The sequence below is a fragment of the Vairimorpha necatrix genome, chromosome 9 (genome assembly GCF_036630325.1).
Source record: "Vairimorpha necatrix chromosome 9, complete sequence".
Classification (NCBI taxonomy): Eukaryota; Fungi; Microsporidia; family Nosematidae; genus Vairimorpha; species Vairimorpha necatrix.
The window spans coordinates 118,719-232,798 of NC_088824.1; the positions used below are offsets into that span (position 1 = coordinate 118,719).

Genomic DNA, 114,080 nt, shown 5'->3' on the forward strand with positions numbered 1-114,080 from the left:
GGCGTGGAAGTATATATGGATGATATAGTTATTCATGGTAAAGACGTAAGAGTGCATGACGAGTTACTAGAGAGGGTAATTAAAAAGTTTAAAGAGTGTGGGTTGAGAATAAACCAAACAAAGATACAATACAAAAAAGATGAGGTGATGTTGCTGGGAGTAACAATTAATGGGGAGGTAATGGGACCGAATGAGATTAAAAAGCAGGAGACATTGAAATATAGAAAACCTGAGAATGTTAGAGAGTTAAGAAGATTTTTAGGACTAACTGGTTGGTTTAGAGACTTTATTCCCAACTATGCGTATAGAACAGTAAGGCTTACTGAGGCTTTAAAGAAAGATGTTAAGTGGAATTGGACGGAGGATATGGAAAGAGCCTTTGAGGATATGAAGCAAGGCTTGAGAGATATGAAAAAGTTGAAGATTCCGGACGGAAAAAAGCTATTTAGAGTAAGAACTGATGCGTGTGATACGGGGATCGGAGCAATTCTATTACAAGAAAATAAAGAGGGTGAGTGGATTCCGATACAATGGGCATCGAAAATGTTGACTCCTACCGAGCGAAGATATACGATAAGTGAGAAGGAGATGTTGGCGGTGTTTTTTGGAATAAAGAAGTTTGAAAGTGATTTAAGAGGAAGGAAATTTCATTTGATGACGGATCATAAAGCATTAACAGAGATCAGAAATAAGCCATACTTCAATAATAACAGAATAAACAGATGGGTAGAACAGATACAAGAGTTTGACTTTACAATAGAGTATGTGAAAGGGGAGTTGATGACAGATGCAGATGCGTTAAGCAGGCAGTATGATCAGGTAGAAGTTTCGGATGAACAAAAAGAAAAGGACAACAAGAGAAAAGAAGTGATCGAAAAACAAATTTTGGGAAAAAAGCAGAAACATATTAAAGAAAAGGACGGTAAACAGTATTGGGAATTTTCCACAGGTGAGGTGAAAGAGATATTGAGCCTAGATAGTAGAGAACATGAAATAACAAGAGTACATGAGGAGTTAAACCATAGAGGTGTCAAAGGCACTTATTATAACATTAAACAAAGATGGTATTGGCCTGGTATGAAAGATCATATTAATAAGGTAATTAAGAATTGTGAAATATGTGGGATTAACAATAGGAAAAACACAGGAGGATGTGATTTCGTAGTAACTAGAAAGAAATTGGAGAAAGTGGCGTTGGATTTAATGGACATAGGTGGAGAGAATAGGTATGTGTTACTGGGTATTGATTACTTTACTAGAAGGTTGTGGGGTTCGAATTTGAGATGTAAAGAGAGTAGTGAAGTTATAGAGGTATTACAAAAGTGGATAAGGGAAGATGGATTTCCAGAGGAATATGTGACAGACAACGGAAAAGAGTTTGTAAGTAATAGATTTAAAGAATGGTGTAGTATTAATGATATTAAACATAGGAAAGTGGGCTTAGAAGCTCATAGGAGTAATGGTAGAATCGAGAGATGCATCAGAACTATAAGAGAGACATTGATAAAGCAAAATGATGGGAATATTTCTGAAAAGATAGAAAGAGCAATCAAAGGATATAATAATACACTACATACAGCAATAAAATGTACGCCGATGGAAGCGTGGAGAGATCAAACTGCTGAAGTTATAATTGAAAATGATGAAAATGGAAAATATGCTGGTCGGTTCAAGAGAAGACACAGAGAGACATTTACAGTAGGCCAAGAGGTAAGAATCGCTAGGAGAGAAAATTTAGGCACACGTGCGAAGACAGACAAGGGAAGATTCACGGGTCGCGGAAGGATCGTAGCTATAAGTGAAAATGATTCATATATTGTGAGACTACTGGATGGTAAAATTGTTAAAAAGAGGCATTATGATTTGAAAGAGATAAGGAAGAGTTGTTTAGAAGATGGAGAGACTACCCGTCTGGAGGGGGATGTAGGGTTTAGAACCCTTAATAAATAAATGGTTAACATAAAATATAAATTTGAAAATTGGATCGATCGAGAAACTCATAATGTACAAAAATTTGAAGAAAACGAAAAGGAACCTGGCCTTTATTCTCAACTAAAAGCTTTTAAAAATGTTAAGGGGTTAGACTTTTATATTGTATTCACTAAAATTAAAAGTGTAGAAACTGTTATTATACTAGATTATCCATATATTGAAACTTTATCAGATGAGCTTAAACTTAAAAAAATTGAATATAAAGGAATGACCTATTATATTATGGAAAAAAATGTAAAGAGAAAGATGTTACTAAGAAAAATCTCTGAGGTAATTACAAGAAAAGAGAATTTAATTTTCTAAAATGAAACCAATATAAGAATTATTATACCGCAAATAATTTTCAATTGCGAACAAAAAAATTTAAAATTAGAATTTTTTAGAATGTTTTATTAACAACGACCTATTTTAAATGAAAATTATAAAATTTATAACAAGTAATTTTAAGGAGAGGCCTAAGGCGTTATCTAATATGTTCAAACTATAAGAAAAATATTTTTACAGATATAATCTAATTATACAGACATAGTCATACAAGACAAAGAATATTTATAGACATAAAATAAATTAAAGACTCCCAACATTATAATTGGAAACAGTTAAAGATGCGTAAATAAGCACTTGATGCTAAGTGTTGGATATTTTATTTTACACAATTGAAGCGAAAAATATAGCTATTGATCGCGCATCTTTATATACTTATCGTTTAGTCGGGAAGTTCCCAATTTTTTGCACAAAAAAATAAAATAAAGAAATAAAAAGATTAATTGAGTTAATTTATTTTTAGTCTTAAATAGTTATAGCACAGCTTTCCCCGGTATCGCTCATGTGATTCAGCCTTTCAAAGACTTTGATTTCTGTTGATTATTTATGTTTTTCAACTTCATTCCCCTATACCGACACTACCACTTTAACAGTCGTCATAATCGCTAGTACGCTTACAACTCTAGCCTATTCTTCCTCTCCTGCATTCTCCTGATCTATGATCGTCGTCGTTCCAAAGAGATGGACTCTAGAGTCTCTTTCAGCACAATAGACTGGATGTATGCTTCAAGGTAGGGTTGTATTTCTAGCTCCCTGATGTACTTTCTGTGATATTTGGTCACCACTCCATCCCATGTCATTACATAAGGAACTATTCTTGTCCGAGATTTATGTATTAGTCCCAGTTCATTTGCAAGAAGGTCATATTTTCTTAGTTTTTCATTCTCAACTATAGTAAGTCGATCCCGGCATTTTATATCTACTTCAACTATTAAAATTTCTTTCTTCTTCTTGTCAAACACAAGAATATCAGGCTTATTATAGATCACCTTATATTAGTGGATATTCCCGTATCTACTCTTATTTCTGCACGATCATTTTCCATGATCTCTTGTACTGAGTGTCCACGTATTTTCTTTGTCTTCTTAAACCCATATTTAATACATAGTAAGAGATGAATGCATCTTACTACCTCGTTGTGTCTTTTCATATAATCAAAAACCAACATTCGATCACACTTGGTAGTTAAATGATCCACGGGTTTCCTATGAGATCCACAATGGGGACATCGTTCCTCTTGTCCACAGAAAAGATTTCTATCCTGTAGGAAAAGTAAATTGCTTCAGTTTTAGACTGATTGTTTCCTTTGACCATAAAGGTAGAAACTCCCTAAAGCTTTCTAAATCATTGTCCCTAGCTTCAAACAACTTTCCATGGTTTGTCCTTATGTTAATTTTGTTGTAAAGCGCTTCTTTTTGGAATTCTTTTAGCATCTTCTGGGTTATTTCTCCTCCAAAGCTTTACCTAATTCTTAAATGCTCGTTAATTGTAAACAAGTGGGATTTGCTCTCTGCCTCTTCTTTAAGTATCGCTGCCCGTCTTAGTGAGCTATTTCTAGACCCATCTAATGTTTTATAAATATTCAGAAGCATATTTTCGCTTCTATCTTTTATAATTATAAAGGTTCTTTCCATTTCGGATCTAGGTATGCATTTTCTTTTCTCGCAAAATGGCCGTAGATAAAACTTGTACTTAATACGTACCAGTCGGATATCAAAATCAAGATTTTTGAAATCTATTGGTTCTAATTTTAATTCTACATGATAGTTTGTTACTATTATTGCATGCTCGTTTATAGCTCGAATCATATTCTTACCATTTAATTAAGTCTTGCACAGTTTTTCATCTTTCATTAGGATCTCATTTCTCACTTTTTCAAAAGTCTCTCTTTTGATAGCACTAGAGGCATCTTCTGTTATTCCAAGGTATTTATATCCTTGATACCCTTCTAGTACTACTGCATCTTCACTACAACCATTACAGTTGGTTGCAGACTTACTTTTGTTTATTTCTAAACCTACAGCAGAGAAAAACTTTTTATTTCCTCTTTCATCAGTTTTAAAACGTCATCGTTCTCTGCGAAGAGCTTAAGATCATCAACAAATAGAAGATGGTTTATTACATCAACACTTTCGTGGGTCTGTATTCCTACTTTTGGGTAAGTTGAATTTAGTTTCCTGCTCAACTGGTCCAACATAGTACAAACAAAAGCGGCGACAAACAATCCTCTTGTAATATTCCTCTTCCAATCTTCTTATTCAGTATCGTTTTCGATCCTGATTTTACCTCAATGTGCCACCTTTTAACAGTGAGTTCTAAGAATTTACTTATCCATTGAAGAGATTTAACTTGATAATACACGTTAATAGATAAGAATGGTCTACGGAGTTGCCGGCTTTCTTTACATTATCCACATGGTCTTAAACTTATTTCCATGCTCCTTATTGACTGCTATATTAATCATAGCTTGTTCTTTTGCTCATTGGACTTGTCTAACTGTCCCTAGTTGGTTCTCTGCTAGTAGCCCTCTACTTTCTACAATTAGCTGCATTACTTTCGTAGTGCATTTCGTTGTAATCTTGTAGAGGTTCGCATACAGGTAATAGCCCCGAAGTCGTTACCACTAGTGGGGTACCTTGGGTATTAAATAAGTAATCCCCTTGGAGAATCAAGCTTCGGGTTCTTTCACATCCAAGCATACTTCCTTTACAATCTTGTAAAGGAATGGGTGTAGAGCTTCACTATTCTTAATAAAGAAATTGAAGATTCTATCACAGCCTGCAGCCTTATAATTTGGGTGATGTAATTATATATGTTGTAAAATAAAATTAATTTATTTTGTATTTAAAATAGTTTTTTTGATATTTCATCAGTGTTTCGAGCAATGCTTCTTCTCCATATCTAATATAAATTTCTATTAATACTCTGTAATCATCGAATCTGATTATAGAATCCCTATATTTTTCATAATGCATAACTAATTGTTTATTTCGAAGATACTTTTTTTTAACTATGGGAATCACTATATTTGATAAATCCACCACATTAAAAAGTTGGGCATTTTTCACTGTTATAGATCTGATTTTTTTAGATAAAATTTCTTCTTCTTCTTTTTTATATTCATTAATTATCTCTTTATTGATATTCATAGTTATAGAATAAACTTGAACAAAAAGTTCAGAACTTTTTTTGTATATTTTCTTTAATACTTCTTCCAAATCCATTTTTAATTTTTTTTCAAATTTTTCTCTTTTTCTGATGTCCAATAAATTTCCAGACTTTTTTTTCGCTGCATTATCCATAATTCTAATTAGATCATCATTATTTTGTATTCTGATTAATTTAGCAAGAAGTTCTTTTACACTTTTAGTAAATTGAAGTATATAATGCTTGTCAATTATACCATTCTGAATATTTTGTTCGAGTATTTTCACTTCTTCTTTTAATATCGTTGTTGATTTTCTCGATACTTCTAAAGCTTCATTTTCAGATATTTTAATTAATGTTTTTATTGACAGATAAAGCCCTTCTCTATAGTAACCTCTTGACGCATTTTTTCGATATGATATATCGCTTGATTCATCAGATGGAATTAAAAAAACCAAAGAATTGTATTTTTGTGTAAAACACGACGCAGCTTTGTTTAAATCTTGCATTTTTTCAGTTCCAGCAGATAATATTTCATTATAGTGACATTTTAATAATTCATTAATCATTGTTGCTAAGTTAAAAGTTTCCTTTGGGATACAAGACATTGGAGTGATCCAATGCCAAAATCTGAAGGAAGTTTCTCGTGCTTTTAATAAATTTGCTATTCTCATCAATCTACTAAATATCGAATCTTTAACATCATTTTCTTTTATATAATTTTCTGCTTCATTAAACAAAAAAAATTTTATTAAATAGTTAGATGATGGGTATACCCCATCTGACAAATTATCTAATAATGTTCTTACTAGTTCTTTTCTGCGATCGATATTTATGTCCACATTTTCGATAATTGTATTTAATTCACTCACTTCTATTATCTCATGATACAATAAAACATGAGCAAAGATTATATTAGAGGCTGTTTCAGATTTTCTGAACAAAATCTTCGTATAGTTCTCAATTCCAACATCACAATTTATTAATCTGAAAAATAATTCTACTATTTTGCAGCTTTCTTTATCCTGTTTAAATTTTAAAATTTTTTCCGCAAATTCTACAATTTCATCATAACATTTTTCTATACCAAAATTTCTATTAGATTTAAAATATTCGAAAATCTTAGACTTATGTAAAAATTTTACTTTGTCATTTTCTATCTCGATTTCAAACTTTTTATCATCAGACTGAATTTTGTTTTTTACACTATTTGGCATAAAATCATTATCTAATGTTTGTATGTCTTCAATATAAGAAAACATGTATAATTCATTAAACAACTGACAAATAAGATTATCTCTCGGGTCTAAATGATATTTTGTAGGCAAATATAAGTTAAATAATTTATAAACTCTCAATTCTTGAATATTTATTTCAAAATGATAGCAAATACTATTAACAATGATAAAAAAAGATAAATATTTTTTACCGTTTTCTGATACAATCCTTGGTTGTTGATTGTCTCTATCTTGTTCATTTTGAATATTTTTGGAAAAGTTTTTCATTTTGAACACTTCGTAAAGGAAAGTATTTTTATGAATAATGAATTCATATGAAATTTTTGAACAATCTTTGTTTTCTTTTCTAATTCTATTCAATTTCTTTAGCTCATTAATTATTTTCTTATAAGTTAGATTATTTTCCCAACAACTTGGATCATAGATTACTACGATATCTTTTAATCTAAGTAGAATAAATTTATGTATTAAAGCCTCTTCAAATTCATTGACAACATCTTTGATGCTCTTATTGACACATTTAACTTTTATATATTGTAAATATTCTTCTTTGTTGTCGTTAGAATTATGAGAAGAAATAAAAGAGACAAGTTCGTGAGTCGTCTTATCATATGTTAACTTTACCTCTAAGTATCGATTTCCTATATAAAATTTGTTAAATTCTCCAAATTTTAACTTATTTTGTAACGACATAAAAATTATAGAACAATCATCTTTTGATCCTTGTATAAATACAATCAGAGAAATTAACTTTGAGACATCCATTTTAAGGGTAACTCGGATTTTAATTTATATACCAAAAATTTTGCATCATTTTTATAAAATATTGCTGTTAAGAATTGCAAAGGCCAAATAATGCTTGTCGCAGTCGACTAAATACTGACAAATCATATTCTTACAATTGGACTGATTGATTGACTGCTTAAAGTATTAAAAACATCTCCAAAGAGGAAGAATATAAGAGAAGAATCGACATTACTCTTTATCTAATACTTTTTTCGTTTGTTATCATAAAAAAACATTAGGTGTTTTTTCTGGTTTTTGAATGTAAAAAATAAATATTTTATTAAACTAGCTAAAGCTTTCCGATTTTAAACTGGATCTTATATATTTAATTATTGGATTTTAAAAATATTTGATAATTATTTAATTTACAATAAAATAAAAAATAGTGAATATGATAAAAAAGGGTAAATGTGATTTTTTAAAAATTAAAAAAAATGCATTCATAGTAACATATAAATGAAAAATAAATTTTATAACAAGTAAAAACTTAACCTAACAATTTATAATCTTTTTATGTTAAGATAAACAATATTTTATGAATTTTTCATTTTGATAAATAAATTCTCATGCAATTTTTATTTGGATAGTAAGAAAAATCGAATTCTAAAAAAGAGCAGATTTTACAAAAATATTAACTTAGATTTTATATAAATTCATAACTAAGTAATATATAATTTCGAATCGTTATTATTTTGAGGTTTTAAAAAGTTTAATGTAATACGAAGTTCTTGTTTTGGAATCACAAACTTTATAAAAAATAGACACAAAAAAAAAAGAAATTAACTTTTTATTAATGCATTGTGTTTGCATTCAGTTTCTTGAAATGAGACTTAAATATTATATATTGTATCTTTTTTAATCTTTTTGAATTTCCGTTTGGGAAGAAAAAATCAAAAAGGTGAAATTATGCTTTCAAATATCAAGACAATATTAAGATATCACATAAAAAAGATTTAAAACAGTCATAAATCTTGATTAAATTTTTATCAAATATTTAAAAACTCAATTCGTAGCACATGTTTTTATTTTATATTGTTCTATTGTAGTAAAAATTTTTGTAAGAGGATCATGTGAATTTTAAAAAACAATTTTGACGAAAATTTAGAACTAAGTTTAAAAAAAAAATTATTAAAAATATAATTTATTGACACATAACATCCGCATTTTATTATTAAATTTTTTGTTTAAAGTTTACAAAAATCCTAGTTTATTTTAAAATCGAAGATAAGAGTTTAAAAATTTTAAAATTAAAAAAAACGGAATACAAAATTAAATAATATTTTTTGTATATATGAATGATGGTTTAGAGTATATTATGTAGATAACAAATCCCACGATGTATATATAATAGTATAAAATTTATTTTTACTCAAGGGCATTTCAATTAACTTTTATAGATATCCACCAAGAGGTATAAAAATCTATGTTTGTTTAGAAACAAAATCTGCAATGGTTTCTTCTTTAACTAGAAATTTTAAACGAATTTTTTAATTATAAAGAACAACATTTAAAAAACGGTCTACATAAAAAAATTAAAATTTATTTTTATTTCAAAAATATAATGCTTTAATTTATATCAGTAAAAAATTTTAGATAATATATATCATACCTTCATTTAGAGGTTTTTCACTAATATGCATTGTATTTTATGTCTTTAATAAGTGATGTTAATTAAAAATCTCCTTTTAATCATAAAATTTAGGCACCCTTCCCCTACGCTTCAGAATAAGTTACCTGCTTCAAGAATTTTACCTTTGAAACAATTAGTTTTTTATTGTAAATATTTTTTTACTTTAAACTGTCAAAATAATAATACGTACCAAATAAACGAATCAAGTGCAACTAAAGAATAACACCGATAAGAACGACCCGAGTTAAATTCTATAATTTACATCTATTGAGGAATATTAATATATTTATTACTAGTATCTAACCAGATCATACAAGAATATGTAACCACTATCGAATTAGTTTTCATTTTTGTAATAGCACGATCGATTTACTTGGTAACGGGATTACGTTAACCCGTGGCAATATTCTATGACAATCAAGGTCATATGCATTTTACTACTTACGCATCAAGTAAATGAATATTGTAACCTTTGGATAACGTGATTTAATTTAGAACATTAAATTTACAATAAAATCATAAAACGGTATAATTCGAAGACTCGGCAGACATCAAATTTGTAAAAGTCTCTATTCCTTCTTTATTTTTTTTTGTATTCGATATTCCACTGTTAACATTTTAGTTTTACATAAAATTCTATATTATAATTCTTTAAAGATAATTTTTTAGTTCATTCTGTTGAATAAAAAGTATTAAAAACTAGAGCTTTTTAAGTCTAAAAAAATGACAAATTCCAATAAATATATATTTCTATCCTATTAAAACCCCCTTTCAGCAAAAATATATACAGACACAAATTGCGAAAGACACCCTATAGTTTTTGTGTTTAATATATGCGAATGTCAATTAATTGAGATCAACGATTCATATTAGACCTTTTTAAAGACTCATTATTGGCAGTGGAGATTTTTTTAATATACGTTAAATTTTAAAATTTCATAAGATATCTCCGTAACTTTATTTGGCGCACGTTTAAATTTTTGCATATTTACAACAATTGAGTTATATTCTTTGTAATTATTCATAAAAAGTATATTTTGTGTTTTCTTGTCTGTGTAAAGAAAAAAAATTTGCTATAAAATAATAATATTATTACTTATAAATTAGTTTTCATTTTTTAAACCATTTCTATTCAGAATTTTTTTTCAATAAAAAATTTTGCAATTGTATATTGAATGTTAAAAACTTACTTTTAGTTTTACTATCTTAATAGTATACGTAAATTGTATTAATTGCATTTTCAATTTTTTTAACAGTTTAAATACCATTAATATAAGTCTTTCTTAACCATATTGCTCATATATTAATCAGGTCTTTGTTATTTTCTTTCTGCTTTTGACCCCATGGTACTACATAGAAATGTTTTAAAAATCTTTACGTATCTATTAGATGTACAATTCGGCAAAAACCATGTTTTATATTATATTTCGTGTGAGGACAATATAGTTCATTAAAATTCAAATATCTTGTTTGTTATTTTTTGCCGCAAATTTATATAATAGTGCGGGGAAACCTTTTAATAAGTTATTTATCTAAATTTTTTGGTTCGGCCAGGCTTATTTCAAGTTATCAATGATATGCAAATTAAGATATTTATCGACTACATGAAATCTGCTCTTTACATATTACTATATAGTTGTCCTTTAAGTTGTTGTAATTTAAATGTTTTATTTAGGCATACAACCTCTCATTGTTTCTTTTTCGCTGGTTACCACGTTTTCTCCGATTCAGCATTGTGTATCTTAAGACATCTTATCATTTAATTTTTATAACCACTCGGCATAAAATGGCCTTTATCTGCTTGATACAGTCTTTTATTGTCGTGATTAGTTATAGCATTTCTGTATATGCTTTCCATTTCGGTATACTCATAGGATTTTAGATGCGGGAAAAATTAGTTACAATCTTGCCTCAAGTCATCATATTAAAATAAAACCCAATACTTTTTAATAAAGATATGCTATAATATGTGCAAATAAATTCTATAAATGTTTATTTTATGTTTCTATCTCTTGCTTATTTTAAAGACTTTGATATTTGCTTCTAAACTGATGATATCGGCCTTAGATTTGTTCAGAACAAACATTTCGGAGTATAAAATTTTGTTTATATTAAATTGTGCCTACTCTAACGCATATCTCGACACGTATTTACTATATATCACTGAATGTCGAGGAGCAAATTTTTTAGCATTGTAAAATTGAAACAAGAAACCTAGCTCATAGTTTTAGCACAATGTACCATCATAGGGAACGATATATTTTCAAATTGTCTTTTATTCAGAATGCCATAAAATTTGCTTTGGTAACCAGAATCATGTCATGTTTGCAAAATGCTACTATATTATTAAAATTGTCATCTTTAACACGCAATTATAGGTCGTCTAGTCTTTTTATTATATTCTCCTTTATGAGCTACACATAAGCTTTATTAATATCATCAAAAAGACTTTCTTATGTAAAATGCTTTATAAATTACTCTTGCTCTTATAACGTATTAAAAAAATTTATTTTAACATTTATTAATATTTCAATCATTTTTTTCGGTTTTATACTGCAATTTTTGCATTATTTAGCACATGATAGATGTTCGGCTTTTTGGTTTAGGAAAAAAAATTCTTTACGCCTTGAAACAATTTATTTCATCAATTCAACCACTATCCATTTAGAAAAGCAATCTTTCAATTTTTTGTTCTAATTATTAGATCTAATTCCATTTTTGACTATTTAGTTTATAATTTTTCTGTAACAGCTTGTTGACTAGCGTACTAAAATATATAATGACTTACTATATAAGTTATAGTAACGTGATATTATAGTTAGTCATATTGTTGAGTGTGATATCTCCTGCTTAGATATTGATGGTATCTGTCGACAAAGTGTTATCTTTTTCTTATATAAAATATGATAATATTACGAGCAGTGTTGTTTATACAAATTCAAAAAATGTTTGTACACACAGTGAAGGAGATAACACAAATTACTTTCTAGATTAGAGTAGGCACGTAAATATCTACAAATATGAAAAATAACAAAATATGGCCTATATATTTTTTTTACTTTAGGTAAAGACAATTATAATAGTGCAAATTATAAAATTATTTTTTTTACTGCTAAAGAATAAAAAGTAAGAAAACGTTCATTGGCAAACGAACTAGTCTAATATATAATTTCAAAGAAGAGCTGTTCCTTTTTTTTGACTTTTTGGTGTTTTGTCCATGAAGAAAGTATATTAGAAAGAGGAAAACAATTTTGTATAAGCATCTTTCTTTTATTAACTCTATAATTACTTAAGAGTTTACTAGTTTGGAACGATGTAGAAATCTTTAAAAATACAGTTGTATCAACTCAGGCAATTTTTAAAAAATGTACGAGAAGAATGATGACTGTACAACAAATTAGCACGAATATACATATTTCAACAATAAATTTAAATTGAAATCATATTCAAATACAAAAGAAGAGTTTTTTTGGAATAATACTATCAAAGCTTTTTTAATAACATTTTTAACAATTAAAATAGAATATAACATATTAAGCGAAATGCTTATAAAGTTTACTACATGAAATTACATGTCTTGTCGCCGTGTAAATATTATCAAAATTATAGTTGCTAAGTTTAATATAAACAATATTGTATGAACAAATAAATATAAAATAAACATTGAATTATGAGCAACCAGAGATATTATTTTCGATTAATATTTTTTACCAAATATTTTAGTTTGCAAAAAAAGCACTTAGAATTATTTTGCGCAGAAGCAAATTTTAACGTCTATAAAGAAGCTGATAATTCAATAGTGTTATTTTAAAAGCTAAATTGTTTACTTATAGTAATTATTGCATACTTCTAATACCCTTCTGAATCCATAAATTAATTACTATAGCAAACATTCACTGATAGATGAATTATTGACGCTAGATTGTCGCGATTACAGTAAATATGATAACATTAAATATATATTATTTGACAACAACTACATTTTTAAGGAATAAATCTTATAGTATACTATGATTAACAATACTTACGTATGACAAAAATGATAGCAAGAGTGTATAAATAATAAAAAAATGCGTTTAATCTTGCAAGAAATTTTTATTTATAAATGTTAATTGTTTTTTTTCCTAAGACAAAAACATTTTTTAATATCAAGTTTTGATCAAATTTGATTTTTAATATCTTTGAAAATAAAAGCCTTTTAATTAATAATTCAAAAACAAAATTAAAATTTTTATTAAATGTTATCTAAATTCAAATGCACTTCTGTGAAAAAAATGAATCATACACCATGAAAATACCCTGTTTTAAATGGTAGGAAAGAAAACCAAACAAGAGGCTATATGAAAAATTAATATAATTAAATTAAAATTATACAGTGTTGGCCAGAGAATGTAATTAAATTATAAGTCTAATATTATATTTATACAACATATAAAATTTAATATGATCCATAAAAGAAGTTTAATCAAAAGTTTGTATTTTCAGCGTACCTTTTTCTTGCTTCGGTGTTAAACAATCAATTACTACAAATGAAACCTACTAAAATTAAGACTTTTGCAGCCTTTAAGGTAATTTTGTACAAAACTCTCGAATTTAAAACTTTATCACCAGATTTTTTATAAAATAAACAAAAATAATAGTAAAACTAACAGTCATTTTTAATTTTTATTAGCTTTACATTGCATCAAATTTGAATTATTGAATTTCATTTAAGAAAATACATCAAATCAGTAAAAGTGATTTCAACGAAGTCAATTCCTCAATATTATCGCAGACATGTCAAAAATTAATCTAATAAAAAAGATGAGTATATTTTGATAAATATAATGATTACATCTTATAAGATTTCAATTTGCAACAAAAACACGTTTTTAAAATATAAAGATGTATAAAATACATTGAATATAATTGAAATTTGATATTTAAAACTATAAATAGTTTTTTTTTTGCTAACCCCATATGTTTTGGTATATTTTATCAATAAGTTGTACGAGATTTCCGGATGATAATAATGTTTATGACATATCTCGCATTTGGAAAATGTGCAAAGAAACTGAACAAGCTTTAGAATTGATAAATAGCCCTAATCAAATCAAAGTTCGCAAATATACTGGTCCTTGTCATAAATATGAATGGGAATATGAAGAAAATGGGGAGAAAATCATCGTATATGGTAGTTTGGGAAAATTAAATTTAAAATTTAAAAACGAAAAGGAGAGAGAATATTTAGCAAACCAACAGAGATTTGTTATAAACTGGGCCGATTATTACGATTATTTGGTTACGGAAGATTTGCCTAAACTTGTAAATACTATTAAAGACGAGATAAAAAATAAGAGAGCCACTAAAACCTTGCTTGAAAAAATTCTGAATGTTGTAGAATTTTTTAAGTTTTTTGATGTACAAGAATGGGTAAAAAATGTTGAAGATAATGAGGATTATAATCATGTATTAAGATTTCATCAATATATACATGATAAAGCTAGCGGCATTAATGATGAGGTTTATAAAGAATTTAAGGCAGAATATAAAAAGCAGTATGGCAATCAACCTATAAGACAGGAAATACTTTTAATTAGAAGTAAAATTAATGAAACAGATGAAATCTTGGAAATAGTTATGGGTAAACTTGAAGACGCCATTAAACTGAATAATATGATATTGGAAATATTAAAGAGATAAAATGATTAAAATATTTTATTGAAACGAAAAAATTATCTTTTTAACATTTAAGTTTTGGGGGGAACCAAAATTTGATGGACAATTTTATTTTCTTTATTTTTAAATTTCCTAAAAAATTTGTTTATTCCCAAAAAATATGATAGCCACATCGCAAATTTCTCACAGGTTTCTATTTTCATAATTAACACCTTTTAAACGTTCAAACTATCCAAAATCGAACATTCTAGTTCTTATGTTTTTTTCATACGAACAATATTCCAAAGAAGGTGTGACCAAACACTTACAATATGGACCTTCATATAATTATGTTGGAATTTCATTTTTTTACAACACAATGTTGTCTTTATTAGATTTGTAGTCTTTGATAGAGGCTTTATGACGATGAATAAAAATAAACCAAATGTTGAGTAATCTGTATTGGTTTTTAAATAATACGGTTAGTATATTTCGATTTTAATTGATTGTGCATCTCTAGCCTTTATGATATCCTCCTTTAAAAAAATATTTTTAGGTAATTGCAACTTTTACCCTTACAATATCTTTTTCGCTAACCCTTCACATTTTAAAGTTCTTATTCAAATTTCTATGGTCGAATAATAATTTTTTAGTGCTAAGAAAAGAAGCTGACATTTTCGTATTTTAACATTACTTTATTGATAATTATTTAAATATAAGTTTGAAATATATTTTTTATAGAGTTATAAGACAATTAAATGAGCTTTTCGCTACAAATGTATATGTAATAGTTAATGTTCAAATATAAGAAAAAAATGACTTCAAATCAACGAAAATTTTTTATAATTTAGAATTATCACGTAAAACTAGACAGATCATGGGTTTCCGATAATTCTAATCTATACAAAAAAATTTTTCATTTACTGTAAAGGGGTAGAAAGTTTTGTTATTATAAAAAAGGATCCCTATTTAGAATTCAAAAAAATCTTACAATTGAAAAACAAAAGACTTAAAATTTTTCTTTCTGAGATGTATATTTCAGAAAAACATTTAATATATTTTTTAGAGTCAAATGTTGTGCGTTCAAAAATCAAAAAAATATAAAGTTAGATATTATTCTTTATCTATTTTAATTTATCTTTTCGTTTAACCAGTAATTAAAAATAATAAAATTATAAAAAATAGCTATTATTTTCAATGTATAAAGTATCACGTATTGTTTTTTAATAAAAATTTGCTATTGCGCATTAGATTGTTATCTTTATACATAGATGCTGTTCACTGAGAAGAATTCTTTCTTTAGTCTCAAACTTCGAAAAACAAGGCTAGAAGCAATAAATTTACTTTCGTATGGTTTTAATTTCTTTGAAATCGTTATTATTAGTTCAATCTTGTACTATATATAAATAATAGATGCTACACCAGAAGAATACAAGATCATATACGACAACATCAGAAAATTATTGATTAAATATTACGTCCATCAACAACCTGCAACTAAAGAAAGATTATATCTCTCCAGAGCCGAACTTGGAAGAGGGCTCCAATGCGTAGAACATAAAAGTGAAAGAATGCTTTTACAACTAGCCAAAGAATTTGAAAGACCGAAAGAAGCTGTTCTAAGACGCAGAGCGATTTTCCACTCCGAGAAAACTGGCTACACATATCTATCCACCATAGAAGGATATATAAAAGAGAAATAAAAACTTAAGGAAAACGTAACAGCTAAAATATTAATAGAGAGTCAAACCGAATCTCTTTATAGCGATATAAAAATAAAAACAAACCATTCAAAGCTATTTAGCCAAGAGACAAACCACTAATTGATATAAAACAGGCTGCACGTGGCTCACAAAAGGAAATATACCCGAGAGAGGAAGGCAATTTATGTGCATTACAGGACCGAAATATTTACTTAGAGAAACAGACAAAATGCCCACACTGCCATGAATATGCAAAGACAGTAGATCATATGGCCACCCAATGTGATCGTATGCTTTCACATGATTACATGAGATGGCACAATGAGGCACTGCGATGCATCCACCTGCAGTTGTGTAAGACGTATGGTCTATCCCATGCCAAAAGAAGTAGAAATCATTCAGTACAGAAATGTGTAGCTAATGAGTATGTAAAGATACGAGTCGACAGTAGGATACATTCAAGTATTATAATAAAGTATAACAAGCCTGATATACTAATTGTAGACAAGTTGAGGAAAGAAGTGATCGTTGTAGAAGTTGGAATCACAAGTTTAACAACCTCCATGCAATAGAAACAGAAAAGAAACATAAATACGACTTGCTCGCAAATAATGTGGCTTCTCTCTATAAATACAAGCCGAAAATTATTCCTTATGTGATGACGTGGGATGGAATAGTAACTAATTTTCACCGTAAGCATATCAAAGTTCTCAGATTAGAATCCAGAACGGAAGCATATATACAGTAAGAGTCCTTAAAATGACTTTAGAAAACCTAACTATGTCAGCCAGACATGGGCTTGATACAGATCAGGAAGGGGTCTTCGAGAGCCCAATGAGTTAATCTCAGAAGGAAGTCCTGGAACTGCCAGATGAGACTGCAAGCGTATTTTGTGAAAAGTAATTAATAAGCCGAATATAATACCCAAATAAATTATATATACACTAGGATAATTCTTAATTGATATTTAATAGTCGATTAATTTTAATGTAACTTTAAATTCTTAAATTAATCAAAAATTTTAAACAAATATTAACAAAAAACTCAATAATATTTTCGATCATATGTCAAACTTCAATCTATTGGGAATAGATTAAATTCTTTTGTTTTTTAACTAACAAAAATTTATTGAACCAAATTTTCTCATATTAGACACGTCCTATAAAATTTCATTCATACATAAATCACAATTAATATAAATTGTGATATATTTGTATAATTTCTATCCCCATTATGATAAATAAAGACATGGGGGCGATACCGAATCGTCAGTTTACAAGTGTGGACTGTGGTCTAGAGGCCAAAAAGTTATTAAAAGAAGTTAGAAGAATAATGTATAGGTTGGAGATGGAGGAAATAGAAATCAGTTTGTGGAAGCAAAGAATATTATTAAAGGAAGTGAAGAAATAAAAAATTTCATGGTAGAAAGAATTATTAAAGAGGACGAATATTATAATATAATTGAGAAATTAGAGGAGGAAATAAGTATAGAAGAAAGAACTAAAAAAGAAGAAGAAAATAGGAGAGAACTTATTGAGGTCATAGCTGAGAATGTTAGAGAAACTGTGAGAAAAGAAATTCAAGAGAAAGATTTAGTTTTAAGGAATACAGTACAAGAAATAAGAAATAATAGGAATTGTTTTAATTGTGGTAAATTTGGCCATATGGCTAGGAACTGCTATGTAGGAAGGAACAATAATCAGGAAAATAATAAAAAGTTTAATAAGTACTTAAATTTAGACGAAAACCAAAGTTTGTGTAGCTGTAATGATAATAAAGAATATAAACCAAGTGGAAAGACAAACGAGTTAAGTAAAAAGAATGTAATAATAGTGATAGAAGACATAAAGAAAAAATATATGCGAGCAATAAAGAGACGAAAAGGAGATTACTGAAGAGGGAATTTACGTTGGAAGATCTCAAAGCGGAATATGAAGAAGTTTTTAAACAAGGAGATGAGGTTATAAATATTGTACATTAGAGAAGTGTAAGATAGATACTCCAGAGGGTAAGAAGATAGTCAGAAAGGGACAGACGATCCCACAGGCTTTGATCAAACAGACTGAGGAATATATTAATGATTTAGAAAATAGAAAAATTATAAGAAGATCGTCTTCGGAATGGCGAACCCCAATAAGAGCGATACTTAAACCAAGTGGTGAAGTAAGAGTAGTTAGTAATTTTATAGGGTTGAATGATTTAGTCGAGAAAGACCCGTATGAGCTAACGAATATGAGAGAAATAATAAGAGCTACGCAAGGGTCGATAATATTTACTGTTGTTGATTGCAAAGAAGCATTTTACCATTTTGAAATTGAAGAAAAAGATAAACATAAGACGGCGTTTGAATTTAATAAAAAAGTTTACGAATGGAATGTATGGTGATGGGATACAAAAATTCCCCACAGATACTACAGAGAACGATGAATATGATTTTTGAAGATTTGCGGGGAAATGGTGTTGAGGTATACATGGACGATATAGTAATACATGCCAACAATAAACGTAAACACGATGAATTAGTAATAGAGGTTATAGAAAGAATTAAGAGAAATAAAATGAAATTAAATATTGGGAAAATACAGTTTAGACAAGCGGAAGTAAAATTATTAGGTGTGACGCTGAATGGAATAGACATGACGGCCGACGAAATAAAGAAAAATGAAGCCTTGGAGTATCCGGATCCAAAAACTTTGACGGAATTGAGGAGGTTTCTAGGATTGACTGGATGGTTCAGACCATTTATAAAAGATTATGCCGGGCTGACGTTGAAAATGACAGATAGTTTGAAGAAAAATGGCAATTCGTGGAAATTTACGGAAGAGATGAAAGAGGAATTTACTAAAATGAAAAATGTGTTAAGAAATATGGGAAGACTAAGATTACCGGACTATAATAAGGAGTTCATACTAAGAACAGACGCTAGCAATTTGAGATTGGGTGCGGTGTTACTTCAGAAGAATGAGAATGGGGAATGGGTTGCTATACAATGGGCATCTAAAAAGCTAACACCTACCGAAATAAGATATGGAATATCAGAAAAGGAAATGCTTGCGATATATTGGGGCATTGATAAATTTAAATACGAGTTAAGAGGTATGAAATTCAAGATAGAAACGGATCACAAAGCACTGGTGGAGATAAGAAATAAACCGTTTTTTAATAATAACAGAATAAATCGCTTCATCGAGAAGATACAGGAATATGATTTTATCGTTGAATATAAAAAACCTGATGAGATGGTGGTAGCAGATGCGTTGAGTCGAATAAATATGGAAGAGGATATTAAAGAAATGAAAAATAAAGAGCGAACAATCAAGCAAACAGAAGGTAAATGGAAAGCACATGTTTCTTTTGAGAATGGAAAGCATAATTGGCAATTTGACTCAGGACGTAAAGTTGAAATACCACCTGAGAATATAAGAGACAATTAATCCAAGAATATCATGAAAAAGTAGGCCACAGATGCATGACAAGTGTTTATTATGCAATGATAGAAGAATACTATTGGCCAGGAATAAAGAAAGAAATAAACGAGGTTATAAAACAGTGTCAGAAATGTCAGATATATAACAGGAAAAATATGGGTGGTTGTGAATTTGTAGATACGTCGAGATACCTAGAGAAGGTTGCATTGAATTTGATAGACTTTAGAAATGAGAAGAAATATGTTTTAGTTGCTATAGATTATTTTACACGTAGAGTATGGGGAATAGTTATAAATAACAAGTCAAGTAATAATGTTGTTGGATTTTTGAAAAGATTATGTGAGCAAGGGAAGAAACCAGAAGAAATTATTACAGATAACGGGAAAGAGTTTATTAACGTGGAATTTAGAAAATTTTGTAGAGATCTCGATATAATACACCGACAAGTAAGTATAGAAGCGCATAGAAGTAACGGAAGAGTTGAGCGTGTTATAGGAACTTTGAGAGAAAGTATTTTTAAGTCGGATGCGAAAACTTTTGAAGATAAAGTGTATAAAAGTATCGATATATATAATCAGAGCTATCATACAGGAATAAAATGTACACCAATAGAAGCGACTGAAGATAAAACTGGTGACGCAATGCTTGGAAATAGCCCCATAGAGAAATATTGTAATAGGTTAGAAAAGGAAAGATCGAAAAATTTAGCAAAGGTCAATTGGTAAGAATAGCTAAACGAGAAAATTTGGCAGGTGTTAATAAGTATGAAAAGGAAGATTTTTGGATACAGGAAAAATTATTGAAAAGTGTGAAAAGGATTCTTATATTGTAAAACTTAGTAATGGTAGGCTTGTGAAGAAGAGACATTATGATCTGAAGGGTATGCTTGGGGTAGATGTGAAAATTAGATGAGACTAACCGTTGAGGGGGGGGATGTGATATATTTGTATAATTTCTATCCCCATTATGATAAATAAAGACTTAAATTACATTTGATAATTTAACTATAAAATGTTTTTTTTAAATGACCCATATGTTTTTATGTTTACTATTATTAAGTTGTTCAACCCTTTCAGGAGATGGACGAAGTATTAGTTTAAACGATACCAACAAATTTTTTGCGTAGACAAATTTCCAGCAAATTTTCTGTTAACTAAATAAAAATTTATCAAAATTCACGATGGAACGCTGTCGTTTGAAATATTTGACTGGGAATATAATAAAAATGGCGAGAAAAAAAATTGTGTATGCTCAATTGGGCTATTGAAGTAAAATTCAAAAACGAAGTAGAGATGATGGACCTATATGATAAGCATAAATATGTCACAAGATGGTTTTATCATTACAATCATTTTGTTAAATTCCTTTTGCCTAAACTTGATGACATTGTCATTGGTGATTACTTAATTATGATAGTTGATGGAATTTTATACAATAAAATTCAAGATGCTATAAATTTTTTTAAACCTCTTAACAGAAATAAATATTTTTGTATTGATTACCTCTAAATGAATTATGAAAGTTGTTTATATTTTCATCAATACATCAATGATATAGCTACGGATCGAATTATTAATGAATTAATCGTTAAAATTTTTTTGATTGAATAGGGAAGAAAAATGCCAACAAAAGCCCGACCTTTGACTTATTACTTCATTGGGATCATTTTGTACTTACCAAAATGACTTTTAATGAAATATTGTCTAGGCACGAAGATGCCTTAAAATTGAATAAAATTATACTGGAGATTTTAAAAAGGTTAGGATATCAAAAAAGTAAATTTTTAAAATTATACATTATTAAAAAATTCGGAATTTTTTTTTTTTAGTCCTATTTTAATACTTTAAAAAAATTAAGTGTTAAATATCTAGGTTATGCTATACATAAAAAGATGTAAAATTTATTAAATAACAATGTATTCTACATAATTTTTAATCTTCTGAAAATATCTATAGTATAAATCATTATAAAGCAAAGCTTTCCCTCATGGGTCTTTCAATTTCTTATCTTAAAATTTAACAACATTTGACATGACAAAGTGAACTTCCATAAATTTTTTTGAAAAAAAATAGTCAAATTTCTGTCGAGTTAATTTTCTATTTAAGTTAGATATTTGTTGCGGATATTGTCCCGGCATCGCTAATGTAGCTTAACTCATGGCAAACTATGGCTCTAGCCAAATATTTTTGCTTTTGCCTCCGAATTTTTCAACTTTATCTTCTTATACGACGCCGTTTCTTAACAGTCGCCATTACTTCTAGCGCGCTTACAGTTCTAATACTTCTTTCTCTCCTGCAACCTCTTGGTCGTATCCTCATTGTTCCAAAAACATGAGCTCTAAAGTCTTCTCAGTAATATAGACTAGTAAATACCTTAGCGTAAGGTTTAAATTCTCGCAATCTAATATAATTTTTTTATTGCTCATTAATCCATCCTATATCATATAAAGCAAACTATTCTTTATTAAAAATTATTTAAGGTTAGTTAATTTGCAAACTTATCGTATTTTTATAGTTTTTCTCGACTATAAGTCATTCCTCGTTGGTTATTACACGTGCCTACATATATTTCAAAAAATAAACAAGAACAAATTTAGGGAATTCTACACTTTAATTAACTTAAGTTTTAAACATATTATATTTATACACGTTGATATATAGCTTGTTTTTACTATAGGTTTCAAATTTTAATTATCTGATATCTTAAGAACATATCTAATAAGCTTACTGTTTAAAGAAATTTAATGTGTGTCTTTAGTTTAAAGTATACTTCAACTTTCCGATAGTGCGAAGATACTCGAAAAGGTTTTTGTTGGTAAATATATGCATAAATTATGATATGTCACTGATTCTTAGCTTCTTTCCGCCAATTAATAGGTGTGAAAGAGATTCTACAAAGAAAGTCATTATTCAAACGGATGCTTTTTTATTGTAAAACGTAGTTATCATTTTTCTTAAATAAACCTGCTAGTTAGCAAACTTGACGTGTTTTACAATAGATCCTTGCTTTATATATTCTATGATAAGACCTATACAACATCCCTAATACTTACATGTTACATTCAAAACTCCAACTACAAACATTTTGACTTTTTTCATGAGATACTTTCGTAAACTATCATTTGAAGACATTAGTATTTACAAACAGAACAAATTTAGTAAACAAATCTTCAATGTTAATTATTTTTATGTATTCAGAGTTATTTCACTATATTCCTATCGCAGTCTTTGCAAAAAAAATTTAAATCTTTGATTGTACATTTTTACCTTTTTTTTAATAATGTAAATGATTGGATGTTGTTTTTTTATTTATTTAAATTTGTCAAATAGACTTAATAAGACAATTTAAAATTAAGAAAGTCTTGATTTTTTTACTTTGTTTCACTACAATTGTATAAAACAATGATTCTTAATGATTTATCTAGTTTTGAGTTAATTAAACGCCTTAGTACTAAAAGACCACATTATTTTTTTAATATTACTGGAGGCACTGTACATATATTAGTTTAGTTAAACGGAATAAAACCAATTAAAAAGCTATTCCATATGTTTATAAAGATATATCCAGAGAAAAGGTCTATAACAAATGAGATAATTGTAACAGATAAGCATTAATAACATATTTTTTTTAAAATTAGCCAAAAAATATTATTTCACAAAAAACACCCTTTTGGTATGTCGAAACGGCAAAGAACAAAAACAATAACAAAGTTATTTTAGAATACAATTTCAAATATTATCATAAAATAATCTTATTAACAAGACACTGTTTAAAGTCTACGGTGCCTAATTAAACTTTCTTTATTTACTTCACACGAATTGCTCTCAAAGACATAAATATGGAACATTGTTATAACACGCTATACATGTTAGATCATATTCTCATTAAAAAAAAAAGCTCTTTAATTTATTATAAAACATTAAGGAGTGATTATTTAGTTTTAAATCAAGGTAAACTTTTCTTTGTATTAATTTTCAAAGGTATTGCTTTAAATTTTCATCTATAAATCAATATCATTTTTTTCTGCACTTATTTTATCCATCCCAACTTTCCCTACACCGTCGGCTCGGCGCCATTCGTTGCACTTAACCTTGTTCATTTAAATTAATCTGTTTGAGCTGTATTTATATTATTTTAATTTTTCAGTTAGTTGTAATCTTCTTTTTACTAAAGCTATTATTTTATTATTATGTATCTTATACACCGATGACCAATATTTAAGAATTTGAAATTACAGTATTTTTATCATTACAAATCCATAATTATTTTAAAATTGTATATCTAAAATACAATTTATATATTAAATTGTTGTCATAGTAAAGAAACTTTGATTTTACGTGCTTTAAAAAAAACTTGGTTAATACATACACTTCTTGTTTATTAAATTGTATATGGAATCACAAAAGAAAATTTTATATATTGTTTGTATCTTTTGTAAATTTTTTTTGCCCTTTACTGGCGACTTTTTATTTCTTGAGTAAAAATGGCAAGTTTGTTTACCTTCTTCTTTACTTGGTACCTATTATTACTTTATCGCTCAGTCAAGACCTCCCATTTTTTAAATGCCAAAAATAGTAAATTTATAATTTCTAATCAAAAAAGGTATTCTTTATGACTAAAAAACTAGATTTTATTATTTTTTTTTATTAATTCACATTTTTTTTCATACCAAAATTTTAACTTTTATTCACTATTCTTAATTTATATCATTGACAAAGTAGTTCCCCTATATATTATTGTTCATTTATAAAAGAAAAGAACAAAAAAATAGTACTTTGTAAGGCGGGAGACACTGACATGAACAGAAAAAAAAAAACTGTCACCCATAGATGGGCGAAGAGACATTTAACGTTCTAAACATCTTCGTTGGCCACAATAGCTCAAAGCTCACAAATATTAATGAAATTTGAGATTAAATTACATTTTTGTTATATTATACACATTGTTCATGTATTTGCATAAATTTCAATTTTACTGTACATAATTATGAAATTTTGAGAGGCATTATAAATATAAAAACTATAGCATTTAGATTAGATATTTAAAACAAAAAAATGGCGAGAACAACAGTAAATCCGAAATGACTCGAGATGCAAAAAACTTATTACAAAATTTAAAAAAATCTTTTTGCGTTGTTTTAATTATTGTATAAATTAAAAAAAGTTTATGGCCGAACAGAACATAATGTTCTGTTTTCACTCGTTAAAGATTAGCAAATTTTGTTAACCCTCTAACCCATATTAGAAATACTTGTAAGAACTTCAAAAGTACTTATTAAAAATTTTTATTATTTTTGCATACATTATATACAATTTTTTTAAGCATGTACATTATAAATCAGGGTTAAATAATTAAGCACTATTAACACTTATTAGACCATTTATGGTAGAAATAGGAACGATAAAAACATGCCCAATGAGATTTTTAATCTATCGTATTAGAATTCTCTTTTTGTAAATCACGTTAAAGATGTAAAGTTGCATAGGAACTCAATCTGCACAATTAAAATCTTAAATACCTGAGCTAGTAAGTCATAATTAGTTATCCTCATGAAAAAAATATAAGGTGACAAACAAAAAAAATATAACGACTAGGGCTTCAGAAATTCGAATAGGGTGACTAAAGTTCCTCAATTTCATTGGCTAGCTTCCAAATTACTTCTTATCTCAATGGACTTCCATCAAAAGCATGCTTCTAATTTCGGCACTGTTGTTGATATAGTTTTTTTTGGAATATACAAATAAATTTTATCAACGAGGGCTATATGTTATGGTATTTCTGGTGATGCTCAAACTTAAAATCCAATAATTTGGTTTTATGAGGGATAAGGTTAATTTGAGACTGTTTTTATGAAGTTCAAAGTATAATAAGTGGGTCTATATGCTGTAATCTCTCTAAAATTTTTTTTTATTTGCATTAAATTTTTTCATATTGATTCTATTTGTTAAAAATCGTAAAATATTATCAAGCATTTCATATTTTTTTTCATATTGATATAAAACAATTTTCATGTTAATGAAAATCTTTTAGTTGTTTTTTTTTGTTAAATTTGCTTATTAGATAACACTTACAATTGTACATGAAACAAAATTTCTTTATGTATCCATTTATACTCCTTTTAACATTTACATGTACGATTATTATTTGTTCATTTAATTATCCAATAAAAATAATGATTGATATATAAAAATACATAAATAACTTTTGTTACTTGTTTATGTTACTACTTCAGAGATTACCTTTAATTATTTTCGTATTTACTAGTCTAGTCTCAAATACATATATGATATTGTATAATAACACAACACAAAACAAGAACTTTTATAAAGAAATGATATACACATTCTTAAGTGTAAACCTTGTAACCTCCTGTATTTTATGTATATTTACTATTATAATATTCAAATTTGAATTATTATTAGGTTACATTAATTTAATATATTTAGCTTCTGCCGCATTATCAATTAGTCTATCAAGAGGGATTTTTGAGATATTTGGTATAATATTAAGCATCTTACACGTGTTATATTATACTTATAAAATAGATAAACGAATGACAAAACGAGAACAAGAGAAAATGATAGCACATGAAATTATTTGGCAAAATCCCAAAGCAACTAATACTTATGGGGTAAAAGTCAATATAATGTTTTTTATAAACGAATTTATTGATTATATAAAATCTCTTAAGATAGAAAATTACACTAATGATCTAGAGAGAAGTTTTTTGCATCTAGTATCTAGATATAAACATATTATATTTATACTTTTGGTCACTAATTTATTAGTCCATTTACAGACATTGATATTTGTAAATTTTAGTCCTTCGACTTTAATAGAATACATTTTTATAAGTGCATCTTATTGTGGACTTATAAATTTTTACATACAGATTTCTATTTACTTTTTAAAAAAACAAATATTGGGAGATAATACATTAAGAATAGAATTTAGTGTTAAAAGTTTCATTGTATCTTTGCTGAGTTATGTCTATGTCATAAAAAATACTTCATATTGTAGTTATATAGACCTAGAGAACATTTTAGTTGTCATAGGATACTTTTATATGATTTGTATAAATAGATTTAATACGTTAATTATAAGAGATAGTTTTATAAAACATAGCGCAATATTGTACAGTAACACCATTTTATTTTCATTGATCATGATTTGTATATCCCTTTCATTATTGGAAACCAGAAAAATATAGATATAAATAAATATATGTAAAAAAGCTGAATCTTATTTATAACGTAAAAATCAATATGCAAATATAAAATCTGTTTTATATGTATCCAAGGGGGTTAATCAAAATATAAAGAATAGAATAATCGTAAAAACCATTTTAGTCCAATTAAAATAACCGATTTCAATAAAAAATAATACAAAAACATACAAAAATTCCATTATATCACTTTAGTAACCCCCATCAATGTAAAAAATAAATTTTATTTTAGCTCTTTTTTAGAGCGCAAATGAACACAAAAAAATTTCCAAAGTGGAACAAATCATCTTATAAAAATCTATTTTGGTTATAATATAGAAAAAAACATTATGTCTAATCTATCTAAATAAAGCTCTTCTATAAAATAAATGATTAAGTGACCAATTTTTGTAAAATTTGATTTGTCATTATATTGTATTTTGATATTAAAAGATATGTTTTCATTCGTTTTATTGTCTTTAAAACAGATTGCATGTTAATTTATATATATTTAGTAATTATACACTGATTTGTCTGTCCAAATACTTCTTGCGGTTAATAGACAGTTCGAGAAAAAAATATTTTTATTTTTCTCTATAAGGCATTCTGCAATTATATATGTCATGTTTTTCTTCTGAAAAATATATCTTTATGCTTATAACTGTTTATTTCTTATTATTATCGTTTATAACAATGTAATTTGCTTATGGTATGATTAATTTTACAGAGATTAATCAAGACTTTTCTTTTATTACATTGCAATGTATTATAAAGATCAGTCTTATGTAAATAAGATGAACAAAGAAAATTTAAAGTTATAAAAAAATTATTTCAGACTAACTGCTACTTAATTGTAATCTGATATTTTTGGTTTTTTTCTTTTCTCGTTTTTAAAGCTTCATCTTTAAAAAAATGGGACTAAAAATCAAAAATTTCATATATATACTAATAAAGGGAGCTTAAGTGAAAAAGCTACTCTATAATTAAGAATGTTATCACTTAAATTGTATAATTTGTACTTATAATTGCTTATAGATATTTTTCCGGAAAAATCATTTATGACGCAATCGTGAGAAACTGCCTCGGGATAAATATGTTCCACTAAAATTTAAGTTTTTCTCTAATTCTATAGGCACGTTGGCCATCTCTTTGGAAGTATGATCCTTGGTTTGATAGCCAATCTTTGCATTTGTGTTCCAAGGCAATTAAATCTCTATTCTGTCTTTCATGGTTTCATGCGTAAGATCTAAAAACAAATCAATAGTCTATTTTGAATAGACCGATCGGATAGTCGTTTTCCAAAAAAAGGAAAATTGGTAAACTAAAAAAAGTATTTTGTGCTGATTGTAATGCTACCTTTCAAATCAAATTCACAAAATATAACTAAATAAATTAGTATTATATTGAATAATTAAAATTATTGATTTCTATTATTTTGATAACTCGTTTTCAAAATAAAAATTAATACCCGCAAAGAAATAAAGAAATGTTGTTTTCAAAATGGAATAGCATATTCCAGTTATAAAAACAAGTGATTTTTAAAGACAAAAAATTCTTTATAAATAATATGTTTTTGAATACTTTAGTTTGAACTGATAGCCAATATTATCTAGCTACTTTTAATTATAAAAAAAATTGAAACATTTTTATAACCCCTTAAATGATTCATATCTTAGAATTTTTGAGGTGTACAACGTTAACATATAATGAATACATAGATGAAGATGTCAATATGCTAAATTCTGAGGACTACTTATCAGCTGAGAATGCATATAATTTTATTTATAATGAGAATTCTATTGAAAAATCAGCACTTAAAAATTTTGAGTGTTCTGAAAGTACCAATATCGATGATGATTTGTCGTTTGTGGTAAATGATGTATTTTTTGGTCAAAAACTTGAAACCGAGTTTATGAAACAAAATCATACCAATTGTGCAAATGTTTTAGATACAGATACACAATATTTAGACGAAAAATATGTATGGAATATGAATACAGATCAATCACTAGAGGACAATAACTTAGCAAATGTCGGAAAATTGACTTCGAATTCGGCATCATTAAATGAATGTATAAATAAAATTAAAAATTTTATTGCGCAAAGAAAAAATGAATCGTCAAACATCCATAGTTTCTCTGATGTTTATATCCATAATTCTCAAAAAGAAATTGTCATAAAGAATCATAATCTTATAACTCATTTTTTTTTAAATGTATTTATAAATAAATTTAACAATGAATACATTCCTAGAATATCTATGTTGATATATGGAATAGATATAACTGAAGAAATTAAGGATATAATTTTAGAATTCATAAATGTATTTAAGTTCTTTTTAACAGTTTATGACAATAAAATTATAGAAAGAAATGATTTAAATACTGAAAGCAATCTAAAAATAATTAGTTATAATATAAAAATCATGAATTTCCTTGAAAATATATTAATAATTGATTGTTTAAAAAAAATCGAGGATGATTTGATGCTAAAAGAATATAAAAATGATGTAATAAAATGAGAGGTCAAATCAATTTTTGACTCAATAGGACAAAATTTGAATAATATATTCAACAAGTCAAACAATATTTTAAATGTGTACGAAAAATGTATCGAGGAACTTAAAAAACAATATCATCAGTTGTAATGCTAATATCATCTTCTATAATTACCATTCAACATTATAATTAATATTTTCTGTTATCTGTCTTTTTTACAAACTTTTTTATTAATTTTTTATATTCATCATTTTATATATATAACTTCAGATTAACACATACAACAAACGAATGCAAAAAATATGCCTTTTAATAATTTACCTATCGACCACCAAAAAAAGTATTAGATTCAAATTTAATATGTTTAGATGTCATATTTTAGGCTTCAAATTGATTCATTTATAATCGAACACGAATCTACCTCATAACAATAAAAGTTTGCTATGATTGTCACAAATATTTTAAAAAATGCAAAAAAAAATAATTTACCTTCAAAAAAATAAAAAATAAATTTGAGGTAACTAAATTTTTTTTATAGATTTAATAATCATATGTCAGTATAAAATTTTTATATTACACAAGATATGTGAACCAATCGATTAATACTAGTTTAAGAAAAATAAAATATAAATACATTCATAAAATTCAAAGTGTGTTCTCGACTATTTAAACACTAGATTAGTGTGTCTGAAATTTACGATAGTCATATTATTTAATAGTAGATTGTTTTTTAAAAACTCTTTGTATAACATAAAAATATAGAGTTTAGTTTGAATTCGCTCCTGATTTTTATGTATATGACCAAGTGATTAAAAAAATATAAACTAAAAAAACTACGAGCATAATTCAAAATTAGCAGTGTTAAGTTAGTAAAAAAACCGATTTATGAAACCACGATTATTACATAATTATCCATATAAAATAATACAAGGTTATTGTCTCTAAACTTATCACTATTAAGCAACCGTATACATAATAAAAAAAGCATATCAAAATTAAGTTTGTAGTTGATTTATGTATGAATGACAACATACATGTGATCTAAAAAGATGATATGATAAGAGTTGTGTAAAATATGGAACATAAAATAAAAATAACTACAAAATAGTTACAAAACCAAATTGTAAATAATTATAATCAGAATTTATTAAAAGAACATAAGAAAGTTTGACTATGATTTACTAGACAAAAAAGATGATAACTGACAGATATATCATATTTAAAGAAACTTTGGCTATTGTATATATTGTTGCCCAATCTCAAATACATAACTGTACGAGCTTAAAGCATTTGATTAAATTAGTAAGAAAAAAAGTATGCTTGATAAATTATGCACGAAGTTAAGTTGACCATAATCAAAACGATTTGTTTCAAATAAATAAATATATGTAATTTAATGAAAAAAAAAAAAGAAATAAACAGCAAGATCTTTGGATATTGAAAAATGTATCAATCGTGAGTAATGATCGAATCAAGCAACATCTATGCATATTATGCAGAAGTTACTAAAATCAAAACGAATATCAAAAACAAATTGATTTAATCTTAATGTGATTATTAATTTGTTACATAAAAACAAGATTTTTGCACAATCTAAAGCTGTGTGGATACTTTTAGAGCTCTGCTTATGTATTAACTTGTATTTATTATTTATAATTAGAATGATACAGTTTCTTTTGTTAATTGTTAAACATTAAACTTAAAGTAAATTAATGACAGGAAAAGATAAATTGAGAGATTTACGAATTCTGAAATTCTATTTTATTAAAATTTATGCCATTACAAAAATCATTTATTTGGACATAAACAATATATGTCACTTCATTTATTTAATATTAATATATTTAAAAATTGCAGTTATTCTTAGACCATAAATGGAGTAGCACAACGGTAAGATTATATATCATTTGAACACTCTGCCTAATCCTCTACTATTTAGATTCTAGTATCTTATGCTACTATATATGGTTCATTACTTAATAATTCATATAATTTGTTACAAAATATGTGACTTTATGAAAATAAAATATATTTGCTAATAATACACAAAACCTGTCTATACCTCCTATAGGTGATTCTTATAATATTATTTAATAAAAAAAATTAATAAAGAAACACTTTTTTGTATTCACAGAGTAAAACAATTTTTACTTTCAAGTCCAGATTTGAGTATTATAATTTATAGCAATAAAAAATAATGTTTATAAATTAATAAAAAACTAAATGTCAAGTGACAGATCTCCAGTGGTCCTAAGATTGCCCTGGAGCTCAGAGAATACGATTCTATAAGTATTCTCTTTCTTCTCCCAACTATATTTATGGAGGGAAAATGTATAATATTTTCCCGCCTATAAATATAAAAGAAAATCATACCCAGAAGGGTATGAAGAATAATAAAAACATTAGTTTAAAACATTCTTCTCGGACTGATGAGAAACCATCAGTCCACACTAAATATTGTTGTGCATTGTAAATATATCAGACTACTATAAATTTAGAATTTTTTAATGGAAAATAGTTTAAAAAAATTCATAAAAACAAGGCGAAAATTTTTCAAATTACTCCTCGTATAATTAAATTAGAACAAACACACATACTTATTTAGAAAGTTCAGGTTAAATTGTTATTTTTTAATGCTTGTTTTATTTATTTCCTTCTCATTGATATACTCAATTTTTGTTAGATAAAAAAATTTATTGTAACCTCTTTCTACAGCAATGTAATTTGTATCTTTTATATCAGTATCATTTGTTGTTTCTATCATTTTGAAACCCCCATTTCATTTAATTCAATTTCTTTAGTACTAAACATATCTTTAATTTTTCTGACTACATTTTCTGTAGTCAAACAAAAACTCAACATATAAAAAAAATTCATGGGTTACAATTAATTTTTAACAAAATTTTAATTACATTTTAAATAAAAATCTTAGATAAATTTATAGTTCTTTTAGCACAGATATGCGCTGGAATATTATGGAATTTAGTTTTTACTGTAATTAAACATTATGATATGTTTTATAGTAAACAATTCAACTTAATTATAGATTATTCATAAGATTTTAGACTACTAGATCAAAGAAAATCACTCAAATGACAATTTATAACTTATCAGAAAAATCTTAATATACTAGGAAGATTTATAATAATTTGTTTTTGATATTTTCTGATCATTATATGAAGTTTTATAAGTATGAGATACATAGAGTTAAATAATCGATACAAAAACAAAACAACAACATAGTTGAAATTAGCCATTTACTATTAAATTTGCTGCGTTAACAAGATTTATTTCCCAGATATAATTTTAAATTTTTGAAAATTTGTAAATATTATCAGTTATTTTTTGATAGCTGTCAATATTTACGGTGAATACAAAAATTTCAAGATGCTGATTAAATAATACCAACCCAAAATTTTTGGTTTAACTTTAAAATAGTAGTTTAAACATGTCTAAAATTCGACTAGTTTAATAACTACAAGGTCGATGTTTTTATGGCTAAAACTTTCAAGCAACCCATCTTCTAAAATATCAATAAATTTTTTTTAACGCAAAAAGCTATTTTTATAAACAAGAGGAGGAGCTTGCATTGCATTTAAATTACTAAAATTCAAATATTCATGTTGTGGATTGAATATTCAAAGATTTATTTTGAAAATAAATACCCCTTAACTTGGATATGTCTAACAATTCAAAATGCTATTTCATCCTTTATTTTGAAATTACATCCTGATTATTGTGTTTTTTATCAAATTATATTCTAATTATTAATTTGACTCAATTTCTCTAATTTTAATTATAAAATCAATTTATAATCCAGAATATGTGTTTAATTGTTCTATTTTTGATCGGTGCTTCTTTTTAATCTCAAGCTAATAATAGAAGGAAGGATTTTTGAAATTTTCCTCTATAACGTACAAAACATTTTCTAATTTACAAATCAAATTGCAATTTAAAGTTTAATTATCAAAATCACATTAATAACGCCATTTAAAGTAATTGTAAATAAACATATATTTATTTGGTATATTGAATATTATAAGTGCTTGTTGTTTTCGTCTGCTTGGCGTTCCTCCTTTTTTTCCAAAATTGAAAAATTGCATGAAAACCTTTTGAGGGGTGGTTGTTTCGCTTATCAGATCCATAAATTCCATCGAAATTAAAATTTCTTATGTTGTAATGCTGATAAAAAATTTTAGCATAAAAATAAATAAGATCTTTATTTAAATATCAATATAAGCCAATTATGTATATCTAAACTAAAAACAATAATTCTAATAAAGTTAAATGACATGGTAAAAAAATTACTAAATATAAAATTGACAAACCGCTTTTTTAAAGCCAATTTCGGAAAAAAAATCAAAGAATATTATTCATTTGTTATGCCGCAATTTAATTACTCTTGTACAATTAGTTTAATAACATTAAAACATATATTTTATAGATCAATAGACTTCTAATCTAATAATTTATTTATTTTTCTTTCTCATCGATGTATTCAACTGCTTGATGATCATATGATTTATGTTGGCCCTTTTCTATATCAATAAAATAACAATCGGAATCGTCAGTATATTTAGTTGATTCATATGTTATCAAGCACTCCATGTCTTCATGCTTATTTTTCTTAAGACTTACCATATTTTTGACTTTTCTGATTAAATTTTGTGCAGTCCAACAAAAACTCAATAAATATAAAACTTTCATGGGTAAACTATTTTTTTATTTAAAAATAAAAAATTTATAGATATCTAAAATTTTATAAACTTCAAGTGCAGAAATAGCTGTGATGTACATGCCTACATCAGAAAGTTTGACATCACAAATTTCTTCTTTCGCATATTTCTAGAGACGTGTCAAAAGTTTTATGACACCCCCCCCCCCAAGATAAGTTCTACAAAAAAACAGAAGTCGCACTGTTAATAGCGTTCGTAAGTAGACCAATTTTTGTATGTATTGTCGAAATAATATTTAATTTATAAATGAAATATAAATGAAAGTACTTAAAGAAAGGTACTATACGTATGTGATTAATATGGAATCTAAGCGAAAATACCATAAAATTAATGCAAAAAGCGCTAAATGATTACGTGAAAAGCTTTTATAGAATTACATAAAAATAGAGAAGTCACATAAATCTACGACATATACAGAGGGCCTATAGGTTTCAGTGATGTACTGTCTTTAAACACTACACTAAAAAATACTAATATTTCAGTTTTATTAGAAGCTTATTCAAATTATTCATTTTGATTCGCAATAGTGAAAATTAGCAAAGTCATAAAATACAAAATATCATACAAAGAGAATGTCTTGTTATTAATTAAATTACTTTTTTCTAATTTTACATAAAATTAGATTGAGTAAATTTTGTTACTAAGAATTTTGAAAAAAAATCGATCAAAAGCAAATAACCTCTAGGGCAATATAAATTATTTTATATATTATCTGTTGTTTTCCCCTTGTAATTTAAGACACTTTAATATTTTTTATAAAAAATTTGTTGAATTATGTAGTTTACTTAATAATTGCTGGGAGCATTTTCACTTTATCCCCCCCCTTACCAATATAAATTAAGAATTTTTAAAAAATATCCCTTTTTTTCGAAATTCGAAGCGGAAAAAATGTGAAGGAGCAAAAGTCAAAAAAATAAAGTTGTAATAAAATAGCATATTTACCAAAAATAAAACAATTGTTTTTTCGTCTTTTTTTCAATTTTTTAAAAATTTCCTTCTTCCAATTATTGATCAAGATTTATCTTTATTGTACATTGCAATGTATAACAACGAAATCTCTATATAAACAATATTTATAAGGTTCATTTGCTGTTACAAATGAATATTTTTCAAGAATTAAAGAATTTTCCAAACATGTAATATTTTACTTTTGGAATTAAAATATAACATATCTTATTAAATTGACATTACATACGATTCAATAATTTTTTAAAGAGAATAAATATAACATAATTATTCTCTGTTTGTCTAGAAAAACCAATGAAAACCTAAAAAACAAGACTAATAAATATACTACCAAACTAAGAATAACCTAACCTAGATTCTGTTTTAAACAACATAAACTAAGTATAAACATGTTTATCTTTAGCAAAAATTAAATGTAATGACAAAAGAAAGCAATAGGTTAAAACATATTTTTACAAATTTAGACTTCTATTTAACTCATAGTTTATTAGAAAACATTATTAAATTGGTTTAAATAATATATTTTTCATAAACTATGATCAAATTAGATATTTCTAAGACCATTTTTTTACTTATGTAAATTTTTCTCTGTTCCTTTCCGCTCTGGACGCTTCGACTTTTAAAAAACAGGGCTAAAAATAAAAAATTCTGTATTTATATTGGTAAGGGGGGGATAAAGTGAAAATTAGCCAAAAAGACATTATTATTTAATCAAAAAAATACATCAGTAATAAATCTGTGTGGTCCATATTTTCTGGAAGCCTATGCCTGTCTAAGTGAGTGTAGAATTAAAATTTTTAGCATGTTTTGCTTAGAGATTTAAAATTAAGGCTAAACGCCAAGCAGAAAAAAATTATTTATAGAATTTATCTTGTACGATAATAGTGGTTAAATTTAGACTAGAAAACAATTTTGAGTTTTTATAATTTTACTTTTAAATAAAAAACAAAAATGATAAACGTGATTATAAAATTTTGAGAGAAAATAAATGATAAACACAGCATGATTCTGAAGTATACATAAAGTACATGCAAAAAAAAACAATTTCTATTTCAGGTAAACTTTATTCCGAGATTTTGGGCTTGTTAAATTACAGTATTACAATTACTTAATATTTGGATTTTTGGTTGTTCGCATAAGTCTATTATTCAAATTTTAAGCTGTTCTTTAGCTTTGATATATTAAATATTAAAAAAGTTAAAAGAAATGGAAATTTATGATAAATATATCTCTGTTCGAACTATAGAGGTATAAATAAAGTCTACGAAATTGAGACGAAATTTGAGAAAATAAGTATAATAGGGGAACCAAACAAAAAATTTTGGTGTTTTTTGAATGATCGAATGTACCTACAACGTAGAATTATACTTCTACAACTAAGAAAAAGACCATACAACACTTACTGATCTTTTTATAAAACATGTAATTAAAAAGAGTTCATACATAGCGATATGTGAGAACTTATAATTCTTTAGGCACTATATTTAACATCACCATATGGTTAATCATTCAATGCATTTCAGGAATCTTCATACAGTAGTTTAAATGAATACTACAGGAGTCAATAGGCGGGTTTTAAAAAAAATTAACATTGGTGAACGACAACTTACAGACCTCACATTTAAGGGTGTGGATTTTTTTTAAACCTCAAAAATGAAGTGTAAAAAAAGGAGGAGCAAGTATGGTACAAAAATACTGACCGTTGATCTTATGTATACTTAGAAAAAAACATAAAATGACATTAAATTAAATCTTAAACCAACTTAGTCCAATTAATAGGTTGAAAAGAAAATTTTAAATTCACAATTTTATAAATTTACTTAAGTTTTATTATACAAACCCCCTTAAAAATGACTGAGAACTTTGAAGACGTCGAAGAAATCATGAATAAAAAATTTGAATTGCATATAAAAACCATTTTCCGTCTTTTTTGCATTGGTAATTGAAACTAAATGGAAACCATCTTCCCCAATAAACTTAAATGTTTGACGAGAATAATTAGAAAATAAACGGGGTTGGCAAACAAAAGGCCTTTTCAACGCAAAATTACTATGATTAATATGTCAGAGCATTTTTTATTTATTGATAATACAACTTCTAAAACTATGAAAAATATTTTATCTATAAGTAAAAAAAAGAATTAATACTATTATATGTTTTGTTAGTAAAAATGTTAGTTGCAATAAGAAGATTGAAGGGCCGAGCATATTGTAGAGATTTAAGAATCTAAATTTTAAAAGAAACAAAAAGGGATAAAATAAATGGGGTCTAGAACTTGGAATAGCCAAAAGGACAAAAGAAAGGGGTATAATCTTACGTAAAGTATAAAAATGTAAGCCTTCATTTGAAACTTTCTAATAAAGAGTATGTACCTTGTGAAATATAATCTATGTATATTGCTGAAAAGGATAATTTTTTTATTAAAAATAGGAATCTATGATCACCATACAGTCAACATATAATCGGGGTTGTGAATCCAATTAATAAAGACATACAAAAACAATCTAGGGAACTTGGTCTGCAGTTAATAGAATGATAGCAATTAAACACCCGATCAGAAAAGGTATGGATTGCTTTTTAACATGTTTCCATTTAGAAGAAACAATAACAATCCCCCCCCAATAGATATGTCATTGAAAAATAGTTTAAATTAAATATACGGTAGCTAATATTCATTTAAAGTCATTTGTGTTTGGTAAGTTTTATAAATATAAAAGTGATCAGTATTTTTTTTGTTTACTGCTTTCTCCTCTTTTTTTCCACTTCATTTTAAGGATTCAATAAAAATCGTACTTCTTCAACAGCGGGAATTCTTTTTTTCTAATGTTTTTATTATAAAAGAATCATGGTTAATTTCAAATACATATAAAACAAACAATTTTTGTATTTTAAAATTTTTGATTTAAAAATGCTTAAAATCAAAATTAAAGTGCTGTAATCTTTAAGTATATTTTTGTATATGAATATATATTTTTTTGGTATATTTAATACCATATGAGCTCGATAATTTTTGTCTTTCATTTGGATTTTTTTTAAATTCATTTTCAAAATTAGAAAATATGGTGGACACTTCTTGAAGAGTAATTATTTTGGATGTAACATCTAAAAAAATGCTTGAAATTTCGTATTTCCTAAAAAAATATGCTGATGTAAAATTTTATCTATGAGTTTATGTTATAAAAAAAAAGTATTTAATATTAACCAATTTTGTATATCTAACTAAAAACAATAACTCTAATAAGTTTTTTAACATGGTAAAAAATGACTAAATATAAATTTGACAATTACACACATAACATCAATTTTATATAAAAATTTATAAAATCAAAAAATGTTTTGTGTTGCCTATACCGCAATTTGATGTGTAAATTACTCTTTGTAATAAGGTTTGAAATAAAAAAATATACTTTTTAAATTCACAGACAAAAACCAATTATTTATTTTGTTTCTTTCTCGCTGGTATATTCAGCTGTTTCATGATTAATGATTTTAACGTGAATCTCTACTATATTAATTTGATGTTCTTCGGAATTGTTAGCATTTTTTGGAGTTGTATTTCTTACATAGTAAAATATGTCATCATCGTTATTTTCCTTGGTGCATATATAATTTTCGAGTTTTCTGAATATATTTTGCGCAGTCAAACAAAAACATACATAATAAAAAAATTTCATAGGGTAAAAATATATTTTTTTAAATAAAAATAAAAAATATATAGGTTTTCTTTAGTTATTATAGCTCTTAAACACAGAAGAAACTGTGATTTACATGTCTATGTCACAGATATCATCAACACAAATTTCTTGAGACGTGTCAAGCGTTTTTCGACAGTGTCAAGATAAATACTACATACAAACAGAAGTTTCATGGTTGGTACTACATTCAGAAATAGATAAATTTTTTAATTTATTGTAGAATTAATTTTTAATCAAAATTAAAGTAAAAAATAAAGTACGTAAAGAATGTTTCTATACGTACGTTGTAAATATGATTGTTGAGAAACCTTTAACATATATAAAACAAACAATAAAAAATTTTATATTTGAAGCTATGAGAACAGTAATAAAAGGCCTAGGTCTTTGAGTACATTACACAAACAGAGGGCTTTATTTAGATTATATACAAAAAATAAACAATATATAAAAATTTATACCTAGATTTTATTATTTCTAGTTTGTTCAAATTATTCATTTTGCTTTGCAATCTGTGCAAATTACAAATTATTTCTGTTTTAAAGTCTTTTAATATAAAAAATCAGGCACAAAAAATTAATAACACTGTTTAGATTGCTTGTCACTAATTTTTAAAAAAGTTGGATCGAGGAAAACTATTTTCAAAATAACTATAGAGGAATAATTTTCGATTCTAAAGCAATAAAAAAAAAAAAGGACTTTTTATGTATTTTTTTATAAATGATCTTTTTTATTTTCTAGTTGAGAAGAAAGAATACTTACACCTCCCCCCTCACCGCATTTAAGTATACACGATTTTTTTGGAAAATATAAAAAAAGTGCACAAAGAAGAAGCAAATAGGAGACAAAATACTGTTTAATTTTTGATGTCAAAAAATGTTTAATTAAGAAAAAATGACAGTTTTAAATTACAAATTGCTTAGTCTAATCATTAGTTAAAATAGATGATTAAAATTCTGACAATTTTTATTTTATTTAAGTTTTATCATGCAAGCCATTTTAAAAATATGAAAACTATTAAAAAGTCGAAAAATAATAAATACTATAAAAGAAATTAAAATAAACCCACAAAATATCCCTTAAACTGGACATAAAAAATAAGTAAAAAGCCCCAAATTACCTCAAATGTTTGACGAGAATAGTATAAAAAATCGTTATGACAATCAAAAAGCCTTTTAACCCAAAATTTGGTACATGACCGTTTGGAACCCGCTTTGGAAAAATGAACCCGCTTTGAAAATTTAAACGATCCCATTTCAAAAAATGGCAAGATTGACAAAAACAAATTTTGTTAAAGAAGATGAGCTTTTTAGTGATGAAATGTTTTTAAACATGGAAATAAATGAAAATTTTATTTTGGAAACATTTTATGATGCTGAGACAGCGTGTATCTTACTGGCACGCAGTTCATTAATAAAAAACAACTTTTTTGTACTGTATGCAGCTCCGAAAGGCCAATGAAATTGATTAGAAGAATAAGACTATTGGACAAATATGTTTGGAATTGTACAAAACCTTGTGCGGCCTCTAAATCTGTGAGAAAGGACTCTATTTTTGAAAATACCAAATTAAGTTTTTATAAAATTATAAGATTGATATATAAGTATACCAAAAGAGTTTCCTTCCTCGATATAGTAAATGATCTTGATCTAGACAGAAAACCCGTAAATACATATGGTTTGTTCTGTTGAGATCGCATAATCGAGGAAGTGACCACTAATAGTCAGGGTTAGGAGGTCGTGATGAGTTCGGCATTCCTAAAGTAGTGGAGATCGACGAGAGTCTATTCTTTCGTGCCAAATATAATCGTGGTAATCATACCACAGGTCAGTGGTATGTAGGAGGAGTTGAAAGAGGATCTAAAAGGCCTTTCTAGTCCTTTAGCTAGTAGAAATACTGCTACTCTTCTTGAGGTAATACAAGATAATGTATTGCCTGGTTCTATTGTGATCACTGATCAATGGAGAGCATATGGTGGTGCATTTAGACAAATCACAGGAATGGAGCAGAGGACTGTGAATCACTCTATCAATTTCGTAAATCCTAACGATCTCGAAGCACATACTCAACAAATTATAGGATTTTGGTTTCTTTGAAGAGAGATATTCGGTCTAGACATGGAATAAACCAGGATGAGCACTATGAGTATCTTTTAACAGTTTCTATGGTCTTAGCAAATAGCATAAAAAACCAAAGAATTAATCGACTTCTTTCATTATTCAAAATAAATCGTTAAGTCTCATTTTTTATAATTTTTATATTTAGCCCTTTTTTTTGAAATTTTCAAAGCGGGTTCATTTTCCCAATGCGGGTTCCAAACGGTCATGTACCCAAAATTTTTACAATTTAAAATATATCAGAGGATTTCTTTATTTTTTTATATACAACTACTAAAACTTCGTATAATATTTTATTTATATGTAAAAAAACAATTAATACGAATATCACATTCGTAGCGAAACTGTTATTGACAAAAAGAAGATTGAGAGGGGTATTATTGTAAAGTTTGATGAAATCAAACTCAAAATTGAAATATAACAAAGGGTAGAAAGTTGACGGGGTCTGAGCCTTACTGGGCTAAAGTATAAAATAAAGAGGTATAGTCATATTTAAGTAAAAATTAAAGCCATACTATAGGTGTTTCTTATAAAGACTTTTGTACTGCCTGGAATCATAACTATACAGATTGTTGAGGCGAAGCGCAAGTTTATTAAAAATACGAATTTATGATTACTGCACGGTCAATCATATAATCGGTTTTGTAAATCCAATGAATGAAGTACTGCAAATACATTCAAAGAAACTTGTTCTGCCTTAAAAATGAGATATTTAAATTAAACAATATAAGCTATGAATTGTTTTTAAAATTTTTGCATTTAAAAGAAACATCAACAAGCCTCTATAGAAATTTATTGAATAGTTTATGTGATCAGACACGAGGTCTGATCTGAAATAGAAGACTGAGTATCAATAACAGATTTATTTGGATTGTGTCCTGAACTCATGATGAAAAGTAAAGGCTGGAAAATAAATAGGAAATATTTGGAATAGACCATTTTGACGGTTTATTCCGAAAAGAGGAAATTGCTAAAATAAAAGTAAACCTCAAAATGCTCATTTAATATTAATTGTATTTATTTATCATAATCGGGGTAAAAATTATCAAAATATATAACATCCCCCCTCCAAGACGGTTAGTCTCACTTTATCCTTAACCCAAGCAGACTTTTTAGATCATAGTGCCTTTTCTTTACATATCTTCCATTTACTAACTTAACTATATAAGAATCATTGCCACATCTCTCTATAATTTTCCCACTCTCTAAAAACCTACCTTTCGAATATTTATCCGCACCTTTCAAGTTTTCCTTCTTAGCTACTCTCACGTACTCACCTACTTTAAATTTTTCCCGTTTCCCCCTGTTAAACAGTTTTCCATATTTCCCCTGTGGGCTATTTTCAATCATTACATGTCCAGTTTTATCCTCTGTCGCTTCTATTGGTGTACATTTTAGTGCCGTGTGGTAACTCATATTATATTTTTCAATGCTTCCCATGACCTTCTCTGCAAATGTACCTTCTTTAGTCTTCAGAATGCTCTCTCGCAGCGTACCTATAACCCTCTCGACTCTGCCATTACTCCTGTGTGATTCGACACTTACTTTCCTATGTTTAATTTCTAGTCTGTTACACAACCCTCTAAACCCCTCATTGATAAATTCTCGCCCATTATCCGTTATAATCTCTTCGGGCTTTTTTCCTTGTTCACACAACTTACTTAAAAATTCTGTCACATTCTTTCCAGTCTTGTTCTCCATTACCGTGCCCCATACTCTTCGAGTGTAATAATCTATCGCAACCAATACGTATTTACCTGCGTCTCTAAAATCAATGAGATCCAAAGCAACCTTTTCTAAATAACGTGTAGTATCTACAAACTCACATCCACCGAGTCTTTTTCTATTATATATTTGACATTGTACACACTTTCGAATTGTCTCATTTATGTCCTTCTTTATTCCGGGCCAATAAAATCTTTCCCGCATCGCGTAATATACACTTGTCATACATCTATGTCCAACTTTTTCGTGGTATTCCTGCATCAAACTTTCCCTTGACTCTTCTGGTGGTATTTCGACTTTCCGTCCTGAATCAAATCTCCAATATTTTTTTCCTTCTGCGTCATCGACGTGCGCTTTCCATTTACCCTCTATCTGCTTGGCGGTCCTTTCTCTGATTTTCTTTTTCTTTTCATCGTCTTCCATATGTATCCTGCTTAACGCGTCAGCCACCACCATTTCTTCTTGTTTCTTATATTCTATGGTGAAGTCAAATTCCTGGATCTTTTCAATCCATCTATTTATTCTATTGTTATTAAAACACGGTTTATTTCTAATCTCAACCAAGGCTTTATGGTCCGTCTCGATTTTAAACTTCCTACCGCGCAACTCGTATTCAAATCTTTTTATCCCCCAAAATACCGCGTACATTTCTTTCTCCGATATAGTATATCTGGTCTCTGTAGGTGTTAACTTTTTTGAACTCCATTGGATTGCTACCCATTCATCTTTATCGTTCTTCTGAAGTAACACGGCTCCTATCCCTACATTGCTCGCGTCCGTTCTCAATATAAATTCCTTCCTATAATCAGGCAATCTAAGTTTCCCCATCGCTCTCAAAACTTCTTTCAGCTCTAAAAACTCTCTATTCATTTCAACCGTCCATTCCCACTTCTTATCTTTACCTCTCAAGCTATCTGTCAGATGAATAGTTAATTCCGCGTAATTCTTTATAAAGTTCCTAAACCATCCTGTCATTCCTAGGAATCTTCGTGTTTCACTTACACTTGTCAGCTGCGGGAATTCCAACGCCTCGTTCTTCTTTATTTCATTCGCTTCAATATCTGTACCATTCAATTTGACTCCTAAGAGCTTAACTAACTGTTGGCTAAACTGTATCTTCTCAATATTCAATCTCATTTTATGTCTTTTTAATCTTTCCAATGCTTCTATAACTAGCTTGTCATGCCTTCTTTTAGTTCTAGCGTGTATAACGATGTCGTCCATATATACCTCCACTCCTTCTCCTTGTAAATCTTTAAATATTTGGTTCATTATTCGTTGTAAAATCTGCGTTGAATTTTTATATCCCATTACCATACTGTTCCATTCATATACCTTTCTGTTAAATTCAAAGGCCGTTTTGTGCTTATCCTCTTCTTCAATCTCTACGTGGTAAAAGCCTTCCTTCAGATCTATAACGGTAAACCATTTAGACCCCTGTGTGGCTCTAACGATGTCCCTAATATTTGACAACTCATACGGATCTTTTTCAACTAAGTCATTTAAACTCATTAGATTACTTACAAGCCTTACTCCTCCGTTAGGTTTTACTATAGCTCTAATTGGGTTCCTCCACTCGGATGTTGATCTTCTTATAATCTTTCTTTCTTCCAAACTTTTTATATATTTTTCAGTTTTTTCCATCAACGCCTGTGGGATAGTTTGTCCTCTTTTAACTACTTTTTTCCCTGGTGGCGTCTCAATTTTACATTTCTCTATCTTACAGTGTACGATCTCTTCCTGCTGCAAGTCAAAAATTTCTCTAAACTTCGCTTTTATATCTTCAATGACAAGGCCCTCTTCTATTCTATCCTCTCTCATTCCTCTTCTTTTTGAATTTTGTTTACGTTTTGCTTCTCCGCATTTCCTATATTCTTGTGCGCTAAGTTCTGTGCTTGTAGATCCACTCTCTTCATGAACAATTAAATACTTGTTAAAATGTTTATTTTTATTATCTTCTTCTTTCCTCTTCCTTACGAAGCAATCTCTTGCCATGTGCCCAAATCTACCACAGTAAAAACAATCTCTACTTCTTACTCTCGTAGTTTCTTCCCTTATTTTTCCTAATGCTCCTCTATTTGCCAGCTCCTCTCGAACTGTTCCTCTAACCGACTCTGCAATTATTTCCATCATCTTACTTTTGTCTTCTTCTTCCTTCTTTTTTAATTCGTCCTTTCTAACCTTCTTTTCCATTTCTTCAATAATTAAGGACCAACTATCTTCTTTTTTAATTCTTTCTACCATAAAGTTCTTTACTTCTTCCGAACCCATTTCATAAATTCTTGCCTTCCATAGAGACTCATCTACTCCATCCAACTCTAGCTTATAAACTATTCTTTTAATTTCTTGTAACATTATTCTGGCCTCTTGACCACAGCCATCACTTGTTGACTCTCGATTTGGTATCGCCCCCATGTATTTATTTATCATAATCGGGGTAAAAATTATCAAAATATATAACATTAATTAATTACCTGTCACTTACATCGTCCTTCATATGTATATTTATTAAGAATTACTCCCATTTGGGGATTCTTATTGTCAGCGTAAGTTCGTCGCCTGACAGTTTAAATTAAATATGATGTTATTAATTGTTATTTTAAATTACTTTAAAATTATTATATGTATTTATAATCTGAATGGTTTGAATTTTTCGTCTGCTATTTGCTCCTCCTTTTTTTCTCTTTATTTTATAAATTTGAAAAAAAATTGGGTTGATCGGACCGAACACACCTTTTTTTGATGTCTTCAAATTTTTATTTTTTCACCCCAAAAAATGAAATTCCAAAAGTTGAGGAAAAGAGAGATTGAAGAGAAAATAATACAACAAATAAAAATCTTACAACTTAGCGGTTGTAAAATATGCAATGAAGAGCTTACATCATACACAAAAAATAAGTATGAATATATGAAATGTACAAATAAAATATGTCCACTATATAAAAAACATATTAATGTTTGGAAAGGTACAATATTTAGTCATGTAAAAATTTCTAAAGTAAAATTTGTCGAGGTTATTGACCTCTGGTTATCAAAATGTAGTGTGGATACTATTTCATACGTAACCAGAATTGATAAAAAAGTTATATGGAGAATATTGAAAAAAAACTAGTGAAGTACTAGTTAAAAAATTCTACCAAAACGTTGAATATATTGGAAATCCTGGTGAAACAGTTGAAATGGATGAGTCAAAAATTGGAAAGAATAAATATAATCGTGGACATCCAGTAGGAGGAGTTGGCTCTTTGGAGTAGTTGAAAGAGATGGTAAAAAAGAGTCATATTATTTTAAGTTAGTGATCGTACTAAAAGTACGTTAAAATTTCTCAGATAATTTAGTGTAAAAGAAGGTAGCAAATTATATTCTGCTTGTTGGAAGGGATATACGGGCATTCAAAATGAAGGTTATAGTCACCACTCTAAATATTTCAAAGATCCCGAGACAGGAATATATACTAATACTATCGAAGGAACATGGTCTGGTTTAAAACAGCGTATACTCTACAGATGTAGAACGAGGAAATTAATTAATTGGTATTTAGTAAGGTACATGTTAATAAAAAACTATAATACTCATCCAGTAAGAAGTTGTTTTAACGTAATTTATGATGAAAAATTAAATATTTAAAACTTTTTTTCTTTTTTTGTTTTCTTTCTCAACTTTTGGAATTTCATTTTTTGGGGTGAAAAAATAAAAATTTGAAGACATCAAAAAAAGGTGAATTTCGGTACGAAGGTCCCTTTATCCAATCACTTAATATTGAAGAATAGACTTTATTAATTTTTTTTGACCAGTAAGTTCTAAAACAATGCTGATTATATAGAAGAATCCTGGAAAATTCTAAATCCATAAAATCAAAACATTTCCTAATTTTAAAATTATTGGTTTAAAAATGCTATTAAATAAAATAAAAGTAATATACTTTTTAGAATATATTTTTGAGAATGAACATATATTCTTTTGTTAAGTTTGAAACCATAAGTGCTTGGAAATTTTTGTCTTTTATTTGTTCTTTTGTTAAAATTTTTTATAGAAAAAAAAAAACTAAATGGGACACTCTCAAAGAGTATTTCAAAATATCAGCTCTAAAAAAATATAAAATTGTATTTCTTGTTGATGTAAATTTTTATATATGAATACACGTACGATCTTTTAAAGTAATTAAAATGAACAATTTTGTATATCTAAACATAAAACAAAAACTCTAATAAACTTTATTGACATGTTGAAAAAAATGATTAAATATAAATTTTGATAATCACATCCATAACCTCTATTTATTAAAAATTATAAAAAATCAGAACAAATTGTATTGCCTATACCGCAATTTATTGTTATTAGTAAATTTTTTAATTAGTAAATAATATATAAAACATTTATACATTTAAAACTTCAAATCAATTATTTATTCTTTTTCATTCTCATCTGTATTTTCAGCCGTTAAATGATTAATTTTTTTAGGTTGACTCTTTATTATATCAATATGATGTCCTTCAGAATTGTCAACATTTTTTGTTTTTTCATATCTTACATAGTAATATGAGTCAATGTTGTTATTTTCCTTAGTACTTAACATGTTTATAAATTTTTTGATAAAATTTTGTGCAGTCAAACAAAAACCTATCAAATAAAAAAATTTCATGGGGTAAAACCTAACTTTTTTATTTAAATAAAAATTTTAGAGATATCTTAAATTTACTAATACTTTTAAGCTTAAAAAAACTGTGAGGTACATTTTTAAATCACAAAGTCAGATATCAAAGATATTGTCTATCACAAATTTCTTGAGACGTGACAGGTATTTTATGACACCAATCAAAATAAGTTATAAAAAACAGAAGCTGCATGGTTGGTAGTAAATTTGAAAGCAAGAAATTTTTTGTATTTATTACATAAATAATATTTAATTTAAAGATTTAATATAAAGGAAAGCTGTTAGAGAAAGGTACTGTACTTACTGATAAATATAGTTTTAAGATAAATAACAATAAATATATGAATAAATCGCGCTAGAAATAATTACAAGTAGCTTTTATTAATTTCTATGTAAATAACCAAGTCGCTCGATTACATGACTAAACAGAGGGCTTTCACACAGTTAATATTTCTTCAATCATTATTTGTATTTAAACTAGTGTTCATGTATATTGATAGCTTGTTCATTTAGATTTTACACATGCTAACTACATGTTATCAATATTACAGAGTTTTGTAATATTTAATCTTTTACATATTGAGGTCTTTGGGTGAAAGATACCACAGTACCCCACATTTGAGGGTGTTTACTTTATTTTTTCGAACCCCAAAAACGAAGTGCAAAATAAAGGAGGAGCAGGAAGAGGACAAAAATTACTAAGCACTTATGATATTAAAAATAACAAATAAATATATATTTATGTACAGAATCATATTTTAAAACAAAGTTTTTACACTTATATAAATTAACAAGCATTTTTTACCCTTCTGATTTATTAGAATTGGGGACCAACACGCCCCCCTCCAAGGTGTTCACTTTAATTTTTCGAACCCCAAAAACAAAGTGCAAAATAAAGGAGAAGCAATCATTAGCACTCAAATTACTTGCATCTTTAAACAGTAAAAATACCAAATAATTATATATTTGTATATGAAATTTAATTAAAAAAAAGAATATAACCATAAAACTATATAATTCTAAATAACTTAACATATTTTAAATTAAATTTTTTGATTTAACAATCTGTATAGATCGTTGAACATTTATTTAAATTTTCTTAAATAAATAATATTTATAATTTTAATTGATGGTTTATTATAAAAGTAGATTTTTGAAGAAAATCTACTTTTATAATAAACCAACAATTAAAAAAAAATGGAAAAAATAAGAAGGGCAAAAAAGATACAACACAATAAATGATTATTATAACTAAATTTAAAATTAAATTTTGAATAAAAGCATGTATTTATTTGTTATTTTTAATATCATAAGTGCTTAGTAATTTTTGTCCCCTTCCTGCTCCTCCTTTATTTTGCACTTCGTTTTGGGGGTTCGAAAAAATAAAGTAAACACCCTCAAATGTGGGGTACTGTGGTACCTCGCCTCCGAGGTCTTTATATTGTATAGATTGTTTGATACTAATTTTTGAAAAAAATAGTTGAGGAAATCTTATTCATGAATTTTGGAGAAATAGAATCGATTTTAAACAAATAAAAACCAAGCCTAATACTCAAATATTTTTCAAATGATCTGTCGTAAATCCTGGCTAATACTACACGATTTGAATTTTTTAAAATTTTGTCAACCCATATAGTTTACTTAATGATTGCTGTCAAACTTTTTTTTGTAAAAAAAATTTAGAATATAAAGATATAAGTATGTTCAAAGACTTTATAAAAATATAAATGATAAATCAAAAAAATAATATAAATTAGTAATAAATATGTGTTATGATTTTTATGCCTATACTGTTCAAATATCTCTTTGTTTTAAATTTATAAGCATTTGTTTTTATGAATTATGAATGTATTTAAGTTTTATTATGTAACTAGTTTTTTAAATACATTCCTATATTACTATAAAACAGATCAAGGTTTTTTTTTTGAATTTACATCCGGTGTAAATGTTTACACATTTTATGTATCGTAGGATAATGTTTATTGAGAAAAATTTAAATTAGATGTTATACTAGAATTATTTAAATTGTTTTATTTAAAAATTGCTACATTTGAAATAGTAATAATTTTTTACTTTCGAGTTTTTACATAGAGATAAAAAAATTCATTTCTGATAAACTCTTGAAAACCTAAAATGATTAAACTGTGAAAAAGATTTCAATTTTTTTAAAATAGTTGATTTAATATTGCAACATTATTTGTTTCATTTTTTTGCGATGATAATGACTTTACATATTATTTTCCGAAAGTATTGGTTTACATTTGACCCAGACTCCTATTCATCTAAATATTGTTATAAATAAGTACAGTTTAGTGTTTAATATTTTTTTACTTCTCGTAAATGTAAAAGAACAGTGTAGTATTATTTAAAGTTATATGATACTTTGATTACATCTGAAAATAAAAAAATCGAATAATATGCAGTCAATGTATAGTTCATTTACATATACATTTAGCTATTTTAACATGTGACTGCATTTTAAAAAACAAGATCGATTTTGATTTTCAAATTTAGTTCGATCTAATCAACATGCATTCTTTTTTAAGTTTAGTTTTACGTACAGAAAATGATCTTCAATATTAGTCGTATCAGACAAATGCAATTAGATTTTAAACAAATATTTTTAAAAATAAGACACTTGCACAAAACTTTATAAAAGATCTTTAAAGTAACGTATTTATATGAACTACAAAAGGATTAAATATAAATAAAGTAATATTTCTCTTATATGTTTTTAATTATAAATACCAATATATTATGTGGTGTATCAAAATATCTCCAATTTACTCCTAATAGAATAAGTCTAGGCCTTGTGCGATAAACAGAAGGACTTTAAAATAATTAATTAAATGTGTTTTCTTTATGTTTTAAATATTCGTAGTACAAACCAATCCAGAATTGCTAAAATGATTAAAATTTCACATTTCCTATCGTATTATTCGTGCTAGTTGGTTCTAAATCAAACAACATTTTCTTAAATACGTCCCTTATTTAAGACCTGCCCAGATTTACGCGTGGGCTCTAGTCACTTTTGTTCTTCCATCTTTGTTAATGTTTTTAAACGATATTCCGACTCTAGTCTTTTTCAACATAACAAGCTCAATTTACATTTCAAGCAATCTTGGATTTTTACACACATAAGTTCTTTTCATAATATTCTCAACATACACAAACACACATTATAGATTAAAATTAACTTTCAACCAATCATGGATTTATACCTACATAAAGTTTTTCATAATATTCTAAACATACACAAGCACATCATTCATGTAACATAGTTTTCAGATTTATTTATCATTATATTTGCAAGTAGTTCATATTTCCTTAGTAATCCAACAAACTTCAACTTAATAGTGATTATATTAAGTTTTTCATTTTTGACATTCACATGCCATTTTCAAAACGGGAAAGCATACGCTCCTACATTTGCCATAAAAAGCTTATAAATATGTGATATAAATATCTTACTAGTTGTATCCGATCTCTTTGTGCATTTATTTTTCTCTATCCTCAAATTACATGTATACATATTCATACATATACAATAAGCTCTTGAAATTCTATTTCATCAAAATATAAATATATTTTTAAAGTTAACTTAAATAAAATTATATTTATTTTATTAATGTAATCCACTTTAATTTCTTGTTTATATTATGACTCATCTCTGTATTTTGTTTGTTTATCCAATAAACTTTTATAATCTCCTTCCATTATGTTTTTATTTGCCCTCATTTTATGAAGTATGTTAGTTCATCTTTCAGTATCTTACTTAGTTCTCTAAATAGTTTAGTTCTCGGTTTATCATTCACTTCTTTTAATTTCATAGACACTAAATCTTCCAGTCTCTTTTCTTCTTCTTCTATTTTCTCTTACAAGTTTTTAAGTTCTTTAGCCGTCTCTAATATTTTCCTAGGAGGTTTACTTTTCTTTATTTTCAATAATATCAGAAATGAAAAGAGGTTAATTATCTTGAGTACTTTATGTACTCTTATAGGTTATCTTTTTATTTTGATTTATCCTTCTGTTTATTGTATCTTATTTTCTCGTATTATTATTGGACTCGGTTGTGGGTGTACTTGTTACGTAGTACCACAATATATTTTCAAGTTGGCTTCAGAAGATTCTAAAGGTTTATGGTGTAGTTTACATCCTATAAATCTTAATCTTGGTATTTTATTAGGTCAATCTCTTGTTTATTTTAATACTGTTTCTATGTATTATATTCCTTATATATCTATATGTTTATTTCTTATGATTTTGTGTTTCCTCCAGATCTTTCTGGTAGACATTCCTACTCAGGATGGAGAGGTTTCTCTTAGAAACCTCTTTACTAATAAGAGATCTTTTAAGAGTATTTTGGTAGTTACACTTTTACATATTTCTCAACATTTTAGTGGTATAGATTATATTTCTATATATCTCCCTAATATACTCAATAATGAGTATATTAAGATTTTATTAGTGTATTCTATCACTATACCTTCTGTTATACTCAGTTCTCTTCTTCTTAATAAGTACGGGAGGAAGTATCTTTATTTAATTAGTGCCTTGATTTGTTGCTTAGGTAGTGTCATATTAGTGAAATATAAGTATACGGGTGTGATCTTGTTCCTGGTTGGATACAATGTGGGACTGAGTAATGTGCCCTGGGTTGTGCCAAATGAGGCGAGTCCTCCTGAGTTTGTGGCTCCTATTACTAAATTGATAATTATGTCTAATTGGGCGTCTGCTTATTTTATATTAATATTAATGAAATATGTGCATATGAAGTATAATGACTTAGGGTTTTATTTGTACAGTATCCTGATGGGATTTATGGTGATATTTACGATATTATTTGTACCTGAGACCAAAAACAATAAAGAGTTTTTATAATCATATATATAAAAAATTTAATCTAGTGAATTTGTTATTTAATATTATATTTATTACATATATAGATTTTAATATTATATTTATACATATATTAGATTTTAATATTTAATTTATTACATATATTAGATTACAATATTGGATTTATTACATATAATAGATTTTAATATTATATTTATTACATATATTAGATTTTAATATTATATATAGTACTATAATTAACATTTTACTAACAATATTAATTACATTTAATATTATATTTAGATTTTTATAAATTTCTTCTTTTCTTTGATCTTATTCCACAGGGAATAAGACACATCATCAAACTTCAATGAGTGCAGATTTATGAGACTTAGTTCTTCTTTAGTGATGATAATCCTCTCTTGACTACGATATAGAATCAGTAATATTTCATATATTTCTGATTTAGAATCTTCTTCTGTGTTTATTTCTCTTACTAGTACTTTGAGAGTATTATTTAAAAAGTCTTGATTTTTATATTTCATTTACCCTTAAGGGGGGTAGTCCTATAATCTTGTAATATGTTTAAAAATCACTTTTTAAAAAGTGATCAATTTGACATTATTGTGATATTCCTCATATTTAATGTATAGAATTTATAACAGTGTTTAAATTTTCTGTTTTCTAATATATGATAGTATAAATATTAGTTTAGATTTTTAATAAATCTTAGATGTTACTCACTTAATATTAATCCATTATTAAAACTAATAAATTATTCTATATTAATATTTCTCATATAAGTAATAAATTATGATTAACTTTATAATTAATATTGAAAATATTTTTTTTTTTTTCTTGATTTTTTTTTATCCCCAAAATAAAATGACAAGTTTCCTCTTCACATCTGAATCTGTCGGCGAAGGACACCCCGATAAAATCTGCGATCTCATTTCTGATCATATCTTAGATGAATGTTTAAAATATGATCCTTTAAGCCGTGTAGCAGTAGACTGTTGTATTAAGAGTAATTTACTAGTTATAGTAGGGGAGATCACTACGAAGAGTAGTGTAGATTATGAAAGTGTAGCGAGAAGAGTTTTAAAGAGTATTGGGTATACTAGTGAGAAGATAGGGATAAATGGAGATAAATGTGATATAATAGTGAATATAAAGAAACAGAGTCCTGATATAAGTCAAGGAATAACACAAAACCATAAAAATGATATTTATCAAGAACATATAAGTACTAATATAAGTAATAATATAAGTAATAATATAAGTAATAATATAAGCAATAATATAAGTAATAATATAACTAATAATATAAGTAATAATATAAATCAAAAAGACTTCGATTTGGGTGCAGGAGATCAGGGGATCATGTTCGGTTACGCCACAGACGAGACTCAAGAAAGAATGCCTTTGACTGTAGTCTTAAGTCATAGACTTGCAGAAAGACTAGAATATCTCAGGAAGAATCAAGTCTCTTTCCTTCTCCCTGATTGTAAGACACAAGTCACAGTAGAATACGAAGTAAACCAAGATGGATCATTAAATCCCAAAAGGATACACACTCTAGTCATCAGTACACAGCACACAGAAGATTGTGATATGGATTTCTTAAGAGCTTTTATAAAAGAAGAAGTTATTAATAATGTCATACCTCATAATATGTTAGATCAGAGTACTATAATTCATATAAATCCCAGTAATAAGTTTATTATAGGCGGGCCAGAAGGAGATTCCGGCCTGACAGGCAGGAAGATTATTGTAGACACGTACGGCGGATGGGGAGCACATGGCGGAGGCGCCTTCTCAGGAAAGGACTGGTCTAAAGTAGACAGAAGTGGGGCGTATGCCTGTAGATGGATAGCCAAGTCACTAGTAGATAATGGATTGTGTAAGAGATGTCTAGTACAAGTGAGTTATGCGATAGGCTTACCTGATCCCCTGAGTGTGTATGTAGATACATATAATACGTCAGAGTATAGTAATGAGAAGATATTAGAGATAATAAAAGGGAATTTTAATATGAGATTGGGGAATATAGTATTAGATTTAGAACTTTATAAGCCTAGATATAAAGAGACAGCGAAATATGGGCATTTTGGGAAGAGACAATTTCCATGGGAGCAATCCAAGAAACTAAAACATATTAAAAATACTTAAGTAATATTTTGAATATATTTATTAAATAAGACTTAATATTTAAATAAGACTTATATTAGTTTATTTAAATTTTGTTTGTAAATTTAATATTTAGTATCTAAATTAAATAAATTAAATAAAGTATAATTTTTTATATAACTCAAGTATGGTTTAATTTTGCTTATGTATTATGGTCTCATTATGGAATATGTTCTTTATATTATATTTCTCATATGCTTTATTACTTATATTACAGTCTATTAAATATCCTTCTCTCCCTTTACATTCTTTTATATCACAGCCCAGTAGTAAATTTACACAATCAGGCTGGAGACTATTTACACCAAATACTAATTCATGATTTATATGATCTTCACTGAAATTAATACATATGAATTTAGTACTAATTATATTGTATATATAATTATTATTGTATATATATTTATATTTCTGTGTCTCTATGTTCTCACTTCCTTCTTCTAATTTTACACTGTAGTCTTTTACTAGTAAAATCCGCCCTAAAGAAAGGCCCACGCAGTTCAGGAGGAAATTAGTGCCCAATTTGATGAGGACACTCTTGAGGGGAGACTTGGCCCTTAAGATTTTATAAATCATGAGGGAGGCCGAGGCGACGAACTCCTCCCTTGTGGGGCCCCAGACAGTAAAGCAGTCATTTAGTAATTCATAGTATGTTACCAAACTTAAAGACTCTTTAGTATGGTTGAGATTTATTTGGTCGAGATTTATTTGATCGAGATTTATTTGGTCGTGTTTGATTTGGTCGTGTTTAGTTTGATCAATCTTATCTTCTTCTTTATCAATCTTATCTTGTTCTTCTTTATCAATCTTATCTTCTTCAATTTCTTCGTCTGCTGTTAGGTCACATATCTCTAAGTCACTTACATCACATATATCAACTTTCTCCTCCTTATCCTCACTCATTATCACTAGATGCTCTCTAATACTGTCCCAATTCTTAAGGACTCCAAATACTTCCTTGTCTTTTATCTTGAATTTCATTCTACAGCCAACAAAATCTTCCATGGGGTCAAAAAAAAATCAGCATAAAATATTATATCTATAATATTATATCTTTAATATTTTAGATATAATTAATATTTTGTATAATATTATAGAGATAATATTAATTATAGAGATAATATTTTGTATCCATATTTTATATGGATAAGAAAAGGAAATGTCTTAAGGAAATTACAAATACAAGGAATAATAAAGAAATAGAGTACGGGTATGAAGTCAGAGATGAGGAGATCATGGACTTAGACATACTAACTGAAAATGAAGAAGATCTTGAAGAAGAAGATATTATTGAAGAAGAAGATATTGAATATGGATATGTAGTAGAAGATGAGGAGATCATGGAACTAGACTTAATATCAAGTGAAGAGATCGAATTCTACAAAGACTTCTTTATACCAAATTTCTAAATAAAATATATAAATATGTATAAATTAAATATATGTTATATATAAATAAAATATAAATATAATGTTTTATATATACATATAATGTTATATAAATATAATGTTATATATATAAATATGTTATATAAAATATATTTAAATTCTCTCCTTTTTCTTCCCTTATGAAAAGTAACAAATACACTAGAGACTTGGAAAATGATGACAGTTTTATAAACACGGTCTACCAGAGTAAAGAGTCATCAAATAATAGTGACATAGAATTCTTAGAGTGTATAAAGTCACTAGACAGTGACAACATAATAGAAAGAGCAGATAAATTTATAGAGAATTATTCAGAAGATGAGATAGAAATAATAAATAAAGATATAAATTATAATGAATATATTGAATATGAAAATTTTGAATCTGATATAAATGAATATGAGATGAACTCTTACGACATAAATCAGATTGATAATAATTCTTCATCTCCACAATTGTACTACTTGAGACACATTTTTAAACTAGAAAAATTTAGACCAAATCAGGAAGAAATTATCTCTTCTATTCTAAAAAATAAAAATGTCTTCGTCCTTATGCCTACTGGTGGTGGGAAATCTCTATGTTACCAAATACCCTCTTTAATATCTCCTGGTATCTCTATAATTATAAGTCCTCTTCTTTCTTTAGTCCATGACCAAATTTCTAATTTATTAAAAAAAAACATTTTAGCTTTACCTTTTAACTCAACATTAAATAATAATGAAAAAAAAATGGTACTGGAAAATATGTCTAAAGGTATCATAAAAATTTATTATCTAACTCCTGAATCTTTATGTACTAATTTTATATTAGAAAAAAAATTAAAAGAATTAGAAAAAAAAAATTTATTAAGTAGATTTATTATTGATGAAGCACATTGTGTATCACAATGGGGTCACGATTTTAGACCTGATTATATAGAAATTAAAAAAATTAGAAATATTTATCCGTCAGTGCCTGTAGTGGCACTGACTGCTACTGCTACTCCTAAAGTAGAATTAGATATTTTAACAAATTTACAAATAACTAATGCGGAAATATTTAAACAAAGTTTTAATAGAGAAAATCTCAAATATTTTGTAAAATTAAAAACTAAAACTGTGGAAATTGATATAGTCACATTTATAATAAGTCATTATAAAAATGAATGTGGTATAATTTATTGTACAAGTAAAAAAGAATGCGAAATGATATCAGAAAAACTTAATAAACATTTAAAAACTGCTTTTTATCACGCAGGATTAACAAAAAAAGAAAGAATTAGTGTACAAAGTATGTGGAATGAAAATAAATTTAAAATTATAGTAGCTACTATAGCATTTGGTATGGGTATAGATAAAAAAGATGTAAGATTTGTTATACATTATAGTATACCGAAAAGTTTAGAAGGATATTATCAAGAAACTGGTAGAGCAGGAAGAGATGGTAAAGAAAGTGTATGTATTTTATATTATACTTATAGTGATAAAAAAAAATTAGATTATATGATAAATATGAATAAAGATTTAAAACAAAAACAAAGACAAAGAGATGAATTAAGAGATGTAATAAGATTTTGTGAGAATAAAACTGATTGTAGAAGAAGTTTAATTTTAAGTTATTTTAGTGAAAAATTTGATAGTAAAAAATGTCAAAAAGGTTGTGATAATTGTATGATAAAAAATAAAATGGAAGTAAAAGATTATACGAAAGAAGCTAGAGAAATATGGGAATTAGTTAAATATAAATTGAGTATACATCAGATTATAGATATTTATAGAGGAATAGGTAGTAAAAAAGTAGATTCGGAGTATCAAGGGAAAGGAAAACATTTAAAAAGAATAGAAGTTGAGAGAATAGTGACACAAATGGTGGTGAAAGGACATTTAGAAGAAAAAAGTGAAGTAAATGGGATGGGGTACTCTTGGTCATATTTGGTACACAAACAAAATGTAAAGAAATTTGAACTACATGAGGAAATAAAAGAAGAAAGTACAACCAAAAGTAAGAATACTCAGAGTGGCAACATAGTAAAGAAAAGTAAAGTTGAGAAGAACACAAATGTAGTGAAGAAAAGTAAGATCGACAAGAACGTGACTAAAAGTAAAGTTGAGAAAAGTAAAGTTGAAAAAAGTAAAGTTGAGAAGAACGTGACTCAAAGTAAAATGACAGAAAAAATATTAAAATCTGATGATGACGACATACAAATAATTAATAAGAGAAAAAATTAAACAACTAATAAATTTATATAAAATAACTAGTATTTAAAAAAGTGAGCCTATATTATAACATACGTAGAAATTTAAAAAAAGCAGACATGGTCTTGATGCTTATCATAAACAGACAAGAGTCTTTTTAATGTGAAAGCTTGACTGTGTCAAGCAGACAAGAATGATAAAAAAATATTAGAGAATGTCTAAGCGAATTCTAGATTTTAAAGAGGAAATGAGCATATAAACAAAATAAGGCATTGTACTCTAGAAAGTATAATATTGTAGTAGAATGAAAAATATTAGAAAAACAACATGTCGAATATTTAAATGGACTTTGCTATATTTGACACGTGTTACGCTTATTTCTAATGTTTTATACATTAAAAATATGTCTTATTCTCGACGAGAGCCAATTTCATTTAAAATCTACCATTACTGTAAATGTTAATTTATGAAAAGGTCAACATTGAGATTATAAATAAGCTTAGTCAGTAAACTATACTAATATATAAGTTTATGATATGTAATATATTTTTTTTTGGCTTATAAATATTAGCTTATTTTGATGTATCATATTTTATCTAACTATGTTTATATCCTCTTTAATTTAATTATAAAAAAGTCAAAAGACAAATCTGTAAATATTACTAAAAAATAGACCCAGTAATTCGAAATAAACAAAATTCCTATGAACTAATGATATTATTATAGATATTGAATTTAAAATAGACTCTAAATGAGCATGGTAAAAAAAAACTCTGGTATTAAATTATTCGATAAAAGATACATAAAAATAAGTCTATTTGATAAAAAAGAGATTGCTGTAAAGAAGATAAATTATATAAAAGAGTCAATCTCTCAGTATTATTAAAGTAAAACATACGTGAAAAAAATCTATGTTTATAAATTTATATAATTAATGGCTAGTATCATTGTTTAATTTACGAAGAATTGTTCAAAAAGAAATATATACTGTAAACTTTCTATAGTATAATCCAGACAGGTCGTGTTTTTTATATGTGTACAAAAAATACTATACAAAAAACCAAGCAAATCTGCATTAGTGTAAAAAAATAACAAATGATAAGTAATTAAGAAATTGTGAGTGATATAAAAAAAAATATAAACTGAAATGAGCAAAATGTAGCCCAAAGATCATTAAAAAGTTGCTTATATAAAAAACAAGCCCAGAAATTTAATAAATAATTTATTTAAAAAAGTAAAGTGAGCATTTAAAATGTAAGAATGTTAATTTGTAGATCTTTCTAATTAAAGTAATTCATATTTAAAGTTGTCGGGCTATTATGATCAAAAAGAAAGTAACACCTTAAAAAAAATTATATAAATTAATTTTTTGACAGATAGGAGCAATTAAATCCTTGTAAGATAGATATCAAGAAATCGGCTCTAAATACCTTACAAGTGATTGAATATGGGTTCTTAGTTCGAAATTGTAGAAATAATTGAAACAAAAAAGACATTCATCGAGATTGTCAATAAAATAAACAAGGATCGTTGCTTTAGGTTTTACAAAAGCATGTAAGTATTAGATCTATCATTATTCTGTTATGTAAAGGGCCTACCTAACCCTCAAAGTATGACTTTAAGATCATAAAACTGCGAGTACAGATCAAATATTTCGAAATATCTAAACCTGTGTATAAACAAACATCATAGATGTAATATGTAGGCCATTAAAAGCAATATTGTTCATTTGGGGGAGGAAATATCCCCTTTACAGATATATTTGACTCTCTATATAATTAGAAGAAATGAAGCCCCAAGATAACTCATAAGCAATATTAAAATTATTTTTTGATATGTTTTTACTATTATAAATCTTAATTTAAAACACTATTATATAAATATTAAGATTTAGATTGTTGCGTAAGAAGTCTCAACTTTTTTTTTACTCTAATGCTGATATTAGGCCTCATGTCTATCGATGTAAAATTTTTATATTCATTTAATTTGACAAATTTTACTATAATTTAATAGTATAAATTCGTAATTTTAAATCTCTTTTATCATAAAGATAAGTGATTTTCAAGAAACAATAATCAACAAAAAAACTTATTTCAAGCATGTGAGATTAATATTTTTTTATTTAAAGAAATGTATAAGTTTGGTAATCGAAATTTTAAAAGATTGTTTAAAAACACGTAAAGGCAACATCATAAGTCATAAAAAGTACAATTGATAATTCTTAAATTACTAAAAATCCATATGTATGCTTCTGTAATACAATAAAAAACCATTTAAAAGAATAAAAAAAATAAAGAGAAAATTTAAACAATTCATCTTGTATTTTTAAAGTTTATTATATCAGATTTAATTCTTTTTCTTCAAAAACAAAAAAATTTCTACCTTGGATCGATTAAATTGGGGGGGGGGGGTTTCATAATCAGCGACACAATTTATTGGTGTATATTTATAACGTTAACATTTGCTATTAGAATTGAAAAAAAAAAATATGCGATTATCGTTCATTTATAAATACAATATGAGCATCCAATATATTTAGTCTTTAATATATGTAAAATCTAGAGGATACATTCTCAATAAAAGTTTATAAAAACTACCTGCTTAGAAAAAAAATTATAAAAATGAAACAATAGCGCCCTGATTACATTTAAAGTAGTATATATTCCGACAAGCCTTGGCAAAAAAACAGAATAATAAGAGAATATAAATTCAAAAAAATATTCAATTTTAAATACAAATATTACGATTTATGTATGGACTGCGATATTTACAAGTAAAAAAAGAATTATTTTTTATCGTGACAATATAATATTTATTTGTTGCTAAAATTATACTATAATACGTAAATAAGACATTTTTAAAATCCAAATAATAATTTTTATAAAAATTACTTATCTATGCTCTTTATGTCTTCAATTTACACATATTTTCTATATTTTGAATTAAGAATTTGACACTGCTACTGAAAAAAACTAGTCACTAAGACTCCACTATAGAGACATGTCGTCTGAAAATAGATACTACAATAATTTAATCAGATGTAAGTTAAAAGATACAGGGTATTGGTATAAATTAGTTAAATATGATATATAACCAAAACAAGGGACTAAATTGTAAGTTAACAATTTAATAAACAAACACCTTAATTGGTACTTCGACCTTATGGGTATTAATTAAAAAACTCAATATACTTTACAAATTTCTTCTTTTACATGAATACAAACAAATTATGTCGTATCTTTTTTGCTTCTTTTAAAAACAATTATGCAACGCCTTATAATTACTAAACATACAATAATATTATGCAAAACAAAGTTATGTATTTGAATATCTATTTCAAAGTTCAAGTTTATCTTAAATTTATTCTAAAAGCTAGCTTTAGTTTACAACATCACACTTTATTAAAATTTAAAATATATCACTGCAATTACGTGTATGATTTTTTTTAAATTTCTAAGTAAATTATCTTTATTTAAAGCATTAAGATGATCTAAAATTCATTATGATCTATTTTTTTTTTGAATAAAGCATATTTTTATGCTCAATAAACTTGTATCAATTATAATTAGCAGTTTTTTGTTTTAAAAATTTTTATTTTTATGTGTATGCATATTAGTAAATAAAAATTTCTAATTAATAGAAATATCTCGGGCAAGGGAATTATCACAAGCACACAAAATAATGAGAGACTCTTTATTTAAATAATTATAGAAATTTACATTTTTTTTTAATGCCTAAAAAACCTAAGATTATATCTCAAAAAGATTATACAAAAGCAATTTAACAATGAACAGTGAATATATGTAAGAGATTACGATATGTAATTTATTAGTCGATTTTATATCCGACAAAAACCCGAATCCATATGATTTTTAAATTTAAATAATTATATTTAAATAGTTAATGCAAAATTCACGAAAAATTAAGTTAAATTTAAAGTTTATATGTTATATTTATGATTTTAAAATCTTAATTTTTTTATAACTATCTTTAAAGCTATTCCATATGAACAATCCTAATGATAAAAACGTTGCACTACAAAAAATATAATCAAAACTTTCAAAAGGCAATTTCTTATTATTGTCATCGTCTTCGCTATCCGATGAAGATTTATTGTCGAAGAAGTCATCGGTGTTTTTATTCATATTTTTCTTATCTATATTTCGATTAAATCTTTCGTTTTTATTTTTAAGTTCAGTATTGTTTTCTTCTTCTATATTAATATCAGGGACATCACATTTTGTAGTTGCAGTTGCTTCATTATCTTCTGTATCAGTTTTTCTAACAGTATTATTTAAACAATCCATTATTAGAATACTTTCTTTTAGACCATGGTTTTCAAATTTTGATAAATTACTAGAAGTACCTAAACAAGTAAATTGATCAAGAATATCGCATAATTTATCAAAATTGTCTTTATTCATATCCAAGCTCTTTTTACTTATTAAATCTAGAATACCATATAAATCTTCACGATCTAAACAAATAGATTGCGAATGTTCCCATGAAAGTACCTGTGTCTTTTTTTTAAAAGAAATTATTTCAAAACAGAAATTTTTGTATACTTGCATATCAAACGTGAATTTATAATATTTAGCACAAGCAATAAGATTTTTGTATAGTTTCTTGTTTGTAATCTCAGATGCCAAATCTCTAATTTTTTCATGATCTTCGATATTTACTTTTTGTAAAAGACGACCATTTTTGATAGTCATTGTGAAGTACCTTTTGATATCTTCAAAATGTGTTTTTGATATAAATAAAAAATCAATATTCCTAGAAAGAAAAAATCTATAGTCAGATAATTTGTCAGCTGTATTGGAAACACCAATGAAAACTTCACAAATATTATTCTCTCTATGTTTTACAAAGAAAAATAATTTGCAATATTCAAAAGGAAAATATATTAATGTTTTCAAAAACATGAGGGCCAAAATCAACATTATAAACATACTATTTTTGATTATTCAGAAGAGATATTAATTAAAATATGTCAACTTATAAATTAAACTGCTAAATTGAGAATACTAGCATTAATTGTTATACTATGATGGGAAATAAAATTTTAAAGTTTTAAAAAATACAATACAATTAAATATCTGTTGATATGACGACAATAACTTCCAAAAATGATTAATAATAGATTTTTTGTACTGTAATTTTTTTTAGATCATATATTATTTAGTGTTAGGATTTATAATTTCAACCATTCTGTAATCTAAAAATTTTGTTTATGGTAATGTTAAGATCTTCGTAAATAATACGTGTCGTTCCATAAAAATGATTATAATTCGTTTTTTACTTTAATTACTACATATGTTAAAGCATTTTACAATATTTTTATCAGTTTTTCTCAATGACCATTGCTACAGCACCACAAAAATTATCTTAATCGAGAATGCACATTACTTTTACATTCTTTGATTTTTGATTTGTAGTTAATTAGATACATAAATCCAGAATTTAGCACAAAAAATAACTATTCATCAACTAAATCAAAATCACAATTATATTGAATTTTTTTTAAACATCAAAACAAAATAATTATTAACCTTTATTTCGTAGCATGATATATTTTAAATAAGCGAAAATTAGAGATAAAATTATAATTTTAACCTTTTTACAAAAAAAAACACCATTATATTAGAATAATAAAAATGATTTAATACTAGTTATATGTAAGAATATTTAAACAAAATTTTATCAGCAATTTTGTAAATAAAACAATGCTAATATATGCGGATATATTTGTTTTTAATTTAATCTAAAAGAAAAAACCTGTATAGGGGAACCTTATAGGTTGGAATATTTATTGAAATACTGTCAAAACAATAAACAGAATGCAAAAAAACTATTTCTAAACAAATTATAATTATCAAAAAAGCACGAAATAATACACTTTTCAGATATACAACTACTTGGAAATAAGACAACATAAATAGTAAAAGTGGCAATAGTCTAAATTCGAGACCGGAATCCATAAAATCGCAATCTCAAGCAAACGACTTTGTTTCAAGACATCAAAAAAAAATTTTAATGGAGCAATTACGGTATTTCTGACGTTAAAAAGACACGACTCAAATCGTAGATAGCCTATGGTGGATTTAATTCTAAGAAAATAACAAAACACATAGAATTTGGAAATATTTTTATTTTGGTATTATTTAATTGTTGTTATTATTGACCATTTTTTGTTGTGAATAATTTTTAACCTAGTTAAATTATAAAATTAGAACCAATAATTTTATAAAACAAGCTCGAAATTTAATAAAATTTACACAGACGTATTAAATTTTGTTTTTAATTTGATTCAGATACAATAATCTAATTTTGTGTTAGTAATTAAATTTTTTTTGAGACTATTGATATGAAGATCTTATAATAACGAAAAAAATTAGCAAGTTGTATACCAAGAAGAATTGTTATTTTATGCAGTATATACAACAATATAAAGATAACTCTAGATAAAAACTATATAAATAATTATATTCTAGAACCTTGATGTTTGGCTATACTTTATCATCAAAAGATTCTATTTTCAAGGGATTTTTTTCGAATTGTTAGGATTTTTTGAGGAATTCGAATGAAGATACTGTCTTCTTGCAAGGATTAAAACATATGTGAATAGATTTTCAAGATATATTAAACTAGTTTTGTTTAATTGTTAAATATCAGATGTTTTTGGTATTAACGATTTTATACTTTCTAAAAATTAATAATCTGTGGCATGGTTGGCTGTAATATAACATGCATAAAAATATCTATAAATTCCATTAACATAATCACTTAGAAAATAACATACAAACTACAGGAATCTATAAAAACTTTACATCCTATTAGGAGATAATTGTCATTAGTTGCAATAACTTGAAAATAACAATACAAGTTATTATAATGAGATAGTTTCAGAAATCGTGGATTGATTATTGCCCATAGAGTTATATATGTGAAATTTTAAAGCAAAACGCCACGTGTATATGGTGGTTTACATCTTTGTGGATAAGAATAGGAAACAGAGATTTGCCTAAATCAATATTTATTTGTAAGTAGAGTTATATGTAGTCTCATCACAACCAAAACAAAGAATAAAAAATTTTTGTCAATGTGTGAGATTCATTAAGATTAAATTATATAAAGAAGTCTCACAGCCCCAAAAATGCGCATGGTCTATCCTACCTACAACTGCATGATTTTTATTAAATTAAAAAAAAAAGTATATCTGTGATGATATTTTTTCTAAAATGCTTTGGTCATTCGTATGCAGACAAATAAAGTCGAACAAAAAACAAAAGAAAATATTTATAAAATATGCCATTTCAAAGGACAAGACAATTACATATAAACCATGGCGCAGCGTATATTCAATGTAAAAATTTTGCGATTTTAATACGTTGTTTTTTTCTAAAGTGCTTGCTTTTTAGAAAATTACAAGTTTAATTTATTATACAAATCTAACACAGTAAGAAGTCTATAATCAAAATTTGAAGAATTACCTGGGCATTTAAACACCATTTTTTATAATGATGTAGACATAATAATTTGATGTGGGTGGGAGTTCGAATTTGTGTAGTCATTTTAATTCAAACATAAATTTTTTATGATAGTAGCAGTTAAAAAAAATAGACTTTACTAAAGAATCATTATATAAATAACCCTCAACTTTTTACTCAGAGATGTTTTTCACACGTTAAATTAAATATTTTAAACTTTAAAAAAAATGTTTTTTAACATTTTTATCTTATAAAAGTATATAGTATTTAATGCCTGTTCATAGGGTATTTTATCATTTGAGATTTCTTAACTAAAATATATCTGTCCATATTATATTTCCTGAAGATTAATTATTATAGGTTATTCATATACAAAATATTGATGATATCTGTAAATCTAAATTGCAAATGACTATTAGTGATTGGATTAACGATCTAACAACACGAATATTCTTTTATTAAAAACGGGTCTGCCTGATGAAAATGCTACAATTAATAACACAACTTTTGACCCTGTTGTAACTTTCTGTACGTGTATAATAATAATATTTAATTATTGTTGACGTTGATTGTATGAATATAACTTCTTTTTGTTCTACAAGACTTTTATAATTTAGACTTTAATCACAATAAAGTTGATCGATGCATTCTTTTGCTGTATTTATCATAAATATTAAATTTATTGAATTCTAAAAAATGAAAAATTTATATTAAACTAAATATTATAAATATAATCTTGTTTTTATAAGTTACGAGCGAAGATTAATTAATATATTGTCACTACAACATTGTATTAATTTGTTTTATTTATCAAAATTTAAAATACCCCATGTTTTGGAATGTATTAATTTCTATTCTTTTTGGACATTGTGACGAGTTTTTATTTTTAAAATATGATGATGGTACGAATTTTTGTGAACTTTATATTGGCGATTCTATCGATAATAATTATTCCAGTATGGATTCATTTTTTGTCTCAAGAGATGTAAATGTATTATCAAGAATATTTAATGAAAATTGGTCTTTCAAAAATATTATATTATATCTAAGAAATAGTTGTGAATGTTGTAATAAGGTGGATCCAAAAGATCATGATGAAATAAGGAAAATCGCATTGGTGATCAAAGATAAGGTATTTTACAACAATTTTATTAATTGTGGCGTTTATTACAAATACAAATTTGATTTAAGTGACCACAAAAAATTTTTTATAAATAAAACTTCTATGGTAAGCGAAGAAGATTATTTAACATGGGAACATACAGAAGTGTATCATATTAATTCTCAAGATCTTTATGAAAAAATTGACCTGAAAAATAAGAAGTTTTATGATATGAAAACTCAACCATTAGACTTTCTTGTTACTAATATAAACGATTTGTATGAGTTAACTGCTTTTATTAACTCAGACATGAATGCCTCAATATTAAGTGTCATTCAGGATCCTGATCGAAAAGCAATGAATAACAATCTTTCTAATTATATTGCTACCAAAAAAAAAGCAGAAAAAGAAGAAAAATTATTGCTTTCTAAAGAACAAGAAAATACTGATGAAAAAGAAATAGATTTAAATCTACTAATAAAAGATATTCTTCATTCTAGTAAAAGAATTTTTAGAAAACTTATAACCTTGTCAAGGGAGAATATAGTTAATGATAATAAATAATGAGTTTCATTTAATTTAGATTTAATTATAATAAATAATAAGTTTTATTAAATTTAGATTTAATTATATTAAATAATGTATATTAAACTGATATATAAACTTGGTTTTGTTCGGGTGGTAAATTTAATTAAGTACAATATAATCTGCAATATTTGTTGCATTATAATGTAACATAATTTTTTTTTAAAAGCTTTGATTACATATTATTGTGATTTGATTGTTATTCTAATTGTTTAACTAAAATTCTAAACATTTCTGAACTACTATCGTTTGTTTTTAGTATTAAACTACGATGTGCTTAGCTTTTGTAGGAAAGGAAAATTTCTTTTTTATCATAAAATATCTCCAAATTCTATATATTATATCTTTTTTTTTGAATAGACGTCTTCATAAGCAAAAAATTGAATACATATTTAATTCTAATGATGTCGCAACTTTTATAAATTATCATGTTGTTTGATTATGTATTATACACGTGTAAATTCGTGGGAATTATAACTTTATAAAATACTAGTTTTTATTTATATTTTGCCGTTGTGCGTTATCATGCAATAATAAAATTTATTTTATAGGATTGTACTTTTCTGGTTTTGCTAAGCAAATGTTTGATTAATAAGTATAAAAAAACATTATCGACAATAGTACATATTTGAATCATTTTTTTTTGTTAGAATCTCATTGTACTTTAGCCATGTGCGAAACTAAACTTTCATAAAAGAAACTTCTTAGTATTTCTAAATCCATTCTTTGTATGCATGCACTATTTGGAATAGATTTTAAGGCTTTCAGGACTTTAATCTTCAAATAAAGTTGATACAAAACTATGATGAAAAAACAGTGCAAAAAAAATTTAAGATTGACATTTTTTGCCGCTAAACAAAATCCATACTTTTCTGAGATATCTGTAACCTTATGGGTTATGTTATTTCTACTCCTCAATAGAGCCCCAGCTTTTATCCATTGAAGTAATATTTGTTTACAATAAGCTTTCTTCTGATACGAGTTACAGAGAAGCGTTAAAATTTTGTTTTTGAAACACTTTATAAATAAACCTTTTTGAATTGAATGTCATCTCAAATCTCCGCAAATTAGGTTAGATCGCAAAAAAAAAAAAATTAACACAATAACACGGCTGCATAAGTTCTTTGCTTTTTTGTGCTATGCTCAAAAGATTTATAAAATAAATCTGAGGCATGATTAACGTTTAAGTTCACACCAACAATATGTAAAATCAAATTTGTGTTCACCAAACATTTCGGACTCTAAAAACTAAAATTTTAGATTAAAAAGTACAAAAACACACTATTTAATTATAAATAAACAATTCTTTTAGATTTCAAAGACCTTATTTTATTTTATATTGCATAAAAAAATTTTAATTATCAAAGTAAAAGTTTTTTATTTGTCATAATATAATTATGTTTTAATATTAAATGAGTTTTACGTTTCAAGGTGATCTTGAGTAAATATAAAAAACAATGATCAAAAAACAGTGATATGATACTTGTCACTAATAATTATATTGATTTTTATAAATAATAATAAGCTTTAATCATCATGCTAAAAAAAATTATTGTTTCTTCTTTTTGGAAATAGCAAAATGATTTTACTAATAAAAAATGGGCTGGATTCTGTTTGTGATGGGTATATAGTAATATCTAATGAAAATATATACAAATTATATTTTTTCTTGAATAGTCCGGAGTCAGAAAAAAGAGTATTATTTAAAGATAAATATAAGGGCAAAGATTTTTTTTCATATGATTATCTCTTAGAAAAGGTAGATACCATTTATCACAAACAAATAAGAACTCTTGGTACTGCTATTAAAAATACAAAGTTGAGAGAGAAATTTTGCAATAGCGTTCTATAATATAAATTCCATTTTGATTTTCAAACTAACAAAAAGTTTTGTTTTAAAGTTACCATTAATAAAGAAAAAATAAATACGCTGTCGATTTATCGTACACAAGTAATTGATTTTAACAATAAAAATTTAAGTATGATGCTGGTTTTAAATAAAATGAAAGGTTATGAATAAATACTTCTAATACAGAATTAGATGCAAAACATAAGAATGAAATATTAAGTATCAACACATATAATGATAATACAATAAAAAATAAAGGAAATAACATAGTATACGTAAAAAAAGAGGAATTCAATAATAGTGCACTTAAACCGAAAAAATAAATCATAGATTTTATTTCTTTCCCTATGATATAAATCATAAAATTACTGGACAGAATAGTACTTTTAAAATTCTTAAAAACGAAGGTTTACTTAAAAACATAAAAAAAATGAAGAATTGAATAGTCAAGTTAAGCAGCCCAAGGAGCTTGATATTTTAAAAATAATTAAAACAGCCGATATTAATAATAATGATAAAACTAATAACTTCAATGATTTGAATAATGAAATGTTTGAACAAAGATTAGTCAGATAAATAATCCTGTTGCAATAAAGAAAAATATATTTAATAATTTAAAAGCATCATTACGAAATGGCCATAAAATTTTTAATAAAAACAATATCAACAACAATGAAATCAATAAAGAAAAATCTGATCAAAGCATCAAGGAAGATGATAATTTAAATAAATTTATTATGAATACCAAATCGAAAGATTAAAGAATTAAATCTAAGAATCTACCATCATCGAATAAGAAATCTGATGATGATGATAATAACACTCCTTTTTGTAGTTTGATTCGTTATGTTCTTTATGTTGTCACGTTTTTGGGAATTGGTATCTTAACAGGTTTTCACTGGGACGATATTATTAATAAATATTAATTATCTAGAGCTAATTATTAATGTTGCAAATTATTGATAAATCAAATAATAATCATGTTTTTTTTAAAATGATTTATCAAGTCAAAACCATTAATTAAGCTATTAAATACATATAATTTAAAATCCTATCAAATTTATTAATGAATTTATAATTATTACATTCAAGAGGTACAATGATTTTCTGATGTTATGAAACACAAGTCTGATGTTAATGTCGAGTACAGATCTTATATGATCCAAAAATTATATGATGATAAGAAAGTCTCCTTCGTAATTTATTATATTTCAAATTATATTTAAAAGGGGGATATAATATTCTATACCTAAAAAATTTAAAAAGAAATCATGACTATAAGATTATGAAGAAAGAACAAACATTATTCTTATGAGATCTATCCTTCGATTTTTATATCTAGCAGTTCTATCGAATTGACCATTTTAAAAATAAAAAGCATTAAAAGCAGCATTTCTATAGATATTAAACTTGTAATTATTACTTGTCTTGACTTAAATTAATTAAGGTCATAATATTTTATATGGTATAGTTGATTGTATCAAAAACGCACCTATCATGGTTATATTAATAATATAGAATTCGTTAAAATAGCCAATAAGAAAAAAATGCAAAAATTTCGAAGACCAAAAAAATATTTAAAATCTCTGTTAACATTAGGAAAACTGAAACTGTAGCATAAATGTCAATTCTGGCTGCTCGGTGTTTCTAAATAGAGTTAATTGTTTTCCGTTCATTTTATATTCGTAGAAGGGATGAAAGCTTGCCCTATTATGTTTTCAATTTAATTAGTGTCAAATGTATCATTTGTTGAATGATGCTAGACTTTTATGTAGCTTTTTTATATTTTGACATTACAAACTAGAACCCATACTTTTTGTTTTCTTCCTTTGTTTGTTGATGAAGATGCAATTGACTACGTCAATGGCTGGCCGCATTGATGCATGACAGCCGGAAAGTTCGAGAGCCTTGTTTTCTTACAGATACAGTAGGAATGTTGTGCGACAGAAAAAAAAATTAATAATAAATTTTTACAAAGACAAAATAAAACTATAACAAACATAATCTTAAAAATCTAAAAAATTTTTTGGTTTTTCGATTTAGTTTCCTTTACTTAAAATAAAATGAAATAGGATAAAAAGTCTAATAATTTCACATTCATAGACTGATTATAGAAAAAATTGTATTCTTTTATATGTTTTTGTACCATATAAAATTTTTAAAGGAAAATCAAAGATTTATAATATTAATAATGAATTCTAAATAGTAAATACACCAAACGCAGAATATAAACTACTCTTAATTTCTTTGTAAATGTCAAGTATTGGACAATGTTTTGAGTACCTTATCTATCTTCAATAGTCATTTACTTATTTTTGATTCTTGGAAACTTCAAAACACAAAAAGCTCTTTATTTTTTTCTCGGATATATCCATTTCAACGACTATCATTCATTTATACTAAGATTTTAATAGATTTGGATTTAATTTGGTTTATTTAAATATATTTTAAAGCTATTTTTGAACATTACTACTTAAATTATGGTTTAATATATAAACAACTTATGGTAGCATGTATTGAGTATGATATTAGCATAAATGTATAGTAAAAATCCTGTTAGTAAAAAGCTTTGATACGAATAAAAATTATATTTATATATTCGCATATGTATATCGCAACCAAATTTTTTTATGTTCTACCGTATCTTCGCACTTTAAATACATTTTATTGTTTATTTTTACAATCTTTGTTCTTATTATTTCCATCTCTTCTATGTATAACATTTATATCTGATGAAGTTTCATAAATTTAAACTATATAACCTTCGAATCTAGATTAGATTTTGTTTTGCAAATTTTTCTAATTTTAGTAATCAAATTAGTTTTTGTATTTCCTTCTACATCATCATCATCAATCGTAAAGTTTTCATTTCTTTTAACTTGATCGAGGTACTCTCTAAAGTTTATTAATGCTTATATAAATCTAATTTTGCACTTATTTAAAAATTTTATATGTTTTATTTCAGCATATATTAAATCTTAAATGACATCTCAAAATTCTTAATGAGATATCTCATTATGTGGTTGAGAAGATGGTTTTTTTTGCAAATAAATAGGAATGCTAGATTTTCGCCCAGGATATTACGAAAATCTTTTGACGAAACAAAAGAGATATTATTTAAGAAATACTTTAGGCCATGTACAACAAAGACTATACCTTTACGAACGCAAAATGGTTTGAGGTTTGTTCAACAAATTCTTTTTAAAACTTATGATCTAAATTAATTTCAAGCCGCAATGACTTTATTCAAGAATATAAGCAATATTTGAAATTTAAAAAAAAATATTTTATAAATTTAAGGTAACTTAGGGAGAAAAAAAATTAATACTAACATTGAAGAACTAATTGGTACCGTTTACTGCATTTATCCAACATAAAAAATGTATTTTTTGACACCTATTAGATAAGAAGATGTGCCTTTTACATTTTACATGAGAGGTAAAAGCTATGGCTCGAAAAAAAATAACATAGCCATAAGTGACAATGGAAACATGTTTTTTTAATTAAATTTCGATCTGTACCTAAAAACAGGAATTCACATTGTAAAGAATTGACGCCGAATTAAAAGCCTTGGTTGTTTGAGTCTAAAACAAGATTTATTTATAGACATAACGATATGGTACAATGCACACATAAGTTGATACATTTTTCTAAAAAGTTGTAAAGCAAAATATCAAGAGATAGTTCATGAGGATGTGTTTATACAATCGTTTATGCTTAATGATGCCAATGCAAAGAATATAAGTAAAAAATAGTCACTACTTTGATATGTTTAAAAAGAATAAAAAAATGATTAATATTTTTATCTAAGTTCTGATTACGTTTTTCAGGATATAGAAAAAATGAGAATAAACTAAGAATCTCGTTTTAACAAGAGGTCTTGAGATTATTTTTGTATATGCTTTTCTTTTAATTTGTAGAGTTACAAAACATCGCGTCAGGTACAAAAAGCACTTGGCATTTCCTAAAACACTAGTTCTTGAATTAAAATCGAATAAACCATGACAACTCCAGATTAATGTTTAGATTTGAAAAAAGAAGAATCGACTGTAATAAACTTGCTGAGAAAAATACTCCAAATATATTACAAAACCAAATTTTTAAGACAATTTTGATAGTTCATAAATTTTAAAATCTATTGTTTTTTTTTTAAGTATTATTTTCATTTTTTTTAAAAATTTCGTAAATAATGTACTTTGATTTCATAATATTAAAATCATAACCAGAGCTTACTGTTTTTGACTTATTTTAATTATTTATAATGTTATTCTGTTTTATGTCTTATAAAAAATAAATTTAATCATTTTTCCGTTCAAATGCATTTTGTGTGTAACTTAGTAATTCTTAAGTTCAAAAAATCGCAATAGCAAGATTAAAACCTATTATTCTAGTATCTATCTTATAAACATTTTAAATTGGTCTTATTATAAATGTTTTCTCTCATCATTTCATATAAATCTTCATTATTTTTTATGATTTCTTTAATCAAAAGACACATTATTATAAATATAAAATAAAATCATGATGAAGATGTTTTAAACAATCGTAGTTAATAAAGACATTGTTCGTTACTTTTTTTTCTCAAAGCTTTCATAATTTTCAAATTTAAAGTAGATCAAAAATAATAATTAAAAATTAATGGCTAAAGTAAAAAATGTATTATTTTTTCATAAATGACGTTTATTTGCCAAAAAGATAGTCATAAATTATGTAAACTTAACTACATTTATCCCGAAATATTTAATTAAACGCTATTTTAATTGAAATATGATAACTACACAAATGGTACTATGAATATTTCATATAATCATTATATGTGCAACCTTTAAAACAAGTTAATAGTTATTTATTATGATTTAAACATAGAGAGTGTAAATTATATGCTCACATTGCCTTTTCAGACAATTTAAGCATATATTTTTTTTGATTAAAGTTTCATGTCATTATTTCATTAATATTAATTCTCTATAAATATCGAATTTTATCGAACCCCATGTTTTGGCAAATATTGACTTGTTTAAACTTTAAATATTGTACTGATACGTTTCTTTTTTTGAATTATCATGATAGAGAGGGATCTCTTTGCGATCTTTATATCGGTGCTTTAGAGGAAGATACTGACACTAAGTTAAATTCAGTGTTTCTATCAACAGAATATGAATGGTATTTGAGAGCTTTTGTGAGTGGTTGCAGGTTCGAAGATGGATTATTTCATATAAGAAATAACTGTATTCACTTACAAAGGGTAGAAAAGGAAGATCATGAAAGTATTAGAAAATTGCCGTTTATTGTTGAAAATAAGAATCTTTTTAAAAATTTTATCGCGTGTAAAGAATATTACAAGTGTAAGATTGAAGTAGAGGACGAAACGGAATGTTTTTTTTTTAAAGTCAGTCTAAATAAAACGGACGATTCTCTTACTTGGTGGTTTTCGACATTAATGCCCTTTGAACTGAATAATATGTATGCTGATGTTAAATTTTCTACCCCTAAAGTTAGTGTGCTGAAAAATCGTCGTAAAGAAGATGTCTATAATTCAATTATAGAGTTTACTTATTTGTTTTTAGAATAAGGTATTGAAATAAATGAGACATCAGATACGGAGGCTAAACAAATTGCTACAAATGGGGGTAGTTCGTCCAACATTGTTTCCAAAGAAGAAAATAAAGACGAAAAAGAAAAAACTAAATCTTCTACTTATGTTTCAGAAAAGCCACAATGAAGAAGGACCTGATAAAGCAGAATTGAAAAGAATTGTAGAGAATGCTTTGTCGGGACTATTAACTCATGTTTCAATATCTACTGGCGAACATGTCGACAATGACAATAAATAATTGTTCTTTTGGGTTTTTTTCTTTTTATGTATTTAACTTGAATTTACCCTGAAATCAGTGTTACTAAAAAATTTTTCAACATGAAAAATTATAAATTTACTATAATTGCCCCAAATTAAACTTCATTTTTTATTAATTTCTTTTAAGAAAAAAATTTAAACGAAAGAGAATAAAAATTTGACAATGATTATAACATGTTATATATTCTTATATTTCTGAACCCCAATTATGATAAATAAATACATGGGGGCGATGCCGAATCGTGAGCTAACAAATGTTGGCTGTGGTCAAGAGGCCAGAAGGTTATTAGAAGAGTTTAAGAGGATTGTTTATGGATTAGTATTGTCTGATTATGATTTTGAAAAAATGTAAAGAAGGAGATTTTTGATCTTGGAACTGATGAGTTGAAAGAATTTATGGTTAAGAATATTAAGATTAGAGATCATTGGAAAGTTATGGAAACCAAATTAGAGGAATTGGTTAAAGTACAGGAGGAAAAGGATATGAGATTACGGATGATCGAGGAGGTCACAAAGATGGTGGCAGAGGAGATTAGAAATATTAGTAGAGAGGAAAGAATATTTGAGAAGAGAAGAACAATATGATGTTATAATTGTTCAAGAATGGGACCAAAATGGGGTTCACCAAACGCAAAAAAAGGAGGAAGAAACTTGCGAGATTGAGGCCGACTTATCGACCTCTGGAGCACAAGAAAGTGTTAATTCACTAGTATTGGAAGGCTACAAACCAGAATGTGAAGTTAGAAGCTTCCGCAAGGCTGGTATTCAGACAGACCAAGAATTGATAAAATTCTGGTCACGAACAGAGACTTTATTTAACAGAATAAAGATAGAAGAAGGCAAAAATACTAACCAAAGGTATTGTGGGAGAGCTGGGCTGATGGCTAGCCTCGCTTCCTATTGTAAGAGCTCACATGGAGTGACAAGTATTCATCAGGAGTACTTAGATGCCATCTGTGAAGAGCTCAATGAACAGAGATTCAAGCTTAAAAACTTGAAGAAGCAGCACGAGATTGAGATTTCCGTAATGAGAAACCAACTCAACACACAAATTGATGCCCCAAAGGCTTCAAATGAAAGATTAGAGCAGAGAATTGACATGATTCTCACTGCAAAAAAAAAAGAGTGTGAAGAACCAATCACAAAAAAAGCTGATCGTACTGATCAAAAAAAGGAAAAGGAATAGTTTGGTGTCTTCTCTAAAGCTCAAGATAAAGAGCAAATAAAGGTTACGGGTGAAAGGATCCCATCATCCAATACCATTAATGTGTATTTACGACAGGTAAGCGCTGCCGTAAAAGGAAACAGGAAATTGTTGAAGAAAAATATTCTTCTAACAGAAAAGACGGAGAATGACTGGACAATTATCTTAAAAATTGTGATATGAAACCAAAGGTTTCAAAAAAAGCTGATGCCTCAAAAACATCAAAAACAGCAGATGCCTATAGGTTTGCCCCATTCCTAGAAGGTATAAAAAAGAACTTCAACTGTGATACGAAACAGTTGAAAGTACCCGCTTCAAGTTCTAAAACTTGTAAAAAAATGCTGAAAGATGATTTGTTACTGTCATCTATAAAAGGTTGTGCGAAGTCGAAATCTATGACTGAGCGCAAATCCAAGATGAAGAAAACATCTTTACCAAAGGCACCTTCTTCTCACATTACGAGGAAGAAACAAACGAATTGGATAGATAAACTATCCAGAGAAGAGTTGCTAGACCTAGCAATAAACGGAAAGAGGCTCAAAGACTGCAAATACAAAATTGTGGTCGCTCATGGTTTCCTCCGAGGGGAACACATTATCAGGAAGACCTGGGCCAAATTAATGGGCATAGAGGAAAAGAACATTCCCCTGGTAAAAGATATTGAAGGCGAGGGCAGAATTTTTCTCATTAGAGATGAGTTCTGCTTTCAAGCTGCAGAAGCTCTTGAGAACGCTTCAGAAAATGTAAGAGTATTAGTTGCCGAAAACGAAGTAGACAATTATATCCATAGGAACAGATCAGCTTTGACAAAAATATTCTTCGATCTTCGTCAAAATTGGAGGAAGTATGTGCCTGTCGATAAAGCAATAAAAGTTATAAAAAACGGTCTATCTGACAAGCCTACAGTAAGCCATGAAGAGTTCTTTCTATCCGAGTTAAACTTTGAATATCTCGGGAAAGACAGGAAAGTTGATAGTAAACATCACAATAAACAGTGATAAAAATGCTATTATTAAAAGATTTTTATTAAATAATATATATTTTAATAAAAAACAAGTTATACGGCTTATTAGCTGTACCAAAATTAATTGTCTACCCAACAATCACCAAAAGTTAGTAACTTTACTAATAAAAATAATGGATGTAAACTGAGATTTAAATCTCATGTCTATATTATGGTAAAAGCTAGAATGCTGAGAACAAGCATTCAAAAGGGGTTGTGTCTAGTTAAAACAATGGCCAACCATATCAATAGAGAAGAACTCCGACAACAGTTAGACAGAGTGTCAACGGGATTATCGTACTCCCTTATCTATACCAGAAAGTATCGCAGAAAAAATGCTAACTTTACCTTCTGCGTAGTCAGAAGGTCAAGAAAAAAGGAAATTTCTGAAGCCATGGATATACTTGGCCTAGAAATATATAAAAAAATTCTAACTCGTGATAGGGTGGAGAATAAAAGAAGATGCAAGTCCATAGAGAAGGCCAAGCTCTATAGTCTTAACATCAACCATTTCTACGGAAAGAATGAGGACTTGGAAATCCTCCTTAAAGTAGAAAAGCCTTAGTCTTGTGTCTTCAAGAAACTTGGAAGAAATCCTTAGGTTCTACGAGACTAGAAAAGTATATGGTGGTGAAGACACCAGCCATAGGAAAGAATCGGCCGGGTCTAATGACTCTAGTCAGAAAAGACGGGGCAGTAAGATTTTCCAAAAAGGGGGATGACGACAATATTCTACAAACTGTCGTTGAATTCAAAACTAGTACGGGATGGACAAAGGTCTTAATAATCAATGTTTACGTTCCACAAGAGAGAGAGTTAAAGGCCGAAACTCTAAGTAAAGTTTTAACCTTCTTAGTATTGAGAAAGATAAAAGAAACTACAAGGAGATTGTAGTGATGGGGGATATGAATACTAGTGATTCTTCCCTCAAAACGAAGCTTGCTATCGCAGGATTAAGCCCTGCAATAAACTATAACAGATTACCAGGGACAAGAATCCTGAGTGATGGACAAGTCTCTAAAAGACGTATTGATACGATATTTAGGGTCTTAATTCAGGACAACGAGAAAGTAACAATCTCTCGAAGATGGACGGTAAGTGATCATCTCTTGCTGAAGAGAATGATATCTCTTCCTTCTCCAGTGAGAGAACGGTCATTTGCCTACAATAGGAAGAAACTTGAGCATCCAGGAATGGAAGCTAAGCTTTCAAGAAAGTTGAATGAAAAAAACATTCACACTAGTTGAACTCTCTAGAGTTTTTAAAGACGTTTGTATATCCTCCAAGATATACAGTAAAGTGGGGACATTCAAAGGACTGCCCATCAGATGGAGACACGTAAATGTCTTTAAAAATTTAGATATGCTACTAAGCGTATGCTAACGAATAGGTCCGTAACGTCTGTGCATAGTTACATGTTACTGAAGGATAAGATTGGGGCAACAAAGATAAAAGTTCGGAAAGATCGAGCCAAACTTTGGGCCTTCAAGGGCATTGAGCTCTATAAAAGTAACAGATCCAGAGACTTCTGGAAATGGTTGAAAAGTTCTTCTAACGTCACTGTTGAATTAGACAATGTTTGCTTGAAAGATGTATCAGGCATGGCTCATAACGAGCATAAAAAGAAGTTAGAGATAGCCAATGACTTTTATGCTAATCTAGCTAACTCAATTTCAGACGTTGAAAATGTCTATCAAAAAAATATCGAAAGGGATACTCCAGAGAACATCACTATGGAGGAATTATTGAGTTCCACTTTTAACTGTGGCTTTAACAAGGCAGCTGGACCGGATGAGATTCCAACTGAGCTATACAAGATACTACTTAAACCTAGCTTAGTAGATAAAAAGCTACCTCTGTTCCTTGTGAACGAGTTCAACAGAATACTAACAGGAGACAGTTCTCCTGTTAGCTGGAGTGCTGCTGACATGATTTGCCTCCATAAAAAAGGAGATGTGTCAGATCTCAACAACTATAGAGGAATTGCGCTAATTAACACAATAAGCAAAATTTACTTAAAAATAGTAAACGACAGACTTACACAGTTTGTTGAAGAAAAGAACATTCTTTCTTCTTTCCAAGCCGGATTTAGAACAGGAGAAGAATGTATGAATCAGATTGCAACCTTGCTGAAGGTGGTTAAAAGAAGAGAATTTCGAAGTCAACAAACATTTCTATGTTTTATTGACTTTGAAAAAGCTTACAACAATGTTAGCCATGAGCTACTATTTAATAAGCTAGAAAGGTATAGTATTCCAAGATATCTTATAAACACATTAAAAGATATCTATGGAAATACTAAGATGAGAATCCGTATAAACGGAGACACAAGTAGTGGATATCTTTACAAAAAAGGTGAGAGACAGGGGTGCCCCTGTTCTCCTACGCTGTTAATCTATTCATAAATGATATTTTTGACGGCATGACAGGATTGAGCGTTCCCCGCTCAAATATAAGCCTGCCCGGACTGATGTTTGCAGATGACATCGTAGTTCTAGGCAATTCTCTTGCTGATTTGAAACACAAAGTATGTCAAGTCAGCAGATGTTTAGTTGAGAATCGTATGAAGATCATTTGTGACAAAAATGGTATCTTAGTTTGGGATGCCAGTAATATATCCGAGTCTTTAGATGTAGCTATCAGGACTGACTTTGAAAAATCGGTGAAGTCTCCGAATACAGGTATTTGGGTGTTCTTTTTAAAGATCTACTTTAAAAGAACACTTAGTAAGATATGGAGCCTTCAGAAGCAAAAAAGCTTTAGAAGTTTGAAAATAAACCTTAAATAACGGAATTAATATAGCTTTTAAAGGTATATTAATAAAAAATGTGCTATTTCCCTCACTAATGTACGGAAGTGAATTATGGGGGATGTCTAGTATAAGGTCTGGTGGGATCAATAGAATCCTAAGAAAAGCGATCCGAATAATATTTCGAACAAAAATAGTGCCATTAGATAGGATAATGGACGAACTCTGTATGAATAGAGTATACATACAGGCGCCCTAAGTAGATTTAGGGCATTAAGGAAGTGGAAACACAATAAAACCATTATCTCGGAATTTATTAACCAACCTCCGAGTGAAAGGAAAACCACGTAAGGTTCGAAGACTAGACGTTATTGTAAGAGATATATCGGGAAGGATTATGAAAGCATTGTCTACGTTATAGGCAATAACAAAATTTTAGAGGTACTTAAGGCAAGGGGTTCCTACAACACTACTTTAGGTGCTCTAGTAGCAGATAAGTATGGAATCTGTGACTCGCAGATTAAGTACATATTATCAAAATTAAGCAACAGGCAGATCAGGAATTACACCAGGCTTCAGTGTAATATAGTCAGATGGTCTTCTGCTTTGGCTAATGCCAACAGAATCCCTCTTTTTTATAGGACTCATTGTTTCCTTTGTGAGGGAGAACGAGAAGACCTTGAACACTTCTTGTTAGACTGTCCGACGCTCTCTTACACAAGATCTCTATATGAGAATAAAATACCTGAGTTGAGATGTTCAACTCAAACAAAAGAGGAGCTAGTTAAGATGTTATTGGTAACATCAATGGCATTAAAGCTTGTTTTGATATAAGGAAGTCTCTACTTGTAAGAGTAGAGTTCTTAGACAAGATGATTGTAAAACGATATATCGTTATACGAGAAAAGGAAAGGCTTGTAAGCCAGAACAGATCTAGAGAAATCTAGAAGAAAAAAAAACACACTTTTACTTGGGGGAGCTATGGCAAGCTGCTGGTGCCGTAGCATTTACGTTGAACTAGTTAGGTTCTTAACTGACGAGTAGGTCAGACGTGTTATTCTATTAGAACCCTGCTGAACGCAGGTCACAGACAGGAATGTTTGTGGTTCTAATCCTAAGGGATATTTTTTCTCCTACAACCAAGGCCTTTATGGCATGCTGGTGTGTATCACAAGTTATTGGCTGTTGAAGTTTTTATTTGCTGGGTGGCTTTTCTTTAATAAAAATAAAAGTTTTTTTTTTTTTTTTTTTTAGTTTAAGAATGGGACAAAAGAGTCAGATGTGTTATTTTAGATATAGAAATGTTAAGAATAAAGACGAATGTGAGAAAGTTAAAGATGAAGGTAGCAGTAGCTGTGATGAAAGGACTTATAGGAACACATGGGATGTTAAAGACAAAAGAAACAAGAATGGAAGACAAGAAATAAAAGATGTTATGATGAGGTAGAAAAGAACGGTCTAACATTAGAAGACACGAGAAAGAGGTTTAGGATTGTTATAGACAACAAAGAAGAGAAAATAAGATACTGTAAAATTGAAAAATTCAAAATCATGACTGAAAAAGGCAAGAAAGTTGTAAGGAAAGGTCAGCAGGTGCCACAAGCGCATAAAGAAGAGCTGAGAAAATATATTCAGAAGTTAGAGACAAGAAATGTCATAAGAAGATCGACGTCGGAATGGAGAAATCCGATTAAAGCTTTAGTTAAGCCAGATGGAAGTATAAGACTGGTTTGCAATTCTCATGGCATTAAATGATTTAGTGAAGAAAGACCCTTATGAATTAGTGAACATTAGAGATATCATAAGGAACACGCAAGGGTCGAAGTTTTTCAGTGTTATAGACCTTAAGGAGGTTTTTTATGGAATCGAAAAAGAAGAGCAAGACAAGCATAAGACTGCATTTGAGTATGATAAGATAGTATATGAGTGGAATAGTATGGTCATGGGGTTTATAAAACTCGCCTCAGATCATGCAGAGAATTATGAATAAGATTTTTGAAAAACATTTGGGTGGTAAAATAGAAGTATACATGGATATAATAGTGATTCATGCGAAGACTATAAAAGAACATGAAAACTATTTGTAGAAGCGATGGAATTGTTAGAACGGAATAATATGCGGATAAATTCAAGGAAAATTCAGTATTGCCAAAAGGAAGTCAAGTTATTGGGAGTTACATTAAACGGAGATGATATGATGCCGTCTGAAATCAAGAAAAACGAAGCACTAGAGTTTCCAACGCCGCAGAATGTGTCTGACCTAAGAAGATTTTTAGAACTGAGTGGATGGTTTCGAGGATTTATTAAGAATTATGCGGAGAAGACATTATAAATGACTGAAAGCTTGAAAGGTAAAAGTAAAGTGCTGAATTGGACTGATCACTTGAATTAAGATTCGAAAATATGAAGGAAACGTTAAGAAGTATGAGTAAGTTGGAAATTGTAAACTATGACAAGGAATTTTTATTAAGAACTGACGCGAGCAATATAGGAATGGGCGCAGTACTTATGCAGAAGAATGATAAAGAGGAGTGGATGCCAGTACAATGGGCATCGAAGAAATTCACCCCCTACGTAAACAAGATATGGTATAAGTGAAAAGGAAATGTATGCCATATATTGGGGTATAAAGAATTTTGAGTATGAGTTAAGAACGAAAATTTAAAGTAGAAACGGATCACATAGCATTGGCGGAAATAAGAAGAAAGCCGTGTTTTAATAATAATAGAATTAATCGATGGATGAAAAGATCCAAGAATTTGACTTTGAAATAGATTACAGGAAACCAGAACATATGGTCGTGGCGGATGCTTTGAGTAGGATACACGAGGAGGTTGATATAAGAAAAGAAATGATAAAAAAAAGAAGTGAGCGTCAAATTGAAGGTAAATGGTTGAAGCACGTCGAGAAAATAGACGGTAAAGAATACTGGAATTTTGATTCGGGGAGGAAAGCATTGATTCCTAAAATAAAAGAAAGAGATGAGCTTATGAGACGTTATCATGAAGAGCATGGTCACAGAGATCTAGGAAGTATGTATTATGTTATGAAGTTTAATTATTATTGGCCAGGAATAAAAGAAGATATAGTGAAAATGATAAAAAGATGCGAAGAGTGTCAAATTTACAATAGGAAAAAGTCTGGAGGATGTGATTTTGTTGCTACAAGCAGGTATTTAGAAAAAGTAGCGTTAGATTTAATTGATTTTAAAGATAAGGGCAAATATGTATTAGTTGCGATAGATTAACATACGAGGATAGCGTGGGGATGTGTATTATACGATAAGAAGAGATCCTCTGTAGCCCAGTTTATTGAGAACTTATGTAGAAATGGCAGGAGGCCGAAGGAAATAATAACGGATAATTGGAAGGAATTTGATAATGTTGACTTTAAGAATTTGTGTAGAAAATTGGATATTACCCATAATAAGGTGAGTTTCGAGCCTCATAGAAGCAATGGTAGTTTGAAAGAGTTATAGGAACGCTTAGAGAGCTAATATTGAAAATGAGTAAAGAGACGGCGAGTTTTAAAGACATAGTGATGGAAAGCTTTAAAATTTATAATAATAGTTACCATGAAGGTATAAGAAGTACTCCCGATGAAGCGGTAAAAGACAATACGGGAAAAGTGATGATATTAAATGGACCAGAAGGAGACTACAGTAAAAGATTTGTTAGAAGATATAGAGAGCGGTTTATTGAAGGACAACGAGTATGATAGCTAAGTAAGAAAACATCAAAGGATGTAATAAATATGGAAAGGGAAGGTTTTTAGACGAAAGTATTATAATGGTGATATGCCCTGGGACTCGTATGTTGTGAAGCTATATAATGGGCGATATGTTAAAAATAGACATTATGACTTGAAAAATCTGCTTGGGGTTAATGGTGATGTAGGAGACTAACCGCCTTGGAGGGGGGATGTTATATATTCTTATATTTTTGATCCCCAATTATGATAAATAAATACATCTAATAATTTTAAAGCATCATTACGAAATGGCCATGAAATTACCAATAAAAACAATATCAACAACAATGAAATCAATAAATAAAAATCTGATCAAAGCATCAAGGAAGATGATAATTTAAATAAATTTATTATGAATACTAAATCGAAAGATAAAAGAATTAAATCTAAGAATCTACCATCATCGAATAAGAAATCTGATGATGATGATAATAACACTCCTTTTTGTAGTTTGATTCGTTTATTTTTTTATGTTGTCACGTTTTTTGGAAACGGTATCTTATTAGGTTTTCACTGGGACGATATTATAAAAAAAAATAATTATTTAAAGCTAATTATTAATGTTGCAAATTAATGATAAATCAAATAATAATCATGTTTTTTTTAAAATGATTTATCAAGTAAATCCATTAATTAAGCTATTAAATACATATAATTTAAAATACTATCTAATTTATTAATGAATTTATAATTATTACATTCAAGAGTTTTTGATTTCCTGATGTTATGAAACACAAGTCTGATGTTATATCGAGTACAGATCTTATATAATTCAAAATTTATTTGATGATATGAAAGACTCCTTTGTAATTTATTATATTTCAAATTATATTTAAAAGGGGGATATTTTATTCTATACCTAAAAAATTTAAAAAAAATCATGACTATAAGATTATGAATAAAGAACAAACATTATTCTTATGAGATCTATCCTTCGATTTTTATAGCAGCAGTTCTAGCGAATTAGACATTTTAAAAATAAAAAGCATTAAAAGCTGCATTTTCATAGATATTAAATATGTAATAATTACTTGTCTCGACTTAATTCATTAAGGTGGTAATATTTTATACGGTATAGTTTACGTTCCTTTAAACGTACCTATCATGTTTATATTAACTAATAAAGAATTCGTTAAAATAGCCAATAAGAAAAAAATGCAAAAATATCGAAGACCAAAAAAGGAGCATTTTCACTTTATCCCCCCCTTACCAATATAAATTAAGAATTTTTAAAAAATATCCCTTTTTTTCGAAATTTGAAGCGGAAAAAATGTGAAGGAGCAAAAGTCAAAAAAATAAAGTTGTAATAAAATAGCATATTTACCAAAAATAAAACAATTGTTTTTTCGTTTTTTTTCAATTTTTTAAAAATTTCCTTCTTCCACTTATTGATCAAGATTTATCTTTATTGTACATTGCAATGTATAACAACGAAAATCTTTATATAAACAATATTATATAAGGTTCATTTGCTTTATAAATGAATATTTTTTAAGAATTAAAGAATTTTCCAAACATGTAATATTTTACTTTTGGATCTAAAATATAACATTTCTTATTAAATTGATATTAAATACACATCAATAATTCTTTAAAGAGCATAAAGATAACATTATTTTTTTTCTGTTTGTCTAGAAAAACCAATGAAAACCTAAAAAACAAGACTAATAAATATACTACCAAACTAAGAATAACCAAACCTAAATCTGTTTTAAACAACATAAACTGTGTATAAACATGTTTTTCTTGAGCAAAAATTAAATGTAATGACAAAAGAAAGCAATAGGTTAAAACATATTTTTACAAATTTAGACTTCTATTTAACTCATAGTTTATTAAAAAACATTATCAAATTGGTTTAAATAATATATTTTTTATAAACTATGTTCAAACTAGATATTTCTAAGACCATTTTTTTCTTATGTAAATTTTCCTTTGTTTCTTTCCGCTTTGGACGCTTTGACTTTTAAAAAACAGGGCTAAAAATAAAAAATTTTGTATTTATATTGGTAAGGGGGGGATAAAGTAAAAATTAGCCCTCAAAACATTGTCCAATACTTTACATTTACAAAGAAATTAAGAGTAGTTTATATTCTGCGTTTGGTGTATTTGCTATTTAGAATTCACTATTAATATTATAAATCTTTGATTTTTTCTGTGTAAATTTTATATGGTACAAAAACATATAAAAGAATGCAATTTTTACTATAATAGTCTATAGATGTAGAATTATTAGACTTTTTTTCCTATATCATTTTATTTTAGTAAAGGAAACTAAATCGAAAAACCAAAAAAATTTTAAAATTTTTTAGATTTTTAAGATTAAGTTTATTATAGTTTTCTTTTGTCTTTGTAAAAATTTATTATTAATTTTTTTTTCTGTCGCACAACATTCTTACTGTATCTGTAAGAAAACAAGGCTCTCGAACTTTTCGGCTGTCATGCATCAATGCGGCCAGCCATTGACGTAGTCAATTGCATATTCATCAACGAACAAAGGAAGAAAAACATTAAGTGCGGGTTCTAGTTTGTAATGTCAAAATATAAAAAAGCTGTATAAAAATCTAGCATCTCTTCAACAGATGATACATTTGACACTAATTAAATTGAAAACATTGTAGGGCAAGCTTTCATCCCTTCTCATATATAAAATATACGAAAAACAATTAACTCTTTTTAGAAACACCGAGCAGCCAGAATTGACATTTATGCTAAGTTTTATTTTTTCTAATGTTAACAGAGATTTTAAATATTTTTCGGGGCTAATTTTCACTTTATCCCCTCCTTACCAATATAAATACAGAATTTTTTATTTTTAGCCCTGTTTTTTAAAAGTCGAAGCGTCCAGAGCGGAAAGGAACAGAGAAAAATTTACATAAGTGAAAAAAAGGGCCTAGAAATATCTAATATGAACATAGTTTATGAAAAATATAATATTTAAACCAATTTAATAATGTTTTCTAATAAACTATGAGTTAAATAGAAGTCTAAATTTGTAAAAATATGTTTTAACTTATTGCTTTCTTTTGTCATTACATTTAACTTTTGCTAAAGATAAACATGTTTATACACAGTTTATAATGTTTAAAACAGATTCTAGGTTTGGTTATTCTTAGTTTGGTTGTATATTTATTAGTCTTGTTTTTTAGGTTTTTATTGGTTTTTCTAGACAAACAAAGTAAAAATAATGTTATCTTTATGCTCTTTGAAGAATTATTGAATCGTATAGAATGTCAATTTATTAATATATGTTATATTTTAGATCTAAAAGTAAAATATTATATGTTTGGAAAATTCTTTAATTCTTTAAAAATATTCATTTATAACAGCAAATGGACCTTATATAATATTGTTTATATAGAGATTATCGTTGTTATACATTGCAATGTACAATAAAGATAAATCTTGATCAATAAGTGGAAGAAGGAAATTTTTAAAAAAAAACGAAAAAACAATTGTTTTATTTTTGGTAAATATGCTATTTTATTACAACTTTATTTTTTTGACTTTTGCTCCTTCACATTTTTTCAGCTCCGAATTTCGAAAAAAGGGATATTTTTTAAAAATTCTTAATTTATATTGGTAAGGGGGGGGATAAAGTGAAAATGCTCCGTTTTGAGTACCTTATAAATCTTCAATATGCATTTACTTTTTTTTGATTCTTGGAAACTTTAAAACACAAAAAGCTCTTTATTTTTTTAACGGATTCGTCCATTTCAACGACTATCATTTATTTTTACTTTGATTTTTAGATTTGGATTTAATTTGATTTATTTAAATATATTTTTTAAGTCTTTTTGAATATACTAACAAGTATTTCGCTTTAATATATACACAACCTATGGTAGCATGTATTGAGCATGATATTTGCATAAATGTATGGTAAAAATCCTGCTAGTAAAAAGCTTTGCTACGAATAAAAATTATATTTATATATTCGCATATATATATCGCAACCCAATTTTTTTATGTTCTACCGTATCTCCGCACTTTAAATACATTTTTATGTTAATTTTTACGATCTTTATTATCATATATTTCCATCTCTTCTATGTACAACATTTATATCTGATGAAGTTTCATAAATTTAAACTATATAACCTTCGAATCTAGATTAGATTTTGTTTTGCAAATTTATCTAATTATAGTAATCAAATTAGTTTTGGTATTTCCTTCTACATCATCATCATCAATCGTAAGGTTTTCATTTCTTTTAACTTGATCGAGGTACTCTCTAAAGTTTATTAATGTTTATAAAATCTAATTTTGCACTTATATAAAAATCTTATATGTTTTATTTCAGCATATATTAAATCTTAAATGACATCTCAAAATTCTTAATGAGATATCTCATTATGTGGTTGAGAAGATGGTTTTTTTTGCAAATAAATAGGAATGCTAGATTTTTGCCCAGGATATTACGAAAATTTTTAGACGAAACAAAAGAGATATTATATATGGAGAAATACTTTAGGCCATGTACAACAAAGACTATACCTTTACGAACGCAAATTGGTTAGAGGTTTGTTCATCGAATTATTTTTAAAACTTATGATCTAAAATATTTTCAAGCCGTAATGACTTTATTCAAGAATATAAGCAATATCTGAAATTTAATAAAAAATATTTTATAAATTTAAGGTAACTTAGGGAGAAAAAAAAAAAATTAATACTAACATTGAAGAACTAATTGGTACCGTTTACTGCATTTATCAACATAAAAAATTTAATTTTTGACAATTATTAGATAAGAAGATGTGCCTTTTGAATTTTAAATGAGAGGTAAAAGCTATGGCTCAAAAAAAATAACATAGCCATAAGTGACAATAAAAACATGTTTTTTTGATTAAATTTCGATCTGTTTCTAAAAACAGGAATTCATATTTTAAAGAAAAAACGGCGAATGAATAGCCTTGGTTGTTTGAGTCTAAAACATCTTTTATTTATAGACATAACGATATGGTACAATGCACACATAAGTTGATACATTTTTCTAAAAAGTTGTAAAGCAAAATATCAAGAGATAGTTCATGAGGATGTGTTTATACAATTCTTTATGCTTAATGCTGCCAATGCAAAGAATATAAGTAAAAAATAGTAATTGCGATGATATGTTTAAAAAGAATAAAAAAATGATTAAAATTTTTATCTAAGTTCTGATTACGTTTTTCAGAAAAAACGAGAATAAACTAAGAATCTCATTTTAACAAGAGGTCTAGAGATTATTTTTGTATATCTTTCTCTTTTAATTTGTAGAGTTACAAAACATCGCGTCAGGTACAGAAAGCACTTGGCATTTCCTAAAACACTGGCTCTTGGATTTAAATCGAATAAAACCTTGACGACTTCAGATTAATGTTTAGATTTGAAAAAAGAAGAATCGACTATAATAAACACGCTGAGAAAAATACTCCAAATATATTACAAAACCAAATTTTTAAGACAATTTTGATAGTTCATAAATTTTAAAATCTATTGTTTTTTTTAAGTATTATTTTCATTTTTTTTAAAAATTTCGTAAATAATGTACTTTGATTTCATAATATTAAAATCATAACCAGAGCTATCTGTTTTCGACTTATTTTAACTATTTATAATGTTATTCTGTTTTATATCTTATAAAAAATAAAACTAATCATTTTTCCGTTCAAAAGCATTTTGTGTGTAACTTAGTTATTCTTTAGTTCAAAAAAGCGCAATAACAAGATTAAAACCTATTATTCTAGTATCTATCTTATGAACACTATAAAATTTGTTGATTATAAATGTTTTCTCTCATCTTTCCATATATTTCTTCATTATTTCCTCAATGATTTCTTTTATCAAAGACACATTTTTATAAATTTTAAATAAAATCTTGATGTAGATGTTTTAATCAATCGTAGTTAATACAAGACATTGTTCGTTACTTTTAATTCTCAAAGCTTTCATAATTTTCAAATTTAAAGTAGATCAAAATTGATAATTAAAAATTTATGGCCGAAAGTAAAAAATGTATTATTTTTTCATAAATGACGTTTATTTGCTAAAAAGATAGTCATAAATTATGTAAACTTAACTACATTTATCTCGAAATATTTAATTAAACGCTATTTTAATTGAAATATGATAACTACACAGATGTTACTATGAATATTTCATATAATCATTATATGTGCAACCTTTAAAACAAGTTAATAGTTATTTATTATGATTTAAACATAGAGAGTGTAAAATGAATACTCACATTGCCTTTTCAAACATTTAATCAAATGTTTTTATTGATTAAAGTTTTATGTCATTAATTCATTAATATTAATTCTCTATAAATATTGAATTTTATTGAACCCCATGTTTTGGCAAATATTGACTTGTTTAAACTTTGGATATTCTACTGATACGTTTCTTTTTTTGAATTATCATGATAGAGAGGGATCTCTTTGCGATCTTTATATCGGTGCTTTAGAGGAAGAAACTGACACTATGTTAAATTCAGTGTTTCTATCAACAGAATATGAATGGTATTGGAGAGCTTTTCTTGAGGGTTGCAGGTTCGAAGATGGATTATTCCATATGAGAGATAACTGTATTTACTTACAGAGGATAGAAAAAGAAGATCATGAAAGTATTAGAAAATTACCGCCAATTGTTGAAAATAAGAATCTTTTTAAAAAGTTTATTGCGTGTAAAGAATATTACAAGTGTAAGATTGAAGTCGAGGCAGAAAAGGTATTTCTTTTTTATAAAGTCAGTCTAAATAAAACGGAAGATTCTCTAACTTGGTGGTTTTCGACATTAATGCGGTTTGAACTGAATAATATGTATGCTGATGTTGAATTCCCTTTCCCTAAAGTTCTTAATCTGAAAAATCGTCGTGGAGAAGATGTCTATAATTCAATTATGGAGTTTACTTATTTGTTTTTAGAAAAAAGTATTGAAATAAATGAGACATCAGATACGGAGGCTAAACAAATTGCTACAAATGAGGGTAGTTCGTCCAACACTGTTTCCAAAGAAGAAAATAAAGGCGAAAAAGAAAAAACTAAATCTTCTACTTATGTTTCAGAAATTCGCAATGAAGAAGGACCTGATAAAGCAGAATTGTTTAGAATTTTAGGGAATGCTTTGTCAAGACTATTTACTCATGTTTCAATATCTACTGGCGAACATGTCGACAATGACAATAAATAATTGATCTTTTAGGTTTTTTTCTTTTTATGTATTTAACTTGAATTTACCTTGAAATCAGTGTTACTAAAAAATTTTTCAACATTAAAAATTTAAAGTTTACTAAAATTGGTCAAAATTAAATTTTTAATTTTTATATTTATTTCTTTAAAGAAAAAAATTTAAACGTAAGAGAATAAAAATTTGACAATGATTATAACATCTTTTAGTAAAAAAATACAAAATAAATAATTTTGGAACTTTTTTTACTTCATATATGATATTATTAATAATGAACCAAATATAAAAAACTTGCGTTTTTCGATATTCATTGCAAAAAAATCGAAGATTTTCTATGTTATATGTTAAGCTCTTATATATCTATAACTTGTATTTACTTTTTAATTAATAAGTAAAACATTGAATATGTTTTTGATTTGAATAAATGGCTAAAATATGTAGTAAATGTCAACATGTTTATTGTTAATTTCCCTCCCTCTTTTAAAAATGTTTTTAATTCTTTTGTTTTAAATCAAATCTGTCCATTTGTGTGAATATGATTGGTCAGTATTTGATAGGCTACGCAGTATATACTTCATGATTGAAATAATAAGAATTATAGCTTTGTGTTAAATAAAAAAAATCCAACCACATGCTTATTTGTTATGTAGTACAAAAATGATTAAGAGTTAAAAGCTCTTTTTTAAATATTGCAAGCTTACATTACCGTGTGTACAAATAAAAACTTTAAACGTATTTTTTTTATCTCTTCGATCTAATAATATGGTCATATTTTAATAAATTGCCTTTTTTACAAAAAAAGCTTTCAAAGAAGTTCTAGAAAAAGTTTTAAAATCAATAAATGTTCTAACATTTTTATTACAATGTAAAATATATGGCTCAAATCAGAAGTTGAAGTGTTTGAAAACTAGTTTATATGTAATTTTTAATTTGCAATTATAAATTATTGAAGGACGTTTTGCAAAAGTAAAATATCGAATAAATATAAGAGTAGTTACTTAAGATCATATTTTAGTAGACTATTACATAATTAAAACAAAATATACCTTACGGTCTTGACACATTTTATTGAAAAAAATCTATATTACACATTTACAGTGATAAGAAAAACATGGTTATGGAATACATTTAGTTCTCGATAAAGATTAATTATACATAATTAATACAGAGGAAGACATGTTAAAAAATTGATATTCTTAATGGTCTAAAAAACTTGCAATAATTAAATAGCATACAAAGAATAAATTATGTGGGAATATTTACTAATATAAATGCAAAATATGTCGAGAATTTTCAGATAAATATTCAGATATAAAAATCTTTTTTATTATATTTAATGTCACAGTTAGTTGGTGGAACCAGTTAGTAGAGGGAACCCTAAAAAAAATTATAAAAAAAGACCCCCGTGGGAATCGAACTTGGGACTTCTCGAAGGAATACAATCACAATGAACGACTTTTTTGAGACGGTTCTAAATTTGTCCTAATTATATTATGGGGGATATTTCGAGTAATTTTTTATAAATTTGGAGGGAAAAGAAATAAAAAAATAAAATAAACAACTTTTTTAAAAAATTTATTCGTTATCAAGCAATCTTAGATCTCTAGTGTAAATTTCTTCTATAATAACCAATGGATCAGCTTCTTTAGATAACTTTACTTTATTAAATTTAAGTATATCCATTACAATATATACATCGACATCCAAATGTTCGTATAGAGGAAGCCTTCTAGTACTTTGATTATTGTCTAAATATGGTCTTATAAGAACCCTATCTCCCAATTTATATTCATAAAAGTCATTTCTCCACATAATTCTTTCAATCATTCTATTAGCAGCATTTTTTTATTAAACCGTGCAGATTCGTGGTAAATTCCATTTAAAAAAAGATTTTCATTGTTTAAAGCATATAGTTCTTCGTAATTTACGACGTTATTTTCTTCAAAAACAAATTCTTCTCTTCGTTCTTCTTCCTCATTTTCAACTTCGTTGTTATTTGCAACCGAATCTGTTATATCAGTGATTCTAGATTCTTGCATTATGTCTTTAATGGGCTTACCAAACATTAATTGAATGGAGTTTGTTTAGTTGTTGAATGCCTTAAGTTGTTATATGCCCAGGTAACTTCTTGGCGTACTATGGACCATTGCCCTAAGATATTCTTCGACCTCAGAGTAGATGCAATTATCCATTTTATTGTTTGATTGCATCGTTCTATCTGTCCTTGTATCCAAGGACATCTAGCTCTTCCTCTTACATGTCTTATTTCATACTTTACACATAAATTCACGATATATTGATTAACAAATTCTCTACCGTTGTCGGTATGAAGTATAAAACAAGATCTAAACGTATTGAATAGTGTTTCAAAGGCATCACGCACACTTCTGCCAGTTTTGTCACGCAATGGAACCGTCCAACAGAACTTGGTAAATGAATCCACTGCGTCAAGTAACCATTTATATCCATTATTGAGTTCGTGATACAATCGAAGATCAATCAAATCAGCAATATACCTTTCTCTAGGATATTTTGAAATGATTGGTCTAACAACTGGTCTAGTTATTAGGTTTCTTATTGCTTGACAAATATCACAACTTTTCAAAACTCTCAGTACTTCGTTTTGAGTAACGTCGTATACTTTTGATTGTAACAATGGATACAATCTGTCACGCCCAGGATGTCCATTAGAAACATGAATCAGTTTGATGAAATCAGATTTGAAACGCTGCTCATTGGTTGTAAAGAATCTCAATGATCTATATTGGTCTACTTTAAACCTCACAGTTAGTTCAAAATTTCCATTGTTGTTTTCTTCAAACAACATGAAACGTTCAGCTTTTCTTTTAAAATTTTTACGATCAACTTTGTCCAACAACGTTGGTGGCAGCTGACCATATAATAAAAAATTGTAAACTTCTTGTCTTTTATCATTGTTCATTTTTATTCTCATAACCCCACAAAACAAAAAATTATTTACTATAAATTGAAGGATAATTTTACTGTAATTTCTTAATAATATTTTTTTCCTTTCTAAGTAAATTTTGTTTTTCTTCGAGAGGTCCTGGGTTCGATCCCCACAGAGCTCTTTTTTAGGGTTCCCTCTACTAACTGCGACATTTAATACAAAAGTAAAATGCCATTATTGGTCATTCGCTCAACAAATATGAACTTTTGTTCAAAAAGACCTTTAAGCAATTTTGATATAATTACATACAATAATTATAAAATACAAGTTCATCTCCTGATAAATTTTTTTTTTAAAAAAACGGTATATAAAACAAAAAAATAAAGCTTACGTCTATAGAATTTTTTAATGTCATACAAATTTTTATTTTATTAGAAACATTTTCTTTGTTATTCCAAAAAATGCGTTGTTTTATTATCAAACAAAATAAAAAATGTTCATAACTTAATTTTGCCCCAAAACTTTCTTTCAACAATGTTGTTTGTTTTATTATATAAATATATTTATTAAAATTTTCTTGAGAATTTTTTTCAGTAGACGTGCCCTAGCTTAACATCAAGTGTTATATTTAACTACGGATCCATTCGCATAGCCAATCTTTTTTTGTGCTAAAACAGTCTAAAAAACTTGACTAAGTGCATCAATATTACCTGGATTTTTCTAAAAAACAATATTTTGGAAATACTGTACGAATTAAACATTCTATTTAGAAAACATATTACAAAAGAAAATAAAATATTTATATTATTGTATATCTCTCTTTTATCCTAAAAAATTCAATTGCTCTAAATAACATTTAAATTGTTTAAAGTACTTCGATGTATTTAAAAATAATTTGCGTTCCTTTATTATTTTCATTGAGCATTACATACATATTATCTCTCATTTACGTTTGTTCTTTTCAATACTTCTTTCTAAAAGAATTCAAACTCTCAAAATAATAAAGTCGAAACTACATTATACTTAATAAATCTTTTACGATGAGAAAACTGTACGTTGAAAAAAAAACTTATCAAATTGAAGGTTCAATCGATGTTATTATAACGTTAATAATGTATTACACGATAAAGAAATATAAGTTAGTTTAAAAATTAATTATGATAGTATTACGAGATATTTGTAATTTAAATTGCAAATTATCATATATAAAAAAGAATTTTATTAAATTTTCTACCCTCTTTTTTGTGGGTTTGTAAACTCCAAATTATAATTACAGCTTATTATGTTATAAAAAATCAAATACAAACTCAATAATGGATTTTGACTATTAATATGCGTATAATATGCTAATACTTTTTTTTTGTTTAAATTATTATTTTTGTAAAACTCAGTTCCAAAATATCGTCAGAATCGTTTTTTGAATTTATTTAGCCCTTCTACGAAAAATTGAAATAACTTCTAAGCATCGAAAATTTCAAATAAAGTGTTAAAAATCGAGCTTACAAGATTTCAAAATCATAATATTAGGATAATGTGTGTTTATATACCATTTTGCTCTTTTTTAAATTAAAAAAATATTTTCTCTATTTAAATCAAAATTCTTTCTTTAAAATACATTCAATCTTAAAAGGAATCTAAAAAGCAAAGGAGTTACATTTAAAGAAACTCACATATAAATCCCGTTATAAAATAGAGAAAGCATACGCTAGTTATTTTTTTACATAATTTTTATAAATATTAAAAAGATTTGATATAAAACAAAAATATTAAATTACAACATGTCAAAATATTAGAAAAAAATATAAACGAATTTAAAGAACTTTGTATTTATATGTAAAATTATTTTTATTGTTCATAAATTTTGAAATTTTGAATTATATAATATTGTTTTTCTACATGAGGTATGTATTTTGGAAAAACTAGCGATTAATATTATAATTGTATCTAACTTGAAATTGAAACCTTAACGTATTTTATATACCCTCATATGAAGATTAAAATTTTTTCATATTCTATATAATTGGGAAAAAACTAGTATGTATGTATTTAGATGACAAATTTTTGTCGTATATTCGAAATTATTAAAACAATATGAGATAAACACACAAAATTTTTTCTATTTACAGCAACTTAACTTAAAGACAAAAAAAATACGACTGTTGATTAAATTCAATGTTTTTCAGTTATATTGTAGTTTTTGGTATATTAAGGAAATAATACACAAAATACTGTTAATTTCGTCTAATATATAATCAAACTATTTTTAACTTAATTAAGCATCCAAAACTACTAAATAATGTTATGTAGTTAATAAAACATAAAAAACAATTTCCTGTTCTAAAATAAATACTGACGCCTTAATTTCTAGATTTGGGTAGTCAATAGAAAGTATATGAACGATTTAGTAAAATTGAATGTTTATTAGACAATGTAAAGTAAAAATAAGTTCCATTTTTTTTACACGAGTAAGATATTGCACATGGCATCTGACTATTACTTTATATGATATCGAATATTATGCTCATAGTCATATAATTTGTATTTGAACTGTCTTGTAAAATCTTGCTTACTAAAAATCTATAAATTGAACTATCAAATTTCGTCGTCATCAAATGGACAAATATTATTTTTAAAAATTTATTGCGAATAGCTATTAATACAAATAATTGAATATAAAAAAGTATTGTTTAGTCGTTTAAAATTTTTAATTAATATGAATTAAAATTAACGTAATAATAAAATATACCTAGAACAAACAATATGCTGTTGACTAAGAACATCTTTATAATAACATGCAGAGCGTTGAGCACCCGTTTTGTGAGAAATTTAAGTTTCTTATAGAAAAAGAATATTTTGTACTTTTGACTACGTTGTAAGTTTAATCTTTTATTAGAAAAGAAGCAAGTCATTTTTTAGGTTACGTGTAATTTGTATTGAATAGATAATGATTATATTTTTTTAATTTTCTTAACAATAATTGTGATGTTACTTTCTGAATATACAGCGCCAGATATATTTAACAAGTTCTCATACAGTTCATTAAACTTACATGACCAGTATCGAGCTATGACAGCACACAAAACATGAGCTAAGAAGTAACTATTGGTTGCTGTATATTTTACCAATCTAGTTTTAATTGTATATATTTAGGGTTGTTTGTAAAAACATATTTACAATTGTATTAAAGATATTATGATATGAAATTTTTTTGGCTTTTATTATGTAAAAATTCATATGATATGATAAAAAGTTATATAAAATCGATTAAATTCTAATAATTTGCCTTCTTTGAAATTATAATTTCAATTTTTATATTGATATTCTATTTTGGAATTTTGTTCACAAAAAGCATATCAGGGGGTTGCAATTTATTTTCTTGCTTAAACGTTTCTTTTATGATTACTGTTAGACATATCCAAGTTAAGGGTTTCTTATTTCTAAATATATTTAGGATAATAATTAACAACAATTACAAACCTGCATTATTACTATTTTAATATTGTAACAAAAACTATGAAAGCATTTTAAATTTTGAAGAAATGGGATTAATGACCAATAAGAGACTCTGATATCAAATGTACACATTTGGAATGAATCAATAAATGTTAAAAAGTATTTTATAATTAACAAAAGAAAAGTTTTTTTCATTTAAACAATACACCACATTAGTACTAACATATTTTATATATATATATTTATCTTCGAGAGAAAAAATATCCCGATGCAAACTATGCGTTGTTTTTACTTATTTTCAATTAACCCCCAATAGGTTTAATGAACTAAAGAATGTCTTAGGAGTTATGATATATTTTTATTTATGTTATAGGTTATATATTTTGACCTTTTCTTAAAAAATATTACTACTTGAATATTGACTTTGTATTTAAATTATTTATAATTAAATAATCAAAACATACTAATATTGACAATTATAATCTGTAGATAAGCTCAAATAAAATGCATTTTATAAGATACCTTTCTTTTATATACGTGCCTGAAACAATTTTTTATTATAAACAAACTAAATTGAACAAAATTGTCTGATACGTTTGGGCTATATAGCAAAGATTAGTACCTAGAGTTACAAAAAGACATATTAAAAGATCAAAAACGGCTGGCCTAAAGTGTGCATATTTAGTTCATAAAATAATTGAATGTATATCATATTATTGATAAAATAATTTTTTGTATATCTTAAAGGTATAACTTATTAGATGCTCTAAAATCAATTATTTGTACTATTTAAATACTTCAATGCATAAGAAGGATTTTGTGTAAAATCTGATTGGTACTCCTTTCCTATTCATAAATGTCACCTACGTGTATTTTCATAAGAAGAATATTTTAAAAAATGCATAAATTTTTACCCTTGTATGTTATAAAAATTCTAAAGAATATTATAAACACTATACAAAATTTTAAAGATATAGTTGAATTTCAGACTATTTAGATTGGGTTGGCCTTTTTGAAAAGAGGAAACCGTAGTACTGTATTAAATATAAACAATCCTCATTATTAAAATGTTACTTAGAAAATCAATTTTTATAATAATAAGAATTTTTATATTGTACCAAAAGAACTTATTTTTTTATTTTGAAGCGTTTGAACATTTTATAATGTCTTGCATAATATTTTGGTAAGCTTAACATAAAAATTAATATTGTAATTATTGAGCATAATATAACAGATAATATCCCAACGATACTTGAAATGAATAAGAGGGAAGCAGTAATGTTTGATTTCCTTTATATTTCTATATTTAAAAGTAATAATTATATAGATAAAACATAAACAATACTTAACTGTATTTGATTGATCTTTAATAATTTATGTAGGATAATTTTAAAAATATAATAAATTTCCAAAATAACTCATAAGTCCCTTAGTATACAAATTTAAACCTTGTATAATCTAGCAATCCTCACAAAAAGTCTAAAAAATACTTTGGTCTACAGTTAAAACAATATTCAAATATAAATATTTTTACTTATTCCTAAGATAGAATGTTAAATAATTGTGTAAAGTTCCAAATTCAGACGTATTTTACCATTCCGGTTTTCTTTTTATATGTACGAAAAAATGATATTAATATAAAAACTTTCTGTTATGTATTTTTATATTGCAAACCAATATGTATTATTATAAATGTTTTGGTTTATATAGATTATAATATTATTAGAATTGAACTTCTGATGCGTCAACATTTTTATTTTGTACATTTGTAGTACGAATATCAAAATTTTTTTTCTTACAAATAAAGTGATCCTAGTTTATTTTCTTAAAGTGAAAATTTTGAATTTTATTTTTTTTGATTAACAAACAGCAATTTTTTGTATTTAATTCCAAACGTTATATCTACATAAATTTATGCTAAACGTTACAATATATTAGTTCTATAAAAAGCGACTTTTTACAAACTCAAGGCATTTATTTTATTGTGATATTGTGTTATGCTCAGAATCTGACGCAGTTATAGTTATTTAAAGAGTCGGTTTATCAAAATTCGATGAATTTTTTTTTTAAAAAATTTGTATATATAAGCCATAAATCAAGTTTCTGTTCTATGTCCTTTTATAAGTTATATCTATAGTTTATAATATTTCTCAAAAATACTAATCCAAAAAATGCACATTCAATATATTTAAATTTTAAATTTAAAGTCATCAACAATTTCTATTTTTTTATACACTTTGTACTTGCATAAACTAAAGTCTTTTTTAACATTTTGCATGAATGAATTCTAAAAATTAAAAAATGAGTTTTTTTGTTTACTTTCTTAAAATAAGATGCACTTCTGAGTCTGTAATATATATTAAAATAGGAGAAGAAAATTATACAATATTTATTATAATATAACGAATTTTTAATTATATTCTATGGATTTACATGTTCATATATGAAAATTAAAATTATAATTAATAACGGAGAAATTCTTAACTATATTATATCTAAATCAAAGCTCGAAAATACATTTATAATGTACTTTAAAATTTCTGTTCTTTATTTTACAGGGATTTGTTTATATATACACAACAAATACTATTATAACAGTTATATTGCAAAAGATAATTATAAAACGACTTTTATATGATTAAGAATGTATATAAAAGCAGATTTAACCAACCCCTAAAAATTTTTATAATCATTTTGAGTCAGATCATTATTAATTAAGTCACTAAATAGAAATTTGATTGGTCTTTTCGAAAAAATATTTATCGCTTAATTTAACAGGAAATGACGTGGATAGGGATTTAAAAAGGTAATATTTCAGTGTATATACATGAGAATTAGCATATAAAAAAATATACAGTTTGTTATTAAAAATTTGGTAAATAATAATGTAAAATAATTTGACAAAATTCTGACCTAAGTTTTATTCAAAACTATCTAATTATATAATATTTGTTTTAGTCAAAAAATAAAATTTTTGTGAAATTAGATTTATCATCATGTTTAAAAAATTGAAATCAAAATATGATATTTATTAAAAAATTGTTTTGTAAATTAATAAATTGTATTGTTTTTTTATATAAATAAATTGTTTGATTCATAATATTCTATCGATTTTAAATATAAGTGCTTATAATTGTCAGAATCATATAAATATTTGTAAGTAAACAATTAAACATTACAAAAACAAGTTTTTTTTTTATCTTCTCTAATTATATTTTGAAATTATGTAGGATAAAACAAATATGAGTATACATGAGACGATAACCCTTTTCTCCTTTTAAGAGATAAAAACAAAAAAAATTCACGAAGGATATGACAAAAAAGAGAGACGAACTAGAAAATCCTTTTTTGCCGATAAAATCTTCTAAGACACCTAAATCAAATAAACCGTCGAAAGCAAACAAGAAACAAAAAACTGAAGATAAAAACACAGGCACTAATTCAAAAAATGATAATGACGGTCGAAAAAAAAATTCTAAATTGAAAAGAAAACAAGATTCAGACTCATTTGATACTTTATATGATACTTTTATCCCAGGTTCCGAGAACTGGCCAAAAAGACAAAACACACAGATAAAAAATAGAAATAACGCCGATAATAGTATTTATAATTCTCAAAGTTTTAACGATTATAAAGAAAATGATGAAAAGTTACCTATTGACTATTTAATTGAATGCGCCAAACAAGAAGTTAAATCACCAAAAAAAGAAAAAAAGACAAACCTTCAATATTTATTAGAAGCTGCAATAGAAGCTGAAAATGAACCAACCAAAAATTCTAACATAAAAAAAAGAAAGTTATCGGAAAAATCGGATGTTTTAAATAAAATAGAGAAAAGGAAAAATATAAAACAAAATAAGAAGTTAGATCATACAAAAAACGAATCTAGAAAAGAAAAAGATGTTGGAATTCTTTCTGAGTTAACACTTGAATATGATAATGAACAACCCCTCGACATCAACACAGAAAGTAGGAGATTAGAGACGAAATCAGAATGTGAAGGGGTAAAAAACATACAGATTAAGTTAAAACATAATCAAAAGATTAGTTTAGATCAAAATGAAGATAAATTAGTAATTCGAATACCAGCATATATTCCTAAAGAAAACTCAAAAACGAAAAAAGCGCTGAAATCAAGGAATAAAAAAGTAAAACGAGTTATGGATAACCCAATAAAAGAAAGTAAAAATTATCCTAATGACATGTTTCCTGTAAAGATTATCGGGGATAAAAAAATATATCTTTGTCCGTGGAAAGGTTGGGACGATATGCCCGAAACTTGCAATAAACAGTGGGATAAATTGACCCTAGTAAAAAGACATTACCATTCTCATACTGGAATAAAGGGCATTGAATGTCCAAGCAATGGATGTAACAGGATGTTTACTAGGAAAGATTTTATGAAAAGACATCTTAAAGAAAGTTGCAAATACAAAGATGAAAAAGATAAAAAAGTTGAAAGAGATGAAAAAGATGGAAAAGATGAAAAGGAGAAAAAAGAATAAAATTTATAAGAAAGAAAGGTAATACATCAATAAACTATAGAGTTTTATACATTTTTTATTTTTTTTTCACGTTAAGTTTTGTTTTTTTACACAAAGAAAAAAAATACGTAAATTAAACCGATATACACAATAATAAATCAATTATAAAACTTTTGAAGTGCTAAGACAACAATTTTTAACTATTTTTTAATAGATAAATAAATATTGGACAAGTTTGTTTCTATTTTTTTCTTTTGGATTTTTTTACTATAGTAAGATAAAAAGTAAAATGAAATCTATTATTATTCTATACAAACTGAAAAAATAATTTTAACTCGATTTTTTTTTAGAATTATACACGAAATCATATTAAAATTGTTTTACTTACATTTGTATTATTGTAGTCTTGGTTTATTTTGTATAACTTCAAGTACGTAATAATTTCATGAAATTTGATAATGCAAAAAATATGTTATTGTACTTAAATTCTATTTTATAAGAAATTGATTTTAATATAATACTCGTCGGATATGATCAAATGACATGTTGTAAGGCCGAACATTTTCTCATAAATAAGACGGCCCTAGAAAGGAAAAAAAAAAATATGTCTGAACAAAATAAAACATTTTCATATTGTAACAATCGAACAATTTTATGCTTCCAAATTACTTCGTACTATTGTATGAAAAAACACATGAAAGTAGTATTGTGCACCGCCGCGAGATAATATTTGAATAATCTAAAGATAATTTATTTTGTGCTCATTGACCTTCTCAACTTTTCTCTTCGTACGTAATAACCAGGAAAATGTCTCTATAATAAAAAAAAAGTCTCTTAATTATATTTGTAATATTATATCATAAATGTTTATCATGGAACTACAATAAAAGCTTTCATACTACAAAATTAGAAAAAATCCCATCTGTCACCCATAGACATCACTTTTTAATGTAATTCTCTTCGGAGTTATATAATATCTATTTTTTGTAAAAAATTTGAGTTTAATTATTAATTAATGCATAAATAAGAATCATCCGGTCTGTTAAAAATATTTTATTTTCAACCAACCTAAATCAAATTTTTAAATGTCGTACATTTATAAATTTTCTATTTCAGATCTAATTTATGAAAACACTCAATATTACCCTTATATTTGTAAAATAAAGAACAATCTGGTATTTTAAAAGTAACAACAACGGAATAATGGCCTAATTTAGCACTATATCAAAAAAACAAATGCTAGGATAAGATATATTGCGGCAGTTCAATGTGAAGGGTAAGATAAAATTGACAAAAAAATCTTAAAAACATTGTATTAATACACAAATGATATAATGTGATCAATTTGATTCCTATTATTCATTTTCACATTTATGTTTTGGCGCTTTGTGAAAATCTTAAATTTATACATAACAACATAGTTCGTAAATGTAGAAATTATACTGTACTCTTTTTCAGTACAATTAAAAATAGATCAAAAGAACTTTAACTTATTTGAATATTCTGGAAAAAAAATTTTTTTTTTGAGTGATATAAAATATGTGATTACGATGTTATCGGCCGAATCTTACAAAAATATTAAGTGTTGACGTATACTAAATATGCAGTACTATAATGTTGTTTCGATTACTTGTCTTCGTTAATTCAAATATGTATTTATATTCAATTCTAAACAATTGTTCATATGCCAAAAAGATAATCTGTTTCGTCCGGACTATCCGTCGTCCACAATTAAGATTATACTCATTTTATTAATTTATTGCTTATGGTCAAAAGCATAAAGTATTTTTAAATTTTAAAGTAATATACATAACAATACATACATATATACGAAAGAAGACAGTGACATATTTTTTTTATAAGCATTAACATAACAACCATCACCTTTGTAAAATACCCTTAAACTACAAATTCTCTAACAATCCGTTTACATGGAGTTTAAAAAAACTCCTTTAAAAATGATCTGTGTTTGTTTAATGCCTGCACATAACTATATAATTTGTTAAATAATAACTTGATTCTAGAGTATATTAGAAAATGAAATTTATTATAAAATCTTAACGTTGTGTGTTAAACGATAAAAAAAATATACTGTTTGTTTAGGTGAAATTTGTTGAATAACAAATATGACAGTAGCTATTAGGCAAAATTTGAAAGTAGAACTATTGAATTTAGTAAAGCCACTTGGAAATTAAAAGACTAAGAGTTTGAATTTCTATTGTATCGTTTACGTAGATATTTAAACCATTAAAAATAAAAATTTTAAGTTAAAATAAAACAAACAACTAAATAAATTAGAAAAAAATAAAAATGCAAAAAGTTTATAGTGATTATTACATAAAGACTCATTTATATCAGTAATAAGCTTTCAACTGTTTTTATATTTAACCGAAGCTTAAAAAAATTTTACAAAAAGAGTCGATAATAAAGATGCAATAAAATCAGATTGACATATAATTGATGTCACTATCATTATTAATATATTGTGAGGTAAAAATACCAAGATTCTAAAAAGTTTTTAGCAAATATTTCATATTTCTTAACCTTTTACTATTATTAAAAAAAATAGACTGTAGTATAATTTATGCTTATATTATGTATAATATTTTATCATTTTGTTTATACATAACATTAATTTTTTAGTTTCCTTTCTTTTATGACACATACAATTCTAGCATATTCATTATCAATGCATATTCTAGACCACAGCCTTATAGTTTCGTAAATGAAATTAAAAATATTATTATACACGTACATCGAACGTGATCATGACAATAATTTCTCTGCGACATCTAATCCCTACTATCCCATACGATCATTTATAGAGTATTATTGTCCAGAATTATGGTTTTACCACGTATTGTTACTATAAAATTTTTTTCATATTTTTCAGTACGCATGAAGTAGTTCAATCGTGTACGGCATACTTCGACTTTTTGAATTTCAATTTTTAGTTCTAATCACATATAACTCTTATTCAACACAGCATTTTTAATTTTGATATAATTAAATGATAGTTTACTAAATTTTCGAACATAAAATTTTTATTATTATTACTTTAGTAATGTCACTCTTATCAATATAATTCGAAATGAATGTAAAATAGAATATATATTTCTGTGTAAAATATAAAATTTTTAGAACTTCTATTGTAATATAACTTAAACTACATCCTTCATTGCATTATTTCACAACCATTTGATTTTGTTATATTATTTTTTGGTATAATTTATTGCACATCTCTTCTATTTTGTCACTTTTCCCAAAGAATTTTGTTGTTGTCTCATCTTTTATTTTAACGGTATACATAATCAAATTGCTCTTATTCATCTATTATTAAATTTTATTATATCTATCTTACAAGTTTCTATAAGTTTATATCATCAAGTTTGTTTATAAAGATATTTTTAGCTAGTTTTTTATAAAATATAAAAAACATTTTATTTACATTTTTACTAATATAAGGTTATTTAGTAGTTTAAATATAAATCAGCTATAATTCGATGTATAGATGTTGTTTTTATATCATTATCTCTTTTATTTTTTTTTTACAGCCCTAATTTGCTGGTACATAGTTCGTTTTCTAAAAGATCTAAAGACTTCGTATAAATTTACTACGTTCGCAAAAAAAAAAACATGCCGCTGTTGTCATAATTAAAATCTAAAAAAAAAGTATAATATATGTATAAGCTTTGAGAAACGCAATAGATTTTTTTACATCATAGAACAAATTTCAAAATAACTAATAGCTCAAAATTATTTTGTTATTCTTACTTGTGGTTTGATACAAGAATATGTTGTAATTTAAATGAAATTTACATATTTGCTATCGTAAAGATTGATTAAATTTTTTTATACGTTTATTCTGACACGGAATTTTTTAGTTTTCTTTATTTTTGTAACGAAAGATTCGATTTATTAACATTACTAATTTTAAATTAGATTTTCTTCTTTTAAATGAATTTACGTATGATAAGTTGGTTATAAAAAGCAACATATCCTTTCGCTTCTAACATATATAATTAATACTTCTATGATATTTTTTATTGAAGATTTAAATCAAATAATACAGCATTGTTCGATTAGCTCTGGTTTTTTACATATTCCTGTATGTAATGGTCATTGATAAGAAAGCGACCATAAAAAAAATTCGATAAAGACGAGTTTCACATTAAATTTACACATCACAAGATTATACGAAATTTGGTAATTTGTTCGTCAAAAAAAGATTATTTGATTAATAGATACAATCTTTCGTCTGTATCTTTATTATTTTTACAGTAATTACCTCGTTCTTCAATAACATATAGAGTATTTAAATGGTGTTTCGTAACTTTTGTTTTATATATTCGTCTTCGAAGAAAAATGACACTTTATAAAAAAGATTAAGATTCAATATAAAAACATGTGCTCATTCAATTTATCATCATCATTTTCTAAATTTCAAATTAAGCAAAAGTCGCAATGTCCAAAATAATCTATAATTATAAATGTCAGAAATATAAATTTATTTAATGTGATTTTGACTTACAAGTATCTTAAACAATAAATTATAACGCTAAGATAAATTTATAATTATATAAATGAGGCCAATTTAACGGGCAATATAGATACTTTAAAAAAAATTTAATTATTTTAAAATATATATATTTTTACATAAATAAATCAACAGTATAAAAAAAATTATATATTTTACAAAGTGATCGTGCGGAAATAAGAGTAGACACGAGGATATTACCTAATCTAAAGTTGATCCATAAAAACCCAGATATTATTATTTTAGACAAGAAGACGGAAATTTTAATAATTGAAGTTTTTATGACATTTAAGGACTTATTTACTTTAATCGAGAATAAAATAATAAAAAAATGATTTTCAACTAAATTTTATAAGACTAACACAAAAATCACGTACAAGAATTATTCTTTTTACGTAATGAGATGCGATTTTACGAAACTTAATATCACAAAAAGTACTTCAGAGAGCTAGAAATCCAATCAACCCGCTAGGAATTCATTGAGTCTATTGTGCTGAAGAAGACTCTATAGTCCATCTTCTTGATACGACAACGAGGATACGATCAAGAGGAAGAAGTGGCTAGAGCTGTAAGCGCACTAGCAATTATGGCGACTTTTCAAGCAATGGTATCGTTTGAAGAGAATGAAGATAAAAATTTTGTGGCTGAAAAACGCAAAATTTCATAGAAATCAGTTTGTAAAGAGTTGAATCGCAAGAGAGATAAAGAAATAAGAATGCTAAAAATATCTAGACTAAACAAAAAATCAAATCAATAAACTATAAATTTTTTATAATTGGCATAAAAACACGTAATGATAAAGATTTAGATAAAAAATAAATATATTATGTGAAATGTTTTGTTTCTATTGTTTTTAAAATTTTTAATGATTTAAGAATAATTGTATATTGCTCTTAGCATTCTTAGCAGACTATAACTTGCATTTATATACTAAAATATTTTGAAATCGAAATTTGGATTTTTTGTACAAGTTGCTTCTATGAGACAATGAGTTATAATTTTCCTTTAAAATATACATATTAGCACTACAGCATGAAATGTTTGTTTCTAAACAAAAAAAAATAAAACTACTAAATCAATTACATATGACATAAAAATCGTTTGAGCTTACAATAAACACTTTATAAAAAAACATTTACACACGTTTAATGTCGAATATATAGAGGGCAATATAATAAAGTTTTATATGTTAAAGATCAATAAAACTTTGCTAATTCATCAAATTTAGATTTAAAATACAGTAATTATTGTTTTGGTATATGACTGTTTGGAACCCGCATTGGGAAAATAAACCCGCTTTGAAAGTTTCAAAAAAAAGGAAAGAAAAAAAAAATAAAAAAAGAGAACAACGATTATTTTTAAATAATGAAAGAAGACGATTTTTCTGTTTTCTTTTGATAATATGGAAAGCATAGGAACTGTAAAAGTTGCTCATATTGTTTGTTCTGGTTTATTCCATGTATAGAACGAATATTTTTTAGAAATGAGCCAAAATCAACTAAATTATTTAGTATTGTGTCTCAAAATCGCTAGGGGTTACAGCATTGATGGAGTGATTCATAGTACTGTGCTCCATCCCTTTGCTTGTCTAATAGCCTCACAAGATACTCATGGTTAGAGATCATAATAGAAACAGTTATAAGTTATCTTGTATTACCTCAAGGAAATCTTTATTTCTACTATCTACAGAAACGAGCAAAACGCACGCTGATTCAGCATCAAATCTTTCTAAAATAAACCTTTCTTGTGTTTCATGTATAGATTCATATCATCACTTATTAGCTCATCTGCCTCAACAAACGTTGTTTTTGCCAATTTTTACATTTTTTAAAGGAGTCCTTTAAAATTTCAAAGCGGGTTTCAAACGGTCATATGCAATTGTTTTTTACATAATCAACTCTTTTTGCGATATTAAGATTTAAGCAATTTATTCGCGCTAAATTAAAAGTAATTATCAATTTAATACAAAAATATAATCCAGTAATTTATGACGTTAATGATCAAGTATCATATAAAAAAGAATATCTAAATGGATTAGTCGAAAAACAACGTATTGATTTTGTTTTTTTATAAATCATACTCTATGATTAGATCACAAATAAATATAAATAAGCGTTCAGAATATTTTAAAAACAGTTTTTTCATGACATAAAATTTACATTCTATAAAATAAACGGTCTCTCAAGATTTTAATTAAAAGAAAATCCTTATACAATTTTATGTTTAATTTTGGTAACTTATTAATGATTTTCATAGAATTATTTATCTTGCACATGTTTAACATATCAATAATAATATGACATATTAACTTGTTTAAATTAATGACCAATCGTTTTTTAGAGTTACATACTTTTCATATTTTAATACCATAATTTCTATGATTAATAATTAAATAAACCATAATTAATATTTATTATTATCATTATTATTTCCACATAACAATGTTTTTAACCTTTTAAATATTCTTATGCTAGAACTTAGAATTCCATGTAGTAATTGAGATAAATCAAATTCTTTTTGGTGCTTCGACAGTGATGATGATAATTTATCAACGATTCCTGATTCTTTTTTTTGAAAAACAATTAGTTAAATAATCGTCATTTCCTTTATTTAAATGAAGTTTCAAATTTTTACTAAGGTTATTATAATTAGAATATGAAATATCCATAACAATTTTTTCATGTATAAAAAATAAAGGGCGTTTGAATACTTCGACTTTATATGGAAGATTAGCGCCATTAAATTCTTGTAATAATTCATAAGCATTCTCACACTTAATATGAACAGTATATTTATGTTCCCAGGTTCCTATAAGCTTTTTTTTTGTTAATATGCAATATAATGATCCATATATCTGTAACATTTTTTATTTTAAATTTTATACTATGATATTCAACGCAATCAAGGAACATTTGTCGTTCAAATTTATTTTCCCAACCCTTTTTGATTTTTTCAAGTTCTTCATTATCTCTTTTATCAAACTGTTTTGAAGCATGAGCGTTCTTGATCATATCTTGATAAATTCTTGACAGTCTTCGAGTTTGTTGTCAAGTATTGAAAAGAATTTTATATCATCAGTGAAAAATATTTTATGTTCATATAATAAACATATTTCTGCATTAAATCCATAATATAGATTCAAAAAATCCTTTTCATCTTTATTATAATAAAAATGTGACATCATGGAGGAATGTACAAAAAACGCACATAATAATGTTTTCCAAATTATAAGGGATGAATCCAAATAAACTTTAATGGATATTAATAAAAGTGTAACGTACAGGTCATTAACAATGTTCATATTTTTTATAAGATTTTAGAAATTAAAAACATATACAAATCTTTTTAATACATCAAAGTTTCAATAAATCAACAAATATCATATGTATAATTTTGTAAAAATAGTTTAATACAATCAGATAAATAAACTTATGGTTTTAAAATACACATGTCTTTTCAAATTGTTTACATGATATCAAATTTAATTTTCTGTATTCAGAAAAAAGCAATTTTAAATTTGAATCAAATTATAACAATGATTTCATTTTCATTGATAAAGCGATAAAATCCGTCAGTGAATATCAACAGATTTAATTATTTTTCCGAATTAAAAACAAATTTTTTATTATTAGAACATATTGTATAAAATGTGAGTCATTTCATATTAAATATACGATCAAACATTTTAAGATGTTTTAAAATAAAAGAATGACATACAAATTAGCTAACTAAATAATTGTGTACTAATTTTATGAAGACTCAATGATAATTATTCTTAGTTAATATTTGATTTTGACAAGACTATTTTATTATATAAAAAAAGGTTTTGTATATTATTGATAGATAATAAGTTGTAGATTTCAGAACTTAATTTTTAAGAGATAAGCACACTTTAAAATTTTTCTTAGGTTTTTTGTCATTTTTCTCGAAACCGAAACATAATATCAATTGTCGTAGCCGATCAAATACTGACCAATCATATTCGTAAAAATTGACAGATTTGATTGGCTACAAAAAGTATTCAAAAACATTCTTAAAAGAGGAGGTGGAAAATAAGAATAAAGTTATTGACATGGCGACAATAATAAAAAATGTCATATATTACACAGAGGAGACCGGGGAGGACATTAGCACTTGGTTAGGAGACATCATGCTGCTAGGTGAAGTATCCAGCTGGACCGAAAAGCAGTACAAAATAGCCATCATTAGTAAACTTAAAGGGAAGGCTTTATCGGGGTCTTCACAAACTTTAGGAGGGAAAACAGAATTATTGAAGGTGGAAGAGAAAATTACTGGTTTGAAGAAGGGATTTGGCTCAGGAGTAATGACATAACTATAACCGGATTCTTAGCATTAACAGTCCAGAGACTAGAAAATATTATTCACAGATGTTGCAGGAAGCAACAGTGATCTTTGAGTGGCGCTTATCAACCTTGATGCGTTATGCCAAATGATTATCAATAAATCGCCTATAGAAACAATAACTCTATTATATCAGACCGCCACTAAAGTTCGGACTTGGCAGGAATTCATACAGAAAGCCGAAAAAATATCTTGGATTCAATATCCGGATAAGATGCTAGCTAGGACCGAGATTCACAGCAACATCGGCAAAGGGCCCTACATTACAAATAGTCACGAGAGAAGATGCAAAGAAAACAAAACTTATGAAAAATTATCGAGATATAACAATAAACATTGCACACTTCATGGAGAATGCAATCACTACTCAAGGGATTCCAAAGTGCTAACCAATATCCTCCAAAGGGAGAGAAACAATTTAAAAGAAAAGGTATTAACGCGCTAGATGATTATAAAGGCGAAGAAAAAACGACTATAAATACAGAAAAAAAAATTTACTTGCACCGTTTAAAAAATAATTCTAATTCGTTTTTTGTTCAAAGCCGTATGTTTATTAAAAATATAAAAGCTTTATTGGATAATGGTGCCGATGTTTCTGTTTTAGATTACATGAAATCCCACTGGAAGAACGGGATAAGATCATAAAATATAATGGGGTAGTAAGAGGTATAGGTGAAGAAATTTCAAAAGTAGAAGGATACTTAAAAGACTGTACAATCGAAATTAACGGTAAACGTGTGAACTTCTCTCCCCTAATAATTAAAGACACTAAGTACACTATAGTAGGAGCAAACGTAATACGTAAGAACCGAAAACTAATTCTAGACATTTTAAACCTCCTAAATTGTAGAATAAATCAAATATCTATTTTATTAAACATTCAGACGAAAATAGAATCCTAAAAAAATTCGAATACGTATTGTAACCCGGAATAGGAGATTATAATATTTGCATTGCGGGAAAACATCTAATAATGACAAACAATACTAAGATCATTTGTCAAAGAAATGGAAGAATCCCAATAGCACAAGAGGAAGCTGTAAACGACGAAATAAGCAAACTATTAAAGCTTGACATACTAAGGGAAAGCAGGAGTCCTTGGTGCAGTAGAATACTTATGGTACCAAAACTAGATAAGACGTGGAGAATGTGCGTCGACTATAGAGGGCTAAACAGTATAACCATAAAGGATGCATATATGACTCCAAGAATAGACGAAATATTTGACAGTTTATCAAATGCGACTATTTTTACAATATTGGACGCTACGAGCGGGTTTCACCAAATACCCTTACAAGAAGAAGATATAGAAAAAACAGCATTCTCATATAGGCGACGACTATACGAATTCAATCGTATGCTTTTCGGTCTTTGCAACGCCCCGGCAACTTTTCAAAGAGCAATGGACAATTTGTTTAGAAAAGAAAACCACAATTTCGTGATACCATATTTAGACGACATAATAGTATATTCAAAAAATAAAGAAGATCATATGAAACACGTGAAGATAGTACTAGGAAAAATTAGAGCCGCGAATCTATCGCTGAATAAAAATAAGTGTAAGTTTTTTAGATCCGAAATAAAGATTTTGGGAAATGTAATAGGACACGGAATTATAAAGATAGATGAAACGCGTATCAAAGATATACAGGCATATCCGATTCCTTCTACTATAAAGGAATTGAGAAGTTTTTTAGGAATAGCAAATTATTGTAGAGATTTTGTGAAAAAAATGGCGGAAATCACGGGTCCTTTGTATGACATACTCAAAGGCGAAAAGCAGACGTCGAATAAAAAGATAACCCTTACTGATGAGCAACTAGATACATTTAAAATTGTAAAAAAAGTATTAAGCCAGAATACCATATGTACTCAGCCAAATTTCCATGCTCCCTTTATATTATTGACAGACGCGTCTGAAACGGGGATTGGAGCAGTACTTTTACAAAAGAATAAAGAAAGAAATGAAAAGATGATAGCTGCATTCAGCAAGAGACTGGATAATTGCCAAAAGATTTATTCAGAAACCGATATAGAACTTCTTGGTTTAGTAAAGGCATAGAACATTTGAGGCATTATCTTTTGGGAAATAAGTTTACACTAAGTCTTATCATCAAGCTTTGATCCACCTATGGACAGTAAAGGATCCGACAAGTAGGATTCTCAGGTAGGCTCTTAAACTAGCAGAGTACAACTTTGAACTTGAATATATAAAAGGAGAACATAACATAGCGGATGGTTTTATGTGAACCCATCAAGAAAATAAAACGTGCATCATCGAGGTACACCAGTTAGCGAATAATACCAAAAATATACTGTGACACTGGCTGCCTCCCTGGCTGCTCGGTGTGTCTAAATATAAGTTTTTGTTAAACTGTTTATTGGTTTTATATTCTCTCATGACTCGGTGAAGGGCTGAAAATTAGTCCTTTTATGTTTAATTTTTAATTAATGTCAAAGTTGTCAAGAATAGGAGGGGAAAGTATTTTATAAGGAGACTTTTCATATTATGCATTTTAGATAAAAACATACACTTTCTGGTTCGTCTTTTGTTTGGCGACGACGACGTATTTGTTTACGCCTCTGACTCGGCTGTAATTGAGATTTGACAGCCGAGCGATTTTAATTTATAAGTTTGTTTTGATTACGAGAGCCTCAGGAAGGTTGTCGTGTGACATATACTATAAGAGTACCACAAGATTTCACGATTTGTATCGTCAAATACCATGAAATTTATGATCTCACATACTCATAATTGGAAAACATGCACCGAGATATATCACAATTCGTAAGAAATTGTGAAACATGTTTACGCTCTGGATATAAAAGCGTGAAAACGAAAAAAAAAGTAATACTCTTTTTTAGGCCTAACCAGCTTTGGGAATTCGATCTTTTAGGTAGACTCTCTGACAGCAGTGGAAGTGAATATATATTTGTTTCATCCGATCATTACTCTAAGTGAACAGAGACCAAGATTTTACGAAGTAAAAACGGATCTGAAATATATAATTTGTTCGGCGAACTAATCATTAGTAAACACAAGATACCTGAGAGAGTCCCGATAGATAACCGGTTAAAGTTTGACAATTCAGAACTACAATCACTAGCGAATAAATATAATATATCATGGGAATTTAGTTCCCCATACCATCATCAAACCACAGGCGCCGTCGAAAGGGTCATACAGACATTAGCGAACAAAATAAGAAAATTATCGAATTATGGCAAACTTAGCTGGAGAAAGGTCGTCAAAGAAGCCACCTTGGCAGTTAATTTATCTTTTAATCGATCAATAGGAACTTCTCCGTATATATTAAGATTCGGTCAGCAAATAAAAACAGCTGTAGACGAGAAAATGGGCGTTACTCCTAAGACCTATACTAGGCAAGATTTATTACGAAAACGAGACCTAAACTTCAAAAAATACAGTAAGGCTATCGTCAAAGGGAAAATAGAGATAAAAGAAAAGCTT

The 114,080-nt window shown here is 26.9% G+C and overlaps 21 protein-coding genes across 21 annotated transcripts; 14 read left to right on the forward strand and 7 right to left on the reverse strand.

Moving 5' to 3' along the window:
• Positions 1 to 1,950: 1,950 nt before the first annotated feature.
• On the forward strand, positions 1,951 to 2,295 carry VNE69_09026 (putative phosphoesterase; the record flags this gene model as incomplete). Its single annotated transcript, XM_065474544.1, has 1 exon — positions 1,951 to 2,295. The coding sequence occupies one exon, from the start codon at positions 1,951 to 1,953 to the stop codon at positions 2,293 to 2,295; it is 345 nt and encodes a 114-aa protein (XP_065330616.1).
• A 2,849-nt stretch (positions 2,296 to 5,144) lies between these two features.
• Positions 5,145 to 7,466, reverse strand: VNE69_09027 (uncharacterized protein; the record flags this gene model as incomplete). Its single annotated transcript, XM_065474545.1, has 1 exon — positions 5,145 to 7,466. One exon carries the CDS (start codon positions 7,464 to 7,466, stop codon positions 5,145 to 5,147), a length of 2,322 nt encoding a protein of 773 aa, XP_065330617.1.
• Positions 7,467 to 14,076: 6,610 nt separating this feature from the next.
• VNE69_09028 (uncharacterized protein) lies at positions 14,077 to 14,799 on the forward strand (the record flags this gene model as incomplete). The annotated part of the gene is made up of 1 exon (XM_065474546.1): positions 14,077 to 14,799. The coding sequence occupies one exon, from the start codon at positions 14,077 to 14,079 to the stop codon at positions 14,797 to 14,799; it is 723 nt and encodes a 240-aa protein (XP_065330618.1).
• Positions 14,800 to 26,102: 11,303 nt separating this feature from the next.
• VNE69_09029 (uncharacterized protein) lies at positions 26,103 to 27,095 on the forward strand (the record flags this gene model as incomplete). Its single annotated transcript, XM_065474547.1, has 1 exon — positions 26,103 to 27,095. The coding sequence occupies one exon, from the start codon at positions 26,103 to 26,105 to the stop codon at positions 27,093 to 27,095; it is 993 nt and encodes a 330-aa protein (XP_065330619.1).
• A 1,654-nt stretch (positions 27,096 to 28,749) lies between these two features.
• VNE69_09030 (uncharacterized protein) lies at positions 28,750 to 29,610 on the forward strand (the record flags this gene model as incomplete). The annotated part of the gene is made up of 1 exon (XM_065474548.1): positions 28,750 to 29,610. The coding sequence occupies one exon, from the start codon at positions 28,750 to 28,752 to the stop codon at positions 29,608 to 29,610; it is 861 nt and encodes a 286-aa protein (XP_065330620.1).
• A 4,450-nt stretch (positions 29,611 to 34,060) lies between these two features.
• On the reverse strand, positions 34,061 to 34,294 carry VNE69_09031 (uncharacterized protein; the record flags this gene model as incomplete). The annotated part of the gene is made up of 1 exon (XM_065474549.1): positions 34,061 to 34,294. The coding sequence occupies one exon, from the start codon at positions 34,292 to 34,294 to the stop codon at positions 34,061 to 34,063; it is 234 nt and encodes a 77-aa protein (XP_065330621.1).
• Positions 34,295 to 38,726: 4,432 nt separating this feature from the next.
• Positions 38,727 to 38,963, reverse strand: VNE69_09032 (putative SP-containing protein; the record flags this gene model as incomplete). The annotated part of the gene is made up of 1 exon (XM_065474550.1): positions 38,727 to 38,963. The coding sequence occupies one exon, from the start codon at positions 38,961 to 38,963 to the stop codon at positions 38,727 to 38,729; it is 237 nt and encodes a 78-aa protein (XP_065330622.1).
• An 8,265-nt stretch (positions 38,964 to 47,228) lies between these two features.
• On the reverse strand, positions 47,229 to 47,465 carry VNE69_09033 (uncharacterized protein; the record flags this gene model as incomplete). Its single annotated transcript, XM_065474551.1, has 1 exon — positions 47,229 to 47,465. The coding sequence occupies one exon, from the start codon at positions 47,463 to 47,465 to the stop codon at positions 47,229 to 47,231; it is 237 nt and encodes a 78-aa protein (XP_065330623.1).
• Positions 47,466 to 51,218: 3,753 nt separating this feature from the next.
• On the forward strand, positions 51,219 to 52,358 carry VNE69_09034 (solute carrier family 2; the record flags this gene model as incomplete). Its single annotated transcript, XM_065474552.1, has 1 exon — positions 51,219 to 52,358. One exon carries the CDS (start codon positions 51,219 to 51,221, stop codon positions 52,356 to 52,358), a length of 1,140 nt encoding a protein of 379 aa, XP_065330624.1.
• A 257-nt stretch (positions 52,359 to 52,615) lies between these two features.
• VNE69_09035 (uncharacterized protein) lies at positions 52,616 to 52,861 on the reverse strand (the record flags this gene model as incomplete). Its single annotated transcript, XM_065474553.1, has 1 exon — positions 52,616 to 52,861. The coding sequence occupies one exon, from the start codon at positions 52,859 to 52,861 to the stop codon at positions 52,616 to 52,618; it is 246 nt and encodes an 81-aa protein (XP_065330625.1).
• A 340-nt stretch (positions 52,862 to 53,201) lies between these two features.
• Positions 53,202 to 54,488, forward strand: VNE69_09036 (S-adenosylmethionine synthase; the record flags this gene model as incomplete). Its single annotated transcript, XM_065474554.1, has 1 exon — positions 53,202 to 54,488. One exon carries the CDS (start codon positions 53,202 to 53,204, stop codon positions 54,486 to 54,488), a length of 1,287 nt encoding a protein of 428 aa, XP_065330626.1.
• A 150-nt stretch (positions 54,489 to 54,638) lies between these two features.
• Positions 54,639 to 55,511, reverse strand: VNE69_09037 (enhancer of mRNA-decapping protein 3; the record flags this gene model as incomplete). Its single annotated transcript, XM_065474555.1, has 1 exon — positions 54,639 to 55,511. One exon carries the CDS (start codon positions 55,509 to 55,511, stop codon positions 54,639 to 54,641), a length of 873 nt encoding a protein of 290 aa, XP_065330627.1.
• A 137-nt stretch (positions 55,512 to 55,648) lies between these two features.
• On the forward strand, positions 55,649 to 55,915 carry VNE69_09038 (uncharacterized protein; the record flags this gene model as incomplete). Its single annotated transcript, XM_065474556.1, has 1 exon — positions 55,649 to 55,915. The coding sequence occupies one exon, from the start codon at positions 55,649 to 55,651 to the stop codon at positions 55,913 to 55,915; it is 267 nt and encodes an 88-aa protein (XP_065330628.1).
• A 158-nt stretch (positions 55,916 to 56,073) lies between these two features.
• Positions 56,074 to 58,143, forward strand: VNE69_09039 (Bloom syndrome protein (BLM); the record flags this gene model as incomplete). Its single annotated transcript, XM_065474557.1, has 1 exon — positions 56,074 to 58,143. One exon carries the CDS (start codon positions 56,074 to 56,076, stop codon positions 58,141 to 58,143), a length of 2,070 nt encoding a protein of 689 aa, XP_065330629.1.
• A 3,920-nt stretch (positions 58,144 to 62,063) lies between these two features.
• VNE69_09040 (putative SP-containing membrane protein) lies at positions 62,064 to 63,035 on the reverse strand (the record flags this gene model as incomplete). The annotated part of the gene is made up of 1 exon (XM_065474558.1): positions 62,064 to 63,035. The coding sequence occupies one exon, from the start codon at positions 63,033 to 63,035 to the stop codon at positions 62,064 to 62,066; it is 972 nt and encodes a 323-aa protein (XP_065330630.1).
• A 3,394-nt stretch (positions 63,036 to 66,429) lies between these two features.
• Positions 66,430 to 67,266, forward strand: VNE69_09041 (uncharacterized protein; the record flags this gene model as incomplete). The annotated part of the gene is made up of 1 exon (XM_065474559.1): positions 66,430 to 67,266. One exon carries the CDS (start codon positions 66,430 to 66,432, stop codon positions 67,264 to 67,266), a length of 837 nt encoding a protein of 278 aa, XP_065330631.1.
• A 1,600-nt stretch (positions 67,267 to 68,866) lies between these two features.
• On the forward strand, positions 68,867 to 69,897 carry VNE69_09042 (uncharacterized protein; the record flags this gene model as incomplete). Its single annotated transcript, XM_065474560.1, has 2 exons — positions 68,867 to 69,130; positions 69,709 to 69,897. 2 exons carry the CDS (start codon positions 68,867 to 68,869, stop codon positions 69,895 to 69,897), a joined length of 453 nt encoding a protein of 150 aa, XP_065330632.1.
• Positions 69,898 to 74,129: 4,232 nt separating this feature from the next.
• Positions 74,130 to 74,970, forward strand: VNE69_09043 (putative SP-containing protein; the record flags this gene model as incomplete). Its single annotated transcript, XM_065474561.1, has 2 exons — positions 74,130 to 74,683; positions 74,742 to 74,970. The coding sequence occupies 2 exons, from the start codon at positions 74,130 to 74,132 to the stop codon at positions 74,968 to 74,970; spliced, it is 783 nt and encodes a 260-aa protein (XP_065330633.1).
• A 1,047-nt stretch (positions 74,971 to 76,017) lies between these two features.
• Positions 76,018 to 79,043, forward strand: VNE69_09044 (uncharacterized protein; the record flags this gene model as incomplete). Its single annotated transcript, XM_065474562.1, has 4 exons — positions 76,018 to 76,117; positions 76,459 to 77,188; positions 77,399 to 77,642; positions 79,032 to 79,043. The coding sequence occupies 4 exons, from the start codon at positions 76,018 to 76,020 to the stop codon at positions 79,041 to 79,043; spliced, it is 1,086 nt and encodes a 361-aa protein (XP_065330634.1).
• Positions 79,044 to 90,026: 10,983 nt separating this feature from the next.
• Positions 90,027 to 90,866, forward strand: VNE69_09045 (uncharacterized protein; the record flags this gene model as incomplete). Its single annotated transcript, XM_065474563.1, has 1 exon — positions 90,027 to 90,866. The coding sequence occupies one exon, from the start codon at positions 90,027 to 90,029 to the stop codon at positions 90,864 to 90,866; it is 840 nt and encodes a 279-aa protein (XP_065330635.1).
• A 9,670-nt stretch (positions 90,867 to 100,536) lies between these two features.
• On the forward strand, positions 100,537 to 101,730 carry VNE69_09046 (zinc finger C2H2 domain-containing protein; the record flags this gene model as incomplete). The annotated part of the gene is made up of 1 exon (XM_065474564.1): positions 100,537 to 101,730. The coding sequence occupies one exon, from the start codon at positions 100,537 to 100,539 to the stop codon at positions 101,728 to 101,730; it is 1,194 nt and encodes a 397-aa protein (XP_065330636.1).
• Between the last annotated feature and the right edge of the window lie 12,350 nt (positions 101,731 to 114,080).